Here is a 143,491-nt window from a genome sequence, read left to right as displayed (position 1 = left end):
TACATCGATCTGCCGAATGCTCCAGTCATTGTTGACGGCGAGATGAAGAACCGATCGCACCGTTGTGGATTTGATCACAGGGCTAAAAGTATCTGTGAAGTCTTTGCCAGGTTGTTGAGTGAAGCCACGAGCCACCAGGCGTGCCTTATACCTGTCAACACTTCCATCAGGTAAGTAGTTGATAGTAAAAATCCACTTACAGCCAACAACATTTTGATCAAGGCGTGGAGGAACAAGTTCATGCGTCCCATTTCTTATCTGAGCATTGATCTCCTCAAGCATGGCATTTCTCCAGTTCGGATCCTTTAGCGCCTCAGCTACAGTTTTGGGAATGGTGGGTTTGAGGGTGACGGTGTTTAGGGAATATTTTTGGACTGGTTTGGTGATATTATTCTTGCCTTGTGTACGCATCGGGTGTGTATTTGGTGGTGGTTGTGGGGGTTGTAGTTGTGGGGCAGGAGGAGGTAACAGCGGAGAGGCGGTTGAATTATTTGGAGGAGGAGAGACAGTAGTTGGTGGTGGAGTTGGCGCTAAAGGAGCCGTTGGAGTTGGCGTTGAAGATGAGGGTGGCGCAGTTGTTGTCGCCGGAGTAGCAGTTGCAGCAGGCGAGTGGTGAAGAATCTCAGACGGAGGTTGAGTTGGTACGAGCAGCTTAGTCGGGACCTGGGTATGAGGGTTGAAAGGCTGGGTTGGTGAGGGCTGATCATCACAAAGACTGAGAGGACATTGTCACCATTTTAAATGGAAAGTGTGTTTCATCAAAGGTGACATGCCTTGAGGTGTAAATACGGCCTGTCGTCTTGTCTAAGCATAGATATGCACTCTGGGACAACGAATATCCAAGAAAGACACACAAAGCCGAGCGTGTATCCAGTTTATGAGCAGCATAAGGACGCAGCCAGGGGAAGCACGCGCAGCCAAATACGCGCAACTTGAGATAGTTGGGTTGTGTGCCAAAAAGTTTGAAGTACGGGGACTCATTGTCGATGACTGGGGTCGGCATGCGGTTAATCAAGTAAACGGCAGCAGTGAAAGCATAGCTCCAATAATTTTGAGGAAGTGAGGCATGATGAAGCAAGGTAAGACCGGTTTCAACCACATGGCGATGCTTCCTTTCAGATATCCCGTTGTGCTCAGGAGTATGGGGAGGTGAGGTAAGATGTGTAATCCCATTTTCCGCGAGAAAAGATCGCAATGCGATGAACTCACCCCCATTATCTGAAAAGAAAGTGACTATCTTGTGCTTGAATCGATTTTCAACAAGCGCCTTAAACTTGATGAACACATCCTTAACATCAGATTTCCTTCGTATCGGATACATCCATGTATATCTCGTGTGATGATCAACTAACACCAAGTAATATTTGCAGCCATCAATCGATAAGATAGGAGATGACCAAACATCAGAATATATGATTTGAAGTGGGTGTGTAGAAGTTATTGTGTTTTGGTGGAAAGGTTGTTTGTGAGTTTTATTGATAAGACAATCTGAGCATAAAAATTGTTTTTGCAAAGATTGAGACATGGGTAATGAAAACTGAGAAACAACTGATTTAAGAACTGATAAAGACGGATGGCGAAGTCTGAAATGCCAGGACGCAAGGGTGGTTTTGGGTGAAGGGGAGGCGAAATGGGTAGATGGAGATTGCGGATTGACTGGCCACTCGTACAACTCATTCTTAGTCCTGCCTTGGAGCAATCGGACCCCCGTTTTGAGATCCTTCACCTGAAAATGAGCAGGAAAGAATTCCACCGAAACTTGATTAGAATTACACATCCGATAAACAGAGATCAAGTTCTTTTTAATATCAGGAACATAAAGAACATCTCGTAATGACATTAATCGATGAGGAGTAGAGAGAAGAGCAGAACCAGTGTTGGCAATCTGCAAACCTGAGCCGTCAGCGATCATAACGTCTTCACCCCCCATGTAAGGTTGATGAAGAGATAGGTTATTGAGATCAGACGTGATGTGGTGTGTAGCCCCAGAATCGAGAATCCAATTGTTCTGATCATACATCGGAGCAACGACCATGTTTGCACGCGGTGTCCAGGGAGCATTCTGGTTCTGCGGAGAGTAGAAGCCACTGGTTTGTTGCTGAAGTTGAGAACACGTACGAGCACTGTGTCCATGAATTCCACAAATCTGACACCGACCTTGATAAGGGCGCGGAGTGTGTTTCGGACGTGGATAGTACTGAGGCTGTTGCTGCGAGGGTTGATTGTTTCTGTAGTTGCTCTTCTGTGGTTGTCCTCTGTTGTTATTGCGATTAGATCCACGGTAAGCAACTGTGTTTGCAGTGACCGGAGGTGTCGTGGTGACCACGGTAGCCGCAAGTTGCAGCTTAGCTTCATAGTTTATCAACTTCTCATAAACCTCAGTGATAGATGGAGGCGTGTCACGTCCTTCTAACTGATCAGCGACCGTTTTATACTCTGCAGGGAGGCCATCTATGATTGCCTCAAGTTGATCCTCAACATCAAGGGTCTTGCCAAGAAGCGCCAACTGATCAAAACGTGTGGTTAGGCCTTGGATATACTCCTCAAAAAGACTTTGTACCCTTAGACCAGTACTTGATCTGCTGTTGGAGCTGTTGAATATGGCCTCGGCTAGGTTTTGCATAGGTGGAAGCGAGTGTACTCCAGATCTCAGCCGCCGTGGTTGCCTTGGAGAGCAAGGGTTGAATTGAGTTGGTTACCGCACCAATAAGAGCACTATAGAGTAGCTTATCTTGGCGTTTCCAGAGTGTGTATGGTGTGTTGGCAGTGACAACACCATCAACAGTCTCTGTTGGCGGTGGGACGATGGTCGATCCGTCTAGGTATCCAGCGAGATCGTACCCGTCGAGGAGAGCGTGCACCTGACGACTCCACATGATGTAGTTGGAGACGGTTAGCTTGGTGACGTTTGCCATGTTCACATTAATGAGAACAGGCCCATCGGAGACATTGATAGTCTCAGCGGAGGTAGCCGGGGAGTTCGACATTTGTGTCGTAAGAAAACTTGTGGCGGCTGAAAAGAAAAATACTTTAGAGGTGATTTAGGTATCGATGTTGCTCTGATACCATATAGAGAATGGTAATGTGATAATCATATTACGTACAGAGTAGTACATTATTTATATGAAATACAGAAGCTCTAATACAATAGTAATTACACAAAGGTCCTTTCTATACATATCTCTTATATTGACTATGTAATATCTATGGAAAAAAAAACATCAAAAGTTAGAACACTCATATCAATATAAGTGAGATAAGATGTTGGGAAGACAAGTGAAAAGGGCAGCCACGTTGGGGCATTTATTTGTAATGATACCTAAAAGCATTTTGAGGTTATGAATGCGAAATGGTCCCTTACGACCTAATCTCGTTCAAATTATTTAGCATTACATCGTGTCACATTACCCTTTTTCATTACTTCCCAATCCCCACTATTACTTAAATTATTATTCTCCAATCATATAGTACCCTTTAGCCTGTATTCAATTAGTTTGAAAACAAACATCAGTACCCTTTCATTGCTTTTGTACGGTTGATATGTTGAGACTTTTATAGCATAAGAGAGACGAAAAAAGACCACTATAACTTAATTAAATATTAAAAAAAAAACTAATATGTACATATTAACATTTTAGTGATATATCGATTTTTTCCTCAACCGATTAGAGCATCGAAATATTTAGTATAAAAAGTTCGTCTCAATCAATCGAAATGCTGTATATCCATTATAGACTTATAACATGTATAACTTTCTATAAGGCTTGCTTGGATTGCTCAGCAACAAAAGAGGTTTGTTTGGATTAGAAATTGTGTATCAAACGTATGTAGATAGATGCTTAATCTAAGTTTATCGTTGTATTATCTTCTGGTCGAAAGATAAGAAAGAGTTTTTTGAGTCACACATCTAAGAGAAACGTATTAGCCTTCGCATGTCTTTTTTTTTTTTTTTTTTTTTTTTTTTTTTGTAACAAGCCTTCGCATGTCTAATTGCGCTTTTTACGCTTGTGAGGTACTTGATTTGATGTACATAACAAAACACAAACTGTAGCTATTTACTTGTACAGAAGGTTATTGGTAGGTCTCGACGAATCGGGTATCCAGACAATTTTAAAGTATACGGATATGGATTTTTATCCGGCGGATCCATAATTTTACTATCTTTATTCGGATCTGGGGTTCATGGATATCTGGATGTCGGATATCCTTCTAAAAGTTGTAATATTCGACGGATATCCAGATCTGGATTTGGATCCTTAAAATAAATAAAAAATAATATTAATATATATAAAATATTAAAAATAATTTAAAAATAAAATATATATAATGTTTTTAATTATTTCTTTATATATATAATGTTTTTAATTATTTCTTTGTATAATATTACAAATTTACATAAAATTTATATATACAATTACAAAAATGAAAATATATTAAATATATTAAATAAAATTAATTTTTATATATAGATATTACTATTTTTGAAATAGTTATTAACAAAACTTACGGATCCGGATATCCGGACTAAAAAATTAAGATATCCAGATCCGGATCCGGCTTTGACGGATCCAACATCTTACTATCCGGATCCGGATTCAGTTCCTCCGGATATCCGGATTTTCGGATCGGATCCGGATCTCGGATAAAAGTCCTCTATAGGTCAAATGGTTAAAATCAATACTTTTAAAATTGGTCTATACGGTTTATAAAACGTCTGTCTAGATGGTAAACTGGTTATAAACAAACTGATTTTGTACCAATTTTTTTTTAAATCAGTTTAGGCGTCTAGATGTCTGATTAAACAATTCTATGTAGCGTCTAATTGCCATATAACGATTTTTGCTAACAATGTTTTTTGAACACAAACAATGGTTAACATATACATAATCTTTACTAGTTAAACTAACCATGACAGCAAAGATAATTCCACTGACTGTTAATACGTTACTAGATTGTTAATACGTGACGAGATGATAACTTGCTCGCATGCATAAAGTGAACTTTTTACACTAATTGTTGGTGTAAAATGACGAATACAAATGTTGGCCTCTTAAATGTATCATCGTTGTTGAAGAGTTAACATATTATAACTCATTTTAATTATTTTTAAGATTTCATACGCACGAAAATAAATTAAGTTTTCAGGCTGACACAAATCACCAAAACCAGATAGGCAACATCGATTGTAAAATGATGAAAGAAGATTAAGTTTTCTGCTCTCGATTTGTTTACTATTGACTCTGCATAAGTGATTTTATTTTCTATATGTAAAAATTAGTTGCACTCCAAATACATATCTAAGAATCAACTTTTTGAAAAAAACACACTGGCAAACTCTATTCACATGTTAGTATTCAAATCTAATATATCAAGCTTTTATAGAATATAAGTGCAGACTCAAAATATAAATGTATGTCTAGTATATATTCACTAGCTCGGTCTATAAATCATCTAATTCTAGAACTACAAAACAAATTACTTATTTTATTAACATACACCTTTGAGGTTTAGTTACTTAAGAGTGTACCGATAAAAATATATATAATACTTTATCATTCTAGTATATGTAAATTATGTATAAATTAAGAACTGTTTGATTTATTAAATGATAAACCAGAAAACTTATAATAAATAATTCAAGTCTCTCATTCTTACAATTATAATAGATAGATAAACTATTAGGGAAAAACAAACATTAGACGAATGATCAAATCTCTCATTCTTCAAACAAACTCAAAATGATGTAATTGGAATCTTGTCATGATATTTCATTAAAATCTTTTTAGGAATAAAAATCAATACTAAATTATTTAATCTGAATGAAATAATATATATAAGAATATAATGCTTCCAATATTAAAAATCACTTCGATTTGAACAAGTGTATTTATGGGATTATCAGGATCAAATAACATATTATAAAGTATCTATTAAAAAAATTTGTATACATAAAAGTATATACTTTATAGCAAGGACATAAATCAAAACAAATACAATCATGTTTTTGGTAAATAAATTAAAACAATCATTTTATTTACTTTGTATGATATATAATTAAACTTTAGTGATATTTACATAGATACATATATAGTATATTTTAACATAAATATTTATTATTGACACTTTCTAGTACTTATATGATTTTATTAACATTTCTATATTTTTTAACAAAACTTTAAACCGTTAATCACAAAAAATTTAATGTGAGATTTTTCAATACAAATTTCAAAATTAAAATATTAAGATCTCAATAATTTTTCAATGCAAAATTTATATTAACATATTTATTTATTTTTATATAGTATATAATTTAATTTTAATGATATATATATATATATATATTTATATTTATTAATGAGACTTCGTCTTACGATTTATGATAATTTTATCTTGCTTGAACAAAAACAAATTAAACCATTGATCACAAAATTTTCAATGTAGGACTTTTACCATTTTTAATAATTTATAATCGTTTTAAAAATTGAAAATATAACATTTTTTTAATATGCTTAATGTGATTGTTTAATTTATTTTAATAATATAAAATTAATAAAAAAGCGGATACAAAAATTGTTATCAAATATATATTATTCATGATTAATTTCGTATATGTTAATCATATTAGATAATTTCATAGCTTTAACCAAGGAAATAATTGTAAATATTATTTTGTACACTACTAATTAATTTGATAGTTAATTTAATAAAAAAATATAATATATATTTATGTAGACCAATTTTTTTAAAAAAATCTAGAAACTATCATAGTGATGATACATGACTACAAAAATATGTTGTAATGCTCAATGATTAATATATATAAGGGATTAACTTATTATAGAGTCATATACAACCCTAAACCTAACTACTAACGACAACAAAAGCAAATCCCTCATACCTCACAAGTCACAAAAATGGGAACCTACCTTATCCATAATTTCACGTCAATCATTAACGATCCATCTCATCATTGTCTCCGCCAATCATGTATGTATTTAATAACTTTTTTTTTTCATCGGTTATATGCTCATCTTCTAATTTTAAAAATCATCTCTGAAAATTTGATTTTCGTTTGTAAAGACTTGTTTTCCCGCTCTGATTAACCGGAAGTTTGAAACCAGGCGCAATGACCACATAAGTCGGGTCTAAAGTTATGATAAGCAGCTTGAGTGTATATCCTTTGTTAGACTTATGCACGAAGTTTGCAAAGTAACTTGACTATATGCATCCTTCAAAAGTGTAATGATATAGTTTTAGATTGTACGGATTTTATTCAGATTTACTGTTGTAACCGTTGCCTATGTCCACTTAAGTCGATAAATGAAATATTTGGGATTCTTTTTTAAAGAAAGTCATAGTTAATGTTAGAAAAAAATAGATTTTCGTTCCTATCGAGAACAAGAAAATGTTCTTACAAACATATCAAATAATAACTGCAGAAGAAGGTATATAATTCTCATTCGGGAATTTGAGTGTTTGCTATACTTTTTCCCCCTTGTTTGATAACTCAGTCATACACTATTTATCTCTACTAGAGAGTTCGAACCCAAAGGATTTTTGGTGACCACTTTATTTAGGATGTGCCACTAGGCTATCAATATCAAAGTGTTGATTTTGTCGAGCTCATAGAAAGAAACACTGCTCTACATTATTTGCTCGAGAAAGTTTTTGTCTGACATTCATTAATTATTCACTTTTCTTTAAATGTTGATAACTTGATACATTAAGTTTTTTAATAGAAAAAACTTGATGCAATAAGTTGACCGAGATATATTGTGTCACTACAAAACAAAATAATGTAAAACTTAGTTTGAGTTTTGAATGGATCTCTATGTAAGGTACGTACAATAAAACTTATGGTTTTGGTGGGTGACAGGAGAAGATGCATGTACATAAAGGGAACAAACAGCCTTATGCCCATAGCATGTCGGAACATTAATTACCAGTTCAATTATATGTTCACATATCTTTACAAATTTCTAAATTTATATATAGAGTCAAATATAACATATGTTTGCTCGATTTGATAAAAACAAAAGTATTCTGAAATTCTTCTCCCAACCACATGTAAATGTTTTTTTTTTTGTTTGGGCCAAGGACATTTGATGAGATCAAAAGGTGCCATGGAATTTGGACGAACAACTTTAACACTTTTTCTTGCTTGTAGTTTGGTAAGTAGTAACACAACAATACATGTTAGGTTTATGATCTATCTTTCTTTGCTTTTTGCAAGTTGTCACTGAAGCTATAGATATCTCTCCATTCACATTAATAGCACATCATTTTCTTGCTTACCCACTTTAGAAGAAAAACATACATTCAAAGCAAAGCGAAACTAAATATATATATAATTAAATACAAATATATCTCAGGCTCAGTCTCGTCATTCTATCTAAGATTGGTTTACTAAGTAAAGCAAATGAAACAACCAAAAAGGCTAATATATTGATCACTTGTTCCGAATTGTATTGTGCGTACGAGGATTACTGCACAAGGAAGTGGCTAAATACAAGAAAAAGTTCTATATTGGGTAAGAAAACCTTTTTTTAGACGGTCGTCAATATTCCATAGTTATATTTAAATATTTTAGTTTCTAGTAAATATTAAGTTTTAGGGTTTCTAGATTTTATGTAAAATAATTTTTGTTCGTTGTTTTTTTTTTGAAACAATTTTTTTTTTGAAACACCTTGTTCATTGTTTGTTTACTGTTTTAATAAACAAGAAAATTTTCTGTTTATTTTGAATATATATACACTTGGATATTTAGCAATTGCATTTTTCGATACATTCAAATTCATAGCAAAAAATAATTGGACAACAAACAATTATATTAATCAAAATATCCAAAAGGTTTGTGAGGATACAAACGGAAGCGGAAGTAAACTCAATGGTAAAATTATTATTAACGGAAACTATTACGAAAAAAAGTGATAGATGTGTTCAAGGGATGAAAAGACTCTAAGTGAAATTTAACTTGAGACCCATACACTAGGTAGTGTTTGAAAGAACAAATGATAACTGAATAAAACGACGTTGATGCACCCTGAGAAAATTTTAGAATGTTGACCGACAAAAGTTTTTAGTGAGAATCTCCATAAATGTAGGCAACATAGAAATTGCGGAGTCTTAGCTTACTTGATTTGATACTGAAGATCAAATAAGCCATCGAACAAGCATGGTCAGCTCTAAAACCAACAAAACTAATCAAAGAAACTAGGTGAATCTCAGAAGAACGAGCTATAGCATTTACCACCAAGAGATAATATGATATTCTTTCATTTTTAATACATGTAGGTTTAGAAGAATTCTTTTGTTTCAAATTAAATTTTTGTTCCAAATTAAATGATATTTTTAATTCTTAATGTAGATTTATTAATTATTTTTATGTTATAAAGGATTTATTAATTATTTTTATGTTATATAATTTTTGTATTATATAGGCTATTTTATCATTAGTTATATTGTGTTTATGTTAAACATTATTGATGATTTTATTTAAAATACATAAAAGTTAAATATTTGTTAATATATGTATACAACTAGTATTGGCCTGCACTGATGGTTACTTAAAAAGATGAATTTTGCAAAACAATGTCAATCAAGGCCGAAGATTTATAATTTGTATTTAAATAAAACTATAAATTATAGATAAATGTGGCAATTTACTGTTAGGATTTTTTATTTGAATGTTAACTCTATAATAAGAATGTTTAACACTATATAACAGAAAATGCATGAAGGTAGATCAATAGTATAACAAAATCATCATGTAAAACGACAGTCAATTTTCTAAAAAAAAAGACAAATTCAGCATATAGCACAAACATTTACATATAAATATACCTTTTTATCAAGTAATTATATTTTTAAGTATCTATTATTATGAGTGTCAACGGATACCGAAGATTTATAATTTGTATTTAGATAAAATTATAAATTATGGATAAATGTAGCAACTTACAGTTAGGATTAACTAGCAATTTACAATTGACATTAATCTTATTTCCGGAGCACTGTGCGGCTCTGCCATCTCACGCTCTTTAGTGGTAAGATGACCAAACATTTCTTGGCTTTACCTATAATCACTAGATTTTGATCCACGCTTTCAAAGCGCGGGAATGTCTCTTTTTAACATATTTTATTTTATAACATATTATATTTTCTGCAATATATATAGTTTTTAAAAATTTATCTAATGTATTTTGTATATGTGTATTAGTTGTTTTATATGTTTAGGATGATCATTATTGAGATGTAAAGCTATTAATATATAATCTGATGTTAATATATAATAGTAGTTGTTTTATATGTTTGTAAATTTATGGAATTGAGAAGTTTAGATTTTTTGTAGATATTGGTGGCGAATTTTTATTTAAAAAAATTATTTGGTTAGAATGCTTGAATAATTGGCTAGAATGATGGAATATAATTGGTTAGAACAAACGTGACTAAAATGGATTATATTAAATACTGTTTATAAATAGATGATTTCTGATTGGATGTAGTTAATGTAATATTTTTTATTTTATTTTTAAAACAGTAGCAATCTTTTGTAAATAACTCTAAAAATTATGGGCATAATCCTAATAGAGATTGTGCTTTAATAATATCTTATTATATAAATTATATTCTTCAAAATTGCTAATTAACATGATCGCGACACATAGCAGTTATATATTTAAGATTGTGACATGTGTTAATTTATCTCATAATTAAAAGTATATAGACTAAGATATTAACAAAAACATAGTTTATTAAAAATCTTATTATATATATTATTTAATAGTAATTTTTTTTTAAATCATAATCAAAAGTTATTGCAAAAGATTATTTGATATTAATTTTCCTTCTAATATTATGACATATGTTTAAATATATAATGATTAAAAATATATAATAAGATAATAAAAATGATTTAAAAAAAAATTTAAAAATTATTTCATATTAAAAACGATTTAAAAAAATATTTAGTAGTAATTGTTTTAGAAATTTTCTCTTTTCAAAATCCTAAAAAATAGATTTGAAAACAATTTATTTAATATAAATTTTATTTTCTAAACTTTTAATGGAAATATAATTATAAAAATGTTTAGGATGATCATTATTGAGATGTAAAGCTATTAATATATAATCTGATGTTAATATATAATAGTAGTTGTTTTATATGTTTGTAAATTTATGGAATTGAGAAGTTTAGATTTTTTGTAGATATTGGTGGCGAATTTTTATTTAAAAAAATTAGTTGGTTAGAATGCTTGAATAATTGGCTAGAATGATGGAATATAATTGGTTAGAACAAACGTGACTAAAATGGATTATATTAAATACTGTTTATAAATAGATGATTTCTGATTGGATGTAGTTAATGTAATATTTTTTATTTTATTTTTAAAACAGTAGCAATCTTTTGTAAATAACTCTAAAAATTATGGGCATAATCCTAATAGAGATTGTGCTTTAATAATATCTTGTTATATAAATTATGTTCTTCAAAGTTACTAATTAACATGATCGCGACACATATCAATTATATATTTAAGATTGTGACATGTGTTAATTTATCTCATAATTAAAAGTATATAGACTAAGATATTAACAAAAACATATTTTATTAAAAATCTTATTATATATATTATTTAATAGTAATTTTTTTTTAAATCATAATCAAAAGTTATTGCAAAAGATTATTTGATATTAATTTTCCTTCTAATATTATGGCATATGTTTAAATATATAATGATTAAAAATATATAATAAGATAATAAAAATGATTTAAAAAAAATACATTTAAAAATTATTTCATAGTAAAAACGATTTAAAAAAATATTTAGTAGTAATTGTTTTAGAAATTTTCTCTTTTCAAAATCCTAAAAAATAGATTTAAAAACAATTTATTTAATATAAATTTTATTTTCTAAACTTTTAAGGGAAATATAATTAACATGATTGTGACACATGATAGTTATATATTTAAAAATGTGATATGTGTTAAACTATATCATAATCAAAAATATATATACTAAAATAGTAAAAACGATTTTTCTTATAAATTAATTATAAATATTATTTAATATACTTATTATTATTATTACTATTATTATTGTTATTTTTATTTTCATTATAATGTTGGTTTTAAAATATACTAAAGATAGAGAATTATAAAAGATAAACATTAATTTTTAAGAAAAAAATGTTAAACAAAAACGAATTGTAAAATCCTACAAGTACAATGAATTATTAAATAAAAACATGAAGAAAAACTAACTTTAAAATAAATAATATTACTTTATAAAGCATAATTAAAATAAAATTTTAAAAGTACTCTTATTATTTTCTTATAAGTAAATAACTTTCCTTTTTAATAGATAATTGTACGTTAAAAAATATGACAAAAATAGCTACAAATATTTAACATCTATATTTAGGTTTAAGCTGCCACATATTATTTTTACAAAACACAATAGCATTTACATGAAAAGTATTACCTGAGTATTTTCTTTTGATTTCTTGATACAACTCAACTTTTTATTATCCTTATTACATCTTATGATGCTAGGATAATTTTAAATTTTGATGTTATTGTCATACATGAGTATGTGTTAATATGATAAATATGTGTTTGTATGTATAACATAAAATATATAAATAATTAAACAGAAATTTTCTATTTAAAATAAAATAGTTGTATAAAATCTAAAAGAAGTAAAATAATTAATTTCCTTTTTAGAAGTCTAAATAAAATAAAAACGTAAAAGTAATCTTCTTTTTCTTATAATTAACTAACTTTACTTTTTAATAAATTTGTATTAAAAATATAAACCAAAAATAACTTCAAATATTTTACCTGATATGATTGTGATATGTGTCAATTAAAAAATTAGATTGTGAATGTGTCAATAAAAACTTCAATTATGTGAAAATAACTTCTTCTTTTCCTAAAATCTTAAATAAAAAAAATTTCTAAAAGAATTTTTTTTTCTAATCTTAACCAATTAAAAAAAATTCCTTTTTTTTTAAATCATGACCAGATAGAGTTGTAAATTTTATTTAATAGTAATTTTTACTTCAAATATTTAATGATAAACATGATAGTAACAATGATTCAATTAACAAGAAAAATTGAAAAAAAATATTAATGATAATGAAAAAAGGAATTTTGAAAATTGCAACTTTTAAAAATAGCTAATATTAACTGGAAATAGTTATTTGTTAGAAATTTTATTTTTAATTCCTACACAAAATATAATTTTAAAAGATTATGTAATATTAATTTCCTGTTCTAAAATCCTACAAAACTGTAAAAAATATATTTGATAGTTGTTTTCCTTTTTCTATAAAACAAATCCTAAAAAAAAAGAAATTTGTATAATATTTTTAAGTCCTAACCAAAATAGAATTGTAAAAAGTATTTAATTAACAAAAGAAGTGTAAAATTAGTATTGATACGAATTGTAAACATAGCAATTTTAAAAATATTTATTAATAACTAAAAATAATTATTTGATTACAGTATTTTTTTTTTGAAATTCTAAAGAGAAGCTAATTGTAATAGGTTACTAGATTTTGACCCGCGCTTTTTGGTTTTGTTTTGCTTTTCATAATTATGAAATTTAGTGTTTGAATCATATAATCTTGAAGATTATTTCACTAATAAAATTTAGTGTTTGAATCATATAATCTTACACCCAAATCTTGTATAAAGCTTCTATGTAGTGTAGTGTCTTACATGTAACGTGTTTTGTAGTTGATGGTAGTATGTGAGGGAAATGAATATTTTGTTAACGTAACAGTTATAATAGGTTGTGCTTTGTTTTTGGTTCGTGTAATGTATTTTGTTTGGGTAGGGTGGTTTAGCAATCGGTTTTAGTGGTTATGTATAAATAATAATGTATACAGTTCGCATGGTTAGAGTAATAATCGGGGGTCTATAGGGTAAAAAAGGTTGTCAATTATTGTTATAATATACATGGTAAGTCCAAAAAAATTTAAAAGTAATAGGTCCAAACAACTTTCATAGGTAGATTTTTTTACAATCCTTCCCTTTTAATAGTATTGATATGAGAATAATTTACATTTTCTTAAATCTTAGGCAAAATTCTAAAAAATTATTTAATATTATTTTTTTTTATTTTTTATCTTATTATATAAATCTTGGTTCTTTAAAGTTGCTAATTAACATGATCGCGACATGTGTGAGTTAATTTATTAAGATTGTGACATGTGTCAAAAATATGTTACAATTCTCTGTTATTAGGATTTAAAAATATTTAGGAAAAAAAAATTGTTATTACATTTTTTTGGACACTAGAAAAGGAAAATTATTATAAATATTGTTTATTATTCTTTTTTAGGAGTTAAGAAAAAAAAATTACTATCACATAGTCTTTTACAATTATATTTGTGTGGCTCTTTTTATAATATTTTAAAAATATTTGATAGTAAATTTAATTTTTGAAAATTCTATAAACAAAAAATAATTATAAAAATCTATTTGAAAGTATTTGTTTTTCTTTTTAAAATATTTTGTATATTTTTCATCTTTAAAGATACTACAGAAAGATATTATAAGAGAAAAAATTAATTTTTTTAAAAAACGTTTAAATAAAAACGAATTATAAAATCTTACAAGTACAGTAAATTATCTAATAAAAATCAAATAGAAAAATAACTATAAAATAAGTGATATCTTATATATTAAAAGAGAAGTCACAACCTTGACTCATGTGTGATTTTTTTAAAAATGGACCTAATGGACTTATTATTAGAAAGTCATGTTACATTAAATAACTTACTTTCTAGATTATAGGAACTAAATAATACGTCTATTACATTATAGAAATTAAATAATTATCAATCTTTTCCAAGCCAAAAAAGTGATCTGAAAACAATCAATTCAATAAAAAATTATATACAATAAAATTATTATGTTTTAAAAAATGATAGACACACCTCATATATATTATACTAATATATACCAATGTAGGATTAAAAATAAAATATTTCTATAAAAATAAATAAAAATAAACATCCGCGCGGTTGCGCGGGTCGAGATCTAGTTTATTTTTAAAACCTAAGAAAGAAAAAAATGTAAAAGTACTCTTATTATTTTCATATAAATAACTAACTTTCTTTTTTATCAGATAAATGTATGTTACAAAAATATAAACCAAAATAAATATATTTTCACATCTATATTTAGGTTTAAGGTTCCTCATACTATTTTCAGATAAAATAGTATTGACAATAAAAATATTATCTGAGTATTTTCTTTTAATTTCTTTAAACAACTCAATTTTTTTTATCATCTTTATTACATCTTATGATGCTAACACAAGTTTTTTTAAATTATTATATTTTTATTGTACATAAGTATGTGTAAATATGAGGAATATATGTTTGTATGTGTAAGACACAATATATAATTAACTAAACATAATTTTTTTATTGAAAATATATTAGTTGTATAAAAATCTTAAAAAACAAGAATAAATTATAGTTGGAATTTTCCTTTAAAATAATTTAAAGTAACTTATTTCTTATAAATAAATAACTTTTCTTTTTACGGGATTTTTTTTTTGATGAAATTTTTTTTTAGAGGAATTTGCCAAAACTAACCCACAACTTGATTTTAACCCCAAACTATACCCAAACTTGAATCAAATACAAAACTAACCTAAAAGCCTTGTGAAATTACAGCCCAGTCCCTTGTGACCAAATAAAAAAACAGAAGCCATTTTTACGAATATAGCCTTAGTAAGTTGTCTGAGTCGTCTAAGATGTTGGAAGTCGTCTGGAGGACTTCAAAGTAAGTCTTCTGGTGTAGCTAATCTTAAAAATAATGTATAAATTTTTTAAAAATATTTTGATAAGCGAAAAATTAAAATCATTTAATTATAAACAATTTTAAGTGATATAAGTTAAAATATAACAAAATTGAATTGTTTTCAACATAGATGAGTGTATGTAGTGCATCAAGGTATTCTTTGGGGTAGGGTTTGGCAACATATGTTGTAGTATTGTATGTATTCTTAGGGTTAAATTTTGGAAAGCTTGAATGATTTTTTGAAAAATTAATTTTTTACCTATACGTGTTTATTTTTGTGTATAGTAAACACTTTTAAAGTTTAATTTGATTTTATGAAGTGTTTAGTTAGTTAATTAAGTTTAGGGGTTATGTTTAGGGTCTAGACGATTTACATTTAAGTCATCTGGTGACGAAATTAAAACAGACGACTTACATGTAAGTCGTCCAAATATTCTCGCCTAAAATTAAAAAAAAAATATTTTCCCACTTAAATAATTTAAACTAGGGGACTTACTTGTAAGTCGTCTGGGAAAGTCGTCTGGGAAGTCTTCTATTTTAGTTTTCCGCTAAAAATATTTTAATTTCCCGCTAAAAATATTAAAGTCTCCCTATAAATAAGGATTAGGTTTTAACCCTATAAATAGGTTTAGGGTTTAACCCTATAAATAGGAATTAGGGTTTAACCCTATAAATAAAGTTTAGGGTTAAACCCTAGGTAGGGTTTAGGGTTAAACCCAATGAGTAGGGTTTAGCGTTTAACCCTAGGTAAGGCTTAGGGTTTAACCCTATAAATAGGGTTTAGTGTTTAACCTTATAAATATGGTTTAGGGTTTAACCCTGGGTAGGGTTTAGGGTTTAACCTGGGTAGGGTTTAGGGTTTAACCCTGGGTAGGGTTTAGGGTTTAACCCTGGGTAGGGTTTAGGGTTTAACCCTATAAATAGGGTTTAGGGTTTAACGTTATGAGTAGGGTTTAGGGTTTAACCCTATGAGTAGGGTTTAGGGTATGTAGAGTTTAGGGTTTAACCCTATGAGTAGGGTTTCGGGTTTAAACCTAGGTAGGGTTTAGGGTTTAACCCTATAAATAGGGTTTAGGGTTTAACCCTATAAGTAGGGTTTAGGGTTTAACCCTATAAGTAGGGTTTAGGGTTTAACCCTAGGTAAGGTTTAAGGTTTAACCCTATGAGTAGGGTTTAGGGTTAAACCCTAAGTAGGGTTTAAACCTAGGTAAGGTTTAGGGTTTAACCCTATAAATAAAGTTTAGGGTTAAACCCTAGGTAGGGTTTAGGGTTAAACCCAATGAGTAGGGTTTAGCGTTTAACCCTAGGTAAGGCTTAGGGTTTAACCCTAGGTAGGGCTTAGGGTTTAACCCTATAAATAGGGTTTAGTGTTTAACCTTATAAATATGGTTTAGGGTTTAACCCTGGGTAGGGTTTAGGGTTTAACCCTGGGTAGGGTTTAGGGTTTAACCCTGGGTAGGGTTTAGGGTTTAACCTTGGGTAGGGTTTAGGGTTTAACCCTATAAATAGGGTTTAGGGTTTAACCTTATGAGTAGGGTTTAGGGTTTAACCCTATGAGTAGGGTTTAGGGTATGTAGAGTTTAGGGTTTAACCCTATGAGTAGGGTTTCGGGTTTAAACCTAGGTAGGGTTTAGGGTTTAACCCTATAAATAGGGTTTAGGGTTTAACCCTATAAGTAGGGTTTAGGGTTTAACCCTATAAGTAGGGTTTAGGGTTTAACCCTAGGTAAGGTTTAAGGTTTAACCCTATGAGTAGGGTTTAGGGTTAAACCCTAAGTAGGGTTTAAACCTAGGTAAGGTTTAGGGTTTAACCCTATAAATAGGGTTTAGGGTTTAACCCTAGGTAGGGTTTAGGGTTTAACCCTATAAGGAGGGTTTAGGGTTTAACCCTTGGTAGGGTTTAGGGTTTAACCCTGGATAGGGTTTAGGGTTTAACCCTGGATAGGGTTTAGGGTTTAACTCTGGGTAGGGTTTAGGGTTTAGCCCTATAAATAGGGTTTAGGGTTTAACCCTATGAGTAGGGTTTAGGGTATGTAGAGTTTAGGGTTTAACCCTATGAGTTGGGTTTAGGGTTTAAACCTAGGTAGGGTTTAGGGTTTAACCCTATAAATAGGGTTTAGGGTTTAACCCTATAAATAGGGTTTAGGGTTTAACCCTATAAGTAGGGTTTAGGGTTTAACCCTAGGTAGGTTTTAAGGTTTAACCCTATGAGTAGGGTTTAGTAGGGTTTAGGGTTTAACCCTAGGTAGGGTTTAAAAACCTTTATTTGTGGGAAAATTGCCACAAATACCACATTCATAGTACCACTTTTCATGTTTACACTAACCACTTTTACCCTCATTTTTAATGAAGGGTATAATTGTTACCTAATCTAGACTTAGGGTTTAGAGTTGAGGGGTGGGGTAGGGTTTTTGGAATGTGAAATTTATAATTCTAATAAATATATAAATACTTAAAAATATATAAAAATTTTTAAAAAATAGTTTCAAACATAATTTTCGTTTTTCAAAAAGAAATTTGAAAAAAAAAATTAAAAAAAAAAAATTTATAAAAAAGTTTTAATTTGAAAAAGTATAATTCGAAAACATAAAAAAAATTTTACATTTTTTTTTATAATTTTTTATAATTTTTTATTTTTTCATTTTTTTGTTTTTTATTTAAATAATAATTTATTATATATATAAATAACAAGGGCATAAGAGTCATTTGCCACTTAATGAAGAAGGTATTTTTGAAAATGTCTCATTAGTGGTGGTAAAAATGAAAAGTGATACCATGAAAGTGGTAAACATGTAATTTCCCCTTATTTGTGAATATATTTAGTTTAGTTCTAAATCTAAAAATATTTTGTACGGTTAATAGTTAATAACTTTATTTGTGAAAATATTGGGGATTAAATTCTAAATTGCGAAAATAAAAGTGAAAAGAAAAGATGGATTGTAACAACTTACAAGCATGTCCAATTGCGGAGACTGTCTTCAGAATTCTCTCATAACCTTAGCCTGTTTAGCTGGATCCATATTCTTGAAACATCAGAAAACATCTACTTATTAGATTATCGAGCAAGTTCTTATTTTACTCAAAAGTTTCTACTGGATTTAAGTTTTCTTTTCCACGACAAGAAGACCCTCAAAAACATAATCTGATGACTCCAACCGAACCATTAAATATGATGTGTTAAATAGGAATCTAACCTACAGTTCTGATTTGGACGCTGACAAATACAGATATGTTGTAGTTGAATTTTATAGAAGATGACATCGGCATTCTTTCTCCCAGTTTTACCTTTTGGAGCGGATGATAACTGCAGATGGATGAAAATAGAGTCAGAGAATCAATCACTCACATAGAAGGAACCAATGCACAAGAGAGTAGGTGGTTAAAACAAACCTGTGATGCGCGATATCAATGCCGATGTGTTAAATAGGAATCTGACCTTGCTCATAGCTGCCATTGTCTTAGTATGTCTGTATGTGCATGATTTAGCCTAAACCACCAAAGTTAAAAGTTTCTAATAGTCAATTTCATGGTTTTGGCTCAGTTGAAGTATATAAATCATGATTTTGTAATTTTAAAACCATGGGGATTCTTTCATAAAGAAAAATGAATATTAACAAGGAGGGGATTGTTGCGTACCAATACTCAAGACTAGGCTCAGAAGACTTGTCTTCCTCGGCGAGAATAAAGTATACAAAATCTTCATACTCATCTTCCCTTCAACTTTGCTCGTAAATTTCCTAGGAGCCTAAGATAGAAACATAGCCACAGGTCAACATCAAGTGAAAAGCGTCCTGTCAGACTATAACATAGCTTTACCATATTTTGGGAACCAACCTGTGAAAATATTATATCAACAATCTTGTAGGTAAGGGCATGGTTACCATATTTGATGAGATTGTTCTTATCAATATAGCAGTCATGGTCCCCATCAAGTTCCCAGAATCTGCAGTAGATCACGTAAAAGTGCTCATAGGAGAAGTACCTGAAAAATCAAAAGAAGACATGCTTGTGAATGATTGAATCAAGTTTTGTCTCAGCACAATATGAAGGCATAAACCATAATCTTATAGCTCTTTCCTTTTGCACTGTTTTAATGATATATATGTGATAAAGCCCCTGGAATGTAATACATTATACATCTCTGTTGGATTGTTAGAAAGGTATGAAAAAAAGAAAAACAAACTCACCTAATAATTTTATTGATGTCGTCTTCTTCATCAAGCAGTTGCATCGCAGCAATAAGATTTCCGCGTTTCAGCTCTCAAAGAGTAAGGCAGCCAGTTCCGGATCTGTTAATGTAGTAAAATATTCTGTAGATGACCGTTTCAGCTGGATAATCAATGAAGGATAACGTTAGTACTAGTATCAAATCTTACAATACTAAAAGGAGAATAAGCTCAAAGGATAGGCATGCCACCTCAGATTAAAAAATCGACCAATAAGAGCTTTTCATTTTACCACGTCACATAGCTTGGTCCATTGAAGAGAGTAATTGGGCTTCACGTTTGTCTCTTAAAAACAAATAATGACCCATTATCCAGTCCAGTTTAAAAACCCTCCTCTCCTATCAATCGATGAAGCCGACTCTTCATTCCTTCTTCCCTGTTTCCGATCTCAGCAACCACCGTTACCGCGAATCCCCTTCTCATCAATCAATGTTCCTCTTTAATCTCTTCTTGATGGTTTCATTCCATCTCTCGTTGATCTTCCTCTTATATAAGTCGCTTCATCTAAACCTAAATCTAGACAAAACCTAAAATCTCCCCTTACAAAACTACATCTACGGCGATGGAATAGAGGTAGTATAATATCATCATGTAGAAATATAACACAGTTTATACTGGGTGGATTTTGATGTCCCTCTTCAACTTCCTACCTCTGAACGAGTGATTTCTCACACCCACACGACAAGCACAAGTGGCTACAAAGAACGTCATCGGAACACATTTTCCATCGGTATATGAGAACATTGTGTTATCCACTCATTGATTTGTGTCTCTCAGTGTTATGTCTGATAGTTTTTCCTATCTTTCTTAACTCTCATTCGGCATAAAGTGTTGGCAGAATTTCTAATGTTTTCTTTACAGCCAAGAAATCATGGCAAGCTCAAGCTCGGCTCTTAATTACGAGATTACTATGTTTCTTGGTGCTTACTTTTATTGGTTCTTTTTCTTCATGATCAGTTGTGGTTTTCAAATATAGATGAGTGTTGCCTAATGATTTTGTTCTACACTTATGTTGTGCAGTTTACCTAGACTAACTTAGCTGAAGCTATTGGTGCTTCCCTCCAGTCAATAGATGGTTACATGTTTATTATGGATCAGTACGTCTGCTACAAATTTTAGACTTTCTCTAACCCATCTTTTTTATTCTGTATGGTTTATTGGGTAAGTAAAATGTAGAGTAGTGCACAAAAATAGGAAAATATGAATAATATTTTAGTGTTTGTAAATCCTTTTTTAATCTCTATCTGCTTTTCAGATTATGACCGAGAAGATTAAAACTGGTGCATATCTAAATTGTCTATGGATTACCAACCACATGAGTTTAGAGTATTCGCCAACTCCAGTGGTACATGCATAGTACATGGTGGGTTCACGTACTTGGAGTATTTGCTCTTATCTCTCAGTTTCCTTAGCCAGTTAGTAAAAATGACTACCAACATTGTCATAGACATGTGGTGAAGCTAAGACAACGTGAATGTGATCAATAAACAAAATATTTTTGGTTTTCCGTCTTTTTGCTATCACTTTTTGTCATTATTTGGTTGATTTTACTTCTGATCACATCTGTTTTGGCTCTAAGATGTATTGCCAGTGAGTTTACAATTTATTATGTACACATAATATCTTCCATGTGTTACTCTCATTCGTCAAATCATTATTATTTGGACTGCTTTGTTTTTATTGATGCTGTTTATCTTTTTTATAGTGGCAGAGGAGATACATGGATACACCAACCAGCAACGTTTGTATCATCAGGTACCACATGAATATGAACTGATTTGATATTGCTTTCAGAAACAATAAAATAAATAGCTAAAACAAACAAATATCTTCCATGTGTTACTCTCATTAAGCATTGTCATTTCTTATTAGCTAATATATATCCACATACAAGAATCATGTCATTGGTTCTTTACAAGATCTGGTCTTTCTTAAGTTTAGTTGCATCTTTACTACAATAAATACATATGGTCTGAATTAGCTGAAGATGATGATATAACTGATTATTACTTATTTGCTTGGTTTCTAACAATTTGTTACTGAGCTTCATTCTTAGATTATGCATTGTAAAAACGCTTAACTCAACACTATTGGTCTCCTTTTCCGAAAAGAATACTGATGATGTTCTATGAAACATTAATAAAGCAAGAAAAACTATCACTATATTCAGAATTTATATTGGCCAATTCCTTAATTCCTACATATATATTCTCTGTTGCAGTTTTTACCATTTGAGATTTTTCTTTGTTGGGAATAGATTCAACTTTAAGCTTATGTTGTGCAGATTACTCACACGATATACTTATGGCCTTAATATGCAGCATTTTGTTTCCACCAAGATGCGAGTCTATATTGGCAGTAGAGAGACCAGGAAGAGAGTCATACATCGGCAGTAGAGAGGAATAAGAAAACGAGTTGGTGGACGCTAAAAGAGATTGCCATGTTGTACATGAAGTCTATTTTCATGAAATATGGCAATAACAGGAGGGGTGTCCTTTGGATTTGGGATTTTGGACGAGTACATAGCAAATGAGAGAGTATGGCGTTTTTTCTTTGAATTTGTTTTCGAAGAGCTCTTGATCAAATGGTGTGAACACTTAGCTTGATTCTTTTGCCACCTAATCTATGCTACGTATGACCTTCCTTCTTTAAGTTTGTCATGTAAGCTGTGTAACAAACACTAGCCATAAGCCTAACTAACGTTTTCTATAGGAAAAGGTATTTTTATATTTTTCTATATTGTGTGGGTGGAAAGAAGTAATTCGGTATTTATTTGAGTTTTTGTTTTTTCAAAGCACATATTTTTTTTGGGTCGAGAACATTTTATTTAATGAACTTTTTACATAATTTATGCATTTAATAATTTGTGTTATAATATGTTTGGTGGAAATACTGAGGTGAAGAGAAAGATCAAGAAATCTGTTGGTGGCATATGTTGAACCAAATCTTTCTCTTCCTTTGAACAGAAAAGAATATTGACCCTTTTTCATAAAAAAAATTTTTTCTTAAGCTATACCTATGGGCCATGGGGGTTTGATGTAATGCCTGCAGTGGGAAAACTACATTCATCCATCATCTTCTTAAACTTAATTGGTATCATTTGGTGCGACAGAAGCACCTTTTTCTTGGGCTTATTTAGCAGTAGTACATTCTTCTAACTTCATACAAGCAGTGCTGCAAATACAGAATAGTGTACGAAGATACATCATGCTTCAACCCAAATTTAAATATAGCATCAAAGTGTCATCATATTAAATACAGAGAGACGATGACAATATCATACCCCTTTCGGAGGTTAGCTCTTGCCAATGTGAGATCTAATTTGATGGCTTTCTTATCTGCAAAGCTTCTGCTTATGGAGAACAACAATTAAGAAATTCAGACAAACCCCTCTAGGGGACAACGTTTAATCTGCTTTCGATTAAAATTGAATCTTACCATATAAGAAGCAAAACCCATGCAAAAGATGAGTTTGACAATTGCAGAGGGAAGAGATAGACATGTGGGGTTAGTAAACAGCCCAGCCAAACTTGGAGAAACAGAAGGCAACGACAACCTAAAGCCTGAAACTAATTTATTGACAACAAACAGTTTAATTATAAATTAGTTTATTAAAAGTTTATAGTTTACTTATTAAAAGCCAGTTGAACATTTAACTAAAGAAATAACATAAAAAAAACTCTAAAAGCATTACCTATTTACAATTTAAACCCTCAATTTTTTTGGCTAGCACTTTTGACTTTCAGATTGACATTTATATCATTAAAACTTTCAATCGAACTTATTTGTTAATAAAATAAAAAATTGACATGTTATACAGATAAAAATAATGATATGTTAGTGGTTTTCCAAAAAAACAATTATTTAATTATAAAATAAAAAAAAAATTAGAAAATTAAATAATAATTAGAAAACTAAAAAAATCAGAAAAAAATCAGATAATAAAAAAATTAAGTAATTACTTAGAAATTCCAAAAATTAAATTAAATTCAGAAAATAAATAAAATTAAATTAAATACATAAAATGGAAAATTTAGAAAATTCACAAAAATTAGAAAATTCAAAATATCAAAATATCTTTTTAAATTAAAAACAATTCTTTAAAATTACAAGATTTCTTTATAAAACTGACATATCATCGTTAACAATAAAAATTTCAAACATATCACTGTTATATATGATAGTTTCTCATATAACCATTAACAATTATGGTTTTTGATATATATTCAACGATAATTTTTGACATCATCATTTAAAATGAAGGTAGATATGTCAATAACGACATTTTTAACAGCCATCATTATCAACATAATAATATAATTATTACTTTGAATTTTTATGTGAGTTTTGATATTCGAAAACTAAATATTTAAAACTATAATACTAATTTTATGTTTAAAATTTTAGAGAGACAAAACTAAGAATACATTTTCTGAATATTAATTTCTAAAATAATAAATATAATCTAATTTATTAGTTCGCTGTCAAAAAAAAAAATCTAATTTATTAGCTCTAAAAGAATGAATAAACTAAACTTATCAAAGAATGTCAAACATTTCTGCTTATTCAGATGAAGTCTATCAACAGAACAAAGTAAAATGCGATGAGAAACTATCACATACCATTTTTTGTCAAAGAAAATTATTATTTATGTGAAAAATAATTATTTTAAGGATAAATATAAATAACTAATCCGCGCGTAGCGCGGAAACGGACCTAGTGTAAATAACAAGAAGAAATCAGATATTTGCGGTGTTCTTTCACTTGACAAACAATGCCCATAAAAGTAGCAGCAGAAAAAAAAAACTGATTTATGAAAATTTGTACAGCCAAACAGTACAACAAAAGAATAGGGTTTGACGATGTCAAAGATGCGGGTTAACTTCAAATTGCATAAACGTCTTATTTAACATAGAAAAGAAAAAATCCAGTAAACTTCACCATATGTAACCCATGAAATCATTAAGCCACAAATAAATGAGTCATACCATATCTTTCTTGAAATTCGGATGTAGTCCTCAGAAATTGTAAGCCAGGATGTGTTGCCAGAAGCTCATCCAGAAGTGGTTTGAAAACAGAAGAGATTCTGGTCAAACCTCGTAAATCCTGGACGTAAGTCGTCGGACAGACGACTGAATTGTAAGTCGTCTATATATAATTAAATATTGAAGTTTTATTTTTCAATTGCAAAACTAACATATGACGACTTAATTGTAAGTCGTCGAGTTTTAATCAATTATTGATATTTGAATTTTCACCAGACGACTGAAATGTAAGTCGTCCAGAAAAGTCAAACTTCCGAAATAATCCAGTCAAATGCAAAACTAACCTATGATGACTGAAATGTAAGTCGTCTAGCTTTTTTGGAGTTTTTTTTAACCAAACAAAGTAGACGACTTATTTTTCAGTCGTCCCAGATAACAGATTTCAAAGTTAATTGCAAAAATAACATCTGCGTTGACCAGACGACTTCCAGGTAAGTCGTCTACAACCAGACGACTTATCTGTAAGTGGTCTGGACGAACAGATCTGAAAAAAAAAAATCGATTTCATACCTTAAATTTGTGAGATAATTTCCTTAGCACACATAAGACTTCTCCAAGAACACAGAATCTCAAACGAAAGTGACCCACCCAGAATCGTTAGCTTCTTTGACTCTATGAACCATAAAAAAAGGTAGAATCAAAATCTTGGAACTTTTAGCCTAATGTGGAGAGAAAGTAAGAGGGATGTTGTGTTTAGTTCATAAGAATGGAGAAAGAAGAAAGGTAAATCGATCTTGGAAGCATTAAGAGGTTCAAATTGGTTGTTCATGGTGGTAATGGTATTGATGACAATGACAATCTTGTAATTACTTAAAGATGATGAGGGTGAGAGAGTAAAAATGTCATTTTCGAAAAAAAAATTAAAAAAAAAATTGATGGCATTTTCGTGAATTATAAGAACTTGTGGGGTGAATAGGGAAAAACTAATTTCCAAATAAAAGAAGGTTAATTTTGTGTTTGACTTTGAGTTGTAGGTCAATTTTGGAAAAAGCCCTTCTTTTTAATAGATAATTTTGTGTTAAAAAATTATAAACCAAAAATAACTTCAAATATTTTACCCGATATGATTGTGACATTTGTACAAAAAAACAATTGTGTATGTATTAATAAAATTCTGTCATAATGTGAAAATAAATATTTTTCCTAAAATCCTAAATAAAAGAAATTTGAAAAATAACTTTTTTCCTCTTTTGATCCTAACCAAATAAGTTTTTTTTTCCTTTTAAATCCTGACCAAATAGAATTGTAAAAGTAATTTTTACTTTTAAAATTTAATGATAAATATGATGCTGAAAATATTTAATTAAAAATATTAGTGATAGTAAGAAAAGGAATTTTGAAAATAATATGATAGTGAAAATATTTAATTAAAAATATTAGTGATATTGAGAAAACAAATTTTGAAAATAGCAACTTTTAAAAATAGTTAATATTTGCTGTAAGTAATTATTTGAAAGTATTTTTATTTTCTAAATCCTAGAAAAAATAATTATAAAAGATTATGTAATTTTATTTTTATTTTCTAACGCCCTAAAACTGCAAGAAAATGTTTCATAGTTCTTTTCCTATAAAACAAATCCTAAACAAAAGAGATTTGCATCATATTTTTTAATTCCTATCCAAAAGAGAATTGTAAGAAGTTATTTGATAGTATATAAAATTTGTTGATGAATATGATACTAAAAATTATTTAATTAAAAATGATGTGTAAAAATAGTATTTATATGAACCGTAAAAATCATAATTTAAAATTATTTAATAGTAACTAGAAATAATTATTTGATAGCGATAAGATTTTTCTGAAATTCTAAACAGAAGATAATTGTAAAAGTTTATATGATAATACTTTTCCTTTTCTATAATCCTAAACAAAGGTATAAAAAGGTATTTGAAAGTTTTTATTTTTTTAATTGTAAATCTTAACAAAAGTAAACATACCTACTTGATAGTATTTAAAAAAAAAGAATTTAATGACAAGTATGATGCTAAAGCTATTAAATTATCAAAAATCAAAACTTAAGATGTTGTCGTGATTGGTATTTATGTGTTTGGTTATACGAAAATCAAACACATGTTTGATATGTAGTAGTTTATAATTCATTTTATTTAAAATATTATTATGAAAATGTATCATTAATAATAATGAATCAAGAAAATTATTTAACATTAGATAAGTTTAATAAAACATTAAATTAGTACATAAGAAAGTGTATAATGTTGTCATTGCTTTTTGGTCTTATTTAAATTCTAAATTCCTTTTTATTTCATTGTAATTATTATTTTGGGTTGGATCCGGTTTAAATTTTTACGTTTGGATGTTTTTTCTAGCTCTAACAAATATTAACTGAAACTTATGTGTGAAAATGAGTTCTTAACTATAACATAAATTTCACATAACATATGCAAAAAAAATTAAAAATAATAAAATTTGTTTTTAATATTTTTTATTAAATTAAAATATCAAATAAAGCCTGTTGCAACGCATGGGTCCAAATCTAGTAGATAATAAATCTCGCTGAAAAAACTCAAGACATTGAAAAGTTTTTCATTGTTGACTGAAAAAGTGTTAAAAATACCCACGATGGAATTTCATCTATTCTATTAATTCTGCAGCATGACCATTTGATATTTGTTTGGTCCAATTATTTATAGCCCACCTTCTTAAAAATTAACTGCCATGACATGTATATATTATTATAACCTCCTCTTCCCTTGGCATTTTATAACCTCCCGATGAAAAAAAATAATAATAAAAAATAACCTACTCTTCCCTTTACTTCCTATAATTTTGGGATGCAGTATTCGACTACAATCATTGACAGCAACCAATTCATCTATTAGATGCTTTGATTTTCCCATGCCTGATACCATTCTGTATATATACATTAGTAATAACAATTAATAGCATTTATATTCATAGTATCAATAACTATGTTTACAAATAAATAAATAATTATACCAGCTTTAAATATCAGACGGTTTGAATAAAAATATCAAATAATTTGGATAATTTTAAATTTATGGATAAAAATATTCAGGTAATTTTGTTAATAAATAGTATTTTTAGTATATTTATCTATCTAGAAATTAAGTATGATTAATATCTGTGGGTATATAATTTTATTTTAAAATTTTGGATACCTATTTGGTTAGCGGTTTGGTTCCGGTTCAATTCAAATTTTTGGTTCCAGAGATATATGATTCACTTGATTATTTATGAATTAGGTTTACGTTTGGTTTTAGTTTTTTGGTTCTGGATAAATGTGTCTAAACCTATACAATATCTTATATAGAAATTAGGGGTGGCCGTTCGAGTACTCATTCCGATTTGGTTAGGATCTAATTCGGATTTTGAGTTTTCGGAGTTTAATATTTTAGCCCCATTCAGATATTTTTAAATTTTAGTTCTGGTTCGAATAGCCCATTTAAATTATTTTAAAAATATCAAAGTTCATATACTAAATAATATTGATAACTAAATTGTATATTGATATGTTTGTTGCTCCCTACGAGCAAAACACATACCTATTTTATTTCTGCTTTTTACATTTAACTGATTTTATGAATATGGAACGGGTGATATTCTTTTTTTTTGTTCAACCAGGAACGAGGTGATATTCATTTTAAGCTATTTATAAAAAATATACCAAAAAAACAAAATAAAACATATACCTGCACTTTGTAGCGCGGGTCAAGATCTAGTATTCAGTTAAAATCTGATATTTTAAATTTATACACGCAAACGAAGCCGTTTTCCTTTCGTGTTCCTAATAATAAGACATTAAAGAAAACACTTGTGTAAGTATGGAAGCTCTTTTTGTTTACCAAAGAAAAAGAGAAAAGGGTAATAAACTACCTAAAAGTCAGTTATTATTATTACCTCTTTTGTTGACAACATTTTCATTTTCTATTCGTTTTTGAAGAATTAAATTCTAATATAGGAAGAAACTCAATTGGCATTTTCAAGGTTAATATGCAAAAATTAAAATACCAAGTCGAGAAGAAGAGAACAGAACATGTTTCGACTTTTGTTGCTACACTCAAAACCAAAAACAAATGGTCAAGAAGACAACTATGAGAGAAGAGAGAGAGGGAGAGCAAAGAAAAGAAGCAAAGTAATGGCACGATTCAAGTTTGAACTTGATGGTAGTGACTTGAGAAATTTTAGGGATTAAGTTTTTGCAGTTTAAGAATTCGTTAGAGTTTTTTTTTTTGCTTAGATAATTTTTATTTTAAATTTTTGTTTCGATACTTTCTAATTGTGCGATTTTACGTTAGCTGATTTTTATTTTTTATTTTTTTAAATATGTCACATGGCATAATAGGATTCGTCGAATGACTTATACGAGATTCTAAGACGTAGGGAATATTATTCATAGAAAGAGTATCCCTTATCCCTTATATATAAAAGGAGAATCATTGTATTAAATGCGTTCACACTAAACTGGACACATATCACGTGGAGAAGCATTGTAATAAATGTGTTCACACTAAAATGGACACATGTCACATGTACAGAACATTTCACCCAAACTCAACATAAATATGTTCACACTATGTATCTTATGTTTTTTTTAATATAAAATCACATGCATGGTTCTTCTTTACGTTGTTTTTACTATTTACGAATGTAGCTGGACAAATTATTCATAAATTTTGATTCGATTCGTTATCTGTTTTGATTTGAACCGAAAAATCTTGATATCCGTTACTCTACGAAGCAAATCAAATACTAAAATACAATATCCATAAAAAGTAAATCACAAATATCAATATTTATAGAAACGGATATCCAATTTGATCTGTTATATGCATATATATATATATATATATTTAAAGAATTATATATAAGTTATATATAAATTTTACAATATTTTTGTTTTTAAATAATTTTATTTTTCATGTATTATTTTGAAAAAATGTCATTTAATATTAATTAACAGTATCTTTATATATTTATCAACCATCTTTATATACTTTTACATACACGTACATGTGCACATTGACATGGGCACATTATAACTAAGTATTTACTACAACTGAAATATCTATTTTTTTTAGAAGTTAAAATATTATTTTTCTTAATGTTTTTTTTACTATCGACCAAATTGTAATAAAATGATTTGTCTTAATAATTGTCTTTTTAAAAAAAAAACTATTATCCGTTTAGAAACTATAATATGAAACCATTGGTTCGATATCATGAATATCTAAAATTCATAACATAATATGAAAAAGAAACAAATAATAATAATTTTTTATTTTTCAGAGGAAAAAAAAAAGACAAAAACATCAAACATTTTAACTGAAGAAATCAAATAAATATTGATTTAAATGATAGTTATATTTTAAGAAATTAAAACAAAAAGATAACCTAAAACCGAATCAATATCTAGATTAAACAGAATAATATTTTTTATTAAAAATAACGAAGCTAATAATTACATTACGCGCAAGGCGCAAGACGCTGATTATTACCTAGTATATATTATTCGAATGATGATGAGAAAACGATTCGACCAGTATGGGTTGACGAGACGCTCATTTAGCAACATATTATGGGCTTCGACCTTATTCATCTAATAAAGTTGAAGGCCCAATAAATAGATCCGACCCGACCCAAAACGCATGTAAACCTCCCCCGAGTCTTAAAACCTTGAGAGTCGCCGTTTTACTTCTTCGTCGTCAATCATCGCCGCTCCTGGTTAGTTTTCTTCTTCTCTTTGGTTTCGATGTTTGTTGGTTGAATCTCAATAGGATCTAATCTTATTATCTACATTTTGTGTGTTTCGAGTTTCGATTAGATTGCATTTGAGAAATTGAATTTGGTTGTTGTAGATGAGCATTTAGGGTTTCTTCAATTGGTTGAAAGGATATGGCTGCTTCACTCTCAAGAAGAGTTCTGCGCACTTTTGGATCTTTCACAGCTTTAGGACGCAGCAACACCAGTATTATCTCTTTTTTTTTTTTTTTGTATGTAAAGAATGTAACTTTTAATCTCTAATTGCTTCCCTGTCTCCTTGGAACAGCCAACGCATTTGGAAATGGCTTAAGCTCTCTTCCCAGTGATCTCAAGGTTGGTCTTTACATCACTCCCATTGCATATAACCTCGAGATGTTGATTTCATTTTATTTTTGGTTATCTATCAAATGCAGTGTGGAATGGGTTTACTTTCCAACCGAAAGCTCTCCACTTCTATTTTGACTCCTGACGATTCATTTCCTCGTGATTTACTTTCCCAAAAGACCGTCATTACACCAGACCGAACCATAGGTATGAATCACTGAAGTAGTTAACATTCATATGCGTTAGCTTATTATGTGTAAGGCTTTGTATTTGATACTTTCCGTAGGACAATACCAAGACTTGGTCATTCCCGTGACTAATTTTCAGAACGAAGACAAGGGTTTCATGGTTTTAGCTGGTGATGTCTTTGATGTTCCTGTAAGGAAAGATATCATTCACCACGTCGTCAGATGGCAGCTTGCCAAACGCCAGCAGGTATTACTCTAATTCATTATCTCATATAAGTAATCAATCAATAAGTCTGACGCATTTTGGTGGATGTTCAGGGAACTCACTCGACCAAAACAATAAGTGAGGTTAGCGGAACTGGTAGAAAGCCATGGAACCAGAAGGGTACAGGTCGGGCTAGACATGGTACACTTCGTGGCCCTCAGGTAAACATCATACTTGAGCTTTCTTCTCACCAAACCGCAGTTCTTTTCTGATGAAGTTTATTGAAACCCGCTAGTTCCGAGGTGGTTGTGTGATGCACGGGCCCAGACCAAGAAGCCATGCGATAAAGATGAATAAACAGGTTCGAAGACTTGGTCTGAAGATAGCACTCACAGCTAGAGCTGCAGAAGGAAAAGTCAGCTTCTTTCTCTTCTCCATAAGTGCCCTTGTTATTACTAGTCTGCTTTGTATTTGCTGAATGTTTTGTGAAAACTATGCAGCTCCTTGTGTTTGATGATTTGGCCTTGCCAACGCACAAGACAAAGAACATTGTGAACTATTACAATCAAATGGAGAACACGAAGAAAGTGCTCGTTGTAGAAGGCGGTCCTATCGATGAGAAGCTGAAGCTAGCCACCCAAAATCTCCACTATGTCAACATACTCCCATCAATAGTTAGTCACATACTCGACCCTGTGTCAAACTTTGGGGTTTCTTGATAAACCGGTTTACGAATATTGAATCTTGTTTCTGTAATGCTTTGCAGGGGCTTAACGTTTACAGCATTTTGCTCCACGACACGCTTGTGATGTCCCGTGATGCTGTGAATAAGATCGTTGAGCGTATGCACACTCCCATCAACCGTTAAAGAGACAACAATGTTTTAAAATAGCATTCTCAATAAGCAACTTGATCACAATGAAGACAGTTCCGCATGTAGTTTCTGTACGGTCAATTCATATCGGTTATTATGTATTGGTATTTTGGTCCATGTCTTGACCGGTTCGTTATTTGCTAGCTTTTCGGTTTGGTTTTGCAAATCTCGATTGCCAAAAGATTTGAATGATACTATTTATCTGTTTCTAGACATTCTGTCATTTTTTGTTGACCGTTTGAAATATTTATTAGGTTTTAAATGTTTTTAAAGTGATTTTGATGTTGACAAAAAGGGATCTTGAAAAATAAGTGATTTTGATAAATTTTACTATAGAATTATTCCGTAAAATTTTTAATGTAGCTGTATGCAATCCCCCTGTATATTAAATGAGAAGTTACTTTAGTGATTTCTAATGACGTGTCGTTCATAGGTAAGTCTAAAATCATTGAACATTACTTGTCATATAATCTAAAGAATATTACAAATAACAGTTTATGGAAACCAATTCTCGAAATTATAGAAAGATTAATAATATTTTATTTATTACTTTTAATATTTATAAACTATAAAATATAATGAATGAAATTTTATATAAGATAATTATAATAGTTTTATACTCTACTTGATGAATTGTATTCGAATATAATTATATAATAACTATATTAAATATTACAAAATCCAAACATGTTTATTAATATTATTTTTAAATTATTTATCGTTGTTTAAATAATAAATTTATCAAAATTTTAAAATAATTTATAAATTGTTATAAATTATTTATAAAAACATAAACCTACTATATATTGATTGAGAAGTCACATAAGTGATTTTTTTATTACGTGACGATCATAAATGAATTCTTCAAATTGTTATAATTTGATTGGCCGATTATTTTTATAATTATATCTAAAAGGAAAAGATAATTCAATTACCACTTTCCAAATAATCTACATAATTTTAGAAATAATTATTTATGGTAACTAATTGTTGAAACTATGAAAGAGTAATAATGTGATCAAATTTTTTATATATTTATAAATTACATAAAATAAGAAACAAAAATATTTATTTGAATTGATATAATAATTTTATATTCTTATATAAAGCCTTATGTTTGTCAGATGTTTTAAATTATTATAAGAGGTTCTAAGTCATTTATAGAAGCTTATATATTAATTTATAAAATGTATTTTGAAAATTTATTTTATATTAAATGAGAACTCACTTAACTAATTTTTTTCTTAGGTGTCTTTGAGTTTTAGAAAAACTATTATAATTTGATTCGTTAATAGATTTTCGATTTTATTTATTTATGAGTAAAAAAATAACTTTTAGAACTAATTTTTATCAGTATCCAAACGATATAAATATATTTCATAATATAATTTATGGTAATTAAATATGTGATTTATATAAAATATATTTAATTCTCATAAAATCATTTTATTACTCAAGTATTTATAAACTATATAATATATTTCAAAAGTAATTTATATAATTTATATAGTAGTTTTATATTCCTATGTATTTGAATATGAATATATAGAGAATGCGTAACAATCATATTGTTTTATTTTTTAATCTTAATAAAGAAATATGACTTTAGCTATAAATTATTTAAAAATTAAATGTTTCAAAACTACATACCTTCAAAACTCATTTTTATTAAAAACTGAATTATGAATATTATATATAACTAATTTTAGTAAAAAAATTCAATACAAAATATCAACAGATATTTAAAATAGCCATAATCATCTTTTTCAAAAATAATTATTCTTTAAAAATATTTAGCAGTAAACACATATACAATTTGTTATGATGAAAAAATATCTTAATTTGACACACTATAATAAATATATTGTTACAAAACATTCAAACCTGCAAAATTGCGGGCATCCACCTAGTAAAGATTAAATACAAAAAAAAGTATTTTTTTTTTTTAGAAAACAAGACTACTACAGCATACTATTTCTACGAAGCAAATGTGACTACTTATTATTCATCTAAAAATCAATTTAATTCTCTTCAAAATGTACAAACGATTCCGCATTTTAAACCTTTTCAACTAAATTGGGCAGACAATCACTAAAGAAGAAAAGAAATTTGATGCCCCTAAATAGAAAATAATCATCTGTTGTTGCTTCAATTTATTTTAACCATTGCAACAAAGAATATCATAATCACAAATGCACTACTTCTTTTCCGTTACAAGAAGATCAGACTATTACAAAGTGATCAAAGTGACAATCTCAACTCCAAATCTAGCTCTTGACTGTCACTTGATCCCGAGTTTTGGTTTCCCCATCCCAACGATTTACTTCGCCTTGTAGAACTTGGTTCCTATTTCATGATCAGATAAAAAGATTTGATTAGATCAACACCTATATACAAAATCGACCACACTTATAACACGTCTGACAAGGTCAATTAACCAACATTTAAACATGAGATAATAACACTAAGCCATGGTTGCACTAAAATAAACCCAAAATTAAAGTTAAACAAATCGTATTTTAAGATAAAACCGACTGGACCAAAAAGAAATATAAATCTGCAAACTAATAATAATGTGATCAATGAATATGTTACTAACAGTTCAGCTAGTAGGGGGCCGTTTGTTTCACCATTTGTCATTTCCATTCAAATGATTCATTTGTATGATCTATTCAAATGATCCATTCAGATTTTTGTGATTGTTTGTTTGTCCATCCACATATCTCATCTAGATGAATCATCTAAATGGATCTTATGTTTGTTTCTTTATTTTCATTTCCATTCAAATGAGTTTAGCAAACAAATTACCAAAATACCCTTATGTTGATTTAATCATATGTTTAACATTAATTTTTACTATATTACATTTAATTATTTAATTTAATATATTTACATTAGAATTATTTCAAAATTAACGAGTTTTCTTTTTTGCGGTTTGAGCGGGAAAACAAGATTTTTCGGTTTTAGCGGAAAACAAGATTTTTCGGTTCTGGCGGGAAAACGAGATTTTTCGGTTTTGGCGGGGAAATACAAATTTTCGGTTTTGGCGAGAAAATAGGTTTTTTGCGGTTTTGTCGGGAAACACGTTTTTGGCGAGAAAACACGTTTTTGCGGTTTTGGAGGGAACCACGTTTTTGCGATTTTGGCGAAAAAAACGCATTTTTGCGGTTTTGGCGGGAAAATGCGTTTTTGCAGTTTTGGCGGGAAAACGCGTTTTTGCGGTTTTGGCAGGAAAACATGTTTTTGGCGGGAAAACGTATTTTTACGATTTTGGCGGGAAAACATGCTTTTGATGTTTTGGCAGAAAAATGCGGTTTTGCGGTTTTGGCGGGAAAACACAGTTTTAGCGGGAAAGCACATTTTTGCGGTTTTGGCGAGAAAACGCGTTCGGGAAAACACGTTTTTGCGATTTTGGCGGAAAACGTGTTTTTGCGATTTTGTCGGGAAAACACGTTTTTGGCGGGAACACATTTTTACGGTTTCGCGGGAAAACAAGATTTTTCGGTTTTAGCGGGAAAATACAAATTTTCGGTTTTGGCGAGAAAACACGTTTTTTGGTTTTGGCGGGAAAACATGTTTTCTTGGTTTTGGCGGAAAAGTATGTTTTTGCAATTTTGGCGGGAAAGTACGTTTTTACAATTTTGGCGGGAAAACACGTTTTGCGACTTGGGCGGTAAAACATGTTTTTTTTGTGTTTTGGCGGAAAAATGTATTTTGGGGTGTTGGCGTGAAAACATTTGTTTTTTGTGATTTGTGCATGAAAACATGTTTTTCGATTTTTGCGGGAAAACACGTTTTTGCAATTTTGACGGAAAAATATTTTTGTGCAATTTTAGCGGGAAAATGCGTTTTGGGGTTTTGGCGTAAAAAAATAGTTTTTAGCACGGGAAAAAGTGTTTGTAGTTTTGTCAGTTTTCGTTTGTGACAAAAATGATTTTATTTTTAGGTTTGTAATTTGTGAATTACATTAGGGGCATAATAGACTTTATACCATTTTGAATGAACCATCTCCATTCAAATGATCCAAATTGGTTCAGCTGAATGGACTTTAAAATTAAGCCTAAATTTCCAAAAGTCATCCGGATGATCCATTTGAATGAATTGCACTTTTAGTGCCTAAACAAACAAAACTCTCATCTTCATCCAGATGATCCATCCAAATGGAGAAACAAACAGGCCCTAGATAGAAATGAATCAATGATTGACCAAATATTTTAGAAGACTTCATATATATGTTAGGCTGTAAATTTTGAAATAAAAAGTAATGTAAATGAATCAAGTTAGATAAGGAATCCAAGTAATATTTTCTTTTATAAACACACACACACACACAAAATATCATGTAAAAATCGCAAATAATTAGAGCACTGAAGGGAGGTATATACCATCATGTTCGGATCGAAGCCATTAGGAGTTGATGTTGGTGTTGATAATGCATATGTAAATGATGGTGATGATGATGATGATGATGATGGTGTGGATGAATATCCTCTCACATCCTCCTACATTGACATTAACATATGACGGGATAATTAATATCAAAAGTATACTATCGTGAAACGAATTAGATAGATTAATGATACGCCCATAGTACAATTCATTTCATAACAAATCAGTTTCTTATTGAATAATCTTAAAGAGGAATGCCTTCGAGAACTCAATAACATAGGCTAAGAAGTTATATGAGGCTATATTTTTTCAATTGTAGATGCCTAGCTAGGTTTCTTTTCTAATCAATTCTAAAGGGAAAAACATTGAACTGATGTAGAATCGTGTAACATTTTTTTAGTTTATAATAGCATAAATAACCATTGCAACTATATATTATTACTTATAATGAGATTCTAATAAAAAATAAAATGTTTTTCACCTGATCATGCATGATATTTGTGTCAAGAAAAAATAAATATAGGTATCATAATTTTTGGGTTATATTCGATTGTTAGATCTAAGAAATATTAAGGTAAAATTTGATTATATGCATGTAAAATGTTACCTGACGATGCAAAGAAGGATTGTAATTGTTGAAGCTATTGCAACTCATCTCGCCGTGTAATCTAATCTTCTCCAGTTGTGCTACTCCAAGGCCTCTCTGTGGCTGCTTTGGCTTCTCGGAACCATTCTTCTTCCCTCTTCTCGTAGCCGGAGATGAAGGAGACGATGTTGGAGCCGGCGAAGATCCTCTCATGTTTGGTCTACCAAAGAAACTACTTCCCATGTTCTTGATGTACGCTGGAAAATCAAGTACTAGAGACAGAGAAATTGTTTTTTTTTCTTATTTTGGCTTTGCTTTGAGCTAAGGAATCTCTATCATGGTCAATTGGTGATCTCTTTTTATAAGCTGCTTCTAACAGGATTTAAAACCTTAGTATAACTACTGCGTCGCTGGATCAGATTGTGTCCAGATTTCAATAGATACGCCACGCGCACAAATACATATTACATAGATTTTATGCCCTTAATTATTTTGATTTCCAACTCTATTTATATTTTAACTTTCAATAGTTACAATAATGTGTAACAAAATAATATAAATGATTGGATTAAATTAACTTAATTATTTGTTTTGCTTTTGGATGAATTCCAACACAAAAGACTTCGATGATGATTCGAACGAATTATTCCCCTCTCCCTCTCTGTAATCTAATTATTCTGCTCTAATTGAGAAACCCAAAATTTATTATAAAAATCGGACTTATCACAAGATTATTTTCATATTGACCCAAGTTGAAGGGGTTTATTATAAAATTACGTATGTTACTTATTTCCAATATTGTTATAAATCAAGATTCGAAAGTACTGTAATATTATGTGATTTGTGGTAGATAAAAATATGTGCCAATGTTTGTATTGTATTATATTCTTCACAACGAATATAAGGAATGAGATTATTGTAAAAACAAAATGGTATCACTTTTCATTAATCTTGTGACTATCATTATAAACAAGGAGATAATATTATCAACATAATCACGTGCAATATAGAGTCATTGAAACATAAGACCACCGTAGGTTGAGACTTCAATTAGTCTTGCATACCTCTAGTTATTGCTCTTATGTTCATAGAAGGAAAATGCCAAGAGATCCTTATGAAAATATAACAAGATGGATCAATTATGCCTATTTTAACATGAAGCAAATTATACATCAGTTATGCCCTAAATTAAATATCATGTCAAGATCCGCAATCTGACTACTAAAGGCTAACCACAAGTCTTCTTCTTCAACAATTATTGATGCTCTTCATCAAGAACTAAAACATTAAGAAAATTCGCACAATAGAAATGAAATGGTGCTACGAATGATGGATCACCATTTCTGTGACATGCATTTCAACTTGGTAAGGTAACTTCTTTGGGACAAGCTAGTGAGAATGGGCTCTCAGTTGTTTCGAACGATTGTAATCACTATTTAATTGTTCTCTCCATGTTCTTTATTTTTTCTTTGGATGAGTACTGTACTGCACAACCCTTAGAAGATAAATATAAAAACCTATGTATACGCATGCTCATTTCATAAGATATGTAACATATGGTTTTGAAGGACCATTTATTCTTTTTTTGATAAAAATAAAACATGTACGTACAGATTGATATTTAATAAATTAATATTTTAAATTTTATTTTGGATCAATTCTCAATATAGTATAATTAGATAGAATAGTAAGATAATAGTTTTTAAAATTCTTATGATTTTTATTAATATAATCAAATTATAATTAACGTATATGAAGTTTATAGAATAAAAAAATTAACCTTTTTCTAATTTTTAATACTTTGGTTTTAGTCTTTTTTTGTTTGACAAGTTATTCTATTATTCAAACTTGAGGTGGTCTGGATAACCAAACTGGAATAAAACAACCAATAAAATAAAGTTTGCTATGAAAAGACCTAGCAGTCCTAGCTAGAGAGTCTGAAATCTAATTTTGCGCTCGTGGAACATATGTGATCTTGAAGTCCGGAAAGCATATCTGCAGTCTCTCGGTACCGGGAAGATATCTGAACTTGTTGGGGTCGATGATTGGAACCAAACTTGTAGAGCAGGTGGACACTCAAATATGACATGAGTTACATATTCTTTTGGTTCTCTACATCGTGGCAATAATTATCGCACCTTATATTACGCCGTACTAAGTTCTTTGTTACAGCGACATGACCTGTTATCAGTTGCCAAATAAGATGACATATCTTTTTAGGCGCTTTTACCTTCCAAGCAAAAGCTTGGAGCTTGGTAATACTTGGTTCCAGTACCTCCTTTTTTTCTTTAGATTTTAATAAGTTCTGAGCTACCCAATATCCAGATTTAACTGTGTACTGGCCATTCTTATTATAGGACCAACATAATGTATCACGACGATGAGTTGGGCTTATGGTCAAACTCTTTATAAGTGGTATATCTGCATGGCTAACATAATCTTCCAATAGACCAACATTCCATTCTTTCGTCACCTAATCAATAAGGTCACTAACTCTCATATTTTAATGAGACTATCTTTAAAAAAATATATATTTTATATTTGCATTTATACAGTCATATATAAAAGTGTTAAATGTAAAATACATTTTCAAAAAAATAAGAAAACAAAAATATTTTGTAGAGATCATGATAAATTTTAAATAAATTTGATGTTACTGAATGAATTTAATAGTAAAACTAAAATACATAAAAATATATTTTATGATTATAAAAAAAAAATTGAATAGAAATCTCATAACCTTTTGTAGTAGACATTTAAGGCTTTTATTTGATCTGTGTAGAGATTTGTCTGTATTTGTAATGACAGAAATTACGTGGGAGTTTTTGTGAATAACCAAAACAATTGGACCAAAAGCGTTATTCTTAAGCATTGCTACTCACGAGTGAATGTCAACGTGTCAGTGTATGAGTGGTTCATAACACCTATGCTATGTTTTTATTGTTCTTTCTTTTAAAATAAAAAAAATGATTATATTTGGGCGGCGATCGGACGGTGAAGAGGCAACTAGACTTCAAAACTTAGGAATAGTAAACGTTGGATGAGAGTATCTAATAAGAACCGTAGGATGAGATTGTATCGTAAATCTATCCGTCAAATATAATCCCGAAATTGAAATTTGAAAAGATGTATTAGAGAGAGGGACGACGAGAGAAGAAGCTCTTTCTCTCTCAAAGAAGAAGAAGAAACCCAAAGTCTCTGTCTTTTCTTCAAATCTCTCTTCTTCTTCTTCTTCATTCTGGTGTTCAAATCCCTAACTTTCTCGATCTCTTTACAAGCGGATCAAATTTCGAATTTCAAAATTGCCGTTTTGAGTTTCAGTGTATACGCCGATTCGGGTCGAGGGTTTTCTAGTGCGGAAGTGATTAATCCGCCATCGGATCTTGAATCCTCCGAGCTGATCCGTTGCGTTGATTATAATAAGCTCTGAGCTTTAAAATTTTTCTGGGTTTCTGCGGATACTGAGAAATTTGAAAATCCTTCAGATGGGAGAAGGAGACGAATTCCCGCCTAAAACGGAGGGTTCAGAGGAGTTTGATGCCCCGACGAAGAAGACGGCGAGGCAACTCGACTTCGCTGGTGGGCATTCACAGGCTAATCAAGCTCCTGCCACGGTGGCGGCGGCGGCGGTTCCACCTTTACAATCTCCTCAAGTCCCAATCAGGCTTCCGTAAGTTTCAAAATTGAATCGTAGATGATTGAAAGTATACATCTTTATACGAATTTCAAAATCTCACGCTTGTTTAATTCGCCAGGAAGCCAGAATCTCCGAAACCTAAGCCAAGGCCTGTTGTGGTGGAAGCTGGAGATGGAACTCCTATGAAGAAGAAACACTGTAACTGTAAACACTCTCGCTGCTTGAAGCTGTAAGCCTCTTTTTTCTTTTCTCTTTCTTACTACTTTTAGTAGTATCTTTGATTCTGTCAACTGTTTTTTTGTTCAGGTATTGTGAATGCTTTGCATCCGGCACTTACTGTGATGGTTGCAACTGTTTGAACTGTTTCAACAACGTCGACAATGAACCCGCCAGACGAGAAGCCATTGAATCAACTCTCGAACGCAATCCTAATGCCTTCAGGCCTAAAATCGCTAGCAGTCCACACGACCCACGAGATAACAGGGTATATATTGAGTGTGTGTGATGCTGCTTCAAACTTATGCTGCTTATGAACTTCAAATCAAATTTTGTAGGAGGTGGTTGGTGGAGTTGTGATGTTAGGGAAGCACCACAAAGGCTGCCACTGCAAGAAATCCGGATGTCTCAAGAAGTACTGTGAGTGCTTTCAGGCAAACATCCTTTGTTCTGACAACTGCAGATGCTTGGGCTGCAAAAACTTTGAAGGAAGTGAAGACAGGCTAGCTCTCTTTCACGGTGAGCATTCACATGGTGCGGCTTATCTCCAACACGCAAATGCTGCCATAACTGGAGCTGTAGGTTCCTCGGGGTTTGCATCTTCTCCTGCTCCTAAGCGAAGGAAATCTCAAGACATTTTCTTCAACCAAGCAGCCAAAGATTCATCTATTAATAGGCTTGGCCAGGTAGAATCAGCTCCCTAGTCTGATTAATGATTAGGGGAGTGAGAACTTATTGTATTATTATTATTATTATTGATACAGGGAAGTAGCGGGAAAACAACATCTTCAAAACCTGCTGCTCGGCATGGAGGCCCATCCAAAGTTGTATATAGGTAAAATGCGTTATATGTTTGCATAAAAAGCTAAATCTGAACCAGAGATTGCAGAAACTGATTACACATATTTTCTATTTAAGGTCTCTCTTGGCAGATATAATTCAACCACAGGATGTGAAAGCACTTTGTTCTGTTCTGGTTGCTGTATCTGAGGAAGCAGCCAAGACATCAACACTGAAACGGTTGGAAGATCAGACAGAAACTTCATTAGCTTCTTCTGCGCAAGACAATAACAATGGTACAGAGATTGAGAAAGCTGCGAGTGGAAATGAAGCTGGTGCAGAGGAGTCCAATTCGGATGGCTCAAAAGGAAAGTCACTGTCTCCAGAAACCTTGGCGTTGATGTGTGATGAACAGGACACTATGTTAATGGTTGCAGCTTCATCTAATTGTTCGGTGGAGCCACCAAACGGGCAAGACCAAGGTTATGCAGAGAAGGAGAAAATAGTATTAACCAAGTTCCGTGACTGCCTTAACCGAATCATCTCATACGCAGAACTAAAAGGTTTACTACATCTCTTGTCTCATTATGGCCAAACAGAAGATTATCATTCTAAAAGCTAGTTTTGTTTGTTTGTTGCAGAATCAAAGTGTTCTTTGTCAAGGATGGATACAGAGTCACCTGTACACGCGGCTGTGAAAACCGAGCCGGTGGTTCAACAAGGAGAAGTGGCGAACGGAGTTTCACAAACCACAATACAACAACCTTCCCAGCTAACTTCTTCATACACACAAACTCAACAGCCTCAAGCTCCATCTGAGAAGAAAGATCTATGAATCAAGACATTTTACTCCTAACATTACTTTACAGAGAGCAACAATGGCAGCTGAATCCGATTTTCCATGCTTAATTTATGAGGTAACAGCCACCAATAATGGCAGATGATTACAATAAATGTTCACGAAGGTTGTGTTATTAGACTTTTTTTTCTTAGTTCTTCCATTAAAATTCTTGGTTTTGATTTATAAATGTTTTTTTACGACTTGTTGACATTATCTGTGTACATTGCTGTTACTTAGTCCACTCGATTTTTTTTACATATTAATATTTCTTTTAAGAGTTTTTTTTTGGTTATAATGTTGCGTATTTATCATGTTCTTGAAATATTCAAACAGCTACTTATTGTGAAGTAAATCAACCAAACCAATTATGTTGCTTTAGAAAGATAATAGCCAGTTCTTGTAACCTCAAAGCTTGTATCACTGAAAGTATATAACTCTCAATGAAAACGATTCATATTCATATCTAGGGAGGGATATAGACCTAGTCTTACATTATACACCTTTTTGTAAACACACAAATCACAAATGAGAGGAAAGTTACAACAATGAAGAAACTGGAGAGAGACACACACTCATGATCAAACATTCAAATCCCCAAATCCCAACAAAACTAGAAACTGTATTCTTCTGCATGAGTTTCTCTATACGCTTGTAGCTCTGTCGATGGAGGGTGCCGGTTTATCTATGGTCGATAGAATTTGCGGCATTGACATTCCACCCGAAACAACAATCTCTGCAGATCAGCAATGATATATTATGTGAAGTTCAGAAGCTTTCTGCTAATTGACTTTGTTAATAGTAAAGAGGCTTTGTGATCTCACCTATGCCTTCCCGGACCGAGAGATTTGGCCTGATAACGTCGTTGCTGTTGACAAGTAGGATATCTCCGATGTAAAGGTGGTTCGTTGGAACATATACACAACAAAGTTCCTCTTCTGTTGGATAATTCTGCAAGGACAAAGAGCATTATAACGCACATAAATTGTCTACCCTTTTGTATCCATAAGTCAGGAGTAGTTCAAGAAACAATAAACAAAATCATTGTACTCACCTGAAGAACAACAGTTGATGTAATAAACCCAAATGCGTATTCGCCTACACGTGGATGCCTGATGATTGCAACTTCCTTGAAAGCTTGTGTATTTTGATCTGTCAAAAAAAAACATGGTATGAACAAGGATAAGACTGACTGGAATAATGCTGAGAATGCAAAAAATGAGTTTTTTTTTCATTTTCTAAGAAGAGACCAGGAGAAATGGCAGTGCTGATTTGCTTGGAAGCGTTGTAGATGTGACGAACAAATGGCATCCGCTTGATAAACCACTCCCCCAGGTTCAGAACCGAAGCCCCCAACCATGAAGACATGAACACCCCGACCAAGAAGATGAATGCGATTGAAGTCAAGAAACCGAAACCTACAAAAAAACCAAACCAAAAAAATCAGACACCAGATGGTAGAATCGATCAAGAGGGGACATGCAAATAATGCTTACCAAAAATGTTGATTCCAAGCTGTGCATATATGGGAGAGAAGAAGCCATCAACAAAGTGGATAAACCACCATGTTATATAGAATGTAATCGCAATGGGAAGGAGGATAACACTGCAAAGAAAACAAGGGCAACTAACTAACAAGCACAATATTTGAATTATGTGATCAAATGACAAAATGTCAAGTCTTGCTTGCTAACCAGCCAGTCATGAACTTCTTAGAGGCCCAGCCCCTAATGAACAAGCTCAAAGTCTGCAGAAAACAGCTAAAAGCATCAAACCACCCAGAGAGATTCAAGAATTCTCCAAAGCAAAAAACACACTTGGAAAGCTTCAAACTTGATATCTTTCAAAAGAAGTTGTTAATTTCTTTCTAGGGCAAAATCAATTTCTCAGATTTTTTTTGAACAGTAAAAAGGAACTCGGAGCTTTAAATCAAATCGGAGGAAGAACATGGTGGTAGCTTTCAAGATCAGGGAAATTAGAAAGTAGACCTCGTGGGTAGCCTGGTGATGCGAAGAGGAAGAGGAAGAAGATGAAGACGGCTTCGAAGTAGAACCTTCGTCTTTATCAGCGACGGGCATCAGAAGCTCCAGATCTCTTTCTCGATTGGCCATCACCACCGTCGGCTTCTCGTCTCCCATCGCTAGATTCGAGTGGCGGGCTGAGGTCAGACTTTGAGCACATAAAGTGGTTCAGCTACTAGTTGAAGCGGACTCTCTCTCTCTCTCTCTCTCTCTCTCTCTCTCTCTCTCTCGTTTTCTTCGGGTCCTTGTTCAGGATTGGGTCGGGTCCTTCGGTTCTGAGCTCGCTCTTCTATAATTTTTTGGTTTGGTTTTCAGTCAATTTTAACCCGTTACTAAATATTTATTAAAAAAAAAACCAAAATTTTAAATCATAAAACCCTAAAATATGCAAAAATCCAAAAATATATATAAAAACCAAAATTCCTTTTTAAATTCAAAACTATATCTAAACTAAAATAAATATATGTAATACCAAAAATATATCCAAAATACTTAATATTTACAAAAAAAAACATTGGATAATTTGAATACTCAAAAAAAATCTTGGTTAGAAAAATACCTTACACGTTTTTTAAATAAACCCGAATCCAATACAAACTTGTATTCTCATACCGGTTCCAATTCCAAACTTTGTTTTTTGGTGAAATTTTCAAGTCTAGATAACGTATATCTTTGTTGGGATGGAATGCTCAGTATATTAATAGAGAAACATTTAAAAAGTTATAACCAATAGTTTGTACTAATTAAAAAAATATCATGCTGAGTTGTCACATAATTAGAATGTTAATTTTGCTTACGTGGTGGATTGAGAATCAATTGAGAATTTTGTTAGTCCAAAATTAAATTGCTAGGAAATATTATATTATATAGTATATCCATTACGGATCATTCATTTATCAAATTGAAATTATTATATATTTTTTCCTTAAATAAAATCAATAGAATTACCTAATATGATTAAGGCATATATAATAATTAATGATTTTAAATAATAAAGATTGACTAACAATATGTATGCTATCTATCATTTTTGTTTAATTATTTATTATTAAAATAAATTACACAATTACATTAATCATATAATAAAAATTTAGATTTTATTTGTATATGTTATATTTTGAATTTTTCAAAACGAGTATAAATCACTAAAACTGCTAAAAGACTCACATAAACTTTTGTGATCAAAGTTTAAATTGTTTTCTATAATAAGATACAATGATTATAAAATCATATGAGTAAATAATTTTATTTTAATAGGTGTTTATGTTAATATATATACATATATATTTCATATCATTAAATTAAACTATACATCATATGAAAATACATACTTATATTTTGATATCTGCGTTGAACATATATTGAAAAGTTAATATTTATTTTAGAATCTTCATTGTTTTTTAAATGATTATAAATTACAGAAACTACTAAACATTCTGCATTAAAAAAAAAATGTTGGTATAAAATTTTATTACACAAATATGCAAATAATCATCAAATCATATGAGTAAAAACCTCATTTAATAAATATTCATGTTAAAAGTATACTATATATATATATATGTTTATATTATTTAAATTTAATTATATATCATATACCATAGATAAGACTGATTGTTTTGATTTATTTACTCTAAAATGATTCGTTCTTCGTCACCAGAAATGTGATCTTTACTTTGTAAACTATTTCTTCAAGTTGAATAGCAGCCGATGATCGAACTTTGATCAAAAAACAAAGTGTCTCTGCTTAAATTAACCTAGCGCAAACGTAACAAAAACAGAAGAAAGTTGCCTATTTTATAAAAAGTTAAAAATAAAATAATAGATCTAAAATCATTAGAAAAACTGTAAAACAATATAAATATAAAAGAAATCTTCTAAAGAACATAGATATTTAACAGCATCATTGGGTCTTTCTGAACCTAAGTCTCTCATGCAATCTCTTCACTAAGCCTCTTCAACCTGTATGTACAATAAATTTATGGGTCTTGACATGTACAGATCTCTAAGTAGTATACAATCCGGAAGAGAGAATAACAACAAGAACATAATACATATGTATATATGAAACTGCGATGTACATGTTAGGTCTCTCTCTCTCTGTCAATTTTCTCAAAATTGTATATTGCTTGTGAAAACAGATCATCTGTCTCAGGGCCTCATCAACTTGTTGTTTGGTTTCCATGATCCTCGGATTCCTTGCTACTACTTACCCTGCTTGAACTTGGGTACGATGCTGCTTGATTCTTCAAGAACAAAGACAAAGATCATGTCAGCATTAGTTTCATTCATTGCAGGGGAACAACCATTTGTGAAGGTAAGTTACCTGAAACTGAGGTGGTTGGCTGGGGTGGAGACTGCGGAATTGCTGAAATGGATCCATGTAAGCTGAAAACTGAGCCTGGCTCGAGTTTGGATCAAACTGCTGGTTTGATCCATATACTCTTGATGGATCAGAAGCTTGAACAGGAGGGTAGCCGCCCATACGAGTCTGTGGAGGTAAAGGTCTTTGAGAAGCTAACATATTTGGAAATGGCATGAACGGAGGAGGAGGAGGAGGAGGCCTGTTCATACCCATCTCCATTCCCATTCCCATAGCCATGTGAGGCATGTACTGTTGCATACCGGTGTACATCATCGGCATCATACCGCATCCCATTGACATCATCTGCATAAATCTCAGTCATAAACTGAAGTTTTCACGGCAAAGATTTAAACTTTCATGGACTTCAACAAGAGACAGACTTAAAAAGGTTATAAGAAATCATATATTTGGATTTTAATTTATAAGATTCATAGTTCTGAAACTAGCTAGAGATGGAATGTGCAGAAGCCACATGTAAACGCGCAAACTTAAAACAGAACCAAGACACAAAACTTCCATAAACCCAAATGATCACAGTTAACTGGTTTAGAGGACAGACCTGTATTTGAAGCTGGAGAGATTTCATGTACTCAATAGCTTCATCAAGCATTGAAGCTTTATCTGACTGAGAGTATTACAAAATATATAGTTTTGTGTCAGCAACAAGTGGAATGGTTATAACACCATGCACCATGGAGAGAAAGTGAAAGGGAAAGTGAAAGAAAGAGACCTTGTTACAGCGAGGAATGAGTTCTTGAAGAGCTTTCATCCTCTCGTTGATCCTATCTCTCCGTTTCTGTTTACCATACATTCTTCAGATTCTATGTGAAATAATAATAATAAAATCAAATAAAAGAAATAAAATACAAACCCTTTCAGAGAGATTATGAACTTCAGCAGCACGAGATCTCTTTGTCGATGATGATCCACGTCCTTGTTTAGCCTCCTGCAAAACAAAATTAATTTAAATGCAAAAAAAAACAAAAATGGAAGCCATGCACTAAAATGCGCTGTATCCGACGCAGCCATCTGTGCGCACGATAGTAAACGTGTACAGTTTGATAACGACGAGTCGGGCAAGTGGACTCACCTCGTTCCGGCACTCAGTCTCGTCAATGGCTTCTCTCTCCTTTCGTTTCCTCTCATCGACGATCGTCTCGATTTCACTCTTCGACGCAACAGAAGACGATGTACCTTGATTCTCTCTCGCCGGCTCCGTCGTCACCACTGCCTTTCCCTTCCGATTATCTCCCACAGTATACGCCCCGCCTCCATCCACGGCGGATCTGGATCCTAAATCGGATTCCCTCGCTGCCGACGACGCCGGTGTGGCGCTAGGGTTTACTTTCGCCGATTCTCTCACAGTCGACGGTCCAGATTCTCCTCTGCCGGTGAAATCCCCTCTCAGCCTCGAGAAGTTCATGAAGTTCCGTACCGGAGGCTTCACAGACGACGGTGCCGGTGGCTTCACAGACGACGGTGCCGGCGGCCTCACAGTGGAAGGTACCGGTGGCCTGGCGGAGGTGACCTGATTGGAGGTATGTCTCTCCGATGACGGCGCGGCGGGGAAGAAAAGATCTGAGCAGAAATCATCGTCACGGAGAGGATAATGAAGCCATGAGCCATGAGGACATTTCGTCTTCCTGGATGAAGAGATTATGATCCAACGGCGGGGGAGGAGCAGAGGAAGAAGAAGAAGAAGGAGGTTGTTTCTTGGTGTTTGGTCTTTGATTTTGGAGAACCACCTGACCGTTGTGCCATAGAAGCTCCATGAGATCACCATCTTCTTCTTCCCCTCTGTATTATTAATCACAGATCAAAAACATATCTCAACATAAATTAAATAAATAATAAAAAAAGGTGAAAACTTACTTACAGGATGGGTTTTCTAGGAAGATTTGAAGAAGAAGAGTTTGTGTTTGCGTTGACATAATCATCATCGGTCTCGAAGTCGGGAACGAAATGGTGGTGGTGGTTCATTATGTCTGAAGAACACAAATAACCTTGAGATTGTCCTGTCTGTCTCTCTGGTTTTATATCCTAAAGCCCCAAAAAAGTCTGGAGAAGTAGTGCCCAGAGATGAGATTGTTATTATTTGGTATAAGAGGAAGATAAACACACACGCCTGAGGTTTCCACTGAGGTAGTTATAGCCTTTATTTATTTCTGAGGGGGGGGATCTTTTGGGTCTCTGAAGGCTCTTCTCAAAGTTCGTGCTTTTACAATGTGATAAGCTTCTTCTCTATCTCTCTTTCTAGTTAATTTTGGGCATTTTGTGTTTTGTCTTTATGTTTCTCCACTGGACTCTGTTTCTTTTTTCATTTTTGCCCCTTGGGTGACTCCATTGTGTATCTCATTTACTGTATATCATCTTCTTAAATGTAAATCTCCACTTGTATGGATTTGTTTATTTCATTTAACGTGTGTGAACTGGTATCAAACACTTGTGCCGGTTTTTAATCCAGTCAAATGAAAGTACAAACAAAATGTCTGAGATCATCATCATCGTAGATAATCACATGACGGAGCCAAATAATCAGGCCTCCTCCTTCGTTATCATCCGTACAAAAGATGACAATCTTTTCTTTTAAATAACAATCCTTTATTCCCAAAAATTCCTTTGAATATAATTTAAAGCATTTTTACTTACAATATATAACTTGTTTTCATATTTATATGTCACTTTTATTTTATTCAGTATTGTATAACCCATTATAGTTTTCCATAACTGAATTTATTTTAATTTATATATAGAATAATATTATTTTATATATAATTTTGAATATATTATATTTTAACCTAAAACAATTTGATTATGAAAGTGAAGAATTATCAATTATTAAAGCAGGGAAAATAAGTGAGGCGAGTTTTAGAAGTTAGAAATGTAGATTGGTCAAAAGCCTTCCACTTTTCTTGTTATGCAAACCCTGTTGAACTGAATTTGCTTGATGAGACTGAACTATAGTTATTATTTTGCTCATGTGTAAATATCATTTCAGAAATGAACTCTTCAGGCTTACAAAATGTGTTAACAAATTATGAGACTCTAGACTTGATTCCACGGAAAAAGGTAAAAAACATGGAATTAAAAGTAATCGAACTTGGAACCGTTCTGTTTTGGAGCGAACATGACAAAAAGTAACGATAAAATTCTTGACAAGTCAGATGATAGGTTGAACCGAAACAAACGTACAATGGAGAAACTCGAAAAAACCATAACACGAGGCACACAATGCTAACAAAAGACAGGTTCAAATGTCCGCCTGAACAAGTTGCTTTCTCTCGTAACAGCATACTCAACTCCGCTCAAAGACCACCCTCAACTATAATTATTTGATTCGATCTTAAACTAAAAATAAGAATTCAAGTTAATCATCTAAACATCAAGTTCATATGAATCATATCTCCTTTTTCTTTGCTGGCATTATATATCTAACAAACGAATGTATGCATTTTACCATTGATATTGAATATGTGTTTAGTGATGGTATAGATATGGTATTATCACAAGTACACATAAAAAAAATTAATGCGTACAAACTAGATAATACATGTAGGGAAGCAAGAAAACAGAGGACCAAACATGGACTCACTGTGGCGGCCGGGACAATATTCAGTCATTAAGTCAGGTCTCTATTGGAAACCTCAACGATTTATCACAAATGTGAATATGCTATTGCTGTAAGACAGTCTTGCTTTTTCTTTAGCTTTCATTAATTCAAGTATTTATGTATGATGATATTACAATGTGGCACAATCACAGTAGATCCAATACATTCAGATTGAGTGAGTAGAACTACAATGCAATATTGAAAAATAACTTTACAATAAATAAGCAGAGAATCAGTTACAAAAAAATAAAATAAATAAATAAGCAGAGAAATAACAAGTTTGTAGATTTTCAATTGGTCTTTTAGATGTTTGTGTGTCATAAGTTATAAGCTTTTCATTTTTGCTACAGACTCATTATGGGTAGATTTTCAATAGGTCTTTTTAGATGTTTGCGTGTCATAAATTATGAAAATTGTAAACATACACTTCAAAAATATTTGATATTTTATTAAGTATTACTTTGAATTTTAATGAAATTTAAATGAGAAAAAAAAGAGTTCAGGCTCGAAGTCTGGTCATTTGAAACATAATGCTAAATTGCTAATGATATTATCTGGTCTTCTAGACTACATAGCGATTTTATAACCTGGATGCCACTATGCAACTTTTTATATTAAATTGTGATTTCTTATTAAAATATTGATTTGTGATTTTTGTTAGAAATATTAAGTTATGGTTTGTGGAGGAGTTAGGATTTGAGAACTACTCCCTCCGTTTTTTTATATACGACGCTTTAGGATTGTACACATAGATTAAGAAACATTTAATTTTTAAACAAAAATATCATTAATTATTTAACTAACCACAATTTAACCAATAATAAAATAGAAACTATAATATCATTGGTCATCTAGCATTAGTTAGTAATAAATTTTACATAGAAAATTGAAAACGTCAAATAATTTGGAACAAAAAAATTCCTCTAAAACGTCATATATAAAAAAACGGAGGGAGTAACGTTTAGGTAATAGTATGATATCCCGACAGAAATATTTAGAATGTTAATCTTAAAATAAAATAAAAATTATTGCTAATCTTAAGACTATTTACAAGCTTTAGTAGATTTAGAATATAAAAGTTGGAATAGATTTGATATATTTATCGGATTAACTATAAATTAGTTGGTATTGTTAGTTATAAATATTGAATTAGCGTGTTGGGTTTAAGGAAACAAAACTTAATCATATGTATAAGACAATCTTTTCAGGTAATCACGCACTAATAGTACTTTAACAGGTTGCATGTCCGTAAGGTCATTTAATTATTATTTTTATGTAGTTGCAACACTCTCCAAGTCCGAATCAAATACTTAATATAATTAAAAACGAATCTAGCTTATCCCTTATATAATTAATGAATCTAGCTTATTCATTAATCAAATACTAATATAACTAGTGAATCTACCTTGTCATTAATTATTTAATCAATCACTTAATCAAACACGTCTTCAAAATTTTACACACTTTCTGTTTATCATCTAAATTAAAGTTTACATTTTGCGTTTGAAATTCACATAGACTAGTAATGTTGAATTAAATAACAGCTAGAAATGATTGAGAAGAAAAATATATAATTAAAAATGATGACGAAAATGGATGTCACAGACTCACAAATAAAAATGGTGAAGAAAGTGATGTTTGATAGCGACATGGCTATTTTATCATAACTAAAAAACCAAATAATACGAATATAGTATTCGTATAAGATAAGGTGGACCCGAATATTATTATAATTATTAAATTCATATATGTTGTGGATCTGACTTTATATTTTTCTTATTTAGGAAAATTGCAAATTATTTCGGCGGTGGTTGGGGAATCCTGTGCCCACACCTTCTTCTCTGCCAACAAACTATATTTTATATGTTTAAAATTTTCTAACACCATTCTATTGTATTTATACCGATAATAGGGATTTAACAAGTATTATTAATAAATAAGCAGAGAGAAATAATGTGAACAAAAAAGCGGAGAAATAACAAGTTTGTATAAAATATCAAACATATATATCACGAAAAACACATTATGGAAAGCATAAAAGAAAAAGAACCAATAAAATTATGAGAAAATTGGAAAGAATAAAAAGGTCGATGTGTTTGCAAATATATAATTATTGGAAGTCGATGATTGAAAAAGAAGAATATCTCTGGGAAGGCAAGGTGTCTGCTGTCTCGTCGTGCTATGTCCTCCACGAAAGACATAAATTACTAAACAATTGTAAATATTAAAAATAATATTCTACTCAACAAAAGTTTATAATTTAATTTAATTCATTTATATTATCAAATGTTGGTGTTGGATCTGAAATCCTCCCCATCACAAGAAGCCCAATAAGTTTTCAAAAAGCTCAGTTCACTGTGAGTCTGTGACACAGTCACACAACCGTTGGAAATTGACTGACATTCAGTGAAGGTGTTGGGACAAACAGAAAAGGAGGAGAGTTACAGAATCAGAATCCGAGGACTCTAAGGCTTCCAATACCAGATAAAAAAAGAAGAAGCAAATCAAACAGAAAATGCATATCAACTAAATCAAATGCATATCAAAGCATATGATCAAGTAAATTATGAAAAATAAATGTAAATCTAAATGGTTAAACTAATTTATCCAATTAGCTTATTTGACCAAAAGTTCAAAATAAATTGTTAAGTTGACTCTCTCTCCTCTCTCTTCTCTCTTCTCTCTCCACCTTTTCTCTTGAGAGTCGTTGACTTGTGCTTGTTTGCTTCCGTCGTACCCGGGGGCTCTGCTTCTAGGTTAGGTTTCTCGCTTTGCTGCTGCTTCACCTGTCTGTCTCCCCTTCGATATGTGCGGCGTCGTGGGCTGCGGTTTGGCGCCGGGGTCCGCTGCGGAGGTGCTTCGTCTCCGGTAGTCTCTCCGTTTCTCTGGGGCTTCGGCGAGGAGGGCGAGCGGGTGGTGTTAGTTGCAGTCGGCTTTTTTGGGTTGTGTTTCGAGATCGATTTCAAAGTTTAGATCTCGTCTGGCTTCTCTCTGTCTGTGAGTGGGAGGGACGGAGTGGCTCCTCCGGGTTGTCGGCAGTTCGCTGCTCTGGCCTTGGGAGGCATTCGGCTAGGGATGGCGATTCTCGGCTCTTGTTGGTTCATCGAGCTCGAGGTCTCTCCCTCTTGGCTCGGTGTGTGCTGGTGGATCTTATTACCATGGAAGTTGGTTGTGGGTTGGAGCTCGCAGGTGGTTGGTGCTCGGGCTCAGTGGCCCACTCGCGTAAGGTCTAGCGTGCGGTTTAAAGAGTGGTCGTATATGCCGCTTCAGTGGCCGCTTGCTATGCCTCCTCACTGTGAACCTCAAATTCGCAGTTCATGCTTCGATATCCTGAGTTGGTTTCTCTCCAAAGTCGGCAGTTGTTATGTTCTGTCGAAGTTGGAAGCGTATCGATTGTAATTGTGCCCTTGATCTTATTTATGTCATTGCGTTGGCAAGTGATGGCTCTAACATCACCAATTTTAGCTTATCAGTTACCGACAGCTTCGGGCGTGTGGTGTTTCTCGTGTCTTTGACCGCTACGTCTAGCGTTCGGCCTTCGCTCACATCCCAGCACCTCACGGGTTTGTTTGAGCTTCATGCAGTGGTGCGCGTGGCAATTGTGTGCAGGATGGAGTACGAAGGTTGCAGCTCTTTTTGCTCGGATCGGCATCCTGTACAGGTTGTGTCTGGGCTTAATAAATGCTCGGTTTCGTTGTTGAGGGTAGGTAAGATCGCTGCTGTTGCTGTTTGTTCATGTAGGCTGGTGCTTTGAAGCTCTCGCCGAGCTGTTCTCAGGTGTGCCATTATCTTTAAGAGCGGATTCATCGGGGAGGCCAAAATTACCGGGTTCCGACACTCGGTTGAACTTGGTTGATCTTTTTGCGGCAAGCTGTTGGTGCGGATTGGTCGAGCAGACTGCGGTGCTAGTAGTTGTGTTTGTCTTGCCTTTCATAACTTCATTGAATCTGTGTTTAGTTTTTTTTTTCTCCGCTTCGTGTTAATTCATGTATTTCTGTCAAAAACATAAAACTTGGTAATAATATTTTTACATTTTTAATAAATACAAGAAAAAATCAATATGAAAATAAAATATAATTAGAACATACAATGAAATTGAAAAAAAAAGTGGAGCATATTTTTTTTGTCCATAATGTATTTGCAATAATTCCTAATGTTTACCACACGATTTTCTTGTTCCATTTCTGTGTGTTTTCATATCATTTTGTTCAACCATAAAAATAACATTTCCAATTTTTGTATGTGTCATTGTATCAGCAAATCTTCTTCAGAAAATTTTAAAATTCTAATAAAATTATGTAGTCTCATTTTCGCTGTTACCACTCTTTTTTTAAATATACATATCATATCTAAAAAATTAACAAATATGTAGAAAATACATACATATGTTATAATATATTTGTTGGAAACATATAACTTTTTATTTAATCATATTATACACAAATCCAACTTAGTTGTAACATATTAAATGTTCATAATTCATGAAACATTTTGAAAATTCATTTTGATGATTGCAGATATATAAACTAATCTGAAAATTTTAAAAATAACTAAGAAAAATATAAAATCCATTCATGTGTTGTATGTTGACAAAAAATGTTATAATATATATGAACGGAAAATATATATGAAAGAGTAATATATATACATATATATATGATATACTTTATTCTACAAAAATATAAAGTGATTGTAAAATAACATTTAAAATTTATAAATAGATTCAACTAAAATATGAATAATCAAATAGCTTGCATGAATTCATTAAAATAATTTAAAATATCGTGATATAACAACTACTTTTATGTAAACAAGTATTAATTATTGTATTGTTAGTTACTATCAACAATATAAATAAAATAACTAAAGTTATATATTTTAGATGATACAAGAAATAATATATATGTAAAACCACAAATATTTATGTACTATTTTATTAATAAATAAGTAAATAAATTATTTTATAAAAATAGAAAATATAATAAAATATTAAACTATATTTTTAAAGTAGATGTGCTTAGTGAATGAATTAATTAATAATTAAGTAATGTTTTGTTCAAATAGTTACGTAATTGAAAACAATTAATAAAGAGGGAGAGAACAAAATCAAATCTGCATGCATGTGATTGGTCTTTAGCATGGTTTCAGCATCTATGTTTTCCTCTGCAGATTAAAAAATTGCACTAACATTAATCTGAATCTAGATCATTAATTATTTTATAATTTTATTTTATTTTTTGCTTCAAATATTTAAGGGAAAATAAATGCAGTTCAATCTGCATCATAAATGTACTGCATTTAATCTGCATTTTTATTTTTTTTCATTCAAAGCTTAATATGAACAATGTTTGTATATCACATCTGGACTTCAAAATTAAATTTAAATATATTAATAAAAAATTATAAAAAATATTTGATAAAAGTATTAAAATGAAACATTCATAAATGAAATGTTACTATCTGTAGTAAAATATGACTACAAATACTACAACATGATATAAAAATGTTAATAACATATTTATAATTTAAATATCCAAAAACTTAAACATGATATATCTATATATATACATGTCTGTTAAGCATACTATAGGTATATATATATATAAATAAATAATAGAAACTTAAATAAACAAATTAAATTGTGTGTGTTTGTTGAAGATGTAGGTCGTATTAACCTTTTTGAAATTCTAAGAAATGATGGTTTTTCGAAACCAATAAACAAAAACATTTAAGAATTAACAATATATGGAAGATGTTATAATAGAAATAATGATAAAAATAAAATATTATTTTCAATAAATAAACAAATAGTTGTATAAGATTTAATACTGTAAAGTAAGATTTAATACTGTAAAGTAATAATTAAATATAAAAAATAGAATATTACAATTTTTTGTAGTTATTAACTACGAAGTGTTTCTATGATCTATTCTTAACTGTTGATCAGTGGAGTGATATTTGTGATAAATAATCGGTTGAGTAAAGCATATGATAATATGACATTGCTATCATTATGTCTTTTGTATTTCTTTGAAAATCATTTTAACAAAGAAATTATCCATTCTATCCATAAGTTTTTTCGTATGTCTTGAGAAAAAAAGAATATTATCACTAATTCACTACTCTGACCTCCCATCACAAGAACATTACTTTTTTAACATATCACAACATATTTTTTTCTTACACTTGCTAACTAAACATTCATTTTATTTTTACATTCTATTATACTTAAAAATTAAAAGTATACTTTATCAATTTCATTTAATATTTTCCAATAATATCATATAAAAGCAGGAAACACGACATCACATATGTCGGTTTTGCTTGAACCACATATTTTATTAGCAATTTTTTTCCAATAATGCCTTTGTATCATATAATATTCTATGATATATTTTTTCATTATGGAGTGGAGTGATATATGTGATAAGGCATTGGCTGATTGAAAGATAGGACATATAACTTTTTAGGTATGTCTTGAAAAACAATATTACTACATTGACTTCTCGTCGATGAAATCACTGAAAACATCTTTTACCTATATTTTGCGTTTATGCACATAAAATTTATTTTGATCTTTTAGGTTATGTACAATAGTTCTTGTTTTCAACATATTTTTTTTGCTAAGATTGTTTTCAACATATTACATTTTTAACATATTACATCATATTCTTTCTCTTACACTTGATAATTAAATACTAATTTTATTTTTACATTCTATAATATTATTGTTTAATAAAATTAAAATCATACTGTCAATAATTTTATTATTATGTGTATGTTCTTGTCTGTTTTGTGATTACATAATAACAATAATCATCAGCTGAAATTAATTAAAGTAATTAAATATTAAAAAATTGTAGTAAAATTATAGTAAAACTATTTGTGTATAAAAAAAAATCTTCATTTACAAAATAAAATGATGAATAAATTTCTATTAAATACAATGTATGTTCTAATTAATTTAGATTAAATAATTAAATATCACGTCCAATGACAACACACCATATGGCATGAATTTCAATTTTGTCTCCCTCTTTACGGTTCAACATATTAAATAAACTAAATACTATTGAATTCACACCACAATCAAAACTTATTCAGCACTTTTGTTTTCAACAATATCATTGTAAACCCTGTATTATGGTTTTCATTTTTAACACTCTACTATATACTCTTTAACATATATATCAGCTTCTCTCTATTTCACATAATAAATCAACATTTCTAAAATGGTTTTGTTCAATAAAAATCAATACTCTAACTTCTAAATTTATTTCTTATATTTATAGTTGAATACTATTTATAACATTTTAATAACAGTTATCGATTATAATTAAATTTAATAACTAATAGATAAATATTTTATATTAAACATTTATTTGTCGTAAAAATTATATTGAAAATGTTGATTTAAAATGTATAAATGCAAAAAGAATTAGTATGTCTTAGAAAAAAGAACAATACTTATACAATGATACTTCTACAATTAATGACTATTTGTTTTTTTTTGGCAAGGTTCTCTTTGAATAGTCACAACTTTTAATATTTAGGTAGTTATTTTTGGAATGCACATTTACAATACATTTTAGAAGAAGCCTTTACAAAATTTAAAAATTGCACTTTAATACTCTTTGTGTATATATAAAAACATTTTTATTAGTTACATTTTGTTAGTCTAATGACAGTGAGGCCGAATCGAATGACGGAACTAAGGCCTATTAGTAACATGGGCTATAAAATTATTTCAAAGGTAATTTGCCAACGTCTGAAAGGATTATTACCAAATCTAATCTCAGAAACGCAATCAGCTTTTGTGTCTGGGAGATTGATCTCGGATAATATACTGATTGCACATGAAATGTTTCATGGGTTAAGAACAAATAATTCATGTAAGGAAAAATTTGTGGCTATAAAGACGGATATGAGTAAGGCCTATGATCGGGTTGAATGACCTTTTATTGAGGCGATGCTACTAAAACTGGGCTTTGCACAACGATGGGTAGCTAGAATTATGGCTTGCGTTTCCTCAGTACAATATAAAGTTTTAATTAATGGTCAGCCAAAAGGACATATTGTCCCAAACAGAAGCTTACGGTAAGGTGATCGCGGATCACCTTATTTATTCATTTTGTGGCACTAATTTCAAATATCAAAAAGAGGAAAGAAGAAAAGCTACTAACAGGTTTAAAAATTGTGCGTGGTAGTCCGACAATTTCGCACTTACTATTCTCAGACGATAGTCTATTTTTTTGCAAAGCCAATAGGCAAGAATGTGGGGTTATATTACAGATTTTGAAAGAATATGAAAGAGCGTAAGGGCAGAAAATAAATTTTGCAAAATCATCACTTCAGTTTGGACATAAGGTTCCAGATCCAGTACGATTGGAAATCCAACAGGTTTTGGTTATTACTACAATAGGTTGTATGGGGACTTACTTAGGGATCCCCGAGAGTCTGGGAGGATCAAATACCCAAATTTTTGGTTTTCTTCACGAAAGAGTAAACAATAAGGTCAATAATTGGACAATAAGGTTTATTACAAAAGGAAACAAGGAAGTTGTAATTAAATCAGTGGCATCACCCATGCCAACTCATGTGATGTCTTGTTTCCGTTTACCTAAAACGGTTACCAAGAAATTAACGAATGTGGTTATTCACTTTTGGTGGAGTGGCAGTGGAAATAAAAAAAGGGATGCATTGTTTTTCTTGGGACAAGATGTGCAAAGATAAGAAAGAAGGTGGCATTGGCTTTAGAGATATTCAGAACTTCAACACAACTTTATTAGCAAAACAGTTATGGAGGTTAATTGATAAACCTGAATTCCTTTTCGCAAAGGTTTTTAAAGGGAGATATTATAGGAAATCAGATCCAATGGATCCAATACGTTCATATTCTCCCCTTCCTTATGAGTGGAGAAGTATTACTTCAACTAGATCTCTGGTTAATAAATGGCTAATCAAAAGAGTGAGAACATGTTCAAACATTTCAGTATAGAATGATCCCTAAATCCCTGCTCAATGCCCGAGGTCAGCAACCCAAAAATTTCAAAATCAATATTTGAATCCATTACCTAAGGTGGAGGATTTAATTAATCCACTTGATCTTTTTGGAACCTCGATTTACTCAATGCATATGTTCACATGTGAGTATTATACGGAGTTTAGCCATTAGCTGAAATCCAAAGCAAGACTTATATGAATGGCTGTTTACGGATCACGGCAGGTATATTGTTAAATCAGGATATCGAACTGAGAAATTATATCCTGATTTAGGATCTCAACACAGTGATATGGGCCCCAATATTAAACCTTTGTTAGCTCACTCGTGGAAACTTAACTGTTCGCCAAATTAAAACATTTTGTGTGGCAAATAATCTCTGGTAGCTTATCGGTTACAAAGAACCTCCACTCTCGTGGGATTAAGTGTGATTTGCAATGCCACATATTTGGTGCAGAAGAAGAATATGTTAATCATGTGCTTTTTGAATGCCCTATTGCGCTGCAAACATTGGCTTTATCTAACATTCCTTCATATCCAGGGATTTTTCCTACCCAATCTTTTTTTACCAATATGAATTATCTATTTTGGCGGATACCAAAAGAACCAGATTTAAGTTATTTCCCATGAATATTGTGGTATATTTGGAAAAATCGCAATGCTAAATTTTTTAATAATAAATTGGAAGTCCTCTTCAATTTATTCGTACTGCGGAGATTGAAGGTGCCTTATGGGTTGAAGCCCAGACTAAAGAGGTTACAAACAGGGGTTCTCCATTTGTTGGGAGTTCTATCTTACAGGGGGTAAATCAGTGTTATATTGATGGTGCATGGAAGGAACAAGATTCTTTCACAGGACAAGAATGGTTTCACAAAAACGAACAATCCACTGATACTATGATGGGTGCAATGTCTATCTGCAGGAGTCTATCACATTTATATGCAGAATGTGAAGCTTTCATATGCGCGATGGAGTGCATGAAGACCCTACATATCTCAGAGGTGGTGTTTGCAACAGACTGCTCACAATTGGTGAAGATGGTGTCTACACCAACAAAATGGCCGGCGTTCACTACACACATGGAAGAGTGTTTATGATGTAAGGAATACTTCCCCACCTTCACTATTCAACACATTCCAAGGGCACAAAACACAATGGCGGATAAACCAGCACGAAGTGATAGGACTCAGCCTTCTGCTATGGTTTATGTTGATTCAGTTCTTTCGAGATGGCTCTCGGCTCAGGAATCTACCTAATCTAGTTTTGTCTTTTGTTGGAAAAAAAAGTTACATTTTGTTAATTCTTATATATTAATAAATAATACTTTCTCATTAAAAAGTAAAATATATAATACTATCTAAATTGGTATGGCATTTTATTTGAAACGAATAAACGAATATGAGACAGAACAAAAGATTCGCACCAAACCATGATATTATAAACCACAAAAGTAAAATATAAAAATGAGATATTTAATTTCATAAATATATAATATGATAAAACTAATTAAATTACCCAAAAAATTGAATTACCTTAATTTTTTAAGACAATTTTTAAGATTCTTTTTAAAATTATTGAAAATAGATATAAAACGAACGAAAGAACAACTCTTTAAAAACCTATGCAATTTCTAGGAAAAAAACACATCTTTAGACATTTTGACAATCCTTTAAAAATTTATGCAATATTTAGAATGAAAATACACATTTTACACAAAAGTTAACTGTAAAATCTATGTATTTTAAGAAAAAAGGATACATCACATTAGGCATTTTGTCAATCTCTGAAAAACCAATGCAATTTTAAAGATGAAAAAAACATCATTAAACATTTTATTAACTTCTTAAAAATCAATACAATCTTTATGATGAGAAGATACATTTTTAAACATTTGGATTCCTATTATTAACAGATTACATGGTTGAAAAGTATGTCATATTGTTTTGCTTAAGACTAAGACTATTTCAATTTAGAATCATTCGAATTGCTTACCGTTTTGATTCAGAAGTACCAACCGGATAGAAGCAAAGGAAGAACTACAAACCGGAAGGAAATTCAGTTCCTATCCTAAACCGAAACCGCAGTACTAGAGGATGCGTACCAACAATTTATCTGTTTAACCTTAACGATTTTTTTTCCGGATGATTCAGGATACCTGACACCTTACGGAACACGACTAGCACCTAATAACATCGCCACCGTAGGGATCCTGATGATCCAGGTATCTAGATACCTTACGGAACGGACTAGCACTTAACGACACCGCAGCCGTAGGAATCCGGGGTTACTAACCTTAACGTTCCGGGGTTAATAACCTTAACGATTTTGCTTCTGGTCGAATAATTAGATGATATAATTTCCATACAGATATTCACAATTCAGTTTTCCATATGTATATTTAATTCAGTTCAATATAATAAGAATATAATCACTAATTAAAGTGATTTAATCATCAGAAACCAAAGGTATTCAAAAGGAAGTTAGATGTAAATTTTTTGTTGATTCGCCCAAAAACAAAAAGACAAAGCAAAATAGATCTCACACACTGTAACAAAATGAATAGAAGAAAAGCCACAACTTGCAAAATTACACCAAAAGAATCACAAGAAACACAAGACGCGCGCATATAACCCATATACAAATGAACAATATTAATGAATATTAACCCGCCCCTCCTCAAGACACTAGGGGAAAACCCAATGAACCAGGAGCACAAAGTGGCTCGTTAGGTGTCTGGGTCGATAGGGGCACCGGTTCTAGCCTGTGAGATCCTGTTTGCGTAGATGGTCACTAGGCGAACCTGTGTACTGTTTAGACCTTCCAAATACGGCAAGAATGCTTTCCCAAGCATTATATATATGTCTACTAGACAGAACACCACTGTCTGCAACAACAACACCACCAAAAAAACACACGAGAATAAGTTACTGGTCGCAAAGTCAAAAAGTTTCTTTGAAGCTTTCTTTAAATTCCCGATTTGATTTTTACCTTTCGGACATCTGCGCTTTGGTTCCCAAATGCTTCAAAAACCGCAGGCAAAAAAGAAGACAATTGATCCATTAATTCCTCTTGCGAGAGCCTACCCACAAGCTGTGTACACAAGAAAGTAATGTCTCTGTTTCAGTGAGTATCTAATGACTGAATATATGCAACTTTGTATTAACAACCTCTGACAGAAATGTTACCTTAGTTAAGCAATTGATGCAAGCGACGAGAGTTTTCTCATCTTCTGTTACCAATTGTGGCACAATAACCTGAAACAAAGACATCACTTAGATGAAGTACAAAACCAAAATAAGATTACTGTGAGAAGAAGGTATCTCTTAGCTACATACACTTAAGCATCTGAAAGGATCGTATTGGGATAAAACTGTGGTCAAACATTGCTCAGCTTCACTGGAAACCTGAAAGGATATTATCACATACGAGGATAAGAATGGGGTGGAATGCACATGAATAAGGTTTGAGCATGTAATATGTTACTTTTGGAATAGAGTCCTTCGAGACATGAAGCAGCTTCTCAATCACTATCTCAACCGAATCTTCCATGGCATCTTTCTGAAGTTATCAAGTGAGATATATACAAGTAAGAAAAGGTATTCATGATTTCACACAACTGGAAACCCAACACCATTATCCGTGTTAGAGACGATTGATTAATGAGAAAAGTAACAAACCTGGCTCTTTAGCATTTCAGATATCAGGGAAAGAGCAACTTCTCTGACTGACAAATCTTCGTCATCGACCACTTCAAGAACTACCGTCAATATTTGATTGAAGTACTGTGAATATACAAAAAAAAAGGAGAATTTCCATTAGGACTGATAAGTAAATGAATATGGTAAAGTCATTTTGAACAAAAGACGCTTCTGACTCTGACCTACAAGACGAATAAGAATCAACGAACAAAACCTCAAATAGTTAAATACAGCTGCTACCACATGGCAATAAAAATCCAAGTTTCTAATCTTAGGTTAAGACCCCCACCAGCTAAGTTTATGAACCCACATTTTTCGTGTCTTACCTAATCTTGTTTAGCCTAGTAATTTCATGTAGTAAATTAAGACATATTCGGTAACTACGTTTTTTCAAAAGAATTGTTCTCTATAAGTTATAAACGTCAGGACCAATACTCCGACGAGTGGTACTAGGGTTCATTAGATATACCTTGGTCCAAACTGATTCCTCGTTAGCTACAGAGGCTTCAATTAGTTGCTGGAGTCCAGATATCTTGCTCGAAGAAGGGCTTCCATCACTCGCATTGATCTGTATAAGCATAATCATCAGACATGCTTTAAAGTATCAGAAGAGAAAATGATAACTGACTTTTAGCAGATGCGACAACAGTTACTTACCATATGTAGAATCTGAGGAATGCTAGGTCCAGATTCCGGTGTTGGGCTAACCTTAATAGATGAGAGCATGTACTGACTCAAATCTAATTCGCGAGAAGCCTCATTTTCATGTCTATCTTCCAAGGAATCAGCATTTGTCATATCCAGACCATTTTTCTCTAAATGTGGTGGAGATACGCTATCAAAGTTTTCAACCTTGTCTGAGCTTCCATTAGGGCTAGTTCTTGATATCAAATTATGACCAGCTGAAGTAAACGTGTAATCAGAATCCTTTTGGTTCAACCCATCACTAGCAGAACTTATCCCGCTTCTGAAGTTGTGATACAGCTTTTCCTGAGTTCCACTGTAAACACTTTGACCAACACCACCGCCAGTGACCGTTGTTGGCTCCTGGGAAGAACTCCACTTCCTACCACTATCACTGTCGACGGAACCCCCAGAGTACCTGCCAAGGAATATGTTCTTCTTGGAAGCACCTGGATATCCTTCTTCAGATGATGTTCCAATGGCATCAGATGGGTCATAAGACTTTACTCTCAGTTTCTCCTTCTTACTCTGCATATAATTTAATAGGTCCACCTCGATGCGGGGAGTATACTGTTTGAGGGATCTTCTCAAGGAGTTTTGCTCCTCAACCGACAAACTAAGAATGTAATTTAGAAGTCCAGCAGAATCATAGTGATTGTAAACAGATATGATACAAGTGATGGAAGCTTCTTTTAACTTGGTATTCTTGTCGCGGGTTAATGGTGTCAACTTTGCCAGCCAAAGCTTCAGGATGCCACTATTACCCGAAATTTCAGGGTTGCCAGCGTACCTGTTGAAGGAGTTGATGGCAAATTCGATCACGGCTAATTTAGCCTTCGGTGATCTCTGCTCATCCAGTGAACGAAGCAACGCAGGTAAAAGCGAATCTACGCTATAGGTTTTGCTGACAATATCCAGGGTAGACGAGCAAGGTTGTCTAACTACCTCTTTAGGATCGATTAGCCTTGAAAACACATGGGGTAAGACTCGTTCCATGTAGCTCTCAAAAGGCTTTCGGCAAGATGGTATAAGATCCGCGAGTGTCGACAGTGCTGCTTGTGCAACCTTGTGGTGAGGATCATCCAAATGCCGGAGAAATAGTTTCATTACTTTCTCAAAATTCTGGATCACCTCTTGAGCACCTTTCGCGCCTTGTTGCAGTAAAGTTTGGAGAAAATTAAATGCTGCAACTCTGGCACACCAATCAGAACTTGAATTCAGTCCATCGTTAAGGGCCTCGTTCAGAGACGCTGGACCATCAACATAATTTGACATGTCACCAACTTGGAGTTGGCTATCATCAAAACTCCTCGTCCTGCCTGCCGACAATCTTCCCCCAACATTTTTCCTCAAAAGTGGCCTCTGGAAATTGGGAACATGACTAGCGTTTGAATCCCTGAATGTTGAATCTCTATAAGCGTTATCCATCTGCTGTCTGTCTAAATGACCCACCATAAACCGCCTGGCATCGTTGTTGTCCTCAAAAGAACTTCTCTCGTTTCTCTCTGAGACCCTTTTAGCTGTCAAGGATGAAAAGCTAGGATGAGACTCGGACAACAAATTGCTACGGTGTGATTGTCTTCCTGAGTCCTTTGAAGCTTGTATCTGGGTGATGATATCTGACAAACCAAGGCCACCACTGCGATTACTGACTCTGTTAATACTAGGCATTGATTCAGCAGTTGTTTTATTTGTGAGAGTATTGGATGCTGGAACGGAAGCACGGAATGGAGGATCACGAGACGATGGAGGGTCAACTCCTGCACTAGGGGATAAAAAGAAAATTTAGCTGCGCTAGAATGTTTTCGCTCGTGTCTGAGAACGTTTCGAAAACAAGATGTACTCTCACAAGGAAAGAAGCTCAATACCTAGATCCAAACTACTGGAACGAAGAGCTGCTGGATTCTGTCTATCCGATACATGCAGTCCTCGGAGCATACTTTCAATTGCACTGACCTTCTGCTTGCTTGATTGTAACACGCTTTCTAGACTACGTTCAGAACCTTTATTGAGATCCTTTGACTGGGATAAGAGTAGCCCAGAAGAAAGAGATCCTCCTGAGGATAAATTTGAACTTCTATCCATAGCGACTATGGCTGATGTCCCATAGCCAGGTAAATTAGATGGAGCAGACGTCTGAGAAAATGAAGGCTGGGAGTGTCTCTCACGGACAGAAGGTGAGGCATGTCTCCTATGACTTCCACCTTCTTCTTCATTTATTAGCTGAAAACATATGGAATGCATTACTAAGTCTCATCAATGCTAATAAGCAGAAATATAGAGATGAGAAGCCTTACCCTTTGAATGACAGGGTCAAAGGAGGAAAATAAACGACGAGAACGATCCGGCCAAGTTTTTGCAAAAAGTCTGTAGCACATTCTAGCCGTTGCCCGTACCTGTTATTCAAAAAATACCACCTTTACATGGGAGAATAATAGATGGGCAGTACAAGAAATTCAAATCATTTAATACTACTAATGCAAATGTATATCCAAGTTGCATTGTATCCTAATGACTGCCCTCCCACACAGATGAAACAAGGGACCTACCTCACTCATAGCATCTGCAACACAGCATCTAATCAGATCCTCGTATAAATCAACTGACCGCTGAATTTCTGGAGCATCAGGCCAATGTTCGAGTGTTAACAGTGCATATTCACAACACCTGTATAAAAAACTGGGATCAGCTTCCATGAAATCAAAAATCTTATGATTGATACGAAGGCCGTAGCATACCTTGCTCGCAAAACTGCATTACGGTCATGTTTTGCTGCCTCAGCTATGCGAGGAAGTACACGAGCAGCTTTGCAGTTACGCAGCATCTGGAATAGCAAGAAAGCATATGTGTTAGCGCAACAATTAGAAGAGCAGACAAATCTTCTAGAAGACAAGATCAGAATAGCTAATTATTTACCGTTTTTATGCAGTTATCCGCAGATTCGGCGATAACAAGCACAGTGATCACAACCAGCTTGAAAAGCACCTGGTTACCATATAACAATATTAACGTGAATGTCTATGCATTTAATGTCATAACAGTAGATTAAAAGGGTTTCAGCTTACTGGAATAAAAATCTCAGCGCATGATTCAAAATCGCCCAGTAGCTCTTTTGATAAGAGACACAAGAGATGGCAAGCCTATGTACACGAGAAACAGCATATGAAGGAAACGCAATGATAGAAAAACAAAACTATATAATATAAGGCCGTCTTAATCTACTGAACTTAGCAAACTGTATTATTCTTGCAAAAATGAATAAAAACTATACAAAGATGGCACCGGCCACAGAAAAGAAATGAGTTCCCATAAACTAATGAAAATAGCACTCCTCACGACATGCCAACTAATCAATTTGTCTCCATAGGAAAGAAGAATCACAACGCACTCTGAATCTTAATAATAAAATATCAAATCGACAATTTATCAAACCTGCTTAACAATGGTAGACCTTCGGTCAGATAACTGTGTACTTAAGGGACCAATAAGTTGCTTCAGGAGACCTCGAAAACAAGAGTAATCAGTCGCACCTTCAACAGAGAAAAAATTCATGAGATGTGACACAGGAAAATTCCTCCACTGACTAACAGAACATGTGAAGGATTAAGTATAAAAAAAGTTGATTAAGTACCTCCCGCAACAAGTCCTTCAACCCTCCGCATAGCTGAAATACGCATTGACCAGTCTTTCTCTGGGACAAGTGTTGAAGCAATTTTCTCAAATTCTCGTATCAGCTCCTTCTCTGAGTACACATTGATTGGCTCGATGGGTTTTTCAGTGATGTCAGGATCTCCTGAAATGCACAGATACAAAACAAATCAGACAAAGTAAAAGAAGGCCAATTTTTAGACTTTAATCCTTGAGTTAAAGATCTTAACCTCCAAATAACGAGTTCTCTCTTGTGGAAATCTTTGCCTTTGGACTGCTCTTCTTGGGATTGACACTTGAAGCCTTAACTTCATTAACAGCAGCATGGTGGCTACTACGGCTATCTGTAGAACGCTGCTGTGGCTCAATACGTTCCAGTCTAGCATTAATATCCTTCACCTGATTCAAAAAAGGGAAGAAGTTTTAGCAAACTGCAATTCTAGTATTCCTCATCAAAGTATATTGATATGCAATGTGCAGGCTCTGAATCTGAGATTTACCATATATGATGGAAGATGGTGGCGCTGAAGCTCTTCCCGAAATTGATTCCCACCCTGCATGTACATCTCCTGAGAGAAAGCAGAAGAATGATATTAAAGGCCAAAACGAGACAAAGCATCTGAGACAGAGATGTCCACAAACTAAATTGATGAAATTCGATACTCAAACAAGTTAAAAACTTTACCTCAATGCAGAGAATTGCAGCTTCCCTGACTGCTTGATTCGGATCATTTAACATCTGAAGTATCTGTTCAATAAGAAAAAAACTATCTGAATTAGAATTGACAATAATAGCCAATCAATACAAGCAAAAACAATGCTGGCTCCTTTATACCGGAGCAAGAATAACACGCTGAAGAGGGAGCTCAGTAGATGCAAAGAGACCAATGGCAGAAGTGACAGTACGCGCGAACTCTTCCCTAACTCTCCAACTCTTATGCAGCCAACCATACGAACCTGCTCTTTCCACTATAATCGTCGGAGATGAAACCTACCAAACAAAGAAAAGAAAGAAACTGTTACATCACACTTGTCAATGGCAAAGGAGAAAGAGAGAAATAAAACTATTTTTGACCTCCATGAGAGTTGTCAACAAACGCCTCGCCGCATCCCTAACCGGTTGCTTGCTGTCTCCAAGCCGCTCCACTACGGCGGGTACAAGCGCGTTCAAGTGAAGCTTCAGATGCTCGCCGGCGAGCACGGCGGCGGAAGCGAGCGCCTGAAGCGCACCTTGAGAGACTCTGAAATTGCTGTCCTTGAGGAGATCCAAACAGGAATCAACAAGTGACGTCACTTCCGACGGACTCAGGCTCTTCCTAGAAGCTTCGAGAAGCTGGTGGAGACGCTCCACAGCCGCCATGCGCTCCTTGGTGTCCTTGGCTCGCGCCATTTCGAGAGCTTCCTCCATGATGACCTAACCACTCCCGATCTGCCTCTCCTCCCTTCAGATCTGCTTATTCCCCAATCAACACACACCTAATTGACGGAGGGATTCGATGAACGGAGAAAGAGAGAGCGTGCGTGTGCGCGTGTGGAACGTGGTAAGTGTAGAGAGAGAGAGAACCGAGGAAGAGATTTAGAGGAGAAGTGCGGCTTAATTATTTTTACAAAGAAAGAAAGAGAGAGAGAGGAAGAGTAAAGGTGACTCTAGTTAAGACTTAACAAGTAGTCATTTGATTTGAGGACCATAAAAACGAAACCGTATGGTTGGCTTACCCATTTGGGAACTTGCCCCTTCTTCTTTTTATTATTTACACTGATATGCCACTATTAGTAGCTGTATTATCATTATGTTTATTAGGGTCTGGGCATGTCAAGACCATCTCCAACCCATAGATATTTCCACTTCTATAATAGCATTTAGAGGTGAAATTGCTCCAACTCACCTCTATTTCTTTCTCTATAATAGAGATATTTATTTTTTCTCTATTTATAGAGGAAGAAATAGCATTCCTCTATTTTTTACTCTACATTTAGAGATTGCTATTTTAGAGAAATACATTGGAAAATATCTCATCTCTATTATAGAGTTCCTCTATTTTAGAGGTGAAAATAGCAAAATACATTGGAGATGGTCTAAGTTCTACCCGAAAATCTGAACCAGAAACGATCCAAAAATACCCGACTCGAAACCGAACCAAAATTTTATAAGTACCTTTTGGGTCCAAAATACTTTTACCCGAAAGATCCGGAACATAAAAGAATAGATCCAGACCCGAAAAGAGCCGTCCCGATCCGATAAGAACCGATTTGTACCGGACTTAAAAACCTTCTACATCCAAAACTATAATTTGTTGTGTTTTATTTTATATATACTACTTTATGATTTAGTTGAAATATTTTTGTTATAAATATTTGTTATTATTTTGTAACATTTTCAGTAATATGAAGCTTTAAAATTTAAAATTTAGAATTTAAAAATATTTATTTTAATTATTAATAGTTTAATTTAAGTTATTTTGTAAAATTTTAGATATATTGATAAATATTGACTAAATTTGATGGATTTTGGGTATTTCATTTTTTTTTAAGATCTTAAATACATGAATCTGATCAGGACCCGATACAGATCCAAAAAAATACAAGTATTTTACGAGTATTTTAATTATAGACTCGAACCGATCCGAATCTGAGAACAACTGATCCGAAGACGAACCGAAAATTCACAAGTACCTACTAGATCCAAATGTCTAAGATCCAAAATATCCAGACCCGAAAAGAACCGATCGGAAGACCCCAACGTCCATGTCTAATTTTTATGGTCCGAACTTAACCCCCGGTTCAATCCGTTAGGTTAGTAACAAGACATTTGAACCGAACTCGCAATAAAGAACTGAAGTTAACAATAAAGAAATGAAGTTAATTAGAAAATGCCTGTAATTGTTAACTTCTTTGCCAATTAATCACTTCATTGTCGAATATTTTTCTAAATGTATGTGTTTAAAATGGATAAATCGGTTTGATCCAAATTGAAACTAACACTTGATAACAAAATTCAAATGCATTTTATATTTGACGATGGCGGTTTCGATTATTTTATGACAAACAAAAAATTTTTTTTAATACCAAATGTATATACTATGTTGATAGTTGAATCAATCCAAACACAAAATTTGTAAGACACCAAAACTGGACAAAAGTTTGTTGTTTAAGTGTCTCATTAAGTTTAAGTTTATTAAGTATTAAATAACATTAAACTAGAAACAAATATTCATGTCTATCACCAACCTAACAAAACTTGAATAAATCCAAATAAAGTATAATCAATTTAGTCATTGAGAGTACATTTTAATAAATAAATACGTCAGAATAATGATCTGATCAATTTCTTATTATGAAACTAAATTTAGATTGACCACCCACCTGATCACATGGAGTAGAACAAAACGTCGGTCGTATGTGGATAAGTTATAGAAATGCAATGATGATTTAGATAGAGCCACGACGCTTTATATTTTGTTTGGTAAACTTTAGTCATGTTTGCATAATAAAATCTTATTAACTTTTTTGTTAACCAAAGGAATCTTACACCCAAACTCATACCAACCATCTAGGCTCTAGCACTGTGAAAAGAATGATTTTTTGCAACGTCAAAAGATTACAATGACCCTCCTTATTGAATAGAATCACAGTGAAATGTTTATAACTTCATATACTCTTCCATAAACTTGTTGATCCACTTTGATAGATTTAGAAGAAGAAAAATGGAACCAAACACAGCCATATTACCAATCCCTACCAAAACAATGAATTCACCAGAGAACCCGACCAAAGGCCAAACAGCAAAACTAACCGGTATAGAAGAACTATCTACGGCTCATCATCGTAAGGGACGTGTGAAGTCGAGGATGATGGTAAAACGAAGATGGGCTCCCCATTGTGCTGAAATTCACCAAGTAGAGAAGAATGGTCAGCTTCGCTGCTGATGCAGATATTCCCCGTCATGTCAAGACGTTTAAGATCACCTGAAACAAAATCATCATACATATAGTTACACACAAATCACCAAAGTGGCTCAAGAAACTGGTTCCAGAAAGTTATATTACCTTTTGCACTTCTCAGGGAATCGCATAGCATGAGCAAGGATTCAGGTGGCATTAGATTGTAGGATGCGTCAACTGAGACGAGTTTTGGTGCCAAGGGTATGAGCTTTGACAGAAATCTAGCGGTCTCTAGTCCTCCACGGTTTTTGCTTTATCGGGAAGAGACCACAAGAAGAACATGAGGAAAACAGAAGGCGAAGCAATGTAATGTATACACGAAACAGAGGAGATGAAATTTGCTTTGAACCTTATATTGATACTCATCAGCTTCTTCACCCCTTTTACAAGTCTTTTTCCTAGCTCAAGAAACCCAACAGGACCTAGTCCTATACTCGAAATGTCGAGAGACTCGATGGAGAGAATCAATGAGTTCATTATAGCCTCCGCAACCTCGCTGAAGAACAAGAAGAATAAAATAAGAAGACACACTTTATATCGGTGTAAAGTGATATAGAGTTTGTGATTATGCAAATACCTCCCGAGGGCATTATCTGCAACAGACAGGAACTTTAAAGGTTTCTCCACCGTTGACAGGGTATCAAGAAACTCGATAACTCTACAACATGATAGCTCACAGTTCTCCAAGTTCAAATCAGCTAAAGGAGAATCCGGATTCTTTTTGAAGTAAGATATCAAGCTTCTGTACCTCACGAAAACCATATAAATGAAATGTAACTCTTGTTCGTTTTCTCCAAGATTACAAATGCAAGAACTTGTAAGACGAACCTGATCCCACTGTCTTCAATGGGGTTCCCGCTCAGGTCAAGAGATTCCAAGCCAGGCATATGACGAAGAGCATGCGAAAGATTCTCTGCATCGTATTTGTTGAGTTCATTCCCCCTAGATACATTTTTCAAACAGTTTCACAATGTTTCAAGGCTTAAAACCGTGTCAACTGTCGCTAGACTAAGAAATACCTTAAGTTGAGCTTGCACAGCGAACGTAAAGACTTTCCAGATGACAGAGAACCAGTGACAGATCTCCAGGTGAAAGTAGAAAGCCATCCTGAAATCTATATATTGCGCGTTGGTCAGCCATGAAAAGCAAACCATTTATCAGTTCGAAAAAGAAAAACCATGATGGTACCCACGTTGTTTTCAGAGATGTCAAGGGTCGAAAGACCTGAGGAAGAATCAAGTAGTGTAGAGAAAATCATCCTTGCGATATGCCTATCGAGGTGGCTATCGCAAAAATGTACGGACTGTAAGGACCTGAAAGCAAAAAAAAGTTGGTCACTTACAAAAAATAGAAGAAAGAAAAGATGCATAAAGAAACGAGAAAGTTAATCAAGAACATAGACTTTGACAGCCAGATGAGCAAACATTTCACAGAGACACGCTCTGGCATCAGTTCATATGAATACCTCACCGAATTCAGGAATGAAATGAAAGCGGGAGGCGCAGCAAGTGGATCTATGTCAAAGCTAGATGCCTTTATATAAAAACGCTGAATCCCACTTGTGTGAATGTCTTTTTCATGCAGAGAAGCGCAGATTGCACTGATGAAACTCGAAGAAAGTTTACAGTGAATAAATTCAAGCGAAGTTAATGTTTCTCGGTTCTGGCTCAAGAGTTTGCACGAGGGCTCAACCTGTCGAATCATGGATCATCAGCAATATGGTTCCAGTCTAGCTAACTCAATAATAGAGACTTGAGTAGTGAATTTTCCTTACATGTTTCTCGGATCTGATCCAACACAGAACCAAAGTTTTTAATTTACTTGTCCTCAGTAGCTCCTACAGTAACAAAGCCTAAACATTATTTCTGCCCTTCATTTACAAGGCTAAATGATTGATTCCCTACAAAGATACAAATCTGAAGTTCCTAGAGAAAAGTAACACAGAAAACAATTTAACATATCACCTCAGCCAGCGATACTGAGATAAAAAGAAAGCAAAGATGCCTCTATTGAAAACCTAAGAGCATATTTTAGTTACTTACACAAGTTTCCGTAACGCAGAGCACATTCAGAAGCCTCAGGCACCTGCAAAAGGTAAGAAACAAACATAAAGAACTCAGAGCTGAAAGTACTGCAGTTTGCCCGTAATCATGAAATGTTACTAAACCTAAGATACGGTCCAAATGTCTGGAAATGAAAAGATAGCTCCGTACAGACACATTTTTGACAGTTGGTGTGCTCTTCATGACAAATGTATCTCAATATCTTATCTGCAACACAAAATAAAACCAACTGAATAAAGATTCTCACACAAGTGACGAATAAAGCCTCAAGACAAGAAAACTTACCTGATACATGAATGGAACTTATCCGACCACTGAATGTGGGACGCATAGCTACCTCAGCTGCTTCATCAACACAACTGTTACTCGGATTAACAGCAAAACTCAAAACAGGAAGAAAACAGAGTAAAACAACAAATCAAAGGGCCGTGTCATACTTTTGAAGATGCTTCTCCCAGTAAAGCTGTTGCCAGTCAGCTGATGGAACTTCCAGACTGTTAATGAGCTCAGGCCACCGCACCTTAAACAGCAGCTTCCATGAGCTACCGAGTACATCATTCCTGCAGTTTAAATAATTTCTCAGTTCTGTCTTCTTAGTTGAAATAACAAAACGTAATTGATCAAACCTTGGGCGTTTTCTCCCACTAGTCAAGGTCAAGCAATCATCACCAGCTTCATAATTATCCCAGCACTTGAACGGCCTATACCAATTCAATTTCAAAACCCTAACCCTTCAGAAACTCTAGAATCGGTTTCACTCACATGTGGGTCTGGAAATTATGCAGCGCTAGTGCAGGCAAGTGAGCGATAACACCATCAAGCAACTCAGACGGAAGCTCGTATACATCAGGAATTGGATTATCGCCTAAGAATATACAAAGCAACAAATCAGTATCAAATTGGCGCAACAAATTGTTCGAATCTCTCTCTAGTATCGTGACCTTGTAGAAGCTGAAGCTTGAGGGATTGGATGCAGAGAAACGCGAGAGATGGAGGAGCTTTCGACATTCTCGATTGCTTATCGCTACTCAAACTCCAATTCTCCCGTTGCAGCTGCTCTCGCTGTTTGTTCGAAAGGCCAAGGAAGAAGGATTGTAAATGTAATTCTCTCTGGTCGTTATGGGCTCTTTTCATAATGGGCCGATTAGCATAGCTCAGTTACTGTAATAATTGGGCCCTCTCTGGGGTCAATTATATCACTTGTAACAAAAATATATTTATACAGACAAGAGTATTTTACAATCTTTTTTTGGATACAAATACAGAGTTCAAAAATATTTTAATGAAAACTTTTTTATATTTTTTTCGGAATGTAAATTATTTTCTATAGAAATAAATATTTAAAATATTCTCTTCGAACAATTAATGTTAAATTAATTATTAACTAAATCAAAATATCTTCAAAAATCATTAGTTGCTCAAAAACTGTCAATTTTATTTTCAATTACCGTACATAAATTGTCGATTTTATTTTCAAATACCTTTCAACAAATAAAATTTATGTATAATAAGACATAATAATCATGAAAACCATTAACACTTAAAAAAAAAAAAATCCAATAAGACAAGTCAGCAGATAAGAGCTAAACGAATAGCAAATAAGGCCACAACACATCATCAGACCGTGACTAATTGAAAATAAAAAAAAAATGAAATATTTTCAAAAAGGGAAGGAGACAGACAGTGGGACGACCTTTGAAAAAAGCTTTTCCATCAATCAATCAATCAATCATCTCTGAGGAAGAAGAAAGAAATGAGGCATAATTGCTGCCATCTTTCGTTCGCTTCAACACTCAAGATCCTCAATTTCGTCCAAGCTTTCTTCGGTGTTTCCATCATCATCTACTCCATATGGATGCTCGATCAGTACCACCGTCACGTCCCCGTCGACCCTCCCACATCTAGCTCCGGACTCGGTATTGCTAAAGTTTCCGAGCCCTTGAATAATCCTGCTGCTCTCATGGTTCTAGGGTCTAGTGGTGGTGATCATCATGGGTTTAACCTCCGTTCCTTGGACCTTCCTGCTCCATGGTACGTACTATAATCATCTTTTTCAATTTTAGGGTTTCACTTAGTTTCCAGTTTTAGGGTTTTACTTAAAAGTTTCCATTTTTAGGGTTTGTTTCAGAAAGAATCTTGTCTGTTTCTTAAGCGAGGCCATTAAGGTTTGCTTACTTGTATTGCCTGTCATTTTTTTAATGCAGGTTCATCTACTCTTTTATGGCGGTTGGTGTATTGGTCTGCATTGTTACCATCATTGGTTTCATTGCTGCTGAAGCTATCAATGGCTGTTGCTTGTGTTTCGTATCCTTACTTATACATGATAAACCTCATTTCCTATTTTCTATCTCTGTTAATAGATTGATAGAGAGTTTACCAAACCGTCGTGACAGTTTGTTTACTTGGAATGGGTTTATTTTTGTTTTTCCCTTGACGGTAGTTTTAAAGTACTCGATTCTCAAAACTCTGCTCATTCTACTTGAAGCTGCCCTTGTTGCATTCATCGCCATTGATCGTCAATGGGAAAAGGTAAAAACATCTTTCGTATATTTGAATATTGTTTCTCGTGTTCTTGGCTTTTTTTGTTGTAACTGTTTGATTGATATATATATGTGTTGTGTAGGATCTTCCGTATGATCCAACTGGAGAACTCAATAGTCTCCGAGCTTTCATTGAGGACAACATTGATATATGCAAATGGGTCGGGGCTGCTGTAGTAGTGGTCCAGGTAAAAAACTCAAACCAGTCTCAGTTAACTTTGTAGCATTTCATACATTGTGAATCTTTTCTTGTGTGTTTCTAATTGTGAACATGCCACTCCTGCTTTTTCAGCTACTGTCACTGCTACTAGCCATGGTTCTCAGAGCTATGGTTTCACCTAAGAGACCCGAGCTTGACGATGAGGAAGACTTTGAGAACCCGAGGAGTAGAGCTTGGGACCCACTTCTTGGTTCTCAAGCAAACCAAGCCTCTGCTGGCCCAAGCAAGAGTGAAAACTGGAGCTCTCGAATCAGAGAAAAGGTTAACACTCATCACTTTTTTCTCATTTGCTTTACTTATCAGATCAGGCTTGTGGTTCCTGTTACTGATAAAAAAAAATGGTTTCTTTCGCAGTATGGACTGAACCAGAGTCAGGCGGTGAACCCGAAAGGCTGATGAAGCCATATAAACATGATTCTGAAAGTGCATGCGTCCATATGGTCTCTGTGAAACTCTCTTTCTCTATGTTTTGCTCTCTGTAACATTCTCTGAGTGCGCATTAAACTTAACTTGAAAACACTGTATTGTGTGCCACACCAACCGCATAAGCATCTTTATTTGTGTGTTTGCCTGTTGAATGAGCATCCCTCTGTGTTATCATTTCCAGTATAAAGTTTTTACAATTTTTTTTGTTGGTTTTTAACCCATTTACAAGGATAATAATCAAAATGTAAATTAATATTCGAAACGGGCTTCCAAAGAGGATGTAAATGCATATAATTGGTTAAACTACGTCATAAATTATATGTTTCATGAATGCAAAACACTTGCAGGAATAGTAAATTATATGAATGCATATATACAATGTTTCATCGAGTGAGATCGAAGACTGCCTTTTCAACAAGCTCTTGCAGCAACATCTCTTCAATTTCAACCCCCAAGTTGTTCACTTCCACTTGGAGATTATGACTCCACATTTTTCCGACCACCTCTTCCCTCACCAAACTTTCTCCTTCCAAGCTGTTAGAGTCCTGAACCATCCACTCCTTAAACTCTGTCCAAACATGTTCCACCATGTCGAATCCTGGGGTGGTCACGCCAGTGCGTGCAGCTGTTGATGATGTCTCTGTTATGATGGCATTGACGCAGTCAAACACAAGCTTGCGGTTTGATCGCTGGTTCCTGCGTTTGATGGGTTCCTTGTTGGCAAACCTGTCTCTTAATGATGGGTCCAAAGGGCTATCTGGTGAGTGCCACCGGGTCATAAGCGGATCACTGCCGCTGAAACCGGATGTTTTTAAAAGCGTTTTGATGAAGTAATACCAGTCTTCATCTTCCTTTATTCCATTTCCGGGTTTAGTTATGTCTGTGTATGACTCATCTTCCCAAGAGAAAACACGAGCGATTGATCCTATTGGAGGTGATTTGTCTATAAGACTACATTTCAGAGACATTTCTTTTCCTCCTGTGAGAAGTGACAGTAGCAAAGTGTTACAAATTTGATAAAATCTCGTAGAAAGTTTAACAGCAGCCAGAGTAAGAGAGAGAGAGAGAGACAGCTAAACTAACCTTGGCTGGTCCATGGCTTGGTTGACCCAGAACATTCTGGATTTCCCACATATTCCTCTTCCAAAGGATGCTGTAAAACCGAAACTGGACTCGGCTGATCCTGGTTTTCATTCGGTGGGGTCAGTTCTCCCTGCAAACAAACCAATGTCAGACTAATTGATTAACAACAATAGTGGTTTCAGGGCATTCCTAAACTTAACCAGTTTTAGATTGTGACTTACCTCGGTTGTAAAAATACTTCTTCTTTGTAATGCATCAGTGGGCTTAGCCAGTTGAGACAGTGCATCAGTCTTCTCCTTGTTTGCTTTCTTATTCCTGAAGAAGAACAAGCTTGGAACTTTCCATGATGATTTTAAGCTTCTTGACTCGGTAAGCTCTCTGTGAGCTAGTGCTTTTGAAGTTCCTGGAACAGACGTTCCACCATTGAGTCTAATCTCAGGGACTGATTTTGACCTTACAAAGGTATTCAGAGTAGAATCCCTTGCGCTTTCTACTTGATCTAGACCACTGCCTATGCATGAAACCGATCTTCTCGATTCTTGCTTCGCTTTGTTGCTCTCTTCACTGCATCTGGTTGGTACTTTCGTCTCTGAAAGAGCAAGCATGTCGCCCAAAGCGGTTGAGACCCTTGGGAGGTTTCTTTGTTGCTGTTGCGGGTCTCCGTTTAGTGACATCATTGCCCATCTTTCAGAAAGCCGTTTCTTTGCCTCTCTGTAGACAGATGACTCTGGAGAAAACGAGACACGTCTGAATGATGGGGAAGAGAAAGGAGTCTCAAACCTATTCCCACAGTCCCATGAATGCCTAGAGGATGGTGACATGATCTCAGAGTTCCCCACTGGATACTCGTTGGTGGACCTGTTTAACGAACCATCATCACAGAGATAGCCTTTGGACAAGACAGAGTAAGAAGAAGACGAGGAAAGAGTCTCGTTCCTGCAGTGGCCTCTGAAAGTTTCACGTATATGGCGTGTAATTTCCTTGGCCACTTGTCTGGTCTCATCATCTCCAGCCTCATCAAAAAAGGAAGGAGTAATAGCCTTTATATCTAGACCCTTCCCTGGACTAGGCTTCAAGACCACTATTCGAGTCGGCTGCGCAGCATCTGTGCATCCAGTTTCCTGCTTGCCCCTGCTATCTTGAAGCACAAAGTTGTGAGCCTTTGAAGGTCTCAGTACTGTAATTCGCTTATTAGCCTCTGGATGAGGAGAAACAGAGTGAAAGTCGGAAAGGTCATGAGAGAAGAAGGAATTAGATTCCTGGAGAAGCTCAAGGAATAAATCTTTGTTAGAACTCAAGACTTGGAGGGCTTCTTGGAACTCCTTGGAACCGTGAAGCTTGTCATCTGTAACAAGGCGTTTGGCTTCCAAGAACTTGCGACGGACAAGATCCAGCTTTTTGCTATCACTCACGCTTCCATCACAATGTCCTTTCCTTGAAAGGTTCTCCAGTGATACCCACATTTCATATCCATGAAACTTTCGAGCATCCAAAGAAGAGCTTCTGGATCTGCTGCTGCTACGTGGGGAAGCTGTGGTCTCTAGACCCATCAGTTTAGCAACCACATTACTAGAAGAACTCTGTCTGTCTTCAACCTCTTTGGACATTTCTACAGGAACGAGTCTTCTCATAGATAAAGCTGTCCCCTTGCCTTTCCTTAAGGGCTCACTGGATCTGCATTTCCTATATGAAAAACTTTTGAGTAAATTCGTGAATCAAATTCATCAGCTATGGGTTACGAATCTATGAGAAGCTAATCTGCACATTAAGAGAGAGAGTATAATCGGAAAGTGAGAGCGAGAGTGAGAAAGAGAGAGAGAGAGAGAGAGAGAGAGAGAAGGACCTATTAGAAGCTAGCTCGAATTAGAAGCATCTCTCTAAGCTCCACCGGAGAGTTAGTTCGCCGGAGAATCTTCTGAATCTAACAGTCGGAGCTGCTATTTGGGGACGACTTCTGAGTTGTGATACAAAAAGGGGGCTTTAATAATCACAGGGAAAAGCTGCAATAGAAAAACCTTTTCATGGCTTCTTCTAGGGTCCGCATTTTACCCCATATCCAAACCCGAACCGAAGTAGCAAAATATCCGAACAGATATTGAATTAGGAAAGATTAAATATCTAAAGATAACCAAACATATGTAAAACTAACCTTATATTTCTAGTTTAATATCTTTCATTTTATTTAAAACTAGGTGTTTGCCCGCAATTTTGCGGATAATTAAATTATATGAAGAAATATATATTATGTTTACATTGTTATAATTTTTGAATAATAACTAAATTTTAATTTTTAATTTTAAATAGTTGGATAATCAAAAATTTCAGTATATATTTTTAAAAGATATGTGATATTTAAAATAGTTCAACAACATAAAACTTAGTCATTACAAGTATTTCTCTTACAAAAAAATAATATTATAATTAATTCAGATAATTAGTTGTAGAATTTCTTTATATTTTATTTTAAGACGTGAAAAAACCGGGAATACTCTAGATTTCAAGAAATAATAAAGAGTTTTTTGTCTGTAGCTTTCAAGAAATAATAAACTGTTTTTTTTTTGTAGGACCAATACAATGATCAGATGTTTTTATCTTGAAGATATTTTGTAAATGTTTTTGTGTGGATTTTAGAAAATATAAAAAGTTCTAATAATTCTTTACCTACAAATCTAATTCTTTTATATAACAATATATAATCATTAAATTTCTTTAAATAAAAAAAGTTAAAGTATATTATTTAATTATAAATAAATAATTGATAAATGAAAAAAAATTGATAAACATATATATTATTTCTCCAATTCTCCAGTTAGTAACCATAATTCATTATTTGTAGTATTACTTGTGTTATTTGGATTGTATTAATTGGTTCTATAGTTACTTTTTATTTTTAGATATGATTAAAATAAATAACTAATAAACGCTAACAACCAATCAAATTATAACTATTTTTTAAAACTTAACATATTAACAATACATAAGAAAAAATCACTTAAATAACTTTTTAATTAATACATAGTATGATTTATCTCTTTAAAACCAAGAATAAATATGGTTAATGCAAATATAAAAACATGTATTAAGAAAATGATAGTCTAAGTAATTTTCTCATAATTTTGTTAAATCACAAATCATACTTTTTTTTACTCATTTTTTATTTAGTGTTTAAAATAAAACTTAAATGGATTAAACAAACCATATCTTCCTTTAAAACATACATATTGTATTAACACAAGTAACACAATTAACATAACACTTTCTTGTGTTACCATAATGGATATCGCTTATCACTATCTCAAGGTAGACATAAGGGATGGAAGAAGCTGTCACTTCTGGTTTGATGATTGGTTGGGAAGGGATCGCTTGATAGATATCACTGGAGCTGCAGGAACTATTTATCTTGGAGTCCAAAGGCACGCCATGGTCAGTGACGCGGTAACAACGGCTGGATGGAACATACGGGGTGGGAGAAGCAGACATTTTTCAAGACTTCACAACGTCATTATGGCAACAAACGTCCCTCAGACGGAGAGAAGCAGAGATGTAGTGCTATTGAGGCACGGAGATGATGATTACAGGGACACTTTTTCATCATCTAATATGTGGGATCAGCTTAGAACAAAGCGCACTAAAGTAGACTGGCACAGAGTGGTGTGGTTTCCACAAGGAGTGCCACACTACTCTTTCATCACCTGGCTAGCTATAAAAAATAGGCTATCTACTGGTGATCGCATGAGGCAATGGGGGATGATCCAAGGTTGTGAGCTATGTGGGGAAAGGGATGAGACAAGAGATCATTTGTTTTTTGTATGTCCATATTCATACACTATTTGGGAAGTAAGAGCGCGTAAATTGATGGGCTCTGGTGTCAATCCGGATTGGCAGTGGACAATACAGCGTTTGGAGACAATGGGTACAAATGGGGTTGATTCATGCATTGCTCGACTCCTATTTCAGACACTCATCTATCACATATATATGGCGAGAGAGGAACGCTAGGCGCCACCAGCAACCTCGAAACTCCATAGAACAGATGCGCAGGCTCATAGACAAGGCTATGAGAAACAGGATATATTCCCTTAAATATCAGCCAGAGCACAAGCTAGGAGGAATGTTAACAAGATGGTTTGAAATCACACTTTGATTTTCGTCTTTTATAGCTTTAGCAAATAGATAAACTCTTAGAAGGCTCCTCATTGTACATAACAATTCTTTTTTATTAGATCATTAAATTTAAAATTTCATCAAAAAAAAAATACATATTGTAATTAAATATGATTAATTAATACGAAAAAAATATTTTTAAAATAACAAAATATTGTTATTTTAGGCATATAAGAATATATATCCACTAAATTTCTTTTAATAAAAAAAGTTAAAGTATTTTATTTAATTATATAGAAATAATTGATAAAGAAAAAGAAACTGATAAAACCTATATATTATTTCTCCAATTCTACAATTACTTAGCACAAATCATTATTTATAATACTACTTGTGTTATTTGGTAATTTATATTAATTAGTTCTATGGTTACCCTTTATTTTTATATCTGATTAAAATAAATAACTAATAAACGTCAATAACCAATCAAATTATAAATATTTTTTTAAACTTAACGTATTAACAATACATAACAAAAAAATTACTTAAATAACTTCTCAATTTATATATAGTATGATTTATCTCTTTAAAACCAAGGATAAATTTGGTTAATGTAAACATGAAAACATGTATTAGGAAAATAGTAGTCTAAGTAATTTCTCCATAGTTTTGTCAAATCACAAATCATACTTTCTCACTCATTTAATAAAACTTAAATGGGTTAAACAAACCATTTCTTCCTTTAAAACATACCTATTTTAATAAAATCTGATTAATTAATAAGAAAAATAATTTTAAAATAACAAAATATTGTTATTTTAGGCATATATACTTAATATTAATATGAGATCCAATACTATATCAAAATAAAATATTTTTATTTGTATATAATTTGTTAAAATTTTACTATGGTACATTTTGTTATTTTAGGCATATATACTTAATATTAATATGAGATCCAATACTATATCAAAATAAAATAATTTATTTGTATATAATTTGTTAAAATTTTACTATTGTACATGTTAAAAGTTGATTATACTGTAAAATATACATCTCATTATTTTTAAATAATTTATCCTACCTGCAATTTACATTATATTTTCTATTTTTGACTTTACCAATTGTAGAACATGTCATTTTATTGATTTTTCTTACTCAATTTATCACAATGTTTTGAAACGCACGTAAAACTAATTAGTTCACATTTATAGTAACACAAAAAATACACGCATCTGGACAAATAAATAAAATTAAATACATAAGAATATAAAAAAACTAAGAACACAACAAACATATTTTATTATTCTTCCCTCCTTTTTTTTTATTTATGTCTCCTTTATTTTTTTACTATTCAAAACAAGCATGCTAATTTTATTATAATCAAAGTTATATGAATTATATTAATAGAGTATCAACTCTAGGAAAAGCATGTGAAAAAATACCTTGATTAATTTCTTTATAAAAGACTTACTATATAATAATTTTAAATGAATTACCATATTACATAATTTTAAGTGACCTACCATATAATAATTTTAATTCATCTGTTTATATTAATAGAAGAATAAAATAAAATTTCTTGATTAATATAATTTTAAATGACTTTCCATATAATTTTTATTTTTTAAAATATAAAAATATTTTAATTATTTCTAAAAGTGATAATATCACATTGTCATTGGAAAATTATGATAAATTTTTAAAACTATATATTTGATTGTTTTACATTCATTTAAAACATTTTAGAATATATATAGTGAATGAGTGAGTTTAATTAATATTATTAAGTTTACATTAATTAGTTTTTTGGAATCTATGATTTATTGTATTCACTACTAATATAAATATATTAAAATTCATTTTTATAATTGTTTCTATAGTTTCATATGTATTTAAATGTATATTATCAATTTATATAATGTAATCTATAATATTTAATTGTTTCAATTATATTAATTCATATATATTTAAGATGTTTAACTGTATGTTTTGAAACATATATTAGATTAGGTAATTTTAGGGTTAGTTTTTCCTTTTAAGAAATTTAATTAAATAAATAAAAAATTAAATATCATCAACCAATCAAATTATAACAATTAATTGTAAATCTATCTTATGAGCGACATGTCAGCAGAAATCACTTAAATGACTTCTCAATTAATATATATGAGGATATTTATATTGATACTACACATATTTTAAATTCAATTGATATACATATAATTATGTAAGAAATAATTTGCTACTCACTTAAAATGCATGTAAGATTTTTGTTTCAAGAATTAACAAAAATTACATCCGAAATTTAGAAACAATAACCAAATTAGTGTCTTTTTAGTTTTAAAAATGTGACGTCCAAATCTTTTAATCATTCAATCTATTAAAAAATAAAAAATCAGTTTTAATAAAAGTTATATTTTTAAATGCAAAAAACTTGAAAATGAAATTTTAATTTTATTTTCTTTTCTTTCAAAATTTAAATATCCGAACCCGATCCGAAATAACCGAATCTAAACTAAAAATATCTGAACCCGATCCGAAGTACAGAAATACATGAACGGGTTCTATACCTCTATACCGAAATACCAATGTTTTTAAACCCGACCCAGACACTGAACCGGACGACTTACCGGGTCGCCGGGTCACTGGGTCGACCGCGGGTTAATAAATGAATTAATTCTATTATATAATAATATATTAAGTATGAAAATAAATATATAAAACTAAAGTTTAATATTTTATAAATGTTTTTTAAAACATAAAATAATATTTTGGATATGTATATACTTTATGTTTAAAAAGTATTTAACAAATACTTAACTTTAGTTTTTATATTTTTATTTTCATTTGACATGCAAAATATCAAAAAAAATAGTTTAGACTATTTAAAATTTTCTGTAACAAAGTAAGAATTATGACATCTAAAAAATCAAGATATAAAACTCACAAATATTTAAATATCTAATATGAATAATAAATTAACTTCAAATTCAAAATAAACTAAAATTAAAAGATGATTGTAATAAATTGTCAATAACAAAAATAAACTAACAACAAATCACATCAACTAATTTTGGTTTTCTCTATCATCGTTCACTTCATTTTTGTTTAGGTGGCATAGTGAAAAATCTTCATCAAAATCTAAAAATTACCAATATAAAACTGTAAAGGGAAAACTTATCTTTTTTTTTGTCAGCACCTAACTTTTTAATTGAAAACTTAGAATATACAACATAATCTAAAAGCTAAAAAAGGAGTAAAAGTTACTTATTGGTTGAACCGGTGGTTCAACCGGTATCGGGTTCTGGGGTTTAGTGGGTTTTTGCGGGTTCTTACAGGTTTTTGCGGGTTTCTAAATATTGAGTATTTCATAAAACCCAAACTGAATTTTTTCTGGGTCACCGGATTTACCAGTTCAACCGCGGATCCGGATCGGTTTTCAAAACACTGCAAAATACCCAAAAATCTGAAATACCTGATCCGAATCTGAACAAGTACCCAAACGCCCTCCCTTAGCTTCTTCACTTTTATAATTTAATCAAAATATATTTTGTTCCTATTTTTATTGACGAAATTATTACTTATAAATAGTGTTTATGATGTTTTTTAATAGTTATGTACGTACTAATATATAATATTTAACTAATACTCTGTTTCAAAATGATATATATATATATATCAGAAGAATTTAGTTTCAAAAAAATATATTTTTACTTTTTAATGCATTTAATAATATTAAATTTTAAACTTTGAGTATTATATTTTGATTTGATAAAAATTCTAAAAATTGGTTAACCACAAATTAGTGTATATATTATTAAATTTAAAATGTTTTTTAATATAAGTGAAAATTTCAAAATAAACCTCTGTTTAAAGAAAGAATTATTTTTGTATTCAAGAGGTTATGAGCCGAAATTCATGATCTCATCCACCAGAAACAAGATTTGGTTGCTAAATTTTCTTTCTGTAATTGCCTATACTCGAATCTGACACTTCTACTCTTTAAGTAGAAAGTTTTACCCGCCGAATTGGCAGCTCCGAATATTATAGGTGTATCTTGTTATGTTTGTTAGCATGGATATGCATCATGGTTTGTCTCAACCAATAGATGCAATTTGACATTGGATATGCAAATAGCCTAGTTTTTACTTCGTTTGATTTAGTTTTACCGCAACTAATAATTCTCTTATCTTCTTTAGTTTCTTTCTCTCAACCATTATATACTTTCTCAAAAAAAACCCCATTATATAAATAGAATTACCATTATCTTAATAGTTAAATCGAATAAATTTGAATATAAAAATGCCCATTATCAAGAACTTTTTAGTTTTTCTTATGTACCCAAATTTTATGGACTAAATCTTATTTCTATAAAACTAGTTGACAAAAATAGTTTTCTATACAAAATACTTTATATCTTCTGACTGAAAGTATTAGTCCAAATCCAAAACAAGTTAGGTTTGTGTTTTAGAAAGGGTAACCAAAAGTGTAGGAAAAACTCTTAAATCAATTAGGACCTAGGAGTTAAACTCTTAAACTCTTAAAAGTATTAAGCATCATGTGTACGCTTCTAGTGGTTTTAAAATACTAAACTTTACAGCACTTTACAACGTATACTATTTTGAAATATTAACCTTCTAGTGGTTTTTAGCCAAAAAAGTTTCTTTTACTGATACTTTTTGTAAAGCACAACATATAAAATGTAATTTAAACTATTTATCCATAAAATACTATTCATCTCTATATTTCATTTGTAATTTAATTATACTAGTAAGTTAACAATATATGTACTCATGCACTAGATTATCTATATTTTTCTTTGGTGTAATGCTAGATTATTTTTAATCAATAGAACTTATATAAGACGCTCATTTTATAATTATCTTAATTTCAAATACCCCATTGATCAATCACCTATTCAAGATGCTTATTATTGTGGCAGATGAAACACATTAGATATTTAATATGAATTTTCATATTTAGCAATGAAGATTAAAGAAACTAACAATATTTTCTCTCTTAAATGAAAATTAATTTTTGAAGACCATTTGGCAATATTACATGAAAATATTGCATTTGCTAATAAATGACCCAACAATTGAAAAAAAAAACAATAGCATCATGCATGTTATATGTTCTTATCATATATATGCAAACATATATGAAAGAATAATCATAATCTACTCTAATGTGTATTTCAAGAGAATTGGGACCAGGAATAACTTTAAATGGACCAACTAACTTATTCTTTTAATGTCTTTTTCTTGTCCAAATATTAACAAAAACAAAGAAATAACACAAAGATGCAATACTTTTTATAATTGGGTTTTAATCTTATTGACTTTCTTTGGGCATTTCTATAACCAAACCTACAACCTCCAAATCTCCAATAGAGCCTGTAGACCACGTGGACACATTTGCACGGTTTAATTATAGTTTCTCACGTCAGAGACAGACTTCATGTTATGAACCGGCTCTCTTAACCAAACCATCAAACTTTCAACATTTTCGACCGTTTCTTAGAATTTCGGTTCCATCGCATTAACTGCGAACTAACTTTTGACCCATCAGTTTGGCTACATGTGTTTGGTCCTTTTTTGATACGGTTATAGTTAGGTGTTTGTAGTTACGTAAACTATGAGTATATAGTTATTTGAAATAAATATAAACTAAGTGATCGGGGTCAGAGATGTCAGTAAACAGGTGCGCGTGACTCGCATATTCATACGAAGTTAGGTCAAGACACTAGCTGTTTTTCTTGTACTTTCAGTTTCTAAATACATTTTTAAACAAAACTGTTTCTATTATCCTCTGAGTTTGAACATTATAAAGGTTGTTGTGACAAAATTATAAACAGTAAAGATGGTTAAATGTACGACATTTTGAAAGCAAGAAACATATGATCATATGAACTCTAGAAACGTTTTTAGGAGGCGTTAGTGATTTTAGTTTAAGATATGAAGCTTATTGTTGTTGAATATGCATTGTGATCATCTTTGTAGAAAAATATAACAAGAAAACAAAAAAAAAAGTGTTAGTCAAGGAAGTTAAGTCCATTCCAAATTCGATTTCCACTAGACATAAACTTTGAACGCTGCATTTTATTCAGCTGACCATACACATAACCAATTCATAATTACAAAATTTATTGGGGGATAGTAATGACGATTGATGGGAGAGGAAGTAGCATCAAAATGAATGAGGAGGTAGCAATCATGAAAGAAACAACCATATCTATCTGCAATTAGATATATTACATTCCTTCTATTATTCATTTTATTAATTTCAGATATCTCAAACTAACCAGTGGTTTTATTTAGACGAATGAATTCCAACTACTTTGGTGGTTGAGAAGAGTCTAAGAGGCTCATTCATCAGAAAACAAAGAGGTTGTCAAAGAATGATGACCATTTACTAATGTCCCCATGAATAACTCTGGATTGAAGATGATCTTTTACCATCTCAACCATATATCAGTCTATGTCGGATCGATTTTATATCGACCATAATCTATATATCCTTCAATCAATTCATCAGTAATGCGGCTAATACAAGATCTAAAAATCATAGATTTTATGTCTTCTGAACTTAAATGTGTTTGTATAAGCAAATGCTGAAACAACGACATGACACCAGATGATCAGAACTATGCAAGTACGAGAGTTACTGACTTGTGGCAACCAAAACCGTTTCAAGTAGTTCTTCAGCAGCTGCTTTAAGGTCATGTCCACCATCAGTGATTTTTCTTTTATGAATCAATCCAAGCTTGAGGTGTAGTAACCCTCCCGAAGAGGTAAAATGGTCAAGATCGACAAAATTAGAATTTAGAGCCGAGCTTTTGGGAATCTAAAGTATCTGGAGGAATGTTGAGTTTTGATCACATAAAACTTGACATGATTCAGAGAAAAGAGAAGATTGGTTGAGCATCAACTTGGTGGTCGAATCGCGGGCGATAAAGATCGAGCGAGAAGTTTTAAAGTACAAGATGGTCAAAGAATTGATCATGAGTGAACCATGAGTCGAATAAACTGCTCGATCATGGTTAGACAATATAATAGATTGATCAAAAGAACGTTTTGGAAGCATCATGTTTTTGGAAGACGACATTTTAGAAGCTCGACTTTTTAGAAAAGCGACGTTTCTTCAGCACGAAGTTTTCTGCAAAACTTCGTATCAGTAAAATATTATGTTGGAAACATAATATGTCGGAAGCAGGACGGGAATTAATAAGGACGAGAAGCAAGCAAGACGGGATCGAAGCATGATGGGAAAATCCGAAATATGATGAAAACCTTAATTTTAGTATTTTGGAATTTCTCGGCGAAGGCGGAGGCTCGGGAAATATTTTTCGTCAAGGTCAGCATTTATTAAAAACATCAGCCATCAGAATGGGAGCAGAAAAATATTCAGGATTGATCGCAGATCAGAAATTTGCCGGAAAGACAAAAATCAGACAAATGAACCGAGAAGTTCGAGGTGTCTCGTTGCATGGGTTAAGAACATTGTGTCAACCATCGAACAAGCTGAGTTTCTACAGAAGCTTGAGGTGTCGCCTTGCATGGAAACAGTACATGCAGCCTGACATGTAGAAGCACGAGGTGGATCGACCAAGCACGAGGTGTTGCTGCGCATGCAACCGAAGCCTGCTGATCGACATGTGTGAAATGTTGTGTCGCCTTGCATGAGTTCCAGTCCTGCGGAATGCCATCTGGACGTGGGTGTGTTGTCCTGAATGTGATTGAGACATTCAGCCAACCATGTGGAGCACGAGGCACCGCCGCGCATGCGTCCGGAGCCATGCAGAACGACACACGGGCTGCCACCAACCTGAAGCTGATTGGTTGCTGTCTTCTATAAATATGCACACACTCTCTTCAGTTTCATAAATCCACAACTGTCCAAAGGAAGTTAAAAACTTGAAAGAAAAGTTGAAAAAGAAAGCAAGAGTTTCCGAGATATTTCGAGAGTTTTAGAGGGATTTCGAGGTAGTTTCTCTACTGATTTCGAGTCAAAGCCTAGGGAAGGTTCTGTCCAACTGAAGGTTAGTCAAGTGAAGATCTGGGAAGCAAGTCAACATGGATAGAGAGAGATAGAGAGAGAAAGAAGGTGGTCGATTATGAAGACCGATACTCCACCGAGAAGGCTAGTTCTGTCCAATCGATGATTCTCTACAAATGTGACGCGGAAGCTCAGTCCAGATCAGTCCGTTCTTTGATGGTCAAGAGGAAGTGCTGTTCGGATTTAGTTCAGTTACACAGGTTCAGACTAATCGAAGTTCTGAAGCTCGATATTCCGCCGAGAAGTCCGAAGAACTGTCCAGAAGCTAGAGAAGGTTCAACTCGAGTTTATTTCAGTCCAGACCAGTAGCAGGGGAGGTTGTGTCCAAGTCAAGATCAGTCCAGTCCAGTCAAGTCGTCTATTGGGTTTTGGCCAAGTCTTCTCTGATCAACCAGCTGCTTCTCGCCTAGAACATTGTGAGTTGGTTTGTTTGAATTCCACTTGAAATTTAGGGTAGATCAAGTCTGCATAAGAGTAGAATACTCACATTATTGCATGGTAGAGTCCTTAGGCTTATTTTAATTATGGATCAGACTCAGTTTAGCATGGACTAAGCTGAGATGAAAGGAATTAAGGCTGAGTTAATATGGAAAAGATGTGATCTGTGAAGCTAAAACATTTTTGATACATCTTACATGAAAAATGGAACCAAGCATAAAAACATTTGTATGATCCTAAAATAGCTAGGCCAACAACATCATATGATTATAGGTCCACTAGTTTGTGCAATATGATTTACAAAATGATTCAAAAAATTTAGTAAAGAAGATAAAAGCTTTCCTTGACAAAATTGTTGTGCACATAAGAGAAATTAACTTCGACGAAAGTAAGAGAAAAAGTATGATTGAAAAAATACCCATTTAGAATTATTGATTGTGTGAACATTATAATTTCAATCAGTTAACACATATTTATACTAGCCTCTTTTTCCTATAGGAAAACATCTTTATTTTACTAAAGATACTTTTCATAATCCAAAAAGCATATTGTACTAAACGAATGTCATCTTTTAATGGTACACAGAGGTTTAAGTCACTTCCACAACCAATAAAAGAATATCTGAATCTCAAAGAGCCTTCATAACATCCTAATTGTGCTTGACCTAACGCACTCGTTAAAATCAAAGAAACGAGTTTCACATAATGATATGGTGATAAAGACATGCATCACTAAAGCATATGATGTCTGACTATTTCTTGTATGTGCGGTTCGTACGTTCCAACTCCGATAACTCCTGGTTGAACAGGGCCAAAAGCTCGTTTTCCTTGTTGCTTCTAGTATTGCAATGCATGCACTTGAAACACAAGAAAAGAAAGTAAGTAAACTAAAAAGAAAAATATAGTCAAAAACACCTAGACTATTGGTGATTAGAGTCCACAGAAACAACACCAAAATTTGATATTCTCAAATTTACTAGTGAGCTACTGTTTAATTTCAAAGGGCAATGTAACACTTAGAGATCAAATCCATAGAGACTCTATGTTTCACACAATATACTTGAATTTAAGACTAAGCTAGATTCGGGAAATCCAAACAGGTAAGTCAGAATTGCAAGTTATAGAATGTTATGGGTTGATGAAGAACGATTCTTGAACTCAGATTACAATTATCAAATCAATCAGCTCTCGTTGCAGACACTATCTATGTCTAGATACTAGAATTCCAAATATCTTTGCAAATTCATAAACTAAATAAAGCATTAAGAAAACTCTGATAAGTTCACTAAATCCCTAAATCATATCTCTTTGCGATTAGTTGTTTAGCTCATCAAAGATAATTTCTGGTAATCACTATGCTGTCGCATCTATCAATTATCATGTAATCAGGATTCTAGTTAATTACTCTAGAACATAACATTAAGATCAATCAGTGATAGACCATGGATTTTACCCACTTTTAGCCATGGTTTATATAGGTTTTCAGAGTCTTTTATATGTATCCGGACCCTTTTTAGGGTAATTACAGGTTTAGGTACTTACTTGAGGAAAATTATGTTTTTGGGGCAATTTGGGGCAATTTGGAGACTTTTTGAGCTTTGCTAGAAACATAGAAAGAGTCGATTACTGAGCCAGAATGTCGACTGACGATCACCAGGAATAATCGGTTGACGGTGAGTTGTTACCATCGATCGACAGCGGAGCCATCCGAGTTAATGACTAATTAGAAGATTGCAAGTTTCACAGAAGTCCTAATATTTACATTTTAAGTATATGGCCGCCTGTTAGGCTATATTATTACGTGTATCATTTGAGAGGAAGACTTGCCTAGAGACCTTTTAGACGTAGTTTGGAGAGGAGCAACCCATTCCACCATTGAAGAGGGAGCTTAAGATTGGAGAGAGAGATCTAAAATGCATAACAGAGAAGATCATGAACTCCCTTGCTTTCTTTACTTTGTTTATTGTTTCTCTTACTATTGTTTTACTTAAGTATTATTCAGACCATCATAACCATGTTTCTTATGAATATGTCTGAGTTGTCTTAGTGTTAGATTTAAGTTTCTCATAAGATTGATATATATATTGCTAACTAAACTATTGCTAGGTGTTTAAAATATAGTTTTTCATCTAGTTGTTCTTAATGCTAAGTTTACGATTGATCACCCTTTAACTTGGATCCTAGGATTAATTGAGACAAGCCATAGCTTGACTCAATACCTGAAACTAAACTAGTATGATCTAACTGACTAGATACACACGAAAGTTGATCTAGTAAATTAGAGAAAGCTCGTAAAGCGATACACACGAAAGTTGGTCTAGTAAATTAGAGAAAGCTCATAAAACTTTCTGGAAGAAGCGTCGATCGACGCGACAATCGTTGTGTCGATCAATATTTTGAAAGGTGTATCGATCGATATTCTTTAAGAATACTCAATCAACACTTTCTCGTGATTAATATACAAAGGTTGAAATCTGAGATCTAGATATTGAAAATCTATTTGATATTACCTAAGTTTGAGTTCGAGAACAATTAATACTACCCCTAAAACCCCAAATTAAGTTGCTTACTCGTCATACCTAAGAAGATACATGAATCTAGCTATTTCCCCAATTGTTAACAACCTTAAATCAAACCAATCGAGCAATTGCCTTGCTCACCAATTCATTTACTGCTTATAACCTATTAATCTAGCTTTATTTAGAAGACTATAAATCTACTGTGTAATCCTAGAGTCTCTGTGGATTTGATCCTTAAGTACTACATCTGAACCTTTTATTTGAGAGAGTAATTCACTCGTTAGGGCAATTTGAGTGATATCTATCAGTTACGAAGAAATTTATAGATACCCGTAGTAATTCTATCAACTTAGCAATTAATCCTAAATCTTAGAAATCTCTAAATATAACAGGGTGATTAGTCAGACAAGATCAAAGAACGCATAAATGAGTCTGGATAAATTGTATTAAGATAAAATAGAAATTCTGAAGTTTCAAATCAATCTTTGAATGAGTGCTGATCTTTCTATTCAAATCACTCTATAATTTAATTCGGGGTCGCCTAAAAAGTGGCTTAAGAAAACATAATATAGGTAAAAATACGATTAGAATCTTCTCTTCAAATAAGGAAAACTTTTGGGTTTTGTGTAATTTTTGAAACATCATTAAAACATGTCAGTTTGTTAACTTGAGACGGGTGCCGACCGATACCAAACTGAGTGTTGATCAACACCATAGTGACAGATCGACTCCGACTTTAACTTTTCAGCTTCAGTTCTCTTCATGATCCAAATATCTCTTGAATCTCCAAAATGCACCAAATCGTACCTGAACCTGCAAAAGTTCTAAAACCAACTCGAAAATCATATAAAGAATCTAAATAAGGACTTATAACATGGACAAATTCCATAAAACCATGATATATATTATTAGATGTAGATTAATACATTCTTGACTTCAAACATCATATATCACTTGTTTTACCTCGTGTTGCAGCATCTATCTATTATTATATCTAAACATTTTTTTTCACTATATTTAAATGAATAAGTACTAATAAATAATGGCCTATTATCAGAACCAATCCAGGATGGTTGATAAATACAAGCAGATGATTACATATCAATGCAGTCCTAATTAGCCACTGCTTTATAAATCTGAGATTTAATTTTAAACTTATATTTATTACCAATACAAGTAAATCTTCCCTATATTGTTTTGAATCATGAAGCCCGGATAACAACAACATATGATTAAATAAGGAAAATGAGGCTTATGACCTGATAACTCTTAACTCCTTCTCATAATTGCCTTTAATATCATTGAAGTCCTGAAATATTAGTTGAGGTTTTGCTGATAAACTCGAGTAGCAGCAAATATATAAGTTTTCGCCAATGAGCCTGACGATAATTCAACATACATGTCAAAAAGTATTTCTGCCATCTTTTACATATATGTTTGAACAATAGAAAGAAGGATTTTCCAAAATGAATCTTGACCTCATCATTTATATAGATGGCTAGTCCACCATTTCCCCTCCTTAGCAGATACTACAACAGAGTGAGAATATTTTTAGTTCTTTTTAGTTCTTTTTTTTTTTTTTTTGTCAAACTTAGTTCTTTTCCTACCTTATATACACACTTATCTACATTCATGATTTATATGAGAAGCATAACATCAGAATTTTGAACTCTCCTAATATCCTTCAGATGTAGAATTATCAGAGGTATTTCTAACTTTTGACAATTCCAAGCAATATCATCATTACTCATGTGGTGTGTTTGAGAGTAACAACAATACCATGAGCACTGGTTGATTGAGAATGGTATGTAGAAGACGAGCATATTTCTTGCCTTTAAGAGGATGAATTGAAGGTTTATCCTCCATATATGCTTCTAGAGCTTTCCTTTCATCGCATGTTCTCCATAAATAATAGCAATTAGTTGCAGCATTGGACTTCCCACGCTTCTACCTCCACTCTTCAACCTGAAGACTCCTTTCTCCATTATTTCCACATATCCACCGATTGCGGTAATTCTTTCTTGTATTGTCGCATTGGCTCTTGTCTCTGTCAACTCCACAGATGCAGCAGAAGAGCACTCTGGAAAGATTTCACAACCATGTTTTAAACACTATTACAAGTTGTACCGAACATCTGTAGCCTACTGTATGCCTACTGTATCAAAAGTCAAATTGTCATAGCTGAAACTAAAGGATTGGTAAGGGGTTTTAATTAGGGTTAATTGGTTTGTACATGTTGAAATACAAGAACAGAGTTATATGATTCATCAAAATTCTTGGGTAAACACAATACAGAACTCATGCTTTTATCTTTGCAAAAAGACATAATGGTGGGATTTAACTAGAGTTCATCGATATTTTTGCCTACAGAAGTAGTATTGTCTTCGTAGTACCATCTAATAGCTTTGGTTTATTCTTTTCTTGTATGAATCTTAAGATCAAGCTTTGATCGTGAATACCATATTTGGTACCCGTCTGATCAATATTTGATTTATTATTCTTCTGTACGAACTACATACGCCAAATTATATGATGCATTTTACATTTCAAAATCCGACACTTTCCAGTAATAATGAATAAATTCCTTGCAAAATAATTCCAATGGCTACTATTTGTTTGTTTGTTTGTTTTTGTTGTCTATTCATGTTAGTCCGTATCTCTTTTTTCTACATGTTGAAATTTATTTTCATAAAAAAAAACAGTATCGTACTACGAAATAGGTACAACCTAAATTTTGTTTGATAATGATAATTTTATGAGAGGCGTTTGTTACCTTACATATAATTTTATCGTAATTAATTTTAAACTTTGGTCCAAGAAAAGTTTTATTTTGTAAAATTGAAAAATCTGATATTGTGATATTTTTTATCAAATTTATAAATGTCATTAATGTTAAGATTCTAATTTAATTACTAATATTCTAATTCTATATCACTATATCAGTAATTTAATTTAACTATTTATTCTGAATTTTTACAACCGAGGAAAAAAAAGTCTTTTGCTCCTTGGGTGCGGCACTTCAGGTTTTAAAATTGTATTATCTAATAGAAAAAAATGACATTTAAAACGAAAGATATATTATAAATAGGTAATCCATCTTGCCACTAAAGAATTACAATGTAGTAATAAAGAACAAACACCATTTTTTATTCAGAAGCAAAACACAACTTATAAAACTCCAGAAGACGGTCAAACATGCGAGGAGGAGGGGTCAGGAAAGAACTTGCGAACACAAACATGTTTTCCATCAATAGTGAACTTGTTTTTGTTCATTGGAGTCACGATCTCTTCAATCTTGGACGCATATTCCATCTTCAACACCATCCTCGCAAACAAGGGCTGCTCATTCTCTTGCACTTCTTGCATCACTATGGATTCTATCACTTCTCCAAACTTCCTCGTGAAGTGAACTCTAACCTCCGATTCAGAAATTGGATATCCTTTGGAAAACGTCAGAAACACCGTCCTATCATCCGCCGGCGTCACCTCTTCCTCGTCCTCCTTGTTGTCCGCCCCCTTTGTCTCCGTCACGGCCGCCTTTGCTTTTTCTTCAACAGCTGGAGAAGGAACCCATTCTTGTGGAGCACTCACATTTAGAGGGGTTGATCGTCGAACACTCGACCTAATAGAGGTTCGTTGTTGAACATTCGACCTACGAGGGATCTGTTGTTGAACATTCCTCCAGCTAGGGGTTTGGTGTTGAACACTAAACCTAGTAGGGGTTTGTTGTGGAGCACCCAACCGGATCTTCTTCATCTCCTCAATGACTTTTGCCCTCTCTAACGCCAGCCGTTGCTCCTTGTAGCCCTTCTCGTATATATCGTCGAAAGCTCGGTTGCAGACATCGTTCAAATTTTTTGTCACTCTAACGAGAATAGTGTCGCGGTACTGAATGATGTAACTGAGAGTGAGATTACTATTAGTTACACCTTTGAGAAAAGGAATAACCACCTCATCATTGTTGTTGTGGTTAAGGAGGACGAAGCTTGAGTAGTTTTGGTTGTATAAGATACTTAGACACACACCGACTTCGTTGGCCACCGCATCGATTAACATGTCTTGTGATGAGACAAGACACGCGACCAAGTTGCGTGCGAAGCCAAGTTGCTCGACCACGAGGAGAAACGCAATCACTTGAGACGATTGGTTCATGTCTCGTTTTAGAACAAAGACGAGGCGAGTGAACAAGTCTCTGTCGATTTTGTGGAAAGAATGGAACTCGTCTCGAGTTACCTCCACTTCAAATAAAGAAGAATCAGTTGAGAAAAATGGAGAAGGAAAAAGAGAAGAAGAATAAGCCATGATATTTCTTAGATTTTTTATGGTGGTGGTGAAATGATCTTTGTTGTATACTAAGTTTAAATAGATGATTTTCCAGTCAAATTGGTCAAGATGTGCAATCTTTTTTTTCTATAATATACTTCCTCGGTCATATCTCTTGTTAATGAGATTGAAAGTAATATACCTTCTGATAGAAAGAGTATCAAGGCTTCGTTTAACTGATAGATCATGACCCTTGGATCATCACGGATGATTCATCATTCATCTCCAAACCCTGTATTCCAACATTTTTTTGAATAATTTCCTTTTTATAATTCTTTCTTTTATGGAAAATCCTAAATCTTTTCTGACTTCTGAAGCAAAAATAAAAACACCTCATATATTATTGTATATATATATATTACAATTTTACTAAATTAAATTAAAATTGTGAGGTTGACAATTGATGATATCTTTCTGTATAAAGTATGGTTGAATGTATTTTTTTCTTTCTCTTAATGTACAATAATAGCATTTCAGTTTTTGAATAATATAAATAAATAACATTTTCTTATATAGAATTGTTATATAGTAGAAGATTTGTACGAATGTAAACGATTACATACTTTTTAATCTAGAGTATCCCGAAGTTATTGAGGGGGCTCAAATTAATTTCCAAAGAAAAATGTAATCCACATATATACCTTCTTTCCGGTATTCAAATGAATTGTAAGTAAGAAGCACATATTTGTGTGGCCACACGATCGAGTATTGTTAAGGGCCTTTGAAAAATTGCTTATCAATCTAAAACTCACATGTTATTAGACCATCATTGTGTGGCTAGATTACTTATACTGCTAAAAAAGTTACAAACTGGATTTTTTTCTTATGGATAACTTCTCTATAAACAACCATGATCCTCGGAACAGTCAAAGTTGCATTCTTATGAAAAAGGTAAAAAAATATAAAGGTCAGACTACTAGAAGTAATTTTATTTAAAATATTAATTTGATAAAAAATCTTATTTCTTTGTCAAATATAATTGTTACTCTGAGTAAAAGTTTTAGAGTCATAATGTTTCTAGTGCTCTCTTTGAATTTTAATATTCCATGTTCGATAGATTAAGTGATTCTTGCATTGCCCATAACAAACCATGGTACAATCTTGCCATAGCTTTTAAAAGCCCAAAATAGCACAACCAAAATAATTATCTTGGACGTCCTGATTTTAATTAAAATCAGAATGGCAAATTTTATAATAACAAACAATAAGATAAAAGTTATTATTATTTTTTATTTTTTCTTTAACTGTGAAATATCAATTTAGAACTTGTTCAAACCGTTCGTTAAAGAGAAATAAATGCCAAATTAATGAAAAATGGTGAATGCAACAAAAATAGCAGAGACAATCATGAAATATATATGTGAGGATACATATATGGGACCTGATGCCTTAACAACTCATTTGTATTAGTTAGGTAGGAATATTATTTGAAAAGATGTGATTTGTGAAGCTAAAACACTTGATACATCATATATGAAAAATGGAACCAACCATAAAAAAATTTGTATGATCCTAAAATAGCTAAGCCAGCAACATTATATGATTATAGGTCCACCGGTTTGTGCAATATGATTTACAAAATGTTTCAAAAAATTAGTAAAGAAGATAAAAGTTTTTCTTGAGAAAATTGTTGTGCACATAAGAGAAATTAACTTCGACGGAAGTAAGAGAAAAAGTATGATTGAGAAAAATACCCATTTAGAATATCTATATTGATTGTGTGAAAATTATAATTTCAATCATTTAACCCGTATTTATACTAGCCTCTTTTTCTATAGGAAAACATTTTTATTTTACTAAAGATACTTTTCATAATCCAAAAGGCATATTGTACTAAACGAATGTGATCTTTTAATGGTACACAGAGATTTAAGTCACTTCCACAATTAATAAGAGAATATCTGAATCTCAAAGTGCCTTCATAACATCCTAATTGTGCTTGACCTAATGCACTCGTTAAAATCAAAGAAACGAGTTTCACATAATGAAATGGTAATAAAGACATGCATCACGAAAGAATGAGATTTTTTAGAATTAACATTAAGAGCCTTCAGTCTCAATGGACATTTGAACAAATAGATTATGAAAACTGTGAAGTCTATAGAATATCGAGTTATTATATATGGAAATGTACAAGAAGGTATAAGGCTACAAAGGGTCTCTGACAGGTTACCCCTTATCTTTGTACCTCCATATAATAAGTGCAAATGTTTTGATTAATCTAATTGCAGATAACATTTGGTCTGAAAAAGGAAATTAAATGGTTATGGATTCTCTCCTATCTCATGACTCCTCTTTGCAGATGATTCTCTTTTTTTGTCAAGCAAATACTAGGAAAAGCAGAGAAACTGAAGAAATTCTCAAAGAACATGAGCTTGCATCAGATCAAAAATTAATCCATCCAGATCCATAATCACTATCGGCTCAAATACACATGGTGCTACAGCTACAACTTAAGGACATTTTGAATATTCCAAATCATGGAATATATATCATGGACGAGATGATAAATAGATAGGGCTGTTGAAACAATTTGAACATTAAAGAAAGAAATGTTTGAAAACATTTTAAACAAGGTTTGTCAACTAGGATCAAACTGGAGCACAAAGTTTATGTCATATACTGGAAAAGCGGACACTTACTAAATCAGTGAGGGTTTCAATGCCAGTTTTTTCAGTGTCTTGCTTTAAATTACAAAAAAAAATAGTGGATGAAATAACATATATGTTAATGCATTTTTTTTGGTGCGAACCCGGATATCATAACAAAATTATATAATGGATTGCATGAAAACAAACTGCAATATTCTAAGGCTTTGAAATGGTAACACTTTGAACCGCACCATGTGGGAACCGAAATTCGCACTGTCGATTTCCGTTTAAATAAGGAAACTAAGAAAACCCTAGTTTCCCAGAGGACCCGGATATCTGTTAATTACCACACGTCAAGCAATCAGAACACGAGAATAACAACGATAAAAATAAGAAATCGAAAAGAGAGCAAAGTAGATCTTATTCCGAATCTGCGTATGAGCGTTACAACAAGGTATAAGCCTGGGCTCGAGAGCTGTCGGCGAGATTCCTAGTTCTAGCAACCCTAAGACGGCTAAACCTAATTGAGTCGCATCTCGAAATAACAAAAACGGAAAGTTGCCTAAATCGCTCTAAGTGCTAAGTTTGCTCTGAAAAAGTTCTCCCTTTTGCTCCTCGCCTAGGACTCCTTATATACTAGCTCCAAGGTCGGTTTACGCTTTTACTCTTCTGCCCTTAAGCCGTCATAGCATAAAAATGGAGATATTCCATTTTTCCCGATCTTCACAATTATCTTCAAAACTTCCGTATTTATCCGCGGAAACTTGACATTTATCCTTCCTCGTGGGCCAAGCGCGAACCATGCTGTGGTTCACGGGCTTTTGGTTAAGAAAAATCGTAGGATGGGCCTCGAGTCGTGTTTTAGGTCCCTTTGGGCCGTCTTCCGACTCGACACGTTTACTACGAGTTTTCCGCGGTTTCTAATCCGCGAAGTTTGATCGATGAATTAGAATAGCGGGAAACATGGACTGAGCTTGCTACGGTCTTCGGGAGATAGCATTCGAAGGTTTGACGAGAATGCAAGGACTGGTGTCGTATCGATGTTCGGAAAGGTTCAATCGCTACACAGCGACCGAACTTTGGCTCGAGCCCGGTCGCTATGTAGCGACCGAGCGAAACGAGTGCTCGGTCGCAACGTAGAGACCGAGCTTCGGCTTGAGCTCGGTCGCTACGTAGCGACCGAGCGGGACGATCGCTCGGTCGCTACGTAGCGACCGAGCTTTGGCTCGAGCTCGGTCGCTACGTAGCGACCGAGCTTGGCTGAGCTCGGTCGCTACGTAGCGACCGAGCGGGACGATCGCTCGGTCGCTACGTAGCGACCGAGCTTTGGCTCGAGCTCGGTCGCTACGTAGCGACCGAGCGGGACGATCGCTCGGTCACTACGTAGCGACCGAGCTTGGCTGAGCTCGGTCGCTACGTAGCGACCGAGCGGGACGATCGCTCGGTCGCTACGTAGCGACCGAGCTTGGCTGAGCTCGGTCGCTACGCAGCGACCGAGCGGGACGATCGCTCGATCGCTCGGTCGCTACGTAGCGACCGAGCGGGACGATCGCTCGGTCGCTACGTAGCGACCGAGCTTTGGCTCGAGCTCGGTCGCTACGTAGCGACCGAGCGGGACGATCACTCGGTCGCTACGTAGCGACCGAGCTTTGGCCCGAGCTCGGTCGCTACGTAGCGACCGAGCGGGACGATCGTTCGGTTTGAATCCCAAAGAATACTTCTTCGTAAAAATAACCTCGTATAGGTTATTTTTACGAAAATTACATCCCTTCTTTTACTAACTCTTTCGGAAATACGATCTCTGAGGATTTTCGGGTGGTAATTCCGTCGTAACCGTTTTTGACCCCAACACACCACGCTGCGGTTAATATTAACAAAAATCTCTACATTTATAGATGTAATTATACGCTTTTATTACTATTATAACAGTACAACACCTAACATGTTACCATTCAGACCCTGAAGGAAGAAGATTTAGGTTTTAAGGATTCATAAAGTTTTAATGATTCTCTTTTGGCTAATCAAGTATTAGGACTTCACAAACACATGAACTCTTTATTTGCACGACCAATGAAAGATTGATATAACAAAGACACAATTATATTGAACTCACAAATCAACCGTATGAATGAAGTTACATTGTTACTGGTTTCATCATCTTAAGAAAGGATTATGCACCATAATTGGTGATGGAGAAACAACAAAAGACTATAAAGACAATTGGATAGAAAGCAATCCCCCCGATCAGCTATATGCCATCAAATAGTCAATGATCTATTAGTTAGAGACTTGATTACCTCCACAAGTAGTAGCCAACAATGGAATACCAATCTTATAGACAAGTTATTTTATGAGGAATATAGTAAAATAATCATATTAATCTAGTTACAATCAAAGATAAAAAGGATTGAGTTATCTGTAACTATACAACGTGTGGAGAAAGTAGTTATTGGACAAAAGATAAAACATCAAATCCATGATAACAAACATTAATACACCATATGGTGATAATGGACTAAAATAAATATTATGGAAGCTCTAGACCATGCCAAAAATAAAATATTTCATATGGAGGATCCTATCAAGAATTTGGGACAACAGCTAGATTAAGTACAACGGGTAATTTTACGGATATGTTTCGGAGATGTTGCTCGATACCAGAAATTATATCACATACTTTTTTTCATGTCTGATCTCATAAATGATCTGGAGAATGTCTGAAAGTACATAGAAACATTACCATCACATTATGTGGCGATCATACTATTTCAATCATCAATGTCCAAAACATACAAGGGCTATCCAATCTGAAAGTTTGCTTCCTTTTGGATCATGTGGAGAATATGGAAGTCAAGATGTAACCTAATGTTTCAAAATAACATCATCTACCAAAACGTTATTATGGAAGCACATATTGAGGTACAAAAATGGATCAACGATACAACCAAGCCTACAAGTGAATTACAGTACGAGGGAGAACCAGTCACTTGAAGTTCACCTGACAATGAAGACAAAAAATATAAATGGGCACAACCAAATAATGGGCTTGTTAAATTTAAATTTTATTCATATTTAAAAGAATCAGATTCAAGAAAATACATGTTCGATTGCAAGAGATCAAAACAAAAACACTTTACTTTGGGGAATATCATCGATTGGCAATGTGACGACGGTTGTGGAGGCGCTTTCTACTAATCAAATATGCAAAACAATAGAAAATGGATTTACATTCAATCACTTTGTAAGAGATTTTAAAGTGTTATTCGTAGATATCATTACAGAAAACTAATAAATGTTTGCATTGAAAATATTTTATTAGGATATCTATGTATGGAATCAAAAATTTTCATTATTTATTTAGATACACTAGGAGTGTAATTTGATATCAAAATATATTTTGAGTGAAAAAAACATGTACTCTCATTTCAGCTTTTGTTGTGTCAATCAAGTGGAAAACAATTCACTACAAAAAAAGAAATAAATTGAATCAGTTAAACTGTATCACATAATTAAGTGATTCTATTTCAAATCACTTATTTATAAATGAGACAAATAAATATAAATTAGCATCATTTATAATAAGTGATATTATTTTTAATTTATTTTGCATGATATATTTTTTTTTTGTATTTTGTATCACTTTACTAAAAATGATACTCTGATAAATAATTATATCAGTTAAATAAATGACATATTCATTAATTTAATTCAAAAATAAATGATATATTCATTGTTTTTTGTCGATATCATTTATTAAAATGATACATAGTTATCATTTATTAAAATGATACATAGTTTACTTCAATAAAAAATTGATGCTAACTTAAATTATATTAATATATTTATCTGTGACATCAGTTTAATAAAATGATGTTATTTTAATTTTAATTTACATCAGTTAAAACATTTGAGTTAATGTAAAGATAATTTACATCAATAAAACAATGCAATTAATTATGTATATCCCAGAAGGAACCATTATCATAATTACTTGAACCAATATCGTTAAAAAAATAGATAAACAACAAAAGAAATAGATCACAATCTCGTAAGGAATATTTTTTGTGTTTTAACTACTTCTTTTTGCTACCTCAGTAAAACAATGCATGTTGTTCTTTGTCAATAACTAATATCTTCATCTTCCTCTTCCTCTTACTGTTTCTTTTTTTTGATGAAATGTGAAATTTATTGATCAAGTAAAGAATATGCATTTACATTGGGTGAGAAAACTATAAGCTATGAGCTATACAAAGAAAATGCTCGTAAAGACCTATGTGTTATCAAAAACCTCAAACCAACGCTGTATCAACCCGGCTAGCTTATGATCAGGTTTGTATCGAAGAGAACTGATTCGGTTCCGTATGGCCTTGTCGATGATTCGGATAGCTTGCTCTGTACTGTGATAACCTTTCTGATGTCTACGATCATTCCTCTCCTTCCACATGTAATAGATGCATGTCTGAAACAGCATTTGGACTAGTATCTTGTCCAAGCTGCTAAGAGTGTTTCTGGTAACAAATTGCAGAGTAAGACTCCAGTCGGGATTGATCCATCGCCCACACAGCCGTCCTGCAAGTCTATTCCAGACAGTGAAAGTAAAGGGACAAGCAAAAAAGATATGGTCCCTCGACTCATCCCTTTCTCCACACATCAAGCAACCTTGCTGTATGCCCCACGCCCTCATACGCACTCCAGTTGATAGTCGATCCTTTATTGCCAGCCAAACAATAAAAGAGTATCTAGGAACGCCCTGTGAAAACCAAACACTCTTGCTCCAGACCACCTTATTCTTCTTCACCCGTACTTGTTCCCAAGTTCTACTAGAAGAGAAGTGCGGTTTATATGTGTTCTCATCATGCTTCCAAAGCACCACGTCTCTACCATGTTCATCAAGTGGTACCCTTTCATTCTGGATACGGTCATGAAGTGCATGGTAATGCCTACTCCTGTGACCTCTGATGTTCCATTGCTGACCCAGAACTGCTTCACTAACTCGAGCGGTTCTCGCAACCCCAAGGTAGTACGTACCCACATCACCCGTGATATCCATGAGTCTCCCCATCTGCAACCAGTCATCATGCCAAAAAAATGCAGTGTGACCATCGTTAATCTCAAACCGGATGAATTGATAAGCCAACTCTCTCAACTTGAGAAGCTTCCTCCAGATCCAAGATCCTTTCCCATCCTCCCTTACTTCCCAAAACGAATCCTGGGAGAGGAGGTTTCTTCCCAAAAATAAATCCTCTTACTGTTTCAACTTCTTAGATTTTTTTTATCAGTTTTAAATTTATGGTTCTAAGTTATTCGACTCAAAACAAATTCTCAAAAAGAATCAAGCACTTATATAAGTCATTATGATGGCAATTTGTTTTTTTTTTCTTAGGAAGGATATGAAAGTTAATTTATGAAAGTATTATTTTCTTCCTTCTTCACTTATTCAATTTCTCACGTTTTGAGAAAATTACAAGTTTATAGGTCTTCTGTTTATAGCTTACAGATCTTTGGGAATGACCAGAGGTAAAAGTCGATACAACATTGATTTGAAAAATGGAGAAAGAGTAGAAGTCTTCACGCCACCAACGAAGATTGAAATATAGATACAAAGAACAAAAAGAAAAGAAAGAAGAAGAATATGGACTTAAGAAATTTCTATGGCCAATTCTGTTTATCTATTTATACATTTCTTTTTTCTCTATAAATTTATCCTCCTGCTTCTTTATTTTTTCTTTAATTTTTTGTTAGATTGTATTGTCACTGAAAAATAAATTTTTAATAAAAAATTATTTATCTTTTTTCTTATCAAAATACTGTATAAACGTAAAATTTATTATTATAAATAATATAACGATTATTTTTTTTTTAAAATTCGTCTCAATTTAAATTTATTTATTAATCAATAATATAATTAATTAAAATCAATTATTGTAACTGATGCTAATATAAACATCAATTATGTTAACTGTTAATATCACTTTTTACAATTGGTACATATTAAAATCATCTATAGTAACTGATGTGAATTTTTTTTGCATCAATTATTAATAAAATGATGTAAAATTATTTGCATCACCACTTTCAGAGTCATTTTTTAAGTGATGCAAAACATTTTTACATCATTTATAAGTAATGCCAAAATAGAAAATAAATGATGTTAAACAGTGTTTTTTTTAGTGATTGAACTGTAAAATATTGTTTTTTAGAGTAAAAAAGTTGTGTTGGTTTCAATTAATTATTATTTTCTTTGGTTTGTTTACACTATAAATTTTCCACTCATTCCCTCTACTTTAATTTCTTCTTATTTACTTCAACACTTACCAATCACACTCTAGAAAAAATAACAAGGAAAAATCACATTTTTAGCTAAATTAGGTATTTCAAATCAATTTATCCATCATCATGGTTATTTAAACATTTGTACAATGATCTTCTATCATTTTCTTAATCAGTATAAATGAACTTTTGATAGAATAAAAGAAGAAAATAACTTTCTGATGGATGGTGTTTCTCTAAGAACTAGATAACTAAAAACAACAATTTTTTTTTTTCTTTTTGGTGAAAACGGCCAAAAAACCTTCAAATTACACCCAAAAAAAAACCAAAATAACTTTCAAATTAAAAAAAAGCCCAAAATAACTTTCAAATTCCGTTTAAACCATTTTAATCTCCAACTTTTGAAAAAAATTCATTTTTGACCTCAATTTTTATTGATCAAAATGTTTCAGATACACAAAAGGCAATTGTTAAATCGATTAAACATTGAATTTTAAGGTATCTATAACGGCTTGATCAACAACAAAAAATGAGGCTTAAAATAATTTTATAAAGTTAAAATTAAAATGGCTCAAATTAAAAAATTCTGTTATTGTTTCGTTTTAAAATATATGAATTTTAACTTTATCTTTTGAGCAGGAAAAGTCTAATTGTGTTTTACTTAATTATTCTTTCAAAATAGGATCTTGGATCCTTAACTACAACAAGTGTGTGGGTGTGTCTCATGTAACAAATATTAACTAAAACACACTAGTTTTAAAGTTTGTGGGTGTCTCATGTAAAACAAACTTAAAGGACATAGAACTCTCTTATTATAAATAAATATGTTGGATCTAATTAGTGACTCGTATGTTACCAAGACGGCCAATGCATATATACCAAGAATTTTGGTCCGAGAAAGTCCATCTTGTTGGATGTTGTTAGAGTTCTCTACATACATCAGTGAAAGTCTTGAATTTAGATTTGAATTAACTTTACCTTTTGTTTTGCAGCTACAAGTTTAGTCTTAGATAATATAGATGCAATCGGTTTTTTAGATCATTTCACTATAAATTTGTTCTTAATTTATTATAAAAAGAATCTAAAGGTGAACTGAAAGAGAGAAAATACAAATAACTTAACTTAGTGGTTTTATTAAATAAATAACTAAGTAAAAAACAATTAGATTTTTCAAAACGAAATAAAAAACATGAACTTTAGTTTAAGCCATTTTAATCATCAACTTTAACAATTAGCCAATCTTAAACTTCAACTTCTGTTGATCAAGCTATTTTAGATACACAAAACCTCAATTATTAAATCGATTTAACATTAATTTTTCAGGTATCTAAAACGGCATGGCTAACTAAAGTTGATATTTAATATATACAATTTTAAAAAATTGAAGATTAAACTGGTTTTAACAAAAGTTAAAAATTTATTTCAACTTTTTGCCCAAGTTGATGGAATTTTTTTGGCTATTCTTTCTTAATTTTCGTTATTATTTTTAAGGAAAATTATTTTTTTAGGCCCAAAAAATTGTAATTATGTCCCATTAGGCTAATTATTATTTTTACCACGTTTGCCTCTAATGCCCTTTATTATTTTTGAAAATAAATAAATAAATAGTTTTACAATCTAAAAAATGGAAAATAGTAACTACTGATGAAATACATGAACTTGTGGTATTTTTTCAGTTCTAAAATTGTTTAAATCGTAATTTCAAATTATATTCTACATAAAGTAGAATTGGCATTCTACTAAGTAGAAAATAAAATCCACTTTCTTCATTGAATCTACTATGTTTAGAATACGTGATGTACGTAAATAATAGTACTCTAAAAATATTTAGAATACACATTCCGCACTTAACCTATCGCTCTAAAATCTATAGAAATCAGAATCTACATATTACTATAAATCTAAAACCTGTAAAAGTCGAAATCTACACATTATTATAAATCTAAAAACTTGTAGAATACGAGTTCTACATATTTACTGTAAATCTAATACATGTAGAAATCAAAATCTATACATTACTATAAATCTAAAAACCTGTAGGAACTAAGTTCTACAGATTTACTGTATTTTACGAATAAGAATAATCAGTTCTGCAAAATATGGAAAGAAAATATTTGGAAATATTTTGTTTCCATATATGAAAAAATCAATTTTTCAAAAGAAAAAAAAAAGAAAAAAATTGTTGGACATAAAGTGTAGGTTTAGATTTATTTTCTTTTTGAGAATTTTTAATGTTTTCTTTTATTTTAATTACTTTAATTATTTATTATATTTTAATATTTACTATTGGTTTGTTAATTGTAATTTCGAATTTATAATTGAATTTAAGGGAATTATTGCCATTTTGAAAATAATTAACCTAATGAAACATAAAATATGTGAAATTAGTTTATGTTTGGCCTAAAAACAATTTTTCTTTATTATTCTCATTTTATCGAAGACATGTCAACAACAGTACCAAGTTAAAGTTTCATAAAAAAAAGAAAAGGATGATTACTACTCGTAGAAGAACTCTCCTCAAGGTCATCATCCTCGGTGATAGCGGGTCTGTTTTTTTCTTTGTTTCTCTATTTATATGTATCTATGTATGTATCTGCTTCTTCATGGTGATTTAGTGATTAGATTCGTTCTGTTCGGTGTCGCTTCTTCGTGATTTAAAAAAATGTTATTGGAATTGAATTCGTTTGTAAATGGGAAGTTATGAATCAGATGTTGTTTGTTATCTTCTTCTTGTAGGCTCTTAGAGGAGACTTAGTTTCTTTAAGTGATGATACTGCTGCTAGTTAAGGTCATGTTTTATTTTCACTTGGTGGTTTCTCTAAGTAGTTTGTCTTCTTGCAAAAGAATATATTTGAATACTGACTTGACTCTTTGTACCATATTCGAAGAATGTGAAAAATTATTTATGAAAAGATCTTCACTCAGTAATCAGCAATTGAATCCACCGGACTTGTAATTTTGATGAATCAGTATCCTAAACTCTCTGTTAATTATGGTTTTCTAGAAATGGAAAGATTACATTTTTGGTCTCTATTAATTAGTATGTGCTCTTGTTTGGCTTTAACGTCAACGCCTTTGAGATATGTTAACAAGAAGTTCAGCCACCATTGGAGCCGATTTCTTGACTAAGGAATTACAGTATGAAGACCGCCTCTTCACTTTACAGGTTTGTGTTGTACCAAGTCAACTACTTTCTTTCTTTTGATTCTTCTTGGACTCGATTGAGTATGACTCCCAAGTTGCAGAGGTAAAATTAGAAACAAAGTTGAGCAGCTTCAGACTGATAATCTCTGCTGCTTCATCTTGTACCAATGGAAACTTTAGTTCTGTGGTGGGATAGTTGTGCATTTATTCCAAATTAGAATTTTTTTATAATGTTTCCTAATGTAATTACAAGAAGGTTTTCTTTTGGCATGCATGAATAGACATAGGGTTCTACCATAAAGATAGTTTACATGTTATTCTCTAATGTTTAGTAACATACTCTGTTCTAGATTAAGAATTGATCCCCAAGTACTCTATGTACTGCTCTCTTTGTTTGACCATAAGAGCTAAGGTCTTGCTTCTTCTTTTTTAATAGATTCCAAAGCCTTGGTGTAGCTTTTTATCGTGGTGCTGTTTTCTGTGTGCTTGTCTATGATGTCAATTCCGCTAAATCATTTGAAGATCTCAATAATTGGAGGGAAGAGTTTCTGATCCAGGTATGTGTGTGTATTCATGCTATCTTCCCACATGCTCCAGATGTCTTTATTCAAGTCTTGTTACTCTGATTTGCAGGCAAGTCCGTCGGATCCAGAGAACTTTCCCTTCATTGTCATCGGTAATAAAATCAATGTGGATGGTGGAAACAGTCGAGTAGTTTTAGAGAAGGAAGCTCGAGCTTGGTGTGCTTCAAAAGGAAACATTCCATACTATGAAACCTCTGCCAAAGAAGGCACCAATGTATAATACACTTTCATCTGTATCACCAAGGATGCAATGAAGAGTGGCGAAGAGGAAGAAATGTAAGTTTATATATTTTATCACACATTCTCTTTGCGGTTGATGTAATAGAGATTCTGTCTTAAAACTTGTGGTGTTTTTGGTTTGATGCTTGATTTTAGATACCTGCCGGACACAATATATGTGGGAACCAGCAATACACAGAGGTCAACAGGATGTGAATGCTAAGAAGGATTGTTTTACCTCTGCTCTCTCACCACCAGTTAGGGCTGTTAGTTGGGTTGGACCGCACCCAAATAGGCATTTATTTTTCCTGGACTCAAAGACACTCACACCCATATTTAGCCCACACCCAATAACACACAAACCCAATTTCACTCATCACCCAGTTGGACAACCCAAGCCCGCCCATTTATAAGTAAATTTTAATGTTAACCCAAATCTGTTAAACTCAATGTAAGCCCAATTTTAATATCAAATAACATCAAAATGAGATAGAAATATTCAACATTGAATTGAGTAATAAAGTTTTGAAATTTTAGACAACATTGAAAAATCTGAAAATAAATCTGATGTAAAATAATCTCAAAAGGTTGAGTTTTTTATAACTCTGTTTATGAATTCACTATATTCTAGTTTTGTGACTTTATCTACTCTCAGTTGCAGCCTGCAACAACAAAGAAAAAAGAAGATTCAACCTCAGATTCTTATACTGAATGCAACCACAATGAACAACAACATAGCCAAGAGCACTAGTGAGAAAAAGAAGAACATTGTGTTATAAATGTGAGGAAATATAACGTCAACATTATACGCACCAAATTTGACAAAAGTTACGTGAATGTAAATCATGTGGAACCCACCGTCACTGTGCACACATAGTAAATTCTACTTTTTACTTCTATATAAACGATCGATTTCGATCATTTGTAACTTGCAACTCATCTCTCTTCTCCTTCTTTATAATAAACTCTCTCTATCGTATATTTATCATATATCATTGTTAGCTCCTTTCTGCCGGTATAAAATTTCTCCCTTATTTAAATGTTTCAATGCTATAAAATTGTAAGTTATTTTATAACATGTTATCAGCACGATCACTCTGCGATTCGGTAAAATTTATATGTATCATATATACCCTACTATAATGGCCGGTATACCGCCTATATTACTATTTATTGTTTTGTAGTAATTGTTTTAATAATTATCATTTACCTATATTAATGTGGGCGGTATGTCGCCTCGTTAATAAACTTTGATTGTTATATACACTATAATAATAGGCTTGTCTGTGCTGGCTGCATAATTTATTTAATGTTATAATTTTTCTAGCACCATAATACGATTGATATTTATTTGTTTATTATATTATGGTTATTATATAAATGTTTGGTCACCTATATAAAATATTATGAAATTTACGGAATTTGATTGACTGATTATTGCAATATTTTCAGATTGATTTTCGTTCATACAATTTAATCCCAACGGTCACAAAGAAAATTTTCAACATTTTTACCTTTCTCAAACGGCTATGAACAGTATTTTCATCTATAAATATACTCACTCTTCACTCATTTACTTCATCCAAAATATTTCATCTTCTCTCAAATATTTTCAAATCGCTTCATTTCGGGTTTTCATTGCAAGAAAGATGATTCGCATATTTTTGGTTTTATGTGCAATTCTAATTTTTGCTTCTATGTACGGTCTTTTTATTGGAAAATTTTCTCTTGAAGAATTTACGCTTAATGTCGGTTTACTTTTCTATGCGCTATTATTAATATAAATAGTTCATTTTAAAATTACAAAATTCTAATAAAATTTAATATTTTGTGTTTTAGAAATATAAATGGCAAGAATTGAACATCTTCAATTTCCGGCTCTCAAAATAACTGGCGAAAACTACGTCGGATGGGTCACAAACGTGAAACCATATCTGGTCATGAAAAAGTTAACTGAAACAATTGTAATCGGTAACAAATCGCCACCTGAGCATAAGGCTGAAGCGATAATTTTCCTGAAGAAACACCTCGATGAGAACGTCACTCATGACTATGCAAGCATAGAAGACCCAGTTTAACTGTGGCAAACTTTAAAAGAAAGGTTTGATAAGCAGAGAGAAGTCAACCTCCCTTACGCTCTAGAAGAGTGGAAAAACCTGAGGTTCCAAGATTTTCAAAAGGTTGAGGAATACAATTCCGCTGTCCTGAGGATAGTTTCACTCCTGAAATACTGTGGTAACCCTGTCTCTGAGGCAGAAATGATGAATAAAACGTACAACACTTTCCACAAACAGCTCCACTTCCTGCCCAAAATTTACAAAAAATGCGGGTACACGAGATTTTCTGAATTGATGGTTGCGCTCATGTTGGCTGAAAAGAACAATGAGCTCCTGATCAAAAACCACAATTCCCGACCTACGGGAACCAAAGCATTTCCTGAAGTGAATGCTACGGCGGTAGACAAATCAGAAAGGAGAAACCAGACCAACCGAGATCGTGCCGCCGTTTCAACAGCAAACGTGGGAAAACTTACAATCCCAAATGGAAGGGATCTAACAAGTGGGTTAGATCCGAACAAGTTTCCAAGGGTAAAGAAACTCAAGAGGATATCACCCAGAAGCGTGAGACAGTGTGTTACAGATGTGGCTGTAAAGGACATTGGTCTTGTACCTGTCGTACTCCTCCACATCTCTGTAAGTTATATCAAGAGTCCACGAAAGGCAAAGATAAAGAAGTGAATCTCACTGAAAACTTTGAAGGGACATCGTACCTCGATGCCTCTGACTTCACAAATGAGCTGGACTAGATTCCTCCTGAAGAGAACCGAAATGCTTATAATAAGACTATTGAATAGTTTTCAGTATTGTCATGTATAATTATTACATTTCCTGTCTTAATTGAATAATAATGTTTTTAACCTCGACTTAATATATAATTATTGTGTGTTTTTCTATATGATTATTAAATGAATAAATTTCATGTTTCACTTTTTATTAATGTTTATGACAATTACATAAATGGATCATAATGCTCATGGAACAAAATCCAAGAAACGGATTCGTGAAATATGTATACAAGATAGTGGAACAACACACACTATTCTGAGACAAAAGAGATATTTCTCTAATATAAAACCGACAAGAATTGTCGTCAATATAATATCATGTCCTGCAGACGTGATTGAAGGAGCTGGTAAAGAAAACTTTACGTTGTGGAATGGAATAAAAATTTCCATAAATAATGCTCTATATTCTCCGAGTTCTAACATGGTTTTTTTTTAGTTTTAAAGACATATATCTTCACGGATATGATACTCAGTCTGCAACTGAGAATGGAAAGAAATACATGTATGTAACTTCTGAGAAATGTGGCAGAAAAACAAATATTGGAAAAGTTTCTAGAACTTCCTTCAGGACTACATCATACTTATATCGATAAGATCGAATCAAATCTTGTAGTAAAACGGAACCCATAAGAGTTCACATTATGGCATGATCGCCTCGGGCACCCATGCACTACAATGATGCATAAAATCATAGAAAGTTCACATGGTCATTAACTGAAAATCCAGGAGATTTCTCAAGGGAATAAAATGACATGTGTTGCATGTTCTCTAGAAAAATTGATCGTAAGGCCATCGCCAACCAAAATCGATAAAGAATCACCAAAGTTCCTTGAAAGAATTCAAGTTGATATATGTGGACCTATACACCCACCTTGTGGACCATTCCACTATTTTATGGTATTAATTGACACATACGGTAGATGGTCACACGTTTGTCTATTATCATCTTGAAATGTGGCATTTGCGAGATTTCTAACTCAGATAATCAAACTGCGAGCACAGTTTCTTGATTATACTATTAAAAGAGTTAGACTAGACAACGCTGGTGAATTCACATCCCAAGCATTCAATGACTATTGTATGGTAACGGGAATTGAAGTTGAACATTTTGTTGCTCATGTTCATCGTAAAATGGTTTGGCTGAATCTTTAATTAAGCGTCTGCAATTGATTGCAAGACCATTGATCATGAGATCAAAACTTCCAACCTCTGTATGGGGACATGCTATTTTGCATGCAGAAGCACTCATTCGGATCATACCGAGTACATACCATAAGTATTCCCCACTACAGTTGGCGTTTGGTCGAGAACCAAACATTTCCCACTTTATAATCTTTGGTTGTGTGGTATGTGTGCCTGTAGCACCACCACAACGTACAAAGATGGGACCACAAAGAAGATTGGAAATATATGTTGGTTGTGATTCTCCATCAATTGTATGATACCTAGAACCACAGACTGGTGACGTCTTTACGGCACGTTTCGCCGATTGTCATTTTGATGAGAAAGTATTCCCGGTTCTAGGAGGAGAAAACAAAAATGTAGAAAATGATATCAAATGGAGTGTACCTTCGTTACAATATCTTGATCCTCCTATTAAAAAGTCTCAACTAGAAGTTCGACGAACCATGCATTTACAGAGTATTGCTAATCAGCTATCTGATGCATTTGCAGATACCAAGACGGTAACTAAATCTCATATACCAGCAGTGAATGCTCATGCTTGTATCAAAGTATCAAATGAGCAAGGAAAGCAGACGATACACGAGAGTCTAGAACACGCTTGAAACGTGGCAGACCTGCTGGTTCTAAGAATAAAAATCCTAGAAAACAAAAGGATGCCGAGATAAAAGACACACCCAAAATAGCAGAAAGTATTTTGGAAGAAACAAATGATGAGAACACTGACAAAGTAGAGCATCATGAGTCACAAAGGAATCATGAGATTTCTATCAACTACATCCATAATAAGAAGATATGGAATAGAAATGAACAGGATGATGTTGATGATGTTTTCTAATATATTGTGTCAAGTGAAATAAAGGAAGAAATCGATGACCGAGAACCAAAATTTGTCTATGAATGTCAAAAGAGTCATGATTGGAAAGAATGGAAAGATGCAATAATATCCGAACTTGATTTGCTTAATAAACGAGAAGTATTTGGATCTATTGTACTCACACCTGCAGATGTGAGACCAGTTGGGTACAAATGGGTTTTCATTTGAAAGCGAGATGAGAAAAATGAGGTTACGAGATACAAAGCTTGTCTAGTGGCTCAAGATTTTTCTCAAAGATATGGAATCGATTATGAAGAAACCTATTCTCCAGCTATGAATGCAATCACGTTTAGATTCCTGATGAGTCTACCAGCTGATAAAAATCTAGAGATGCGTCTCATGGATGTTGTTACATCTTATCTATATGGATCATTAGATACTGATATCTGCATGAAAATTTCTGATGGATTTAAAATGCCAAAAGCATTAAGTTTCAAACCAAAAGAGTTATGTGCAATAAAATTGCAAAGATCATTATATCGGTTAAAGCAATCCGGACGTATGTGGTATAATCGTCTCAGTGATCATTTAACAAAAGAAGGATATGTGAATGATCCTATATGCCCATGTGTTTTCATCAAGAAAACAATATCCAGATTTGTAATAATCGTGGTATGTTGGGGTCAAAAACGGTTACGACGGAATTACCACCCGAAAATCCTCAGAGATCGTATTTCCGAAAGAGTTAGTAAAAGAAGGGATGTAATTTTCGTAAAAATAACCTATACGAGGTTATTTCTACGAAGGAGTATTCTTTGGGATTCAAACCGAACGATCGTCCCGCTCGGTCGCTACATAGCGACCGAGCGATCGTCCCGCTCGGTCGCTACGTAGCGACCGAGCTCGAGCCAAAGCTCGGTCGCTACGTAGCGACCGAGCGATCGTCCCACTCGGTCGCTACGTAGCGACCGAGCTCAGCCAAGCTCGGTCGCTACGTAGCGACCGAGCTCAGCCAAGCTCGGTCGCTACGTAGCGACCGAGCGATCGTCCCGCTCGGTCGCTACGTAGCGACCGAGCTCGAGCCAAAGCTCGGTCGCTACGTAGCGACCGAGCGATCGTCCCGCTCGGTCGCTACGTAGCGACCGAGCTCAGCCAAGCTCGGTCGCTACGTAGCGACCGAGCGATCGTCCCGCTCGGTCGCTACGTAGCGACCGAGCTCGAGCCAAAGCTCGGTCGCTACGTAGCGACCGAGCGATCGTCCCGCTCGGTCGCTACGTAGCGACCGAGCTCAGCCAAGCTCGGTCGCTACGTAGCGACCGAGCGATCGTCCCGCTCGGTCGCTACGTAGCGACCGAGCTCGAGCCAAAGCTCGGTCGCTACGTAGCGACCGAGCGATCGTCCCGCTCGGTCGCTACGTAGCGACCGAGCTCAGCCAAGCTCGGTCGCTACGTAGCGACCGAGCGATCGTCCCGCTCGGTCGCTACGTAGCGACCGAGCTCGAGCCAAAGCTCGGTCGCTACGTAGCGACCGAGCGATCGTCCCGCTCGGTCGCTACGTAGCGACCGAGCTCAGCCAAGCTCGGTCGCTACGTAGCGACCGAGCGATCGTCCCGCTCGGTCGCTACGTAGCGACCGAGCTCAAGCCAAAGCTCGGTCGCTACGTAGCGACCGAGCACTCGTTTCGCTCGGTCGCTACATAGCGACCGGGCTCGAGCCAAAGTTCGGTCGCTGTGTAGCGATTGAACCTTTCCGAACATCGATACGACACCAGTCCTTGCATTCTCGTCAAACCTTCGAATGCTATCTCCCGAAGACCGTAGCAAGCTCAGTCCATGTTTCCCGTTATTCTAATTCATCGATCAAACTTCGCGGATTAGAAACCGCGGAAAACTCGTAGTAAACGTGTCGAGTCGGAAGACGGCCCAAAGGGACCTAAAACACGACTCGAGGCCCATCCTACGATTTTTCTTAACCAAAGCCCGTGAACCACAGCGTGGTTCGCGCTTGGCCCACGAGGAAGGATAAATGTCAAGTTTCCGCGGATAAATACGGAAGTTTTGAAGATAATTGTGAAGATCGGGAAAAATGGAATATCTCCATTTTTATATGACGGCTTAAGGGCAGAAGAGTAAAAGCGTAAACCGACCTTGGAGCTAGTATATAAGGAGTCCTAGGCGAGGAGCAAGAGGAGAACTTTTTTGAGAAAAAACTTAGCACTTAGAGCGATTTAGGCAACTTTCCGTTTTTGTTATTTCGAGCTGCGACTCAATTAGGTTTAGCCGTCTTAGGGTTGCTAGAACTAGGAATCTCGCCGACAGCTCTCGAGCCCAGGCTTATACCTTGTTGTAACGCTCATACGCAGATTCGGAATAAGATCTACTTTGCTCTCTTTTCGATTTCTTATTTTTATCGTTGTTATTCTCGTGTTCTGATTGCTTGACGTGTGGTAATTAACAGATATCCGGGTCCTCTGGGAAACTAGGGTTTTCTTAGTTTCCTTATTTAAACGGAAATCGACAGTGCGAATTTCGGTTCCCATAGTTTGGCGCTAGAAGGAGGGGGCCTTACGGATCAATCTAACCCGCAAAAGCCACACACAGTCAGACATGTCAACCAACGACGCGGATAACGTGCAAACTCCCCTTAACGGAGGCAGCGGCACCGATCTCCACACTCCGGTAGCGGACGTATCTGCGGCCAACGCGCAAGCCAACGCCGCGACTCTCGAGGAGTTTAAAAAGATGTTCGCCACCTATGAAAAAAGGTCGGAAGAACAGGATAAGCTCGTGAATACCTTGACCAAACAGGTTGAAACCTTAACGGCAAGGACCCAAGCTATCCGTCCCCGCGGAACCACCAAAATCCGCGGGAAGAGGCTCGATTTCGCCACCCCACTCGATAGAGCAGGAGCCGCGCGGGAACGACCTTCCGGTCAAAACCCCAGCGAGAAGTCTCCCATCGAGAAGGGGAACTCTGAAAGTCTTCCGCTCCCTGCAAAGGACTCGGAGGATAACGAAGCCGAACACATTGACCTGGATCCTAGCGATGTCTCCAACGACACCGACGAGGATGTCGACAGACATCCAAGAAGGACCAGAAGCCGATCCGCTCGGGAAGGCTCCCCGTTCGAAAAACCAATGACGGAAGAAGAAGAAGTCGCCTATTGGAACGAACAAGAGGAGCTGGCCGAAAGGCAAACCGAGCTCACTCGCAGTAAGCGCCGACAGGCTCGGAAATCCACTGACGAGACATCGGATATCCGCGATCTTCGCGACTACATCACCAAGACTGCGGCAGAAGTGAGAGCCGTAAAGTCTCAAATCCATCATGCTACTAGTGCTGCCCCCGAGATCGATCGACTGCTGGAAGGAGCTCGAAAGACCCCCTTTACCAGTCGCATTTCGGACATGAGGGTGTCCGATCCGGGAAAGATCAAAGTACCGAAGTACGATGGTACGGCCGATCCGAAAGCGCACCTTCAGGCTTTCCACATCGCGATGGGAAGAGCAAGACTGAAGGACGGCGAAAAGGATGCCGGCTATTGCCGCCTGTTCGTCGAAAATCTTGAAGGAGCAGCGCTCGAATGGTTCGCACGCCTTCGTCGCAACACCATCGGGAGTTTTCGACAGCTCGCATCGGAATTCCTCAAACAGTACTCTGTATTCATAGACAGGGAAACCTCCGATGTTGATCTCTGGAGTCTCTCCCAGAGGGAAGACGAACCCCTCCGCGAGTTTATCAGTCGGTTCAAACTGATAATGTCCAGGGTCAGCGGGATAAGCGACAAAGTGGCCATCGACGCGCTGAGAAAGACGCTCTGGTACAAGTCGAAATTCAGAAAATGGATAACTCTCGACAAACCGCGAACGATCCAGGACGCCCTCCACAAAGCAACGGACTATATCATAGTGGAGGAAGAAACTAAAGTCTTATCGCAAAAACATAAGCCGGCAAGACCATCCTCGAAAGACGCAGATCCGAAGGGGAAAAAGAAGAACTCTCGTAACGACAAGTACGTCCATCACGAGGGGGAAGATCTCCAAGGGGCGCATAACTATGCGATCAGTTCGGATCAAGGCCGGACCACGGGCAACACATGGACTCGCAATCAAGGGTATGACGAAAACACCTTCTGCGAGTTCCACCAATCCCGAGGACACTCCACGACCAATTGCAAAGTCTTGGGAGCAAGACTGGCCGCGAAGCTGCTCGCTGGAGAGCTTTCGGAAGTAACTAGCGTCAAGGATCTCATCCTCGATTCTGATCGGCCTCCAAAGACGGACAGAAATCCGCCCGCCGAAAAATCTCCTCAACGAAACCAACCTGGGGATAAACGCGGTAGGAGGCCGGATGACAAAGGGAACGATAACAATCGTCGCAGAGTCAATATGATCATCGGAGGATCTCAATACTGCGGCGATACCGTGTCAGCCATCAAGGCTTACCAACGGAAGGCAGAATCAAGCGCAAATTGGCCTACATGGTCTCCTCCTCGAGACGGCCAAAATTGCTCGATCACCTTCACGGAAGAAGAAGCCGGCGGTATCGACCAACCTCACTGCGACCCGCTCGTCATAGATCTCGTCATACGAGATTTAGAAGTCGGAAGGGTACTCGTCGATACGGGAAGCACGGTCAACGTAATCTTCCGCGACACTCTCAATCGGATGAGTATCGAACTCGGAGAGGTAATTCCGACGCCAAAACCACTCACGGGTTTTTCAGGCGAAGTGTCGATGACTCTCGGATCAATCCAATTGCCAGTCATGGCCAAGGAGATCACGAAAATCGTCGAATTCGCGGTAGTCGACCATCCCGCTATCTACAACGTGATCATGGGAACCCCATGGCTCAACGCCATGCAGGCAGTTCCGTCAACTTACCACCTGGGTCTCAAGTTCCCAACGCCGAGCGGAGTCGCGGCCATCTGGGGATGCCAAAAACAGTCGCGACTATGCTTCCTCGCGGAGCATAAGTTAAGGCAAATCACGGCGTCTGCAAACGGCAAACGCGCGAAGATAGATCGATCTTCGGCCAAAAGCGCCCCGCACAAGGACGAAGTAAAATCGTCTGTCAACGCAAACGCATCGGACGTCGAAGCTCGACATAAATCCGAAGCCCACGCGACAACTCAACCGGAACATCCGGAAAATAGCGTCGACCCAGCCACGATCGACACGGTCAAGGCGGACATCGCGACACCAACCGCCGAGTAAGAACACTCGCGGCATGAAACAGAACTACGAGATGGCTTGATCCTCGAAAGGGGTACGTAGGCAGCTTGTCAAAAGACGAGTTCAGCTATCCCCCTCTCTAAAAAGGGGGGGGGAGTGGGTGCGTATACTCGTATACTCCCACAATCGCCATTATTGTAATCGAGTTTTTAGAAACATAAAAATTTTTATCAAAAACGCTTACGCTTCAGTTTACGCTCGTCTGCGGCCTCATCCGGCCCAAAAATCGTAAAGATTATCACCTTTCAAACACGCATAATCCTCGAAAATAACTGCGAGACGTCGCAAAAAGGTAAAATTCGAGGACAATGCTAAACAAATTGTCCGAACGCGACCACCAAAAACTTTACACCCCGTTCGTCGATTGGCCCCGACGAACACGCCAGCCGTCTTAAACAAACGCAATCCGATCACTCTTTTGATCTTTAAAAACGTCCAGCACAAGGACAAAAGCGCGCTACAACAAAAATCCGAAATTTTGGTTTAGCACTTCCAGTTGATTCTGAGAAGATGCTCGATTCGTACCATACAAGTCATATAAGCCGAGAACATATCGCGGACTTTAAACCGGTGCGAGTCAGGAAGAAATCGCAACAGGAAAAACGATAGCCGGCTAGTCACCGCACAAACCTTAACCGAAAGTAAACCTAGGTCTTGCCCTAAACCCAACGCTCTGGTCTCAAACATCTCAAGGCATGATATCTAAAAGATACGAGATCATAAACCATGCCTCTCCGTTCGTATCTCAATGTTCTCGAAAATCGTAAAGACAGATAAATTTTTACGAAAATCACGAACGAACCAACAGATTGAACGTCTAATTAGAACTACATACGAGACGACAACTCGTATTTACTTCAACCCTACTCAGGAAAAACTCGAAACGAAACATTTATCATATAAATAAACCGCGTAAAGCGGCAAGGGATTCAAAGCCACCAACGGCCAGTCCCGAAATACAAATACGGCCATCTTGGCCTAAACGAAATCCAAATTCAAAGGGCCACATTCGGCCGAAAACAAGGATAACTGATCCATCCCTCATAATCCAAAGTCGAAGTCCCCGGACAACGAAGCACCAAACGCATCCGCAGGACGATCCACTTCCTCGCCACCGTCGTGAAAATCGATCGGGACCTCCTCGGTATCAGGAGAAACCGGGATGGAATCCCAGAACCCTTGAATCCTCTCGTCGATCGGAGGGATAAGCGCCTCAGCGTGGGCACGGTCACTCATCCCACTCTTCATCAAGCTCATTTCCTCTTCAAACACATAGTCGTCGGCTTGCGTCCTCCAAAGACTTCCGACCGAACCACGGCACTCGCGAAAGTCGCCCACCGAGGTAAAGGCATTCTTAAGGTTCCCGTACTCAACCTGGAACTGAGATGCGCGAGTCTTCATCACCTCGACGATCTCTCTTTTGCCTTTCCTCTCCGCTCTGCGAACAGCCCGCGCATGATCACGAGTAAGCTGTGCCTCTCGCTCCAGCATCTCGCCTTGCACGCGGGCGAGATCCCGCTCCGCTTTCTCCGCCTTGAAGCGGTAGACCATGGCTTCTCTATGACCCGCCTCGATGGCCGAGCCCAGCAAGCTCAGGCCCTGCAAAATCAATGGGCGTGTTACAAATCCATACATAGGATAATCACTAAAAAATTCCCAAAAAAAAACTAACCCCATTGATGATGCGAGATCCTTCCGCAACGACTCTCGGCCTCGCCGATTCTTTCGTAGGAGGAGGAGCATCGAAACCCGATGGCAGCCCAGCAAAGAAATCATCGAAGTCCGGAATGGGGGCCTCGCTCGAACCGCTTCCGTCGCCGTAAGCAAGGTTCGGATCCCATCCTGGAAGCATAGAGTCATCCATCGAAAACTCTATGTCGCCAAGATCGACATCTTTTCCCTTCCAAGAGCTCGACTCCGGCGCAGCTGTCGGAGCTTCAACGGGACTCTGGTCGTCGGGTTCGGAGTCGCTTCCCGTATCCGCGTCCAAAGCTGGACCAGGTTGCACAAATTTCAGTGCCTTCCGAACCCTTCTCGGCGTGAAAGAAGTCCAGAAGAAGGGACCATTCCTGAGAAGATCCCTCACCGCGATAATGTCCTCAGGGAACGGAGCAAGAGGATTGATGAAGGGACGATTGTTCGGCAACCTCCGGAACAGTGGAATGCAACTCTCTTCGACGGACGCAGCGTCCAAACGAACAAAGAAAAAGAACTTCTTCCACGAGTTGAAGTTCGAAATGAACTTCTTAACCACCGACATAAATTTCCGAGGGACAAACCTATGCTTATCCGTATCCTTGACAAGTTGAAGCCTCAAAAGCGCTTCATAATGATCGACGGAAAGGGAAAGGCCATGCTCATAGCTTAGGATCAAGATCCCAATAAGGTGCTGAATGGCAAGGGGTGTCAACTGACTTATCGCGACTTCGAAGCGGTCCAACACTCGGACGAGAATTTCGGGTATGGGGAACCAGAGGCGACAACGCACTATGAACGCCTCATAACAAGTAAAGTAACCCTCCGGGGGGTTGTTAGCACATTCCCCGCGGCAGGGAACCCGGAACTCCACAACATCCGGGATGCGGTAGAACGACCGCATCGTCGCGAGAAACTCGTCAGTAGTCCTGCTTGCGTCCTTTCCCTCGACTCCACGATGGACCAGGACCGGGAATGGCTTCTCCTTGGGAGGGATCAACGAGCCGTAATGAGCAACCCACCATGCCTCGTTCTCGGCAGGATGCACCGAGTGAGGCATGAACTCCATCTTCGGAACGACGAGCTCTTCGTAAGGACTCGCGGACGAAGACCCTTTTCTCGCAATCTTTTTCTTGCTCGACATCTTAACACTTCTCTTAAGAGAATAGAGGAAAAGGGTGGAGAGAAAGATAGAAAGCTCTTTTTTTTTTAGAGATCTTAGAGAAAAACAAGAAAGTGAAAAAATTATGGAACAAGTTACCTCTCTTCTTATAAGACATGAGGATTTACTATTCAAGCTCGGACTTTCGCATATTAATTCCATCCATCACGCCTAACTTGCCAAACATGCCTAACCGCACGCTAGGATCCCCCCATGCATGATCGTATTTCCGAAAGAGTTAGTAAAAGAAGGGATGTAATTTTCGTAAAAATAACCTATACGAGGTTATTTCTACGAAGGAGTATTCTTTGGGATTCAAACCGAACGATCGTCCCGCTCGGTCGCTACATAGCGACCGAGCGATCGTCCCGCTCGGTCGCTACGTAGCGACCGAGCTCGAGCCAAAGCTCGGTCGCTACGTAGCGACCGAGCGATCGTCCCGCTCGGTCGCTACGTAGCGACCGAGCTCAGCCAAGCTCGGTCGCTACGTAGCGACCGAGCGATCGTCCCGCTCGGTCGCTACGTAGCGACCGAGCTCAGCCAAGCTCGGTCGCTACGTAGCGACCGAGCGATCGTCCCGCTCGGTCGCTACGTAGCGACCGAGCTCGAGCCAAAGCTCGGTCGCTACGTAGCGACCGAGCGACGATCGCTCGGTCGCTACGTAGCGACCGAGCTGGCCGAAGCTCGGTCGCTACGTAGCGACCGAGCGATCGTCCCGCTCGGTCGCTACGTAGCGACCGAGCTCAGCCAAGCTCGGTCGCTACGTAGCGACCGAGCGATCGTCCCGCTCGGTCGCTACGTAGCGACCGAGCTCAGCCAAGCTCGGTCGCTACGTAGCGACCGAGCGATCGTCCCGCTCGGTCGCTACGTAGCGACCGAGCTCAAGCCAAAGCTCGGTCGCTACGTAGCGACCGAGCACTCGTTTCGCTCGGTCGCTACATAGCGATCGGGCTCGAGCCAAAGTTCGGTCGCTGTGTAGCGATTGAACCTTTCCGAACATCGATACGACACCAGTCCTTGCATTCTCGTCAAACCTTCGAATGCTATCTCCCGAAGACCGTAGCAAGCTCAGTCCATGTTTCCCGTTATTCTAATTCATCGATCAAACTTCGCGGATTAGAAACCGCGGAAAACTCGTAGTAAACGTGTCGAGTCGGAAGACGGCCCAAAGGGACCTAAAACACGACTCGAGGCCCATCCTACGATTTTTCTTAACCAAAGCCCGTGAACCACAGCGTGGTTCGCGCTTGGCCCACGAGGAAGGATAAATGTCAAGTTTCCGCGGATAAATACGGAAGTTTTGAAGATAATTGTGAAGATCGGGAAAAATGGAATATCTCCATTTTTATATGACGGCTTAAGGGCAGAAGAGTAAAAGCGTAAACCGACCTTGGAGCTAGTATATAAGGAGTCCTAGGCGAGGAGCAAGAGGAGAACTTTTTTGAGAAAAACTTAGCACTTAGAGCGATTTAGGCAACTTTCCGTTTTTGTTATTTCGAGCTGCGACTCAATTAGGTTTAGCCGTCTTAGGGTTGCTAGAACTAGGAATCTCGCCGACAGCTCTCGAGCCCAGGCTTATACCTTGTTGTAACGCTCATACGCAGATTCGGAATAAGATCTACTTTGCTCTCTTTTCGATTTCTTATTTTTATCGTTGTTATTCTCGTGTTCTGATTGCTTGACGTGTGGTAATTAACAGATATCCGGGTCCTCTGGGAAACTAGGGTTTTCTTAGTTTCCTTATTTAAACGGAAATCGACAGTGCGAATTTCGGTTCCCACATGGTATATGTTGATGATCTTAACACTATCGGAACTCAAAAGGAAATACAAAAGGCATCAGACTATCTCAAAAGAGAATTTGAGATGAAAGATCTTGGACAGAAACAGTATTGACAATATAAAAACACAATCTGCTAAAGATTCTATCAGAATATCAAGTTTAACCTATGTATCAACCAGTCATAAGTAATTCACAAACGTAAACGTTCACTTACTATCGAAGCTTAAATGTAATGATCACATCTATAAATCAAGATCAGATGCTACTTCAATAAGTAAACAATGACAAGATCAGTGTGAGGTAGTGAGTTCTCTAGTATGAACATTTCAATATCTTATCCAAAAGTACAATAGACTCACTCTAAGTACAAGATAATACCTCGCGTTAAGTCTCTAGACTCTCCAGTCTCCACTCTCTTCTTCTTTCTTCTGAAGACTGCAACAACAAAGAAAAAAGAAGATTCAAGCTCAGATTCTTAAACTTAATACAACCACAAAATGATCTTCTCATCAACACCATAAACTCAAACGAATTTTACTTGCAATATTGAACGAGTAAAGTGTAGAGATCATACCTCAAGTCATGTCTATAGACTCTCCACTCTCTTCTTCTTTCTCCTTCTCTTAACCCTCTTCTTCTTTCTCCTCTTATGTCTTCTCAACAGACTCATCACCTACAAAAAACAAGATTCTTGAAGATTCTGAAGCAATTTATTATATGAACAAATTATAAGCAACACTAACCCATTTCTGGAAACCTTTTTAACCAGTTACTTGTACATACCAATGCTTGGACATTAGTAGGTAGAAGACAGCTCCGATACTTGTTAAGGACTCTACTACCAATGCTAAAAGAAGATTCTGAAGCAACAGTTGGTATGGGTATACTCAGAACCTCTCGTGCCATTGTTGCCAACTCTTTGAACCGAGCTGAGTTGTCTCTCCAGTAATGTAACACATTCAGTTTTTTGTAAGCGGCTATGTCAAGCAATGGCTCATCCAAATATATGTCGAGAGCAGAATTTCCACTGCCAACAACTTTCTGAGAAAAGAAGGCGTAGAATCCCTGAAAGCCAGGTTAAACATCACTTATATGATATCAGAAATTCATATCACTTATCAGAAATGACTACAGAGCATAACTTACCCCATAACCGGCTGGAACATCGGGTATTTCTCCTTGTGAAGTTGTTGCAGCACTACTGATTCTATGGTTTTTCTTGTAAGCTCCAAACAATTTATAGATCTTTGAACAAACATTAGCCAACCTTCTCTTACAAGTAGACTGATCCAAAACCGAGAAACAGTATTCTAACAAGTGAAATTTCAGTCTTGGATCCAAAACAGCAGCAACTGCAAGGATATCACTGTATTTTTCCCAGTATTTCTCAAACTTGAGCTTCATACACTTCACCATTTGACAAATAACATGATCAAAATAATTTGCATGAGCTCTCAACCAATACTCAATCTTCCAAATTTCGTTGAAATACAAATTTGATTTCGGGTTACAAATTTGATGTTGGGTATGAGGAATCCGAAATCAAATTTGTAATCTCAGAAAATGGCTTCAACAACTCGCATATCACTCCTGCTCTCCTCCACTCAGAATAAGAGAGAAAACTCACATAACTCGGTTTTACATTGCCAAGTTACCAAGTGCAGCTTTGAACTTGATAGCTCTAGAAAGCATAAGGAAAGTAGAATTCCAGCATGTGCTTACATCTAAGACCAGACCTTCATCACCCTCGACCTCGGTTCCCACTGTTTCAACACAGTTTTGAAACATTATTTCCCTGCTTTCTGATCCTCTAACAAACTTGACACTCTCCCTGATTTTCTGCAAATCTTCTCCAATCACTGCTAAGCCGTCTTGAACAATAAGATTAAGAATGTGTGCTGAACATCGTACATGGAAGAACTCGCCACCGCAGACCAGATCTTTGTGCATCTATCTCTTCATGATACTCTGCATGCTATCATTCGAAGAAGAGTTGTCTACAGTGAGACAGAAGACCTTTTCCAGTCCCCACTCCTTCAGCAGCTCAACCAGCTTCATAGCAATGGCTATTCCAGAATGAGGCGGAGGAAAAGCGTGAAAGCCAATATTTTAGCTTGCAAATTCCATTCAGCATCGATGTAATACGCAGTCAAGCAGAGATATCCTTCGATGGTAATAGCCCTCCAGAGACCTGTTGTCAAACAAACCCTTCCTAAGTTTCTACTTCTCACTTTAATAAATCTTCAACACATCAGAAGCTGTTGTGTTTCTGCTCCAATACTCAGTACTAGAATTAGCATAAGTAAAAGCCATTCTAATCCTCTTATACTCTACAAACTTGTAAGCAAGATCATGCTATATAATGGCCATATCTACCATCTCACGGAACACCATCATATCCACATTCCTAGAACTACTTCTAGGTGTTCCAACAGCTTTTGAACATACCTTCATATGACGAGTCAGAGTTGAGGTTCCATTTCTACGAAGATTCAAGAAGTAAACCCTTCCACAAAGGTTGCATCTGATCATAGTTGTACCATCAGACAGCTTTCTTCCAATTATAGTAAACTTTCTCCAGCACCTAGAGACTCTACGGCGTGACTGAACTTGTTTCGGTTGTGTGCCTCTGTTAGCCTCTGATATCTCTATAACTTCATGATCCTCTATATCTTCATCCATCACATCATTCTGACCATCATCGTTCAATTTTATAGCTTCCATTTTCTGAAACAAAAAAATATTTAAATGAGAGTTATCATGGTATATAAACAAGTTATGAGTCATTCAAAGAGAAATAATACATTAATACCTTGAGTCTGAAGAGAAAGCCGAGGCAAGTAGCAAGTGAAGGCAATCTGTAAAGGATACATTGAATAATATTAGCAAACTGTGAACACAGAAACATGAACACACAAAACCCACAACACATAACCAGACTGACTCAATTTAAGAAAATAAAACTTAAGTAGAATCTCAGAAACATGAACACACAAAACCCACAACACATAATCAATAATCAGTTATCATAGGCTCATAGCATTGCTACTCAGTTAACACATAAAGATACCACTCAGTTATGCAAACGAGATTCTAGAGATTCATCAATAATCAGTTATCATAGGCTCATAGCATTGCTACTCATCGATACTACTCAGTTAGAATGTTAAAGATTCATCATCATACAAAGGAGTGGTTCGAAACTTACCGAGGAGATACACAGAGAATACAAGATTCTTGCAGAGATAACGGCTATATCGAGGAGATAACTTGAGCTTCAATCTTCATACAACTCCTCGTGTTTCTGAATCCAAAACAAAACGATAAATATGAGTTTTATAATCTAAACGATTCATCATCATCATCAGAGCAAGAGTAAAAACGAGATTCATCACAGATTCACAAAACAAAAGTTAAACGAGATTCATCAGAAAAAAAAAACTAAATCAGAATGAAGCTAAACTCGAGATGGATGAAGAGATAAACCGAGATGGATTGAAGCTAAAACTCGAGAATAAGATCGAAGCTAAAACACACAACACAGAACGAGATGGATGACAAGTTAAACCGAGATCGAATCATGAAGCATACCTGAAATGCATATATCGAGAAGAAGAAGTCAGACGTAGAGAATGGAGAAATCTGGTTCAGATTAAGAGAATCAAGGCCGGAGAAGACGAATCGAGATGCAGAGATTGATTTTGATCGCAAAATCGCAGATGAATCGAATAGCAGAGACCGATCGATTCGATCGATTTTTCCCCAATATTAGAAAACCTATTTTTTTTATTTCACTGGTTAGCTCAGTGTCCAAAACGACTGGCCCAATTTGTCCATGGATAAACTTGGAGTTTAGCCCAACTAGACCATGAAATATTTGGGCTTACCCATTACCCGCGCAACACAGTCTGAATTAGGCCACACCCATGGACACCCAACCGACAGCCCTACCACCAGTTTATCGTTGAGGATTTTTACCATATTGTAAATTTGTTGTTCCGCGGTAAATTACTATAAATAAAAAGTGAAAAAACTGAATTGGACTGGTCAGTGTTTGTGGTCGTATATTGTGGATCTCTCTTTTCTCTACATTCAACGTTTTTTTTTCTTTTGAACATTGTTTACCGTTGGTGGTGTCCACGTTATTAACATTTATGAAATACACAATTGTTTTTTTTTTACTTTGTAACTTTAAGATTGACTTGTTTTTATTGATTTTGACTCTTGACACGATATCACTAACCGTTGGTGGTGTGACTGGTGTCCACGTTATTAACATTTATGAAATACACTATTGTTTTTTTACTTTGTAACTTTAAGGATGACTTATTTTGATTGATATTAGACTCTTGACACGATATCACAATATCACAATTGTATCAAATCATTACAAATCTTAAATTGAATATAATATTCTTTTATGTTTCAAGAATAGAATTAAATAAACTTCAATGTTAGAAGAATATTAATTACACAAACTTCACAAAATATAGGAAAAAGAGAGAAAAAATACAAACAGTAGATTGGTTTTTGATATATCAAACAAACAACGTCTGAAGCATAGGGTTAACATTTCTTCACTATAAACTATAGTAAGTATATATAACTGTATAAGTCTACAACAACTCAAGCATGTGTTATTTGCTTAATTAATACACACTTATATGGTGCATGTGTAAACTGATGCATACATAAACGCAGAGCCAAATTATATGATTTTAATTGATTATACATTAGGATTGTGGTAGATGATGACGATAGACTTGGTGTTAAAATCTTTGACGAACCTCTCTTGTCCTGTCCTAAATGGATTGTTGAGAAGATCTTTGATTGGTTCAGGTAATGGCTCATCCTTCATCATCTTCTTCCAATATTCTTCTGCAACTCCTCCTGATCTTCCTTCACTCAGATTCACAAACTATATACCAACAAATATAACAAATATTATATATATATTAGATGTATAAATCAAATCTTGATTAGTTAGGGTTTTCATATAAAGAAGAAGCTATACCAGGAGAAAGCTGAAAAGGACAAAGAAGACGACGACCAAGTAATGTTGTTGTTTCATGTCTTTTTAACTTTTGTTTTGTTGTTCGAGTATTTTGCTGGATCTATGTTAAAGCTTCGGGTGTTAGGTTAATATATATACCCTTAAGTTGTTTTCTTGATAATAGTGACAACTCCCCTCAGGATCCTCGTATTTTTTTATCATTTGAAAATCATTTAATATTATTACTACAATGTAAGGTCAATTTTGTACTGTGTGTATTTATAAACAGTAACCTAATTTTTTTATGTTTTATCTAAATTTTGGAGTTGTGGACTGCTTGAGTAAGGATTTTTTTGTCTATTCTTCTCTGGAGCTATCAACTATCACAGCTCAGAGAGCAACACCAACATTTTATATATATAGAACATAGAAGAGTTCTATTATTTAGTATGCTAATTTTCCGGTACTTAATTAATTACAATAACAAATATTCCGTGATTAAAAGTTTCAAAATATATATTCCGTGATTAAATAAAACAAGAAATAATATGGGGGTAAAATATACGAAATATTGCAACTAGAACTCAATTATATTTATTTTCAAAACGAACTAATATTTTCTTGTGTGAAACATTTTGGGTAAAGAAAACACTAAAAACCTATGCGTGTACCCGATTAAAGATGTTTTGTAATGTTTTCGCTTCACACCACAAAGTGCTAGTTTCATTATTATTAGTTTTTTCTTTTTGGAAACAGTTTCATTATTATTAGTTAGTGTTTGCAAAATGATGCTATATATGTCAAAACAAGGCTTTTAGATTTTTAAGGGTTTTTTTTAAATGATGCTATATATGTCAAAACAAGGTTTTTACATTTTCTGATTTTATATTGTTGATGATCTTGAGATCGTTGTTTTCTTAAGTTATCATTTCAGTTTGGAAATAAATATATATAAATGTTTGTTACTTCTCTTTAAACTGTCCCCCACCCACCCCTCTGAGTTTTTAATTAAAACAAATCTAAAAGCAAATGTTGGCTTTTCTCCTTAAGAGTTAATTTAATTGATGAAATCGACAGGTCAAAAGTTAGATTATTATAATAACAAATGAAGCGGGTCAACTTTGAATGTTTTTGCACATTACCTATATGACATGACACATAACCCCCCACTTCTATACCTTTAACTATTTAATAGTATAGATTTGCTCGGAGAGCATTTGCTTAATAGATATGGTTCTTGAACTTTTTGATACAGTCGATTAAATGGTTCTTGAACTTTTTTATACAGTCGATAATGATTGACATCAATTGGTGGTAATGGACGAACATAGTTCATGAGTAAAAAAGTTATAAAATGAAGAGAATCACATTTGCATACGGACTTAAAAGCGCTTCGATGGACTATGAATAACATATTATATCATTTGAAGTAATAATAATAATATTGTTGATCCTATTTTGTTGTGGAAATTTATTTTAAAAATTTTTATATGTAATAAAATTATATTAGTGAATAATATATTTTCATTAAATTTAATTTAGATTTAATTATTACATTAGGAAATTGTTATTACATAATATTGTACGCATACATAAATATAAAAGTGTAAGCAAATTCATAGAAACAAAATAGAAAACATGACATAGTAATAGTCTAAACATATTTTTAAATGACATAAATTAAAGGTACATAATTTGAATCCACAAATTAGATATATTTTTTTCTGATAAATGGACTTTGTGATCTAATAACTATTTGATCACAAAATTTACCTATTATTTATTTACCAAATCATAGGATGAATATTGTTCGACATATGATTTTGTTTAGATCTTCATAAAATTAAATTTTTTAAATAGGTCAATAAAAATGGGGGAATAAAATACAATAATTTAATAGTGTAGATATATATTTAGTTTAATTTTCTAAGTTACTAAATAATTGGTTCAACAAAATAATTTCTTAAGGTAAAAGTTCAAACCAGACATCGAGTTATATTTATATTACAATTGTTTTGAAAATATTTTATACATTCACTACAAGAAAATAGTTCTTTTGCAACAGAAAAATTGCAACATCCATTTTTGTTAATATATAATTTGCTATGTTTATTGCAATATTTTTGCAATGCTCAATATTTGTTACAGTTTCATTACAAATTTATTGCAAAATAACAACTATAAAAGACGTTGCATAATTTCGTTACTAAATTGTAACTTTTTGCAACATAAATAAATATCTTGCAAATTTTGCAAGAAACATTCAACATTTTGAATCATTGCTAATTTGTAAAAAAAAAAAAAAATATGTGGCAAAAAATGTGACTGTGATTATATTTTTATTATATGTTTTTATAAAAAAGGTTAATAGTTTTTGTATATTAAATATAAAAATATATAATATATATTTATAGTGTATATTTAAACATGTACCTATATTTTTTAAGTTTCAGATTCTTGAGATTTTGTTAATAGTTTTATTTTATGAATTTTTTTGTCCATCTAATATGGTATAATTTACTTATTCCTATTCAAAATAAAAGGAAATTAGACAAAAAAAAAATAAGAAAACAAAAAACTAGACACGTACCTCCTTCCAAATCATTAAGTGAAAAAAACTATGACATAAAGAAATTGATGCGGTCTTTTGGGCTGCCTTACATGATGTTCTTGATGTGGAACTAGACTCAGAACAAGATGATGTAGTATCTCAAGATTCTCAATCAACAGAAGACATTTCATACTTCTGAGACGTCAAGACGTGAAACTGCGACTACGGGATGACAAAACCTCTTTTTATTCTTTAGTTTTCTTACCTTGACATCTTGATTATTACGAGCTCATTCTTCCTTTTATTCTTTAGACTGTCTCTATATATTGGCATTTTCAAATTATTTCTAGATTCATCGACCTATCTTTCTCTCGTTTATATATCAATCTGCCGTTTTAAGCTTCCTATTTAGCTCTATAATTTTGTTCTAGTTTCAAAAAATGAACGTTTATATATTTTACATCGTGGTTATTCTAGTTTATAGTATAGCTCTATATACTATATTCTATTATATATTTTTGTAAAAGCTCTATATTTTTATTCTAGTTTCAAAAATATATAATAGATGTTCTGCCGTATTATTCTTGTTTCATATTAAAAGTTATATATTTTGTGTTTTTTTCTGAAAATTTATCAAATAGTCCATACGAAAGGAGCTTGTAACTACTAGAGTATTTTTACTTTTTAGTCAAATGATCTTCCCGTCTTATATTTCATTTTCCGCTTGAATTTAGTTTGTTTAGAGAATATCATGCTAAAAAGATATGGATATATCCAATATAGAGAGGTTTAGATTTTGTTGTTTTCATATATATATATATATATCAGCTTATACGATCTTTTTAATAATTCAATAACTTCTGCATAGTAGTTATTAGAACGAAACTCATCTCCAGATGGCAAATGAGGGTCAGAATCAAGGAGCAGCCCAACCTATGAATGTCTTAGGTGTTCTTAATCCTTCCAGAGTGAATAAGATCAGAAAACGTACATATATTTTATATACGTCACGTTATAATTTTAATTGCGTTATATTTTTATTTTTGTGTACAGGTTCAAACGTGATTCCTTAATCACTAATGAGATAAGAAGAATCATCCGATCTGATTTTCCTGGCCCGTATCGGAACTGGTCAACTACGCCGCAACATGTAAAAGATCGATGGTGGTACACATTTAAGGTATATCACAGAAAGATAAAACTGTCAGAATATATTTTTCTTGTTTTATGTTTGCTATGACTATAGGAACACTTATATCTCTTCTCAGTGAAGTTTCAGTCAATGGTAAATTTCCTGTCACCATTGAAAGCATCTTGGAAAATGATGACACTTTCAAGAAAAAAGTGCAAGATATTTCTGAAGAAAATACAGATATCAAAGCAAGGCTGAGCAAACTTGAAGGATTAGAGAAGATGATAACAATCTTTTTTCCAGCTATTCTGTCCATTGGTGTCAACTGTTAAGTTTCAGTTGGCTGCTTTAGTTATTTTTCAAAGTTCTTATTAGGTTTTCTAAGTTCTTATTATGTTTATCTAGCTTTCAAATTATCATTGGTTTTTCTCTAATAATGCATTGTTAAACTTTTTAATATTTTTTTTATTTAGTAAAGTTGGTTATTTTGCTTTTGTGTTATTATAAAATACTTCAGTAATCATTTATGCAACAAAGCTAACAATTTACTAAATTTATTAAAATATTAATTGGCAACCACGTAATAACTTTTTTTTGTAACCACGTAATAAACTGTCTCCACAAAATATTTGCACCAAATATATTATATAAAAGTAATTAAAAAATTTGCAACAACATTCGCTAAATATTAATATCAGATTTTGTAACAATTTAAATTGGCTCTATACGTTAGACGTTTTGATGCAATAATACTACAAAATTGCAATAAAAATTGTTGCAAATTTGCTATGTTGTTTGCTATATATTTTACGTGGCAATGATTTGCCACAATTAATGTTGCACAAATACATTGTAAATATACAACAAAGTTGTTATAAAAATATTGTTGCAATAATATGACATATATAACAACAACTTAATTTGTTGCTAATTTTGCTACGTATATGCAACAAACATGAATTTGCAACATTCAAACAGCAAGAAGATAAAATTTGTCACAATTTTATTGCAATTTCATATTTGCAACAATATATGAGCATATTGCAACAATATATCACTATTGCAATATAGCTGTTTTCTTGTAGTGATTACTTTCATTAATGATAACCAAATGTTTTCGATTATATAAAATTAAAATTTTATTTAATATTTAATCATGGCTCTTTTTGCTTCTTAATTTTTATTTTTTTATGACTGAAAGATACTTTCGGAAACCAACAATATATATAAAAATTATATTTATATTATTAAAATACATTTTCCTTTTTTGTCCCACTGTTATTATATTAATTTATAATTGATGGTGTATATCATTTTATGATATTATTAGAATTAAATATTTATATTAAATATTTAAATATGATTTTATTTAATTTATTAATTTTTCAATTTTTTCATAGAGTAGATATATTTATAAAAGAGTTAAAAATTGTAAACTTATCTATAAATAGGAAGAGAAGATCACTATCGACTTCTTAACTTATATATATCAGTATCATAAATTCATCGGCATGAAAACAAACTATTTTACATTGTAAATAATTTACTAATTAACTAAGCATAACTATAAAAATGATAATGATGCTAAAAAGGTAAAAGGTAAAATGAGTTAAAGTTTCTTACTATTGTTTGATAATTATGCTTTATGATTTTAAACATATACTCTCTCCATTTTTTAATATAAGTCATTTTATAATTTTGCACATACATTAAGAAAATCATTATTTTTTAAAAAATTTTTTAAACAAAAACATCATTAATTATTTACCTAACCACAATCAACCAATAATAAAATAAAAGGTATATTATCATTGGTCATATAACATTAAGTGTTAATAAACTTTACATAGAAAATCAAAAACGACATATAATTTGAAACATACAAATTTTTCTAAAATGACTTATATTAAAAAAACAGAGGGAGTATATACTAAACAGTTTACTGTCAGAATTAAAACACGTGTTGTCTAGTCATTAATTTATATATAAAATATGACAACATTTTCTAAAGGGCTTTAAAATATGACAACATTATGAATTAAGAAAACTGGTTTGGCAGCAACTATTATGCACAAATAACCAACTGCTTTAATTGGTCGGAGAAGAATAGGTTAATAAGACCCCACCATTAATTTGAAGTTGATTTTCTCAATTCTTTGAATACTTAAGGCGACGATGTGTTGTGATCACTACAAGAAAACAAAAGATTTACGAGGGCGCTTTTCCTCGTGAATTCGTCGTAAAAGGAAGTTTACGAGGAATTATCGAGGAAACCCGTTTCGTTGTTAAACATTTGTCGTAAAGCATATTTCCTCACTAATTCGTCGTAACATAGCGAGGAAATAATTTCGTCGTAAAAACGAAGAAAAGCACTTCGTCGTAAAGACCACGGAAAGCTTCCACGTAAGAACGTCGCTAAACTTTCTCGTAAATACCTCGAAACGCGTTCCTCATAAAATCCACGTAACTAACTCGAAAGTAAATACTCGTAAAGTAAACGTAAATTCCTTGATAGGTTTCCTCGTAAAGACCACGTGAACTATCCACGTCATTTCCTTGTAATATTTTCCTCGTAAAAACCTCGTTAAACTTCCACGTACAGAAGTCGCAAAATTAGCTACGAATTTACGTCGTTTCGTTATTTTACAGAAATATAAAAAAATTATAATTAAAAAAATAATTTAAATTATTAATAAAATTAAAATTCTAAAAAAATCAAAACCAAAATATTTTATATATAAATAAGTTTTGAATTCATAATACAAAAACCGAAAATAAAAAGAACTAAGAATCGTTTATCACCCGGTAGAATTCATCACTCCTCGCTGTTATATTCGCCTCGGCATGTGTGTCGGATGTTGCTCGCCTGGAATAGGATTTCGTTGTCGCATGGTCCTCAACAAGGTCTTCCATTCCGTATTTGTGGCCGCTACAACGTCCAAGAAGCCCTCGAGTCCACCCATACGAGATCGTGTCAAGCTCAACTCGTGACGCAGCTCAGCAGACTCTCTACGCAGCTCATCGGATTCCCTACGCAGCTGAAAGACTTCATCATCCCGTCGCTGACCATAAGACGATGTCGCTCTCGGAACATCGTTGACGGAACCAATCCCCAACGTCCGTCCCTTTTTTTTAGGGACAACCTTAAAAACAAAAAAAAAAATTTGTTAGTAAAAATTTAAAGTTAAATTAAAAGAATAATAAAAAAATTAAAATTTTAGAAAATTTACCTCCTCGTAAATCTTATCCACTTCAGGTGTGGATAAGGTGACGGGTAATCCATCGGTGGACTGCTGGGTCAGCTGGGTCTGGCGTTCTTCAACCCGAGCAGCCAAATCGTTGTAGATTTGCTCGGACTTGCCATCTATAAATCGGCTCGCCTTGTTCTTGTGGGTCCTCTCGTAAAGTTCCATAAGAGACGGGAGTTCTCCCGTCTCTTTGGCCTAAAAACATTTAAGAAAGTTGTTAGAATATATATAAAAATATATTAAAATATATTAAAAATATATTAAAATTTTAATTTAATTAAATATTTAGTTACCATTTTCAAACGGACACCGGCGTGGGTTTTTTGGCCCGTAGTGTGAAGCATCGGCCCGCTCCCGTGCTCATCGACTGTGTTACGGGAGTTAGAGCAAGACTGGGCGACTCTAATGGAATCAGGAAGACGCCAATATCGGATGAGGCCATCCCAGACATCCATGGTGAGCTCAGCGGGTTTGCCACGCTCATACCCCTTCACGATCCAGTCACCCTTCCAGTTGGAGACCGTGTCCAACAAGCGAACTTTCGCCTTCGCGATAAACTTCTTCCTCACCCTCTCAGTGATCCCCAAGGCCCAATTATACTTTTGCTGTTGGAAAAAATAATTTATAATTAGTTTTTCAGAAAGAAATATATATAAATCATGAAAAAATTAAAAGATATATAATTAATTAATAGAAACTTACAGCGTTAATTTTGAATAACTTCTTTCTGACGTAGTGAGGCGTCTTACTCCAGTTCGGATGTGGCATGGAGAAGTAACCTTTCATCGTGTCGGTTACGTCCGATGCAAGACATCCATCAATCCCAAACCTGGAAAATACAAATTTAAAATATAAATTATTTTTTAAAGTTATAAAAGAATTTAAAACGAATAAAAAAATTATGTAACATACCACAAAGTTCCGTCCGGTCGGTCGGGGTCGATGACTGGTAAACCTTCTCTGCCTGGCAGACGGAGAATGTCCTCTACAGTGTACTGCTAGGAGCACTCGGAGGCACCATCAAATCGGGATGAATCTCGGCGGCGGGCATCGAAGGTGCCATCAGAGGAGGCACAGGTGGAGGAATCGTCGGATGAGCAATCGGGGGAGGCACATGAGGAACCGATGGTGCACTAGAAGAAGGAGACCCAAAGACTCTCTGAGTGTACTGAGTCTCGGGGACAGTCTCCTGACCCGAAGAACCGGGAGCTGAAGAAGACGACGGGTCTAAACGACTACCCAGCTCACCGAACATCTCTTTGTAATGGGCAGTAAGTCTACCTTTTCGAACCTGAGAAAAAAAATTTAATTTTTTAAATTTTCGTCAACAGTATATTTTCCAACATTATCCACCTAATCAACACTAAATAACATAAGATCCGTAAACCAATCTAAATTCCCTATACTAACCACCTAATCTATCCTAAACTAACCAAATAAGAGAGGAATTAAAGAGGTTTACCATTGCAACGAAACAGGGAGGAAATGGAGAGGAAGTGGAGAGGAAGTAGAGAGGAAAGAAAGAGTGAGCGTTCGGAGGTATATATAAGATTACATACCGTCGTAAATTCCTCGTAAGTTTACGACGAATTACAGAGGCCCGTGTTTTTTTTTACGACAAAACAACGAGAGATTACAAAGGCCCGCGTTTTATTGTACGAGGAAGTTACGAGGAATTACAAAGGCCCGTGTTTTTAGGTACGAGGAAGTTACGACGATTTCGCTTACGTGAAATTACCGAGGAAAGCTTCCCTATAAATATACCCGTAACTCTCCTTCTCAACCCACACACAAACTCCCAAATCACACCCTATCTCACATCATACTCCCAAATCCAATCCTATTCAAATGATACATATTTGAGAAAAAAAAGGAAGAGAAGAAGATATTGGAATTTATGTTGGTGAGACTTAAGTAATATAATTGCTGGAAGTCTTGCCACATGTAAATCCAGTATATTTCTTCTTTTTCTTTTTTTTTTCTAGTTTTTACACTACGAGGTCTTTACGACGATTTACGTTACGAGGTGTTTACGACGATTTACGTCCTACGTGGAATTAAAGAGGGCCGCGTTCATCATTTACTTTACGGGGTATTTACGACGATTTATGTTACGAGGTGTTTACGACGATTCCGTCCTACGTGGAATTAAAGAGGGCCGTGTTCATCATTTACTTTACGAGGTGTTTACGACGATTCTCTCCTACGTGGAATTAACGAGTTTCGCTTTCTTTATTTATTAATTTCGTCGTTATTTCCATGTTAGCCAACGAGTCCTTTACGACGAATCTGTCTACGTGGAATTAACGAGGACTACGTCGTAAGTTCAACGTCAACGTACGAGGAATTAGCGAGTATTACGTTTAAATCCCTAAAATCTGAAACCCCAAACCCCAAACCCCATATTCCCTATCTTCTACTTCATATTTTCCAAACTCTATCTTTATTTTCATTCCAAACCACATTTCCTTATCTTCTACTTCATATATTCCAAACCACAATTCTTACTTATTCATAAAACAAACTCCCACATTTTCTTATTCACAAAACAAACTCCCACAATATTATCTTATTCATAAAACAAACTCTCAAATTACCTTATTCTAAAACAAACTACAAAAAATCATATACATCAATCGGATTCCTCGACATTCTCGTCATCACTAGAAATATCATCATTTTCATTAAACTCGTCTTCAACAGCTTCGTCTGTGGCATCATCGGTAAGATCTTCGTACTCGTGATTATGCGGATCAATGAGAAGGATGTCATCAATTTCTTGTTCAGGTTTCTCGACTTCATTTATCTGTTCTTCTTGCAATGGTGGTTCTTCTCCACTGATGATTCGTCCTCGAGGTGTAACTTTGATCACTGCTAACCAGTTTATACCCGAATCTCTCATCCGAAGGTATGGAAGGAAGCTAACTTGGTCTGCTTGTGAAGTTAAGATGAAAGGCTCGAATTTGTTGTACCGTCGTCCACCGTTGACATCAACTACCCCGAATTTGTTAGACCGAACACCTCTGTTGACAACGGGGTCGAACCATTCACATTTGAAGAGGACGCATTTCAGCTTCAGTATCCTGGAAATTCGACTTAAATAATCTCCGTCAAGATCCCGTAGAAATTTGTTTTCCCTTTCACACATATTCCATAGTTACTGGTCGCCCGCTGTCTACCATACTCATATGTGTGAAAACTATGGCCTCGCGTGAAATACATTTGTGATGTAGTGACCTTTACAAGTGGAGATTGAATTACTTTGTGTAACCACTTAGGATAATCTGCATCGTCGTCATAATCAACCTGCAAAAGTAAAGAGAATGTTGAAATACCGATCATGTACGGAAAAAAAAGTTTGAGTTAATACCTGATTTCGCAACCACTTTATGAAGTGTTGATCTTTCCTTTTGTCTACGTCACTTGTGGATATACCAGGGAATGTTTCTTCGACTTGAGAAACAAATAGGCTGTAAAATCACATTTTATAGGAATGAATCTCCCCCAATTAATATAACTTATTATACTTAATTAGATATGTTTCGAAGTGTCCATATATATGTTACCTTTCAACATAACGCATCAATGGATCCTCGCAATTGAGTAGAATATAGGTGTGTGCACTATGAGCGTCTTGTTCACTCGACCACCAAACCTCTTTAGACTTCCCACCGAGCGCCCAATCTGGCTAAAGATGTCTGGAACACCAGCAACTGCATATGTTGGCGCAACACCACCATCATCATATCTTCTTGGAGCTCTTCTCCGGGTACGTACTTTTGACGCAAAGTAGTACGATGTGAAGTGAGAAACTTCTTCCGTCAAACTTCCAGCAATTATAGAACCTTCAACTTTGGAGAGGTTCTTTGCTTTTCCCTTCAAATATTTCATGGCTCGCTCATACTGATACATCCATCCGTAATGTACACGTCCACGAAGCAATGCCTCATATGGAAGGTGGACAGCTAGATGCTCCATGACGTCAAAAAAACCGGGAGGAAATATCTTCTCTAGGTTGCACAATAAGATGAGAATGTTCTTCTGAAGCTGTTCCACAACTTCTTCTTTAAGAGTGTGTGTGCTCACATCCCTGAAAAATGCTCCAATGCCTTTTATATTCCAAAAACAATTAAACACATTGTTAGTCATATATTATTTTACAAATTAAACCGTTATAAAATTATTGTGATATAATACACTACGTAACTGCAAGTGCTTCATGTACGTTTGTTGGAAGTAGCTCCGCAAATGCAAAGGGCAGTAGTCGTTGCATAAAGACATGACAATCATGACTCTTCATCCCGGAGAACTTTTGACCCTATTCAACACATCTAGAGAGATTCGAAACATACCCATCGGGGAACTTCACTTCTGATGCCACCCAGTTGAACAACACCGACTCTTTTTTGAAGACAATCTGAATATCGGAACGGGAACTTGTCCATTGCTTTTAATATGTAACTCGCTTCTTGAGCAAATATCCGGCAACTTCAACCTCGATTTTATGTTGTCTTTTATCTTCCCTTGACATTCAATATTGTATTCATGATGTTCTCAAAGAAATTATTCTCTATATGCATCACATCGAGGTTGTGACGTAGAAGAAGATCCTTCCAATATGGCAACTTCCAAAATATACTCTTCTTGTGCCAGTTGTGATGAACACCGTAAGAATCAGGTATATTACGAGGGACATGCCAATTACCACCCCAACGAACTGTTTCGTTAGCTCCATAGTAGTCGATTTGCGCTTCAATTTGTTCTCCAGTTAGATAAGGAGGAGGAGTGTCTCTCACAACCTTTTTGTGCCTAAACAAATTCTTGCTTCTTCGGTAAGGATGGCCAATGGGAAGAAACTGACAGTGACAATCAAACCAACTTGTCTGCCTACCATTCTTTAGTTGAAACGCATCTGTGGTTCCATTACAATATGGACAAGCAAATCTCCCATGTGTAGTTCATCCAGACAACATCAAATAGTCAGGAAAATCACTTATGGTCCACAAAAGCATTGCTCGCATCGTAAAATTCATCTTCATTGAACAGTCATACGTCCTCACCTCTGCCGACCACAAATCCTTCAACTCTTTTATCAGTGGTTGTAAGAAAACATCCAGGGACCTTTTTGGATGGTTCGGACCAGGTATTAATATGGTCAAGAATAGCAACTCCCGTTGCATGCACATCTCCGGTGGCAGATTGTATGGTGTAAGAAAGACTGGTCACAATGAATATTGTCTCCCTGACATTCCAAACGAACTAAATCAATCTGTGCATAGTCCGAGATACACATTGCGGCTATTGCTAGCGAAATCCGAATATACTTTGTTGAAATGTTTCCAGGCTCTTGCATCTGATGGATGAGTCATCTCACCATCCGTCTGAGTATGCTCGGCATACCATCTCATCTTCTCAGCAGTCTGCTCTGATTGATACAATTTTTTCAATCTGTCTGTAATTGGTAGGTACCACATCCTTTGGTACGGTACCCTGGGGATAAGTAAAGCCAATTACTCTACATGAAATTTAGATACTCATATTATCTGATTATACGAATAGATAATTTGATAGATTTTAGGATTTGAGCTGTTTAAAATTTTCCGAGCCCATCGTATCATTTGCGTAGTCTATATTTTTATGTTATGGGGTTAATTATTAAAGAGTATAGATAAGGTTTATGGTCTGAATGTGCAGATGAAAAGTTATATTGGATGAACTTTGTTTGCTAAGAATATACTGTAAGAACAAAGAACACAGAAACACAAAATACTAATGAACAAGATTCTCCAAATAACAGTTGTCTTTTATTAGAAATCTCTTAAACAAATTACACTCTTTGTTTAATCAGATTTACTCGACTTCACACTTGTGAATCGACACTGATCAATTTCTAATCTACCCAACCTTAATCTAACAGCCAAGTTTCCCGACTTGTTTGACACCCAAAACCTTGTTCAACTTTGACACATCACTGTTTTCTCTCTGCACTCCAAAAACGCTCAAGACAAACTCTCAAAGCTTAATACCTTTACCTTCTCAAACCAATCTTCGTTTTAATCGTGATAAGTCTAAATTTTCTGATTCATCTTTATCCTTAAGGTTTACAATCATTATCTCTTGCCAAATCATAAATAATATCTCCAACCAATAAAATGATTCCACGTCATAACATCTTATGACTTGTGCAACCACAAAACAACATCGAACACATTTATTTGCAGACTCATGGTCTCAACATATACAAATTTTTAATTTATGTTTTCTGAATAGTATTATACATAATACTTAATGTTTTAGAAATTTTGCTTGTTTTATTTTGATACACTTTTCCTGATTACTATGAATGATTAGTCTTTCTTTAGTATTGTATGATCATTGGTATTATTGTATTATGTAGTATTTGTTTTCATTTGTTGAAATGATTTT

General features: G+C 34.2%; 12 protein-coding genes, 1 long non-coding RNA gene and 3 pseudogenes across 16 annotated transcripts; 6 read left to right on the top strand and 10 right to left on the bottom strand.

The window, feature by feature from the left end:
- Positions 1-18,469: 18,469 nt before the first annotated feature.
- LOC125576693 lies at positions 18,470-26,169 on the bottom strand (annotated as a pseudogene).
- A 4,510-nt stretch (positions 26,170-30,679) lies between these two features.
- On the top strand, positions 30,680-32,693 carry LOC125576631 (50S ribosomal protein L4-like). Its single transcript, XM_048737125.1, has 9 exons — positions 30,680-30,797; positions 30,932-31,041; positions 31,123-31,169; positions 31,250-31,367; positions 31,447-31,595; positions 31,667-31,774; positions 31,849-31,968; positions 32,054-32,227; positions 32,320-32,693. Exons 2-9 carry the CDS (start codon positions 30,969-30,971, stop codon positions 32,419-32,421), a joined length of 891 nt encoding a protein of 296 aa, XP_048593082.1. The 5' UTR covers positions 30,680-30,797; positions 30,932-30,968; the 3' UTR covers positions 32,422-32,693.
- Positions 32,694-34,668: 1,975 nt separating this feature from the next.
- LOC111213448 (protein SPEAR1-like) lies at positions 34,669-37,645 on the bottom strand. Its single transcript, XM_022715204.2, has 3 exons — positions 37,424-37,645; positions 36,813-36,929; positions 34,669-34,773 (listed from the first exon to the last, which is right to left on the bottom strand). Exons 1-3 carry the CDS (start codon positions 37,643-37,645, stop codon positions 34,669-34,671), a joined length of 444 nt encoding a protein of 147 aa, XP_022570925.2.
- A 2,873-nt stretch (positions 37,646-40,518) lies between these two features.
- LOC111213449 (protein tesmin/TSO1-like CXC 6) lies at positions 40,519-43,135 on the top strand. Its single transcript, XM_022715205.2, has 8 exons — positions 40,519-40,806; positions 40,888-41,072; positions 41,158-41,268; positions 41,346-41,523; positions 41,594-41,941; positions 42,020-42,090; positions 42,174-42,598; positions 42,677-43,135. The coding sequence occupies exons 2-8, from the start codon at positions 40,888-40,890 to the stop codon at positions 42,868-42,870; spliced, it is 1,512 nt and encodes a 503-aa protein (XP_022570926.1). The 5' UTR covers positions 40,519-40,806; the 3' UTR covers positions 42,871-43,135.
- Positions 43,136-43,276: 141 nt separating this feature from the next.
- On the bottom strand, positions 43,277-45,202 carry LOC111213450 (protein CONTINUOUS VASCULAR RING 1). Its single transcript, XM_022715206.2, has 7 exons — positions 44,862-45,202; positions 44,568-44,620; positions 44,370-44,479; positions 44,124-44,291; positions 43,928-44,025; positions 43,698-43,824; positions 43,277-43,609 (listed from the first exon to the last, which is right to left on the bottom strand). The coding sequence occupies exons 1-7, from the start codon at positions 45,009-45,011 to the stop codon at positions 43,518-43,520; spliced, it is 798 nt and encodes a 265-aa protein (XP_022570927.1). The 5' UTR covers positions 45,012-45,202; the 3' UTR covers positions 43,277-43,517.
- A 1,535-nt stretch (positions 45,203-46,737) lies between these two features.
- On the bottom strand, positions 46,738-49,239 carry LOC111213451 (annotated as a pseudogene).
- LOC125576630 lies at positions 48,809-49,673 on the top strand. The gene is made up of 2 exons (XR_007315065.1): positions 48,809-49,058; positions 49,138-49,673. It is a non-coding gene; the product is annotated as an uncharacterized LOC125576630 (long non-coding RNA).
- A 12,663-nt stretch (positions 49,674-62,336) lies between these two features.
- LOC111212370 (CLIP-associated protein) lies at positions 62,337-69,560 on the bottom strand. The gene is made up of 21 exons (XM_048737124.1): positions 68,976-69,560; positions 68,736-68,891; positions 68,586-68,648; positions 68,401-68,469; positions 68,131-68,299; positions 67,884-68,045; positions 67,685-67,782; positions 67,318-67,392; positions 67,169-67,237; positions 66,991-67,076; positions 66,802-66,919; positions 66,550-66,648; positions 66,121-66,475; positions 64,226-66,012; positions 64,038-64,136; positions 63,548-63,652; positions 63,354-63,428; positions 63,206-63,274; positions 63,056-63,124; positions 62,859-62,960; positions 62,337-62,754 (listed from the first exon to the last, which is right to left on the bottom strand). The coding sequence occupies exons 1-21, from the start codon at positions 69,306-69,308 to the stop codon at positions 62,596-62,598; spliced, it is 4,317 nt and encodes a 1,438-aa protein (XP_048593081.1). The 5' UTR covers positions 69,309-69,560; the 3' UTR covers positions 62,337-62,595.
- A 1,904-nt stretch (positions 69,561-71,464) lies between these two features.
- Positions 71,465-75,003, bottom strand: LOC106411756. 2 transcript variants are annotated; one of them, XM_013852573.3, is made up of 16 exons: positions 74,846-75,003; positions 74,667-74,769; positions 74,531-74,605; positions 74,342-74,464; positions 74,190-74,263; positions 74,009-74,111; positions 73,884-73,926; positions 73,616-73,678; positions 73,307-73,533; positions 73,034-73,154; positions 72,861-72,955; positions 72,670-72,783; positions 72,419-72,583; positions 72,191-72,337; positions 71,947-72,092; positions 71,465-71,865 (listed from the first exon to the last, which is right to left on the bottom strand). In XM_013852573.3, exons 1-16 carry the CDS (start codon positions 74,910-74,912, stop codon positions 71,711-71,713), a joined length of 1,821 nt encoding a protein of 606 aa, XP_013708027.3. In that variant the 5' UTR covers positions 74,913-75,003; the 3' UTR covers positions 71,465-71,710. The 2 variants fall into 2 exon arrangements, with proteins under 2 accessions (XP_013708027.3, XP_013708029.2); XM_013852575.3 differs by having other exon boundaries at positions 74,190-74,246.
- Positions 75,004-75,514: 511 nt separating this feature from the next.
- LOC111212369 (tetraspanin-18-like) lies at positions 75,515-77,289 on the top strand. Of its 2 annotated transcripts, XR_007315064.1 has the most exons (7): positions 75,571-75,935; positions 76,109-76,208; positions 76,353-76,433; positions 76,528-76,632; positions 76,737-76,925; positions 77,019-77,186; positions 77,220-77,289. XR_007315064.1 is itself a non-coding variant. In XM_022713898.2 (6 exons), the coding sequence occupies exons 1-6, from the start codon at positions 75,658-75,660 to the stop codon at positions 77,058-77,060; spliced, it is 795 nt and encodes a 264-aa protein (XP_022569619.1). In that variant the 5' UTR covers positions 75,515-75,657; the 3' UTR covers positions 77,061-77,289. The 2 variants fall into 2 exon arrangements, 1 of the variants encoding a protein (XP_022569619.1); XM_022713898.2 differs by having other exon boundaries at positions 75,515-75,935; positions 77,019-77,289.
- A 61-nt stretch (positions 77,290-77,350) lies between these two features.
- LOC106415167 lies at positions 77,351-80,243 on the bottom strand. Of its 2 annotated transcripts, none has more exons than XM_048737122.1 (4): positions 80,017-80,243; positions 78,395-79,856; positions 78,174-78,303; positions 77,351-78,069 (listed from the first exon to the last, which is right to left on the bottom strand). In XM_048737122.1, the coding sequence occupies exons 2-4, from the start codon at positions 79,802-79,804 to the stop codon at positions 77,474-77,476; spliced, it is 2,136 nt and encodes a 711-aa protein (XP_048593079.1). In that variant the 5' UTR covers positions 79,805-79,856; positions 80,017-80,243; the 3' UTR covers positions 77,351-77,473. The 2 variants fall into 2 exon arrangements, with proteins under 2 accessions (XP_048593079.1, XP_048593080.1); XM_048737123.1 differs by having other exon boundaries at positions 78,395-79,847; positions 80,017-80,240.
- Positions 80,244-81,446: 1,203 nt separating this feature from the next.
- LOC125576692 lies at positions 81,447-82,172 on the top strand. Its single transcript, XM_048737261.1, has one exon. It carries the CDS (start codon positions 81,447-81,449, stop codon positions 82,170-82,172), a length of 726 nt encoding a protein of 241 aa, XP_048593218.1.
- Positions 82,173-96,483: 14,311 nt separating this feature from the next.
- On the bottom strand, positions 96,484-97,596 carry LOC125576691. Its single transcript, XM_048737260.1, has one exon. The coding sequence runs from the start codon at positions 97,594-97,596 to the stop codon at positions 96,484-96,486; it is 1,113 nt and encodes a 370-aa protein (XP_048593217.1).
- A 6,882-nt stretch (positions 97,597-104,478) lies between these two features.
- On the bottom strand, positions 104,479-105,270 carry LOC125576690. The gene has a single exon (XM_048737259.1). It carries the CDS (start codon positions 105,268-105,270, stop codon positions 104,479-104,481), a length of 792 nt encoding a protein of 263 aa, XP_048593216.1.
- A 3,439-nt stretch (positions 105,271-108,709) lies between these two features.
- Positions 108,710-110,930, top strand: LOC106417037 (annotated as a pseudogene).
- Positions 110,931-129,578: 18,648 nt separating this feature from the next.
- On the bottom strand, positions 129,579-132,044 carry BNAA07G00130D. Its single transcript, XM_013858720.3, has 2 exons — positions 130,156-132,044; positions 129,579-130,059 (listed from the first exon to the last, which is right to left on the bottom strand). The coding sequence occupies exons 1-2, from the start codon at positions 130,210-130,212 to the stop codon at positions 129,868-129,870; spliced, it is 249 nt and encodes an 82-aa protein (XP_013714174.1). The 5' UTR covers positions 130,213-132,044; the 3' UTR covers positions 129,579-129,867.
- Positions 132,045-143,491: the final 11,447 nt, after the last annotated feature.

This window comes from Brassica napus, chromosome A7 (genome assembly GCF_020379485.1).
Source record: "Brassica napus cultivar Da-Ae chromosome A7, Da-Ae, whole genome shotgun sequence".
NCBI lineage: Eukaryota > Viridiplantae > Streptophyta > Magnoliopsida > Brassicales > Brassicaceae > Brassica > Brassica napus.
Note: the sequence above shows the minus strand (reverse complement) of the source record. Positions and strands in the feature narration are given on the sequence as shown.

Bases quoted from the DNA above. Each gene is read 5' to 3' on its own strand.
- LOC125576631 (XM_048737125.1), top strand. From the start codon at position 30,969: ATGGCTGCTTCACTCTCAAGAAGAGTTCTGCGCACTTTTGGATCTTTC. The intron at 31,775-31,848 runs GTAAACATCATA...GAAACCCGCTAG, and splicing joins GTACACTTCGTGGCCCTCAG to TTCCGAGGTGGTTGTGTGAT. The intron at 31,969-32,053 runs GTCAGCTTCTTT...AAAACTATGCAG, and splicing joins CTAGAGCTGCAGAAGGAAAA to CTCCTTGTGTTTGATGATTT.
- LOC111213448 (XM_022715204.2), bottom strand. From the start codon at position 37,645: ATGGGAAGTAGTTTCTTTGGTAGACCAAACATGAGAGGATCTTCGCCG. The intron at 36,930-37,423 runs GTAACATTTTAC...ATGTCAATGTAG, and splicing joins ATCCTTCTTTGCATCGTCAG to GAGGATGTGAGAGGATATTC. The intron at 34,774-36,812 runs GTATATACCTCC...ATCATGAAATAG, and splicing joins GCTTCGATCCGAACATGATG to GAACCAAGTTCTACAAGGCG.
- LOC111213449 (XM_022715205.2), top strand. From the start codon at position 40,888: ATGGGAGAAGGAGACGAATTCCCGCCTAAAACGGAGGGTTCAGAGGAG. The intron at 41,073-41,157 runs GTAAGTTTCAAA...TTAATTCGCCAG, and splicing joins CAAGTCCCAATCAGGCTTCC to GAAGCCAGAATCTCCGAAAC. The intron at 41,942-42,019 runs GTAGAATCAGCT...TTATTGATACAG, and splicing joins CTATTAATAGGCTTGGCCAG to GGAAGTAGCGGGAAAACAAC.
- LOC111213450 (XM_022715206.2), bottom strand. From the start codon at position 45,011: ATGGGAGACGAGAAGCCGACGGTGGTGATGGCCAATCGAGAAAGAGAT. The intron at 44,292-44,369 runs GTAAGCATTATT...GTTTTTTTGTAG, and splicing joins GCTTGGAATCAACATTTTTG to GTTTCGGTTTCTTGACTTCA. The intron at 44,026-44,123 runs GTCTCTTCTTAG...TTTTTTTGACAG, and splicing joins CAGCACTGCCATTTCTCCTG to ATCAAAATACACAAGCTTTC.
- LOC111212370 (XM_048737124.1), bottom strand. From the start codon at position 69,308: ATGGAGGAAGCTCTCGAAATGGCGCGAGCCAAGGACACCAAGGAGCGC. The intron at 67,077-67,168 runs GTAAATAATTAG...TTGCTATTCCAG, and splicing joins CGGATAACTGCATAAAAACG to ATGCTGCGTAACTGCAAAGC. The intron at 63,125-63,205 runs GTATGTAGCTAA...TCTTTGTTTCAG, and splicing joins ATCCTTTCAGATGCTTAAGT to GTTATTGTGCCACAATTGGT.
- LOC106411756 (XM_013852573.3), bottom strand. From the start codon at position 74,912: ATGTCGAAAGCTCCTCCATCTCTCGCGTTTCTCTGCATCCAATCCCTC. The intron at 74,264-74,341 runs GTATGACACGGC...TCCGAGTAACAG, and splicing joins TGGGAGAAGCATCTTCAAAA to TTGTGTTGATGAAGCAGCTG. The intron at 74,112-74,189 runs GTAAGTTTTCTT...TTTGTGTTGCAG, and splicing joins AAGTTCCATTCATGTATCAG to ATAAGATATTGAGATACATT.
- LOC111212369 (XM_022713898.2), top strand. From the start codon at position 75,658: ATGAGGCATAATTGCTGCCATCTTTCGTTCGCTTCAACACTCAAGATC. The intron at 76,434-76,527 runs GTAAAAACATCT...TGTGTTGTGTAG, and splicing joins TTGATCGTCAATGGGAAAAG to GATCTTCCGTATGATCCAAC. The intron at 76,633-76,736 runs GTAAAAAACTCA...CTGCTTTTTCAG, and splicing joins CTGCTGTAGTAGTGGTCCAG to CTACTGTCACTGCTACTAGC.
- LOC106415167 (XM_048737122.1), bottom strand. From the start codon at position 79,804: ATGAGAAGACTCGTTCCTGTAGAAATGTCCAAAGAGGTTGAAGACAGA. The intron at 78,304-78,394 runs GTAAGTCACAAT...GTTTGTTTGCAG, and splicing joins GAAGTATTTTTACAACCGAG to GGAGAACTGACCCCACCGAA. The intron at 78,070-78,173 runs GTTAGTTTAGCT...CACTTCTCACAG, and splicing joins CAAGCCATGGACCAGCCAAG to GAGGAAAAGAAATGTCTCTG.
- LOC125576692 (XM_048737261.1), top strand. From the start codon at position 81,447: ATGGATATCGCTTATCACTATCTCAAGGTAGACATAAGGGATGGAAGA.
- LOC125576691 (XM_048737260.1), bottom strand. From the start codon at position 97,596: ATGGCTTATTCTTCTTCTCTTTTTCCTTCTCCATTTTTCTCAACTGAT.
- LOC125576690 (XM_048737259.1), bottom strand. From the start codon at position 105,270: ATGGGGAGACTCATGGATATCACGGGTGATGTGGGTACGTACTACCTT.
- BNAA07G00130D (XM_013858720.3), bottom strand. From the start codon at position 130,212: ATGAAACAACAACATTACTTGGTCGTCGTCTTCTTTGTCCTTTTCAGC. The intron at 130,060-130,155 runs GTATAGCTTCTT...GTTGGTATATAG, and splicing joins TCCTTTTCAGCTTTCTCCTG to TTTGTGAATCTGAGTGAAGG.